Source organism: Clavelina lepadiformis, chromosome 5, assembly GCF_947623445.1.
Source record: "Clavelina lepadiformis chromosome 5, kaClaLepa1.1, whole genome shotgun sequence".
Classification (NCBI taxonomy): domain Eukaryota; kingdom Metazoa; phylum Chordata; class Ascidiacea; order Aplousobranchia; family Clavelinidae; genus Clavelina; species Clavelina lepadiformis.
The window spans coordinates 9,729,915-9,872,617 of NC_135244.1; the positions used below are offsets into that span (position 1 = coordinate 9,729,915).

Genomic DNA, 142,703 nt, shown 5'->3' on the forward strand with positions numbered 1-142,703 from the left:
TATTTTCTACGTTTAACTCTTAAGACAATAGATAGATCCGAAGAGAGAAAAAGGAAAGTTATCTTAATAAGGTGTGGCGAACAAAAAAGTGCATGATAGATTTGATTAAAAAATACAAGCCACAAAAATGATGATACTTTAAAAGCAAATTCATTGACGGGGCTTACAATAGAATGAATGTGGTAATTGGTAATGCTGCCGCATAGAAATCTTGTGTTTTACCACGACTTTGCCTAAATTTCGAAATTATTACAGTATTAGTTGCAAAATGAAACTTTTGAAACAAATTGTGATTGGCATATCTTTTCCCTTCCGGTCACGTTTCAAAGGTTAAAAACTAATGGAAACATTAAAACAGTACACATAAGTTGTTATAAACAATGGAACGAAAGTTACAAGCAACATCAACTTAATATTAAGCCTACTAACTGCTTAAGATATGTGACCGATTAATTAATTAATTAATTAATTAATTACAATTATTTGTTTGCAAGTGTTCGTTTTCAAGAAATCGTAGACTTTGTTTCCGAAAATTTAACAAACTGTTATACTAATACTTATACTTCAAGAGTTCAAGACAATCTGAAATATGCTAAAGAAATGTCTATACCGAGTACTTCTTTCACTTTCTATTCTCTAACCCACCGGAGTTCGATATGCCTTTGCTCTCAGTGTGTGCATTTAGATTTAAATTGATGACAGCTAAACTGTACTAGACATCATGTGCCAGAGTTGTAAACAGGCCTTATAAGTTGTTGTTAACCGGAACCCGAAACTGTATTTGAAGCCCAAATTAGGCCGGAAAGGTAAATTCACTAAATGAATTAAAGCTGTATTTTGATGACATTCTTTGAAATAACCGTTTTTAATTATTTTTTTCAAACTTAAGCCCGGACCAAGCCCCAATCCGAAAAGCCCGAACTAGGCTTACAAAACTCTAGCTTGTGCTAATACTTACTTTACTATACCTTCCAGTGCAGGGGCGGGCAACTTCTTCGGTCGGCGGGCCTGATATGAGAAAATGAAGTACTTGGCGGGCCGGATTAATTATGTATCATTAATTCCTATTTTACCTTTAAGTGACATCACCATTCAGATTGTTACACTTCTTCTTAAAGAATAACTAATAATCACTATATTTGACGTAGTAAGCAAGTAGTGAGGGATTGCGGCAGACTGTGGCCGCAGGCCACATTATCATGTAAGACCGGAAACTGTCTGTGGGCCGCTCAAAATCCCGTCGCGGACCGGCCCCAGCCCGCGGGCCGTATGTTGCCCGCCCCTGTTCCAGTGGTTCCCAAACACATTTTAATGCGGTTTCTTTTATAAAAATTTGAAATCATCGCGGGGCCCTAAGCAAAGAAAATAGTGAAAAAATAACATTAGACTAAATATAGACAAGCAATGAAGTAGAACAGATGTTTTATAACAAGTCTGGTTGCAGTTTGCACTTCTAAATGCATATAGTTATCACTCAACATGGAATGCGACAAACAGGACAAATCTAAGTGTCTTAAAAATATCTTGAAGTTATTGAGAAGAAATAATTTTGAAATGAGAACACAATTACAAGAACTGCAGTCCGGTCTTATATAGTCGATAAACTTTTTCAATAACTGTCAACAGATAGTCTTATTAATAAACATGCATTTAAGCTACTTTTACTTGATGCATTTTCAATAAACGTATTTTAATTGAAGAATCGACTGAATCGATTTAATTCCTGTGACCTATCCTAGCATTTACAAACATCGTGGTATATTTTATTTTTATAGTTTATATTGCACGAACATTTTGCTGCTCATAATAAGAAATAAATGAAACCTTTAAAGGTAAAGATAAGGGCGCTTGCAGACCATAAGGGATCTTATTCATCAGAAGCTTTGGCTGCTTTTGAGGCCCCTAGTTATGGTCTGGGGCTACTCTTCAATGAAGAATTTTAATATCAGCTATACAATATCATTTACATATTCACAAAAGCTCAAGTAATATGCTCTGTTTACGTTATATTGTTTGCTTTCGACGGGGAAAGCCTCATTTGGCGTGTGGACTTTCGAAACTCACAGGGCCCGGCCGTGCTGACAAATATTTCGTAAGGCCCTACAAAACTGCTTACTTCGTCTTTGAAATACTCAATTATATTCGAGATCAATGATAATTTATTTCATAACGTAGTGATGAATTTCAAAGATTGCGGAAGAAACGAATACTCAAAGCAAACTTTCCTCAGACAATTGCTCTGAAATTTGTTTTGGAAACAAACGCTTTATTCTATAAAACGTCACCAAGTTGTTGTGCCATTAAACAACAATCATCAGAAACTTATGGTTGTCTGCAACTAGATTGTCAGGAATATTCCCAAGCAGGTCAGGCATCCGTCAACCTTTGACAGTTCCGATGTATCCACTGCAATTTTTCGTCCTTTTAACGAGTTGTAAGCCTGCAAGAAACATAAAATTGCGAATTTATTCAAGTATTGGAACACGTCATATGCGCTGCGTTAGAATTTTTTGAAGTAGGCGTGTTAAAAAATTTTTCTATTAAACAGTTACAGCACTTGTTCTATTTGAGGATATACGGAGAAAGATTGATGTATAACAGTTGGTTCGTCATTAGATTCGATATAAACACAATTAGCACCAGACGACTTTCCTTTCACTTCCAAGTATTTGTATTTTCCAGTTGCAGCAGATTGAAGTCTCTATATATAGAATGAAAGTTACTGAGAAAATAAGAATTAGTTTTACTGTAAATGTTCGATGCAGTAATCCAGACTTATGTAAACCTGAAATATATAACTACTGTACGTAAAGTAGTATACTATACTATACTAAGTATACCTTACCTTGACAATCCCAGTTGATTCGTCATCTCCAGTGGCTAAGATTATTGTATCATCAGCCGCCAATGTGCAAACACTTTTCAAATGTAAGTGGCCATTAACTTCAATCGAGGTGACTTTAAACCCTGAAAATACTTGTGACAAGACTTTCACACCTCTTTCATTTGTTCTAGAACCTTGACCAACAAAGATCTCTTGACCTGTTAAAACATTTTCAGTTTTTTTCATAATTTTCAAACTACCTCCTGTAAGAATCTTTGAGCAAAGTTTTGATCCTATTTAGTCTACCGTATATTTAGAATTTTTATACTGATGCCTATACTTATAAAATACTTCCACTTAATGCCCAGCAAGATGCATACATCAAATTAACACACAAATTTTTAATCGCTTCATTTTTTGTTCGCGTTTTACAGGGCTTGGTTAAAAGAAATGCCTGAATGGTAAGTCACAGAAAACAGAGCTGTACATAAGTACTAATTTTACTACTCAAGTACAAGAATTAGTTTAAAAAACATTTGAATACAAGTAAAAGTGGCAGGTGACAAGTACCAAGTACTCAACATAGGTACTTGTGTACCAGTATTGTACAACATGTGAGAATTAGTGCATATATATAGCTTATTTAATGTATAGGATTATACGAGGATGCATTTCTGCATTAAATATCCGAATGTTTCTGGTAGATATTTTCTGCTAGCTGAAAGCTATATAGTAGAAACCTTCTGGCAGAATTAAGTTGGCGTATAAATTTTTAAAAGCACTTCCGCTTGATAGACCAAAAACTTGAAAAGAAAACAAAAATTAACAGAAATAATTGTTGATAAAATGTATGAATGAAACAGCATGACTATGCCAATTGCCGAACGCGTGCAATGGTTTTCTACTAATATTTTTGTACAGTGGTAAGTTATTGTAACGCAGGCCATAGAAAAATATTCTGTTATTACATACGTTGGATATACCATAAAGTTGATTAAAAGTATTTTGCTAAAATATAGTTGAAGCAGAGTCTTTATATACCACCAGGTTTATAACGATTCTGGTTAAAGTGCGCATGACTCCAAAAAATTATTACACTACCTAACAAAAGGGTCGCCAGCCCTTTGAAGCACTGCTTTTAATGTACTCAACTCGTGATTGATAACTGAGAGTATAACTTGTATGAAAAAGTTGGTATCTCGAACATATAGAACATTTTATAATCTACAGGCCGATTGGAAGATAACCCTTTAAAAGTCATCAAATTTCAGATTTTTGCGAACCTCTGTAAATCAATTTTTCATTCATTGCCTGTCGAGTCGATACGTTACCTATAGAGTTAAAGTAAATGCATCTATTGTAAACTATAAGGATTTATGATCAATTGAACCAATTAAAAAGTAAAGTCTCAAGATAACGAGAAAAATAATTATTAACCTGTAAAAAGTACATCGCCCCCATCTAACGTTGCCATTGGATCAATATCTTCCATCTTGTGAATTTTCATACCGGGAATGCCTTCAAAAACCTTCTGCATTGCATTTGTCTAAAATAAAACTAATGTGTTATAACGAAAAAGTATACTGTATACTATGGGTCGGTTAAAACTGTTAAAAGGAGATTTCTGTTAGTCGTATGTAGGCTACGTTGACGTTTTTCGTGAAACTTTAGGCCGAAGCATTTAAAACTTGGCCTTTATAATTTTTTTACATTTGGGAAAAATTATTTAGATATAGTAACAGTTTCTTACAAGCATTTTTAACGTAACAAAAGATAAATTTCAAATCAAAAAAGACGAAGGTTAAGAGTTAAGTTATCAGTTAAGAAAAGGATCAAATAAATTGCAACATTTTCGTACAAATTTGGTCATTTTCAGCATGTTGCACTTAAAGTTTCAGCACGTTTCAAAAAAAAACAAAACATGCTAGCTGCAAGTAGGCTAACAGAGTTCTTTAGATTTTCAGCACATGGTGAGTGTTCCGTTCCAGGAAGAGTGCTCTACAACTTTTTGTTGAAAGCTTCTCATAAATTGGAGTCTATTGGTAGTGGTAAGAGGAAAATCGACTATTGTATACACCTCAGGTCGTCTGCTAGGATGTCCCAATTTAGGAAGCAAGACGGCTGTTCCAATGACTACAGCAGGATCTTCTACAAAAACGGAATCGGGCAAAGAGTGGTCTGCATCCATTTTAATGATTTTTAATCCAAGACTCCTGAAAATTAACATAAGGTAGTTGACGTTTCTGTTCGTATGAAATGTAGGCCTACAGTAGGAATTTATATTCTTCTTATATAGGCCCAATGCTATAAAGATGGACTACACTCAGCTTTTATTGTGAAATCTGGGTTAGAACGGAGCCTGTAATAACTTTGTCACCAGTATTTCTATTAAAACTTTCTTCACGATTTTCTTGGCTTATAAAAACATAAACTTGCTTTATACCAAATTTGCCGAATTCGTTGTTTTTAAAAAAAAAAATAATGACAAAAATATAGTTTTAAGTGCCAACTTTTGAAAATTTTTAACCAGAGTGTCGAACCGCAATATAGGACTTTTAAACAGTTTGTAACCGGTTCAAGTTTCATAACATTACATTTTACCGGTCGGTCTACTCAGGTTCAGGTTTGCATTAGATGCACTGCATTGCACACATTTATTCCGTTCCGGGTTCCAAGTTCAGCAAACTTGAATAAAGGCTATACGATTCGCTTCGGGTTCAAATGCAATAATGATCTATTACTTCTACATTTAATTACTATTATAATTCGCTGCAGCTGCATTGCGAAAGTAAGCCTGTAGCAATATTGGTACACTACTTTAACTCCAACGAATTTATTATGTAATAATGATAAACTTTTTTTTATGCTTTAGGACTTTTTACATTTAAAAATAGACATAATAATGTTAATATTCAGTAACACGCTATCTGCGATTTTTCTGTGAAGTTTAACACCAAAGTGGTTACCAGCGATCACTACCAAGAAAGGTACGACACCAGTTTGGTATTTTGCGCCATTACGTTTTATTGTTCAGAATCGCTATGGTTAAGAAAAATTTAACATATCGAGCTCGTTTTTTTATCGTGTGCAGACTTTAAACTTGCTGGTGAAGATTTGTCATAAATGGCCGGGAAGCCGAGTTAATTCAATATTTAGGCTTGTCTTAAGTGACTTGAAAGCCCGGCCATACGATGTCATTGAGCAACAGTCTCTCCGACATATGTCTGTCGTTCTACCCTGACCAGGATAGGTTACGTAGCCGACAAAAGCGACAGTTTTGGTTCAGGTTCGAATTCTCAAAACTATATGTTCGTACAAATCTAAAGGTTCAGGTTTGGTCGGAGTTCAACACTCTGATTACAAAAAATTAAGTTTATGTAGTTTGCGTTAAAACGAACATACAGAAAATCAGAGAATGCATATTTGAACCGAAAAACTTCTGAAAACCTTTACAGTTTTTTATATTTGGATAAAGGTATGAGAAAATGAGTGAGTTATACCTGACAGTTCGCACATATTCTTTATGTTGCAATCTGACCTTTTCCATATCTACCACAGGGCCATCATCCATTCGCAAAGCTTCTTCCCCAAGACTGTCAGAAACATCCCTCACTATCACTGATGTGTATTTGAAATTATTCATCTTGTTATACAAAACGTAGCCTAAATATATCCAAAATGAGGTTTACACCCCTTTCATAATTTGGAATGTTTTAAAAGCGCTAACATGCTTTTCACTTAGAAAACTCTTAAACGCGTCACCAACTGTAATGTTGCATTGGCATGACAGTGTTTTGTTTAGTCGGTTTTATCACACAAGTGTTTTCTGGGCGATAGTGTTCCATAGGTTTGGTTGTTCTAAGAGCCTGCAAGAGATCTAGTATACAAGTGCATAACTAAACGACGTCACAATTTTAGTAGATGAGTATACAAAGGCATCCTATGGTTGTGCACGTGTATACTAGACCCAGAGCGTAAATATTGTGATACGTACGGCATTGATGACTGTTTGACTTAAACGGTGTTTGATTTACATTTAATTGCTTTTCCCGTATTGATACATTGTGGACCTTAGAAGCTACTGTAATTCACCATGCTCAGATTGCCTTATTTTCTTCTGTAATTTACCAGCACTGCCTACACGCAAACTATTCCTTCTACAGCCACTTTTTGATTACACAGTTGCTACAGTTCAAACAAAGGCTTCCAGTCGGTGTTTGTCCGCCCGAATAAAACACGGCAAGCACTGTGCGATCTACATATCAGTTGATAAAGCATGCTGTCAGAGGCCTTAAAATCAGTTTGCAGCCTATGTTGCACAGCTTCAAATTCCGATACAGCATTTTTAGCACGCGTGTGTAGGTCGCTAATGATCGATGACACTTTGCTGACTGAGCCTGCTGGCGGTCACGCTGGTGACGTTCAGCTTGTTGGTCGAATATAACCTCACATTACTGATGCCTCGCCTTAATAGAACCCCCATGCCACTCGCTACTAAGCTAAATATTCCATGTGTAGACTACGGAGTGACAGACTTTGCTTTGCGCATTAAAGTCAGGCTTTAGTTTAGTTCGAGCGTAACTGCGCAAGTTCGTGAGAATTGTCGTGCCGAATTAGTACCTGCATGCAAACACTTTTCCACATTGTTAAAATTAAGAGGTTATATTCGTTTTAGCTTAGGAAACCGCTTGTGTTCTATCGCCAGGAAAATAACAACAGTAATCCAATGACATATAACACCATGACCGGAAACTTCATCCTTGCTTGCTCATTTCGCTTTCTTCTTTCTTTCTCTTCGTCCTCCTTTATTCGCCTGCATTGTCACGATTGAATGCATACATGTTTGCAGCAAGGACTCATAATTACCCAGGTTTATTTTGTTATTTTGAAACTTCAAAATGAAAGAGTTGAATATAACAGAAGAGGTTTTGACGGGTATTTTTTTTAAATATGATGATGATTTTGAAATTCAGCAGCTTGTACCCGTAAACTGTTATTTTTTCGGAGAAAATTTTAAGTATCATTTCAAACTTACAGTAAGCAATACCCACGCCTTAAATAACAATTTTGTTAATTTATATAAATCCAATGTAAATTCACACAAAATTTGTCGTTCATTAGGCAGGTTAAGTGAAGTACGTTAATTAAGGCCGTCCAATGTTGTAAGAGGAATCTGTAAGGGACATTAAAAATGTACAATACAGACTGATTTGTTGTTTTTAAATTTCATTGAAATTCATGATTCCCATAAAACCACATAGGATTTCACTGCATCGCGTCGGGGTTTTCAATTGGTATTTGTTTATCAATTTGCTATTGTCATATAATCATAGTTAATTTGCTATTGCATATTAATCTTTCTTAAATAGGTTTATCAAACTATTAGCTTAATAAACTACACTACAGTATATAGTTAGCATGACCGTTTATCTATCCGAGGTTTTTTACACTATTACGCTTTTGATTATTCTATTATTCTATTAAACATCTACTATGTTTAAGAATGAAGGATTTAAAGAACAATTTCGTAAGTTTTATATTACAACAAAGTACTTGAGTACCTATGCTGAGTACCTGGTACTTACCACCTGGTCTGGTACTTGTACTCGAATGTTTTTTAAACTTAATACTTATATACTTATGTACTCTAAGTACTTATGTACTAAAATTAGTGCTTGTATGCAGCTCTGATACTTATAACAGTAAACATGCATAAATTTAAAACTTTCTGTACCAGTGTACCTTATAGCTGTAAAAAGTTCGCAATCGAAGGGACCACCTGGAAATTTGCCGAAGTCCTTTTGAGCTAATAATAATCCGTTCCTGGGTTTGTGTATTTTGTTGTAACAAAGATAGAATACTAATAGTAGGTGAAATCCGGAACCAATGAACCATCTGGACCTAAGAACTATTACATAGAACATAGCGATTTGTGAACACTATTATTGCATAGAAACGTTGGTTCATAACTTTCGTACACTTCAGTTTAAAAAAGTTCCAAGTCTTGCAAACAGGGAAGATATGATATAGGTTTATTACATTTTCAACCTAAAAACTAACTCGTAGTTGTCTCAGACAAAAGTCATAGTGGTCTTTTATTTTAAGTAGAAATTTAAAGAAAAAGATACTTACTTTTATCACGATAACAGTTGACGAGCTAGCGAAGGATTTTGAAAAGTTTTAAATGACTCGGATTGAAATGTAAAACATAATCAGCAGTTAAATCCAATTGGTTACCCGGCACTTTGAGCCACGATGTTTCCTGGGCCCCTGAGTGAAAGTTATGTGAAAAAGCGTTCAAAGAAGATCAAAAATGGGTTTCTTTTTCCTGAATTTGATTTTGTCGCATCAATATCCTTGAACGACATTACAAAAATATTTCGCCCTCCTCAACCTGTAGCAAGCAATAGTCGGATCTCGCAAATTTTTAGATTTTTTGTAATCTGTTTTACGTGTAAAAACAGAATAAGAGCAATATTTTAAATAAACTTATTTATGATATGCCTAAGTACAAACCTATGCATATTATGTGTTGCTTCATCGTATTTGCGAACGTTTTAAGGTTACATAATTGTTTGGTTTTAAACTTTTTTTGTTTTAAAGATTTAACAAATTTGATTTTAGGTGTTGTCTACAAATGGTTCATGGGTCCTTGATGTGTGGTTCAAAGGTCCCGGCATCTTGGGCCAGATGAGCCCAAATATTTTAAATCGAAGGGCAAGTTCAAAACAATATACCGGTGAATGGACTTCTAACAATATGAAGTGGATAAGCAATTATTGCCAAAATTGCATCTCAAATCTGGCCTCCTACTATGACGAAAAGGGCGGTCCTAATGACGTCAAAATGAAAAACAAAACAGTAAGTTTGATGCCTGTGGTTTGTAGTTTATAAGCCTGTTTCCATTGCCATAAAAAAATGTGGTTTAGCCCCATTTAGGGCCAAAGAAATGCTGAATCATGGAAGCATTTAAGGCTTTTGGCGGCCGCACACCAGGTAGTTGGTAGATAGGTTGACAAACACTAGCTCTTGATGCCAAAATGCGTTGGTATTACATAGCAAGGTTATACATTTTCGTTTTAGTTGTAACATTTTGTTTGATGGACACCTAACTTAAGGTTTTTAGTGAAAATGGAAATGGATATCCTAAGTAGGAGCAGGAGCAAGAGCAGGAGCAGGAGCAAGAGCAGAAGCAGGAGCCGGAGTAGCTTCAATGAATCAGGAGTCCGAAAACCATAACTCTGATCATCCATATATGTATCAGAGGTGATCGAAGGCATGGTTTTCATATTAACCCAGATAGGTAGTCGAACAGTTCAACCCAGGAACGATGCAACCCCCCACCATTTAATCCAAGACAACCGAACCTACGGACGATTCAACCCAGGACAATTCAACACACATAACGATTTAACCAGCGATCGGTTCAACCCACGTTCAATCCAAACACGAACGATTCAAACCCCATTTGTGCCTGGGGACCTGCATGTTGTATACCTATATTTAAATGCGCACAACTTTCTTTCCGTAAGGCATATTGATACAAAACCAAATAGTGTAAGAAAAGTTTCATACGAGTTTGCAAAAGTTTTATTGGCATTGACTTTTTTGTTGTGGAATTAGACCTATAGGCCTACTATTTTCAAAATGTCCGATATTCTGCTTCAAAGTTTTTTGTGGGGAGACGTCATCCTCGTAAAAACAGAAGCTTATAAATGTCAATTAAGACGTCATAACGAGTTTTCTTTTTATCTAATTCTAACAGATAGATGAAAAAAGTGAAATAGAATACTGACAGAAGTTAGTGTACCAAATAATTTTTTGTAAGGTTGAACTTTCAATCGGGGGAGACTTCGTTTTTCTAATTTTTTGCTAAATAGGCCTACTCTTTACCATGTTGCCGAAAAATAAACTTCTTTTTATTTCAGTGCAAGGTATGATATTCGTATGGTAATAAAAGTGGTATCCGTGCCAGATGGCGCATTCCGTAGACCAGGGGTGTCAAACTCAATCGCTACAGGGGCCAAAACTCAAAACTTGTTTAACGCCGGGGGCCGTAAGGATAAAACTTGATTGAACATTTCATGACACGTAGTAGCCTACATGAATTGAAAAACAGGCAGCGAAACAACACCAAATTTTTGATGTTTTTGACGATTTTTGACTGGGCTATTTTTGATTATTCTTCTCTTACATCATTATGTTTCATTCATCTCCTTGCAAAAGCATTAAAGAATTAACAAACAATAAAGAAAAAAGCAGCCTAAATTACAAGCGTTAGAATAAATCGATTTATTCTATCGTATGATGGGGCAACTGCTGTTCTGCTGTATTGTGCGATTTGATATAATCTTGTTTCTTGCTTGAAAAAAGTAAGTTATACTGTACAATGATCTCGCGGGCCGGAAATAGTTCAACGTATAAAATAACCAAGTTTTATTGTAAAGCGGGCCGGAAGTTTGACATGTATGCCGTAGACGTTTCTGTAAATAATGAAGGCAATATGATGTTGACGCTATAATATTTTACACAATTTAATAGGCCAACGATTAGTTTTTGAATCTTCCGTAAGTTGAATTTTTACTGGATTGGGTTAATTTCACTGGATTGGTTAAATTTAACCTTGGGTTAAATCGTCTGTGGATTGAATCCTGGACGCCATACGTATATAAAGTACAGTACTTGGTTATATATAGGATGTTTATGGTTTACGCTGTCGCTATGTTGAAACCATAGATATGGTTGAAACCTCACTGCGGGATTCCCCTTTTACTTTTTCAGAATTCTGTGTATTTTTTGGTCTGTTGTCAGGTTGTAACCTTGTTGTAACTAAGCTATAGATATATTGCTATCGTCTTTTAGTTAAATTCCTCAATGACCTGCAGAGTTAAAAAATGTTATTTTTTTGTTTCCAGAAACTCTAAGGCTCTGGTTTTTATAGCCTAGGAATCCATAATTCTTACGCGAGGAAAGTTGCTTAATTCCTATAGGCGTACACTTTATGACTAATCACGTTATAGCCTATGATTTAAAATTTTAAAACAATTCACCGAAATGGGCTTATACAGTTTAAATGTGTTGGTAAGCAATACGATGAGATATCAAAGACTTTATTTTCAACAGTTTATTCCAGGTACTAGCTTACATCTAATTTTCATATGCCTAGAATTATCTTTACAGCACATTTACAGGACTACAGCACATTTATAGGCTAGGTCCTAGCCTATGTTGTGCCCCAGATTGGAAAGTTTGCTAAGTGTGCGGGGGATAGAAATTAATTGGGTATAAGATGGCTATTGTTTCATCTTAATTGCGCTGGGGATTTATAACCCAATGACTCGCATCACTCGTTGTGACTCGCATCAATACCTTTAATGTAATTAAACTATTTTGACATCACAGTATGTGTTGCGTTAGTTGATTAACTCTAAGATCATAACTGCCTGCAAATTTGTCATGCGACGTGAAATGGGAAAGACTTTGCGTGGTATCGGCAGTGCGCTGCACATGTAAATTGGCCTTGTATTTTAAGCAAAGTTTAAAATAATAGACTAGCAGTAAATATAATTGAATTACTATAATTACTCGCGCTGCAGACAATACACAAACTCTTATGCATTTCACGTTGCATGCTTTGCTAACCATCTATGCAGACATCATATCGAAAAGGTCCGGTGTGTAGGATTCAAACCGCTGTGAAATAAGAACTAGTCAACATATTTTTAATATTCTTTTTATCGTGTAAAAGAATTGACTTGCTACTTAACTGAGTAAGTTACAAATTGCTATCATCCAATGCTTCAAACGCTTACAATTTAAAAAAGAATCGAAGTGCGTTGGCAATTTCCATAGTTAAGTATAGGTAATCGAAAAAATCCTGCCACTCAGACAGTAACTTGAAATTGATCTAATATTTTCCTCCGCAACTAAACCCTATTTTTATAAACGGTGTCGATTTTAAGGCTGTTGGCCGTGCCACTTTAAAGAGATAAAACTGAGAATTTCACTGCACTTGCAATCTTAGTATGCGTATTTCTTGTCACATTTTCTTACACAATTTTATGATACGACTCCAGATAGACGCTAAAATTTAATGATTTGATTCGTGATACACTGATATGCCAGTGGCATAACGATATTTGCTCTTTCACCACGCATACATGACATACAGACATGTAATACAACTTTCCATACAGGTAGCTGGCCAAGTGTGCATCTATTCAATGTTCTCCAATACATATATAGGCTAATACATATAACTACAGATATGTCTAACACTCTATCAAAAAATCCTGTGGGCCGGATAAATTTTTATTGATTCTAATATAAGAATATTTCCTATATATAAACTTTGGCAATCATTATGGACAAATGAATGAAGCCAGCCTTACTCTTTTGTCACATTATTGATGATTCTAAGCATTTTTTGAAGTTTTTCTTTTGATATTTTTGCTTCTCTGATCGTGCAATTACATAGCGTTTTGTGTGATGCATTGTATGTCCAGCTTGCAGCTTCAATTTTGTAACATATCACAAATGCAAAGTCTACCCTGTGTAAAAGTATGTATTATAACACTCGAAGTAGAACATTGTTACTATTCGTTGAAGTGTGAGTTGTCCAACTCTCTGGATATTATGTAATTCCAATCGCTGCAGATGGCGACCCTGACCCATCAATTGATAAATTGGTTTGATTTAGACTTAGGCATATCAACATCATCAATCACTGTAAATGATGAATCATTTTAGTTAAATTTTGAGTACATTGCTTCCTAGACTATCCGTACCTGTATTGGTTTGTGATGTAATAATACAATAAAAAAAACATACTGGGAAGCTTTGTGCAGCTTTAGCTACGTAGTGTGTCTGATGTAGCCTATTATCATTAATGCAATATTGCACTTGCAGCTCATTGTTAAAAACTAAATCCTATCAGACTGTATTTAAAGTTTTTGAGATGGCTCTATATTCGAAAGGCAATGTGAAACGTAAAAGAACGGTTTATCTCTTAATTATAAAGAAATCAATTACCTTTTTTGTCGTATTTCTTCAAATTTCTAAAAACGTCCCAAGTAGACTGGATAATAATCGAGGAAGCACTGTATAACAAAGTATAATAACAGTGTTTATTACTGTTATGCCGATCTATTTTATCAAAGCCGATCTATTTGCGTCTGACTTAATTTTAGTCATATTGCCCAGTTTAATACACCCCTGTAACGCTCCTGAACTATGCCCACATGTTTTTTAGTCTTAATTGTTTGGTTATCATGTTCAATTACCTCGCTAAGGCAAGGAGGTTTTTGTTTATTTAATTGCATACAGGTGAAAATATGAAAGGCCAGATAAGGAGCATAATATACACAAAAATAATTAATAAATATGGCAGCCTTTACTACCTATTGGTGCGTTTTTGCTAAAAGAGAAAATTGGGCAAACTTAATCTGTTACCAGTAGATAACACTGGTCAACAGCCAATTTGCTTCTGAAACGAATGAGGTCAATCTTGGCTAATTTGGGGTCACTGATCTCGAATATCAACTTTAAATTTGTTGATTAGCTCTAGTTTTTGAGATATGGCACCATGCCAAAATGTGCTTTACTTGCTAACGCGGAAAGAAGTGTGCGTTTATCTGTTGTAGCTTGCATCTGCCAGATAGAGTTGGGCACTTAATATATTTGTTTGAAGGTAGATGACGTTTCTATTCATATTATTTTTATTTTGACGTATGTTTGAGTTGGGTGGTTTGCTTGCTTCATGTGTGTAGTCTGAACTGCTCTTTCTGCAGATGCCTCGTAAATGCATAAAAAATGCAGACAATTTCTACTAGATTTGTGGTTAAATAACTTTTTCTTCACAAAAGCGAAGTATAACGGCTGTGGTCAGGAAAGCAAACCTTGTATTCAACTTGTATTTTGGATGTAAAGTTGGTGATCAGGACAAGAGTTGGGCCCCTCACATATGCTGTAACTCCAGTGGTGCAAATCTTTGGCAATGGCTAAACGGAAAAAGAAAATGTATGCCCTTTGCTGTTCCAATGGTTTTGAGAGAACCTACTGACCACATTAGCGATTACTACCTTTGCACGACCCCCCCCCCCCCCCCCGGTTTGTAAAGGTTTGTCGAGAAAGAAGAAGCAAAGTATTCAATACACAAATATTCCATCAGCAATTCGTCCCGTACCGCATGGAGAATTACTTCCTGTTCCTGAGGTACCTAAAGAATTCACGTTACGTTGAAACACTATCTTCCAAAGAACCACACCTTATAACTCAAAATGAATTGCACGATCTTATCCGGGATTTGGAACTACCAAAAGTTAAATCAGAAATTTAGACTTCAGCTCTAGACTACAGCAATGGAATCTTCTGGCAGAATCATCATCTTCGAAGACGGTAAATTTGATCAAGTGTTATTTGACAAAGAGAAAATTGCATGGGAAGCGTTTAAGTTGCAGGCCACAAAATTCTTGGGGAACAAAAGAGCTGACAACTACACGGAATTGGTGTAAATCTCATTAAAGCATACAGATGCATGGAGTGCAATATGTCACTGAAGATACACTTTTTGGACTCGCACCTGGATCTTTCCACCAAACTGTGGAGATGTTAGTGATTAGTATGGTGAGCGATTTCACCAATGCATATCTTCAATGCAAAAGAGGTACCATGGAAAACAGAATCAATCAATGCTTGCTCACTTTTGCTGGATGATATCTAGGGATGCTCCATTAACCGTATACGAGTTACAGGCCAAAAGGAGAAGAACAGATAAAATAGATTAGAAATTTATATTTGGAAAGTGGCAGTTATTTGTTGCATATGCTATGCTGAAATATAAACACATGCAATTATTACACTGTTTGTAGATTGTTACTGTTGTGTTCAATAAAGTGCACCAAGGCTTGCCATCTTATAGATCAACATACAAAAATGAAAAAAAATTTTATCTTTTAAACTAGAGCTAATCAGCAATTTTAACCGACATTTTTGGATTCAGCGTCCAAAAATACATAAGAATCAATTGTTTTCTTAACAGAAGCAAAACATTTTTGAAAAATTGTTGACCAGTGTAATTGCACAGTCTTCAGTCAAGTTGGCTCACCCTGCTTCAAAGCAGGAGAAATGGATGCACCAATCCAAATGGTTTTCCAAGTTTGTTCAAATGAACTTTTTCCATGGTAATTAGACCAATCCAGTAACAGAAACATGTTGTGAAGGCACAGTCCTCAGGGTGATCGAGGTTTTGAGTAATTTTTGTTTTTTCGTTTAATCTATGATTACTGTGCACATTGTAAATTTCATCTTGTTGTAGATCAATATTTTAGTTAACACACTTTTTACTTACTTTCGATGTCAGTTTGTAATGGTTGCCCACTGCCTGGGTGCTATGGCATTTTCTTAAGATAATATACTTTAAAGTGGTATTTATCAAATTTAAATCTTTTTTTTATAATGTACAAATTAGCTTGATGTGATAAAAGTTTAATGTTGGAAATTGAAAAGTTTTATAATCAAATCATGATCGTATGTAAGCCCAAGCAGCAGATAGATGCAACACCTTTATAATTATACGAGTATATCACAAGTTCACGACTAGGTGTATCAACTATCAATGTTGTTCGGCCTTGAGAAAGACTGTGAAAGGACTTTTTTTGTTTTCTGTGTGTAGCTGTTGCACTTCAAGCATCTCAAAGGCAGATGTTACTTCAATCAAATGCGCGGGAAACTGTTTTAACGTCACATCAAAGATCAGCTTCATTTGCCAGAGACCTAGCAGCAGGAAAATTAAACATGGTATTGTATAAAGAAATAGGTTATTAAAGGGTAGTTATAAAACAATTTTTTATTAATGAAGTATTTACGATGGTGTTTTGCCATATGTACCGTATAACAAATTTGTGTAAGTCAATAATAATCAAATACTGTAAAGGCAAAAAATACTTTTTCTCTTAGTTTGAAGAAAGATTTAGTGAATGGGGATGTAGTAGTATTTTATCTCCTAACACACTGATATTTATATTGCTTGTGTAGAAATGGATTTGTCCGTATCCGACCTTAAAAACCGAAGATGACCTCAAAGAACTAAATCAGTTGTCGGACACTGTTGCAAAGTTTTTCTCAGAAAAAGTTGATTCAACAAAAATGGATCGTGAAGCAAATTTTGATCCTGCTGTTATTGAGGTACTTTTATTGCTTTTTGTAAATTAAATTGCTTCTTTTGCATTACAACACATTTGTGTGATGTTACTTATATTATTTTATACCTGATGTTTGTTTATAGTTAATGCAAGGCTCGTTGTATGCTTTTAGTAAAATTTTGTGACATTGTTGATTTGGGCATCAAATGACATTACACAACATGGTTTGTTTTTAGGGTTTGAAGGACATGGGACTGTTTGGTACACAAATTCCTGAAGAATATGGAGGTCTGGGCTTAAGCAATGTACAATATGCCAGGGTTTTAGAGGAGGTGTCAACTGATGGGGCTATTACTGTAATGTTAGCTGCCCACCAAGCCATTGGTTTGAAAGTACATTTATAGTCATGTTTTTAATGTTTGGTCTTGTCTTAAAATACTAGATAAAAACCATTTTCCATCATATAATAGCTGTCTTGCCACATGAGCCACTGCTTCTTGTTTTAAAAATAACATGCTTATTGAAGCAGTATTGCCCAAATGTTTGTCAATGGATATAAAGTTTTCATGATGTTCGAGAGGAATTAGAATAACTGTGTCCCATATTGTTCTAGGGCATATTGATTGCTGGCAACAAGGAGCAAAAAGAAAAGTATCTTCCTCGCCTTGCTACTGGTGAATGGATAGCGGCATTTTGTTTGACTGAGCCATCAAGTGGAAGCGATGCTGCATCTATACAGTAACATTTTGCTTCTGTAATTGCAAAACGAGTCAAGATTATTCTTGCTATTATAAAGTTTTTTATGACTGGATTCTAACAGTGCTTGTGTTTAAAGTGGATTTTTCTGATTACCTGATTTACTTCAATTAAGAACCAGGGCCACATTGAGTGAAGATGGTAAGACATGGTTGTTGAATGGAGAAAAAATTTGGATCACGAATGGCGGTTTTGCGGACATTATGACTGTGTTTGCCAAGACACAAGTAGAAGAAGCAAATGGAGAATTGAAAGATAAAGTAATTGAATATATCTTGATAATGGGGCATGCCCTATATTTTTAATGGAGATTGTCGCAACTATATTCCAAACCTAAAAACTGTAAAGTAAAAACAGGCCAGCCTCAATATGGATCGAAATATATACCCAAACATCGTAAACATACCATAATTTGTCAAACCTAGGTGGTTAAAGCCATTTTTGAATGGCTATATAGAAACATTAGAATCCAGAGGGACGATCTTCAAGTGTCAAAAAATTTTGATACTTTTTGGAGACAAACTTATAAATGGTAAAATGACCAAGTCTTTTTAGATTCCCAACTTGTTTTGATTGTATGTTGCTTTTGGGTTTGTGCCATTTGCTGGTGTAGGATTTGTTTAATTTTTAGGAATTACTTTATGTTGGAGGATGTTGTATAATGTAAACCATTGATCTAATTCGTATGAGTGTTTGGTTTTTGAAAATCCTTTTTTAGATTAGAAGATCTATAAATTTTTGAAAGAAAACGAACTTATTGTATTTGGAAAACTGTGTGATATTCTTTAATACCTTGAAAAGTGCATGAAAATTTTTGTTTTGGGAAAAATAATTTACTTTCATGTCATAATGTGAGGTAAAAAATGTTGAACAAGTCCCCAAAGTTATAACTGCAAGTTTCTACAAAACCTTTTTTCGTAGAAACTGGTGGACAGGCAACGTAAATCAAGATTTATATATCTAATATTTGGCAATTGTTTATGATTCTGAAATGGAAAAATAAAGCTGATCACAATTGACTAGGTTAAGTATGAAGTTTTTTGTGCTGATTTTGAAGTTAATTTGACTTTTGGAACCTTATCTCTTATCTTTAACGTTAAATAAATAACGTTACTGATTTATAAAGTACGAAAAGGCAGAAAAATAAGGTTGGTTTGTTTTGGTAACAACATTTAAAAGACTATTCAGAATAACGTTAAAAAGAATTTACATCTGTGAGGTTAGGTGATTATTTTGAATGTTACCAAGTGATTGAGAGGTTGCTTTGCTTTAAAGCTGATAATTTATTGTTGGTTTCTTATTTTTGCTTGCAGGTGACTGCTTTTATTGTTGAAAGGACTTTTGGTGGGGTTACCAGTGGAAATCCAGAGGATAAATTGGGAATTCGAGCTTCAAACAGTTGAGAATTTTTTTTTGAATACTACAACAAATTTAATACAGAGTTGTTTGCATAAATCTGAACTGTTGTTTTTAACCACTCAGTTAATTTATGAAACTTTTTTTGACTTCTAGCATGTTCTGTAAATTTTGAAAATACTCCTGTGCCAGCAGAAAATGTTTTGGGTGAAGTTGGTGGTGGTTTTAAAATAGCCATGAAAATCCTTAACAGTGGGAGGTTAGTGCTTTGTGGAAATGTAACTGAACATGTGCTAGATTGTGCCACTGTAGTTGTTATCAGTGTTCGCAAAAAGAGTTGCTGCTATAATCTAAAAAGCGTAGTCACTTCTATGTGTTATTTATCTATCCATTGTGCAATGTGCATGTATGTTCTGGCAGTTTTTTTACAAACTCCTTTATGTCTCGTGTTTACCATATCTGCAATATCATTTATAGTTTTGATTTATTGGTTTAACTTGCATGCCTTTGTACTATTTTGTATATTGTACATAATTCTGATTTCTATTGACGATAAGATTTAGCATGGGTAGCAGTGTTGCTGGACAGCTGAAGCGAATGCTTGCCACCGTCACTGAACATGCCACCACCAGAACTCAATTTGGACGGAAATTGTCTGAGTTTGGCATTATTCAAGACAAAATATTTGATATGACTTTGAAAATTTATGCAGCAGAAAGCATGGCTTACATGACTGCTGGTCAAATGGATATTTTAGATGAAAATGGAGATCCACCAGATTGTTCAATAGAAGCAGCAATGGTCAAAGTAAATAGAAAATTGGTTAAAATTGTGAAAACTCTTATATTGCATTCCTTAAAAGGTGCCTTACTCATGCACAATTACACCTACACTAAAATATTTCCTCTACCAGTATACAAGGGAAGGCAGTATAGAAATTGAACTTTTATGATAGTTTCAATATTTTAGAATGATTTAGGGAGGCTATTTTAGAAATATTTTTATCAAATAAATTTTAAAAATTCGACATGATTGAGCAGTTTCAATGGGATCCTAATACAGTATTGTGGTTTGGATTATTTCCGTGTTGAAATCAAGGTGTGGCATTAGCGTTTTCTTCATGAAGAACAATTGATGACAATAAACTGCTATTGCAGATATATAGTTCGGAAGCAGCATGGTCTTGTGGTAGCGAATGTTTGCAAATTCTTGGTGGTTTGGGATATATGAAAGACATGCCTTATGAAAGGATGCTCCGAGATGCAAGAATTCTTTTAATATTTGAGGTGATTGATTGATTTTCTTTGTTGACCTGAAAATAATTGTAATGAAATACTTTAGGTATTGCAGCTAGTGGCACTAATTAATTAAATTGTATGTACTGTTGTACACAGACCAGTTTACTGGTGCGTTTTCTTATTTTCGAATTTGAAAATCGATATGGAATTGCTTGTAAACGAGTCTGTTACATGGAAGAAGTGCTTTTGCTTAAAAAACTCATAACCATAAACAGATACATAGTAGAAAAAACAATAAGTGATGTCAGAAGCTTTATACGCTTATTTACTTTTGCACGGCAAAGATTTAGAATCATTAACAGAAACATTCACTCAGTCAATACCACACTTTTTCAAATTTGTAAATGTAGAAATATCTGAAGTTTCCATTTTATTCACAGTTTGACTTGATCATGAAATTTAAAAAATATTTACACAACACTCTACTATGTTGTTTTCTTGAAAGATTTCATGTCATTTTTTGTTTCCTTGGAATTGCACCCATGCAAAAGTAAATACTCACTTGATCAATTTTTAATTTCGATAATAAATCAATAAATCATAATCCGCCTTATTAGGTAATATTTAGAACTAAGCCGGTTAAAAAGAGTTACCATACAACATATGCCCTTGGGTGCAATACCGTTGTTACTGTTGTTTTTTTTATATTAATTTAATGCAACCAATGTAGAGGTATTGTTAAGGCGTTTGTTTTTGCAGGGTACCAATGAAATATTACGTTTGTATGTAGCTCTTTCCATGATGCAATATGCTGGAGCGAAATTGCAGCAGAGATTGAAGTACAGTACAACTGATAACCATACGCTAGTCCTAAGTTATTTTTTTAAGTGTTTCATTTTTCTCTTATAACTTTCCATAACCGTCTCCATTCATTCAAGATGGAAGTTTATATAATTGCATGAGTTTGAAAATGTTTCGCCCAATTCTTAACCTGATTCGCAGGCTGGCGAAACAAGGTGACGGGCGAGAAAGATGGACTGCGATTATGGACCTCTTCCGTGAATACATGCGCGTAGAAAGCTCTACAAAGTTTTTACCAAATCGGTCGTTTGGTCTAACTGCCCCCCACGCCACAAAAACCTGGCTGCACGACAGTATGGTGAACTCCGGGAAAATGATTGAAGCAAACGTTGACTCCTTTCGAAAACGAGTTTATTTAAATTTACGAAAATATGGAAAGGTTTGGCCAATATAATTCTCCCAACTGCAACTACGACATAGCACAGAACAACATTTTTTATACATATCATTGTTTCTATTGCAGAAAATACAAGATGAGCAATTAGTGCTGAAAACGTTTGCTGACATCGCAATAAACATATATGCAATGTCGGCAGTTCTGGGTCGCTGTAACAAAGCAAAGATTTTGTCGTTGAGAAATTGTGATCACGAAAAGTTGATTGCAACGGCTTTTATAAAGAAAACATATAAAGAAAATTTAGTATTACTGGAAAGCTTACTCGGTATGGACAACTTGCTATTGATTTTTATAATTATATGGGCAATTTGCATCTATCTAACTTATTTCTTGTAAAAACACAGTTCAGTTATTTTTTGTTGGCGTGACTTGCGTTATACCGTATGTATTGGACATTAATATGAAGTTAAAAGTAAACCCGTAGTTTTCTTGTAGATCCATATCCGTTTGATTGCAAAGAAGAGAGTAAGCGGGTTTGTGACGCAATCATGGAAGAAAGACGTTACCTTTGCAGTCACCCTCTTGAGGTCGTTCATCGTTATCAGGAACATCCCAAATATTTAGAGCATTTGGAACGGATTAAGCTTCTTCGAGAATGATTAGTTTTGTTTGCGCATTTGCTACTCGAGGATGAAAGCTCGGGTAGTTGAAGCTCTTAAGTTATGTATTTTTACACCCAGCGATATTTACGTTTTAATTGCTCTATTTTAGGAAACTGTTTGTGCAAAAAAATTCCGAACTACATTGTTCAACTTGGTCTCATTTTTAGCAAGTTTCGTAATTAGTGTGGCGCTTTGTCCCCCACCTTATCTTGGCAATCTTCAAATTTTTTATAAAATCAAATTCTTCGTGTCAATCTTGAATATTGACCAAATCAAATCCTAAAACGACTTGCTACGAAGTCTAGCATTTCGACGTTAAATGTTCCAGCAATAGACTATTTGAGCTCCCTGTTATTATAGGGCTATAGGCTATCTGCTTTGCCTCTAGAAATTCAAATCATTTGCTAGAAGAAATAAAAAAATTAGTAAGTTATTAGATTTTATTTCTGGAGTGCTGTAATTTCAAACAAAGTTAGGCTATGACGTACTACCACCACATGTACTTTTGCTGCCTTGCATCGCATGGCATGCTTCGTAACAATCGTTAAAGATAGCACAGTAAATACGATAAAATCAGCACATAAGCTCCTCTCGGTAGCAACCATCACTTCCAATATAAAACTGGCCTCTTGAGCAGTAATGCTCTCGTGTAAACAATTTGTCTAATACACAACACGCACAAATGAACCACACTGGGAAAGAAATTGAGAGAAATAAAAGAGCAAAAATATGTTAATGTCTTATCCTGTCATGGTTTTCTTTTTATTTTAGTTACAACTCTATAATCACAAGCTGGGCATGTTACCTCAATTGGTTTGCTACCGAGCCATGAAAATGAGCTTCTACGCCGCCTAAAGCAAGTATTTGGAAAGGTGGCAATAATTTCACCCCTTGTGACATTTGAAAAATTCGACGGCTTATTTCTAAATTCATGCGACATGGAGCTCTCCCTGTCAGCTGGCAACTGTCTTGGCACATTCAGAATCTCCTGTATTAATCGATGTTTCGCTTCCATATTTTCTGTCACCCATCTAGGCCTACCTTTCGCCGCCTCTTCATAGGAAGGAGGCAGGGCACTACTCTCATCTTCAGTTTGAGAATATGCCGGTGGATCACAATCATTCATCATAAACATTTGCTTTTAATAGCAGTAGGCTACTCTCTTTCTCTCTGGAGAAATAATACATTTACATTTGAATAAGCACAAAAATGTCGACGTTATGTTATTTTGTTACTTCTTTGCAGAGTCGTAATGATTCGAGTCACTTTTTGCAAAGAGTTGATTTTAGTTATGTCCCTTCTCAGACAATATATTAAAAGACCTAACTTGACTGGAGTCAATATTTGAAAAGACTCGACTTGATTTAAATTGAGGTAAAATGATTTTGCTCACCTTTTGTCCAAACCATTAAGGTTTAACATAAAATAGAGTTTGTTTGTCTTCGAACGCATTTGGGGTCGCAAAACGAAGCAAACATTCAAACATTTTAAACGTTTCTTTTGACAGAAGCGGTGTTTTTGCTTTTTGTATGGCTTGGCTTAAGATATCAGATGACTTGATTTGACTTGAGTCTTGTATGCGAAATGACTCGACTTGACTCGAATCACTTCTTTCGAAAGACTCGACTTGAGTCTTAAACGATAAATGACTTGACTTGGTTCCAACTCTGCTTTTTAACCTTCTTTTTGTTGCTGTATACGAAATTCACCTTAAACATCCACCTTTCATGCTTATTTTGCATCATGCGAAAAGCTGATTTATATTGAATGCTCTGATGTTGATTTATTATCGCAGGCCTATATGTGCTTTAGTTATAGCTGCAGGCGTTAAAAAGTTGATTCATGAAATCATTTTGTGTGTTCTTTCCAAAGATGGCGCCCACTGTCTACAAATTGAAACCTTTGCCATTGCTGACAATTTAGAGTTAAAGTTTCAGCTATGCAGTAACCTGTTGCTTGACGACATTAGCTGTCTGTATTGAGTTACGATGTTTCCACCCTAAAGTTTCATACGTTAAATACTGTATCATCTTCTGCTGCCTGTCATCCAAAAAATATAGATATATGTTGTTGTTTCTATGTATTGTCTAGTGATCTAGTCAAAACCTGACGCAAGTGCCGACAAATTATAAACATAAGCTGTACACAAGGTACATCCAACCTTATCACTTTTCCACTTTTCTTTCCAATATCCCATCTTTTTTACAAACTTGCTTTACAGAATAAGTTATTAAATATTTGGCACGGAACCGTTTATATAGACACGAATCTTTCAGATGGCATTGCCTTTTACCTGATAGTTAATTAGTTAAAATTTTATGTTTAAAAATGAGGTAGACGGAAAGCGACCTCAACTGATCTAACTGAACTGTGGTGACTTACAATTAAATCTCTTTTATCAGAATAACTGCGCTTAGCTCTCCGCAGATATACCTGTGCTTCTTCAGGAAAAAATTTTGATGACAAACAGCATATCATATAAGCTCAGTATCATTTTTATCGTTTTTCTTCGGTTTGTTAAAATAAATGTAAAGTTAAATTCCCTGGCAAATACACAACACGAATATCGTTACCGGAACACGCACGTACAACTTTATAACCGGTTTATACCATTTGCAATATGGTATGGTGATTGTAATAATATTACAATCGCCATAATGGTGACACAGTTTATGTGATTTTTGTTCTGAGATAATCGCATCATATTAGTGTTTCGTTGTTGGAAATCAAAGCAAATCTTGTTTGAACATTTTGAAAAACGTGTTTTATGTGGACTGTTTTGTGCGTAAATTTATGATCTTCGAACAACATCCAACCAAAAATGGATGGGAAGCTGATCAAAATGCTGCGTAATACGGTATAGTTTGCATCCGCATGAACTCAAGAGTTTATACCATTTCCAATTACAATCAAAATCGAATTGTTATGTTTCGGAACTGAAAACGAGTCTGTGTTATAAGAACTTAACGAAATGATTGTCAACATCAATATATTATTATTGTTATTGCATCTATATGTTATCTCGTCAGAGTCAACGTTTACTGGTTACAGCATGCTTGACTTACTCAGTATAAACGCATAAGACCAAAGACCGGAGGCGACATGCGAGGTATGGTTTTGAAACCAATTGAATTTGTTATTTACGACGTAAGGATTTGAACGAAAAATTTCAATCAACTTTATTTTTCAATATTTTATTTCAAGAATTGAATTTCATACAAAAACACGACTTACTATCAATATATCACAGGTTTGGAACGTATTCAATGTTTACTAAATACAACATACACAACATAACGCAACATTGATCAGCATGCAAGGTCTACCTTATGTAATCACCTTCATTTCCAACATAAAATTTGCAACTTGAACAATAATGCTCATGAGTGTAAAGCTCATCCAATACACACGGTGCACAAATAATCCATAATGGAAAAGTAATAAAAAGCAATAGAATGACCAGCCAACAAAACATTTTTCCCAGTTTTGGTATTTTTTGAACGTTAGTAATAACTCTGTGATTACAGGCTGGACAGGTAACCACAACTGGATTGTTATCAAGCCATGAAAGTGAATTTCTCCGTGGTCTAAAGCAAGTGTTTGAAACTGAGGCGACAACTTCTTGGCTTCTGGCGTTTGCAAAAGCTGGTGGATTGTTAGTGTATTGACACGTCATAGACCTCTCTTGGTAAGTTGGCAACTGTGCTGGAACAATCGCGATCTCCTGCCTTAATCGGCGTTGTGCGTCCATGTTTTCTATCACCCATCTGTCCCCCATCGCCTCCTCATAAGAAGGAAGATGATCTCTTGGTCTTCTCTCACCTTCACTTTTGCAATAAGCTGGTGGACCACAATTATTCATGCTATAAAGGTATGTGACTATATTAGCCGTTACTATATACTTTTCTCTGTAGAAACAATTTTACGTAATGTATATAGTTTTTATGATAAAAGTACTGTATGTAATGTATTAAAATAAAAATTATGTCATTCGCATGCTTAAAACCCGCTTCTAGCAAATACACCTCGACTATACGCCTGTTACATTTGATAATTCTTACCGCTTGATGTAGAAATTCTGTCATAGCTATACGCTTATTTATATTTAAATCTTCTACACCTTTCTTCGAACCTTATTCATAGATAACTTGATGTTAAATGCTTGGATATAGCATAACCTACTGATAGTATGTAGTTTCTTTAAGCCGCAGGCGTTAATAGCTAATCTTTTACAAAACAACTGCATACGACTATAAGCAAAACCGCTTTCAAGTCTCACAAGAACTTTTTTCTTACAAATAAGCTGAAAAATTGCTGACGAGGTATATATATACACCCATAACCCTTGGACGGCGTTACCTTTTCCTTGCTTGGTAATTTACATTGTAGGGTTGAAGCTGCGTGAGACTGAATGAGACTGTAACTGGCTGTATAGGACTGCAACCGACTGCACCAAATAGTTTAACCTACACAAAATTGTTCATGCCTGCTTCTATTTCTCAAGGTTGGTTGTACGCCTTACCCCTAGCAACCAACCTAAAGAAAATCAGGAAACTTATGCAATCGAGTCACGTATGTTTTCGACCGATAAGATGAACTTGCTACCAGTGCACCAACAATACTTTTGCAGGGGACCTTGGTAAATTTTTTGACTATATCTTTTTAGAAGTGTTTCGACCCGAAAAGCATTCTAAAGCTGCTGTTGCATTTGGTCATCCCATTCAACTTTATCGATGTGTTGGTGGTACAGTAAACCGTGCAGGTTATGATCGTTTTGTAAAGTTACGATATGGAGACATTTTATGTGATTTTCAATAAAGAACTGTGTATGCGGCTTTTTAAAATTTTAAAGATTTTTAAGAATTTTTGAAAACTTTTTTAGTTTTAGATTTTAGAAGCTGGACCAACAAACGACGACGTAACCAAATTTATTAAAACAACGTTGGGTGAAAATTATTCTAATTTTGTGCACTGGATGTCGATGGCAATTGTAAAATATCAAGATTTGCTGAAAAATCCTTCAATGTAAACGTAGATTATGTATTTAGCGATTACCATACTAGAATCTGAGGCGTGTAGTATGAGGTATAGTAAATATAAAACATTTATTTAGGTTGGAAAAGTAAACGATACATCTCTTCATACAGCCACTGCTACTTTTTTTTACGATCAAAACTACTATACACTCCTGGTAAATACAAAGATCCCTAAAATCATGATCATTACCGATGTTTCCTTGTGCGACTCATATGTTTCAAATATTTTAAAACTCTATTGCAAAATGTTAAAAACAAGGGATTTTGCATATGATGTTCACATTTATTCGATTTGTATCGACATTAAGACATACTAACATAAACGGCAAAAATATTTGTAACAATATACAAAGCGTGCTATATGAACTATAAATAGACCATGCAGTATCCCATGTTTTCAAAAAGCCACAATACATATATATGCATTTGTGCATAAAATACATGATAGTAAACCATTCAAGTAGTGAAGTATTACATGTATTGACTTGCGTTAAGCGTGAACTGCTGCTACAGCTCCTATACACGAGTAACAACATTGTGGCACAATGATGATTACGTGAAAAAGTATCGCACAACTTTGAGAGGAATGTATTGTTGTACAGTATATAATGGTAAATATAACATAGTATATTTCATTCGCCTCATTTTACGCAAAATACAATGGAAATATTTTAATTTCAGTCTGAGGAAGTGTCATAACTTGGTTTAGCTCTTTTTTCTTCTCGTTTTTTGTCTTTTTGTTTCGATTGACGTTTTTTGCGACTTCCAAGTTCGTGCGCAGACGTTCCACCGCCACTCTTGGAATTCTTTTCTCGTTTTGAAGATGTCTGCTTTGACTTCGCTTTTGTTGTCTGATTACGTGAATTCTTTTGTTTACTTCTGGATCTTGAATCTTTCTTTTTCCTCTTCGTCTCCGATTTAGAATCACCTTTGTCAGGTTTAATAGAGTAATATTTTATGCCTCCACTTGTTCTTCCTCGCTCTGGTTTGCTATGAGGAGACTCTTTTTTGTCATCTTCTCTTTGTTCTTTTTCCGAATTCGGCTTTCGAAAAGGTTTAATCGGATAAGATTTTACTGGATGATATTGAGGATGATAAACTCCTCCGTCGTATATGTGTCCGGATCTTCGGTAATCGTGCTCCAAATCTTGATACTGACGATCGCTTGCTGCCACGGGGTAATTATTGTAAGGATTCTTGTGACTGCTTTTCTCTGTATAACGGTTTTCTTTAGTTTTTTCAACAGGTCGTCTACTCTTGTTTTTATTGTTCTCTTTTTTATGTGACTCTTGAGATTGCTCTGCTCTGTTCTTGTGACTACCTTTGTCCGAGTCTTCATCAGAAGCTTTAGACGTGCAGTCACTTGATACTGTTATTATTCTTTCTTGGTTTATAGTACTTATATCAGCACCATGCAAGTTCTCCGCAATATTTTCCAGGGATGTTTTATTTTGGTTTTCCGGAGCTGGAGGCCGTGGAGGAGGAATTTTCTTCGGCGGCGTTGAAGTCTCGATAATGTCTCCATCGGATAATCTTTCATTACAAAAGGAAGAACAATTTGCTGAACATGATTGGCAGCATGATGAGCTTGATTCCGAAAATGAAGTCGAGGAACCATAGGCATCATGAATGTCTCCACAAACGGAACTTTCACCAACGCCTTGCGGATTGCCAACAACCCGACGCGGGCCCTTTCGCCATCGTTTCTTGGTTATTCTGCTTCGGAATAGAGTATTCCGTTTTCTCAAGCTAACGCTTATTTTTTTGCGTTTGAAAGATTTCCGAATTGTCTTTCCTAAACTTTGCCGCCTTCTGCTTTTTTTATCCTTGACGGAAAATTTTCTGCTGCGACGTCTTTTAGATTTTGCTTGTTTTGACATTTTGTCCATAGAACGAGGCTTTGCTTTCTTTTCTTTTTCCTTCTTATACGCTTCGTCTTCTTTACGTAGTTTTCCAGGTCTGTTGTCTGTACTTATCATATAAGTTTGTGGTTCACGTAAAGCATTCGCATTTCGGCCTTCAACATCCTCGTCGTGAGCCCTTCGTTTTGCCTGGCAACGCTTGGAAGCGTTTGCCACAAAAAAGCCAATTAGGAAAAGGACCACAATGGTTACCACTACAGCTGGTACGATCTTTAATGTTAGACTGCCATCGTCTGTAATGATCAAAACAAGTTTCGTAAAAGAGGGTATTTGTATAGTTGCTGCTTCAGTGATGCTTATGTGGTAGATTTAATATACTTACCAATACACTCTGGGCGGTTAGTTGGAAACCAGCCACCGTCGTTGGTACACTGAAAAATCTCGTTTGAAGGCTTGTAATTGTCCTTACATCGTAGCTTACACGTATTTCTGCTCACGCCTGAGTGATCGCAATCTATTCTTAGACCATTGTCAGGAAGGGCGAGCGGCCAGCCATTGCAAGACACTGCAATCACAATGTAATTTTACAACACTCCTTTTATTTTTACGATCACACATGTTCGGATGTTATTGCACTTAAACACAGTATATGTGATAGAATCGTATATATATATATAGGCCTATACAGTATTATATATTTTACGTACAGTATAGTACTGTTACAGTTTGCTTTGGTAAAATAACAATAAAAACATATTCGCCAGTGAAAAGTGGTTACACTTACTCCGTTATTTGTGAAGAAAATCAACCAAATCGCTTAACTTTTAGAGTTTGAAAATATATTTACTTTCAGAAGCAAGTCCTAAACTTTAATCCAATTAAGGTTGTATCATCAAAACGAATATGATAGCATGAAAATCTTGATACAACACAAAGCGCCTTAATTGCCATTCAGTTTAGACAATACTGTAAGTTTTAAAAATTCTTATTTACAAGAATAAAAGTCGGTTGAAGATGCAAGATATCTGTTGTTCGTTTCTCAGCTTTGTGGTTGTATACTGTAACTATAAAGTACAAAAATAGTAGACTACTTCAAAATAATTTTTGTTTCAGGCCATGAATTTTAATTTTTTCTTATTTGTTTAAACAGCGTTAGACACATTTTAAGGAGTTCGTTTGAAAAAGGTTTACTGTCGACAAAAGCTTGGACATCGTTTTACACATTTAAACGCAGCAGTTTTGTCTTTTAACTGCAAACTCCGGTGATAAAGCTTGTTTATTATTTGAAACTATAAAGCAAAGCATACATATGATGTTAGTCCTCCAATCCCCCCTTTGGCCTGATTGGACATTTTATATTGTAATTTGTTAAACATTAACAAACTTTCGCCTACATCGGTTAAAAGATAAGTCAAAACTTTATCAGCTTAACTGATTCTGCAGGTGTGTATCATACTAAATTAATTTTTGCATTTACCTACGATTTTGACAACGAGATCTTCAGAGAAATGTGCAAATGAAACATTTAATACAAAGTGCAGTATAAGCTTATAACACCTTTCGGAAATAAACTTCAGTTTTCTTATTACTTAATTTTACAACAATCACGATTTAATAAAAAAATCGCCTTTTGGCGAGGTAACTATGGTATAGCTATATGCAGCTATATACTACTATGTAGCTATGTATATAGTATAAGCTATAGTTATACAAAACATGCTGTTCCAACATCTCGTCGATAAATGCTAATTTGTAATAACAAAATTTATAACAAATGTTGACGTAAATCCAGCCAACAAGTTTTGCTCAAATATTTCGAGTGCGGCATTTCCTAAATTTACTGTAACTTTCGTGCAATCCTGAAGCAATACTGAAAAAATTATCCATGGTGTATATTACCAAAAGCGCGACTATTAACCATAATTGTGAGCACATTACACTTCCATTATAAGCATTTCACCGATACCAGCAAAAGTTGAAAAACCTGTAGGATATAGCGTATTTTTTAAACGATGCTATTTACCATCTACGCTTTCCAGACGCCAAATCTTTAGAGAGTAGACATTATAATCTGCAAGCTTGATTTAAATGCCGAAATAATTTGTTGCAGGCCAGAGGTATTAAATGTCAATCTAAGGACGCTTGATAACTTATCAATGATTTCTTTACTTTCCCGTGCATCAGTTTATTGTTTAAAAAACTAAAAAAAAATAAGTAATAAAGTTAGCTTTTGTGGTCATATATTTCTCATTTTTTATGCATTGTTGTAGCATCTTTATGCACATCTCGTAAACAGTTTAAATACCTACGTCTCTCTGATATTTGAGAAAAAATTTCAGTATTGAATTTTCTGTCATTTTTGAGATGCTCAGATGCTGAGTGTATTTTTGCTTTCACTCATGTTTGAAATGGCATTAGGCCCTGTACAACATTTGCATTATTAAGGGAAACAGATAGAAAAGCTGCTTGTTGTTTTTTACAGGCTTATCTGAAAATCTTTTGGATGGTAACATAATAAAATCTTTTAAAAACTTAAAATTTTAAACCATTTAGTTTCATGACAGTAACTCTTTTTTTCTTAACTCCATCTCTTTTCGTCAGAAGTGCTTATTTATATACTTTCTAATAATCAATTAATTTTACTCTGCATTATTAAGTTATATCTAACGTCATTTATCTGTCTAGCACTTCTAGTAAGCTATATTATAAAATGGAACAATCAATCAAACACAATTTTTCTGACCAAGGGTCAAACAGTCGTATAGTGTTTGAAGACATTTCTTAACCTTATCTGTACAAATACGCTTTGCTAGTTGACTTGACAATTTTACCGCTCGTCTTTTAGTGTTGTAGATGTGTTGCCTCCGGCTATATCAAACTTTATAGGTCAAGCAATTCGTCTTGAATAATGAAATGCAAAGGTCAGTGCACTGCAAGTATTTGCGACAAGTACAATTTAGAGAAGTTTAAGAAATAAAGTTTCAAGTCTGTGATTTTAGTGTTGTCTTACGTAATAGTTACTTCATTTTATAAGTATAAGCGTGTAAGAATTACTTAATGCTATACTGTCATAAAAATTGATTCAATTTCCTTTGCAAATTGTTTATAGGTGTGGAATATTAGTTTTTAGTTTGTACCCGTTGTACACCATGCACACTAAAGCGCACTTACTTGCTTCGTACATATAAGAAGGTTTTGTAACATCCAAAATATCATCATTTTATTTTTGAAGTTCGAGCATCTTGTTGAAATAAAAAGCTTTTCTTGCCAACAATAATGTTGATTCTGTATATATAGAAGACGGTTTGTCTACTTGGCGAAAATACGTGATTATCACGATATATTTCGGTAAGCGACACGCAAGTGGCTTGAACCTCCCCGTATCGAATTTGCGCTATTGTGTTTAATCGAACGCAAATGAAAAGCATTTTAATTCAGAGTAAATTGTTTAAATAAGGACCCTTTTCAAGCAAGCTATATTTTAGTGTTCTACAAAAAACCAAACAAATGAAAAGTATAGTTCCATATAAAAAACAATTCTTAAGATTATGTATTAATATGAAACGAATCACGTTAATTTAAAATATGGCTTTTTGAATAGCGTGACTATTTTTATATCATAAATATTCCACTCTATCGGGATGTTAATTAAAAGAAAATGGTGATTGATTTTATTCCCAGAGTCTCACGAAACTAAAGAGCATATCACTGCTTCAAGCGATAATGTGGTCAATTACGACGTGTAGAACTACAAGTGGTTGGTTGCCACGTTTTACGACAGCCAGCCTTTCGGGACCATTCTAATTTCTAAATACCACAATGTATGGCTATATACTCGTACTGTAAATAATGTAGCTACTAAATACCAAAATGTAACTATCGTAACTAATAAATACCAAAATGTATGGCTAAGGTAATTATATAGTGCAATTATACAATGCTTGTTTGTTTAGTTACTTATTTACGAATAAAACTGGCTCTCCGGTTACATTTTCAATGACTGATTCGTAGCTCAAGCGAAGATTACCTGTTATAACTTACTGGTTACCTGTTGTAAAACACAGAATTTAAAATAAATTTTTAAGAATTCATGTAAATTTTAATAAATTTATACAATAAGTAATTACTAATTAGAGAACTGCTAACCAACTTCACGCCTGTGTCTGCGAAGTATTTCCGACATTGAATTTAAATCTACGGGAGATCATGTGAGATAGTTCCACACTCTGTTATCTAGGCAATGTCTTCAACCCAAAGAATCTAAATCTGACAAATACAGCTCATTCCCATATGAAAACGAAGAATTTGACATAAAGAGCAAAATCACGATGAGATTTGCATTAATTAGAAAAATGATGGCGTCCTATAATGCTGTGACAAACTTGCGCTTATCATTACCGCATTGCTGATTGGTGTTTTCAAATGTTTTTTAAGAAGTTTGGAGATGTGAGACGGCAAGCGTATCTTGAGTTAGTATTTCCGGCCAGCAGCTAGGAAACGCCATCTGATTATCCGTAGCAAGAAAACACGTTTACGTAAACTACTTTTGCTTGATTTAAAGGATTGTATTCATAACTAATTTACTTTCATAACCAAACGAAATAAACAAGGACGCTTAACTTTGATTTGCGGACAGGCAACAAATCGGGGACGACCGACAGTTGAAAAGAACTGGTTTCTGCCAACACGTTGATTGCTAACACCTTATCTATTTATCTGGCCCAGAACTGAACTTGTTCAAATTGAATTCAACTATGGTTACTTAGGAATGACAACTGTATATACTGATTATATTGAAGTTTTTTTGAACAATTACATTTAAACAAAACATTGGCACAGCAACAGCATAAAGACGTCCATGTTGTAGGGTTGATCTTAGTAGAATGAATGCATTGAACAACTGTGCATAAGTCACTCAAGATAGGCAGGCACGATATTTATGTCACGGCTTAAAACGGAAAACAGAAAGTTATTGGTACGCAATGTTATCTATCAATATCATTGACGTCATGTTTCGTAAAGCAGACATCTGAAAATAAGAATTCTATGTTCTATTCGATTTGTATGTATGATTTGTATAACATCCCTCTATTATCACAAGATTTTGGTGGTTCTTGCGCACAGGTATAGGGAATACTTTTAAAACGTTTTGCACGACAAAGAACTTTGCGCTTAAGAAGTTAACAAATATTTCTTGAGGCATAGGGTGAGGAATTACAGTTTCATTCGCGTTGGTTTTATGCGCTTATCATAAACGAACGCACGGTACCTGGTGCCACATGTTTTGTTTTATTGGTTACAATGTCACTGCGTGTCTTCGGACCCCTAATTTCAGAAAGCAGAAGGTAGTCTCACAGCTTTGTCAACGTGTAACAACTTTATTTCTATTTTGTGCCCTTTTCTTCAAGTCTTTTTTATGTTTAAGTTTTGGTGTACGTTTGTCTTTTTTAGACTTTGTATAGTTTAGAGACTGTGGATGAGACATGTTGACAAGCAAAAGATTAGTGCATTAAAATAGCTTCATGACAACACCAACTTTAAAATGAGTAGAAATAAAATGTTAGAAAATTCCAATACCAATCATTCCTCAGAAAACGGAGGCAGATTAGAAGATGGTTGTGACAGCCAAGCTTTGCTTAAGGTTATTGCCCGTTCCGCTTGTGTGTCGTCAGATAAGAACAACTATTTAGAAGACTCGGGTTCCACGTCCATTTACAATGATCTTGACGTCAGTGCTTTGTCAACGGCTGAGCAATGTACAGGACTCCTGTGCCACAAACCCTGTGGTGAGCAGTCACCCTTTTCTCCCAGCTGGCTTCGCTGTTATATGAAGATGTTTGTGAAATTGCTATGTTGTGGGTCCTAGAGGTTTCTCATCTTGCGGGCTCCACCACTCTAAGTAGTGTGATTGGAGCAGTACTTTTGTCGTAACCAAAACGTTCAGCTTGTCAAGCGTCCTATAAAGACTTTTTGATGGACAGCCGGCAGTTTCGCGTTGTCGATCCTGCTGGGCCCAAACCGCAACGAGCGACCTTGTATTTGAAAGCTTATTTTGATCTGCCATTCTGCAAATAGGCACCTTCGCATTTTATTTATCCCCGCTGGTATCTTTGTCATGTATACGTCCACCAGGATATTCGCATGTTCCTTTTGGCTGGGTGTAGTTACACTTTGCTACATATCCTCAACGATGGTCGTGTGTTCCTATGCATTTGTTCAGCGAACGTTCGGCACTTGCTTTATAGTACGCTCTCGCCGATGGTCATATGCTTCCGTACAGTATATCTTCTCTAGAATGTGTTTCCCAGTGTTGTTGCTTGCCCCTATTCATACACCTCCCTTTACGTTTTTCCTGGCTTACGTTTCATGCGATGATAGGTTGTTCTTGTTCCTGTGCCTTGGCTTGTGCTGTAACTCTATGTCCTGGCCTACGTTCCCGGTGAAGATCGATCCTGTGTCTTGGCATACGTTCTGCCAAAGCTCACGTTTTCGGTGATGGTCGATTCATCTTCTTGTGTTTGGCGTACGTTCCAGACAATACTCGGTTCTGTATCTTGTTTCTGCGTCTCGGTATAGAGTGGTGTATAATTTTCGTTCCCTCTCGTCCTTTAACGTGTTGGGCGATTTTTCTTTAAAGAAACTAATTATTATTTTGTTTTGCTTTGTTATTTAATTAGCGTGTCTTTAGAGTTTAGGCAGAGCGTATTTAAGGTGCTGTTCTATTAAAATAAAGTTTTTCCACCGAAGTTGCCTAGTCTCAAGAGGCGTGTAAACTCCATTCTGTGAAAGTTAGTCACGTTAAGGTTAGCGTGCCCAGCCTACGCTCTATAGTCTATAGTCACACCAAAACATAAAAGCAAAGTCGATACTTGGGTCGTACTACAGCTATACCTGAAGTATAAATACCCAATGATCTTTCTATGACACTTTCCAAAACCAATAGACAATAGCGTGTAGTGTTTAAATATCACCGCTCAATCTTTGATCATGAATGTAAACATAAAAATATTGCTTTTCTTGTCATCCACAGCGGTGGTTCCAAGATGGTAATTCCAATTGCATCGTTTTAGTCTTGACGTGTTTTTGACCAGGTTGATCACAACCTTATTGTTTTGCGATATAGCGCTGATTTGAGCAAACCCCTAGTTCAGTGCTTTAACGACGAAACATATTAATTTGTGTAAATTGTCTAAATTGTTAACTACAGTCGACTCCGCTTAATTCGGACACTTTGGTTCCGCTCACTTTTGGCCGAATTAAGCGGAGAAACGGCTTTGTCCGAATTAAGCGGAAAATCAATTGTTCGTTTCATGGTCATGCGTAAAGGCAGACAACGCAATTAAAATACTGTACTGTTGCGTAATAAATGAATTGCAGCTGGGCTATACTGCAGTAATTGGCACTGATCGCATAAAACGTCCTGTTTACTTTAGTGAGCAATTTCAATTTTTCTGCTAAACTTTGCTGTACCATTCTGTTCTACAAGATGTACGCAATTGTACCGAAGTAAAAGCGACTATGAAATTGAGGCGGCCTTATATGAGTTTATTGTCGATTGTTACTGCATGGATCGTCATTGTTTCACCATGATCACTCATAATGCAATTGCATCTTGTGTTAAAACGAACGAAGTACTGTTTATTGTGTCATAAACTCATAACCTAACGATAGGAATTGCCAACCCGTGTCCGAATTAAGCGGAGAATTGTCCGAATTAACGGGAGTTTTTTACATTCAATTTTTACTTTTGTTCCGTTCCCGAGCATTTTGGCCGAATAAAGCGGTTGTCCGGGTTATCCGGTGTCCGAATTAAGCGGATTCGACTGTACTTCGTTGCATGGTTATAAAACGAAACTACTAATCAGCAGATCCAATGAACAAGACTTAAGATTAGGCCTATGTATTATATAAAAGAAATCACGTTAATTTACAAACAGTTTGATATCAATAGCGTGATCACTTTATCTGAAAAGTTCTCTAATTTATCAGGATGTAAATTGAAATAAAAAGATAATATTAGTCTTACTGTCATATGCTCACGAAGCAAACCAGCACCGCCACTTCAAATGATCATATGGTCAATTATGACGTGTAGGGCCACAAGACGTCGCTTGACGTGTTCTACCTAGTCAGATGCCAAGTATAGCCTCGGGCAATTACAAAAACTCTCATTGAATTTTTGGACAAGAACTCGACCGTTTTATATGACTGTATCTGAATAGAAGTAATCCATGCCTATCATTTCGTAAACAACTTTACGTCATGTTAAACTGAGAAAAGGAGAGAATATTGTGATAAGTTACTGAAAAGCTGCAGTTTTCAAGTATTTCTAGGTTAAATTACAGTCCAAAAACAGCATATAGTAAGAATTTTGATGTCGAGGTGCAGTACTTTTAAAATGTTGGTTAATCTTTCGCTTGCTTGTGAAAGCAGACAAATGACTGACGTTGGCCATCGGAGAGCCAACAGCAAGGAGTTAAAATTCTTGATTAAACTCGTTTTCCCTTATTCAGGTGTTTATCTCATCTGATTCTGAAGCGTTTCCCTCACTGTAAAATACTGATTAATCACTACATTTTATTATTTGATTCGCACAAAACCCCGTTACACAAATTACGCCTATCATACAGATGTACAGAAGTAGCCTACTGTACTTTATTTACAATATTATGCGATAGACCTACAGCATATTGGCTTATACCAAGTGTGTAGGTTCACGACATGATCTATCTAAGTCAGACCTATATATGAGTAATGTAAATTAGTCTACTGATATACTGTGAAATATATCCCAGTATAATGTGCGGTCTATAAATGGAAGTGATATGCTGCAGTTTGTGCGCGAAATATCCATTACAGGAGTAGGTGAGATATTTATCATAGAATCGTTTCAGAGTATAGTATTCCGATTAAGATGGAATGAAACGATTGCGTGGTGAATAAACTGGTATTTTTTGATAAGTTCATTGTCTCTAATACTCCCGGTTTTCTTTAGAAGAGATAAGCGCTTGAAATGCAAATTTGCTTCTACTGGTAATACTTTTTGCTGGGAACCTTATATCTTGCTTTAGGTATCTGCTTACTGTGTGAGTGTGCATCTTATGAAAGAATTATGTCGAAAAAAACATCGCGATGTAAGTATATTAACTGAGTATAATACTGCAAATATCTGATACATAGTTACTAGTTAGTATGTAGTACGAAAATAATCACGACAGGGAACCAAATAAGCGAATAACTAATGCGCTAAAAACGCTTGGCTTTTATTTTATAACTACTGGATTTTGAAACTGAAAAGTCGATTGCAGTCGTTGTTATTAATTGTTATGTTTTGCTTAAACCTATATTTTAATGTTGTAATGACAATAATAATAATTCTTAATAATCCCCCTCTAAGTTTCCTTGAACCTTTTATTGCTTTTATACAAGTTTTTGGCTGTCACTAGACTCACTATTATACCAAAAAGGCGTTGTCTCCGTTGTTGATTAATTTGAATGTCCTACAGAAACCTACTATCCATATCTAACTTTAATCTAACCCCACAGAACTAAAATGAACTTTTTGCCTGCTCTTTATTTTACAATGTAAACACCTATATATCTTTAAAAACAGGCTGCGTGACGTGAAATAGTGACTTCCATGTTTTTTACTTGCAAGATCAATGTGGAACCGGATCCAAGTTTGAGATTATGAAAGTGCCAGAAGGAATCGATGTGAACTGTGGTGGGAGCTGGATTGTAAATATAGGGACCAAATGCAAAGTGTCATGCGGCACTGGAACTCCCAACTACTCTGAATTAACATGCAAAACTTCTGGTTGGCGACCAACGAAAGAGATTAAATGTGAAGGTGAGTATAGCTGGTTACTTTTTATGTATAACTTGCTGTAGGCTATATATATTTAATATTTACGAAGTTGCCAAGTCATTTAGATAAAGAAGAGATAACAGCCAACGTTTCATATATACGTCATCTTATACGACTAACACCAGGGTTGAATTTGACTGCTTATTTTCTGGCCCTTTATTTAGCTGTAGTGAGCTTTAGAGTTATACTCATTAAAGATGTGTGTGCGATGACTATTTAGCCACTTACATTAATTTACTTTGCTTGCGTTGTCAAATTTGGAATTACAGACCTTCAGACAAATATACGGAAAGCAATTGGTTTTGTTGTTGTATTTTGTCATACTCTTAACTTGATAATATGCTGCTGAAATATTACTGCTGCTTGTTTTCGGGTGTAACTTACAACTTCACGCCCTTCGATATAAGTATATTGATGTAATATCTATCACAGTGTAACGGATTCATTTTATAAATCGCCTAACGGTGTTGTCAGACTTTCTGCAAGTAAGCGATTGATATTGGCCTACAGCCCTATACAATTCAAGACAATTACAAGAAAAATTTTAGATATGGCAAAAATATATATATATAGGCTACAGTATTACTTTGTCAATAACCCCGAAACTCATTTAATTTCATCGCAGCTTTCTAATTGACAGGGGTCGAACCTGGAGTTATCATAGGGGTTCTAATTGGAGGGCTTGCCGTTGTCATTTTAATTGCTTTTGGATACGCCAAATACAAACAACGAATAAAAGCTAAAAACGGAACCGTTAACAACTCATCGGCAATAAGAGCTGCAAAACTCAACCAAATTAACAGGTAAATTCCGAAAGTTTAACATTAAAATAAAGTTCAAAAAACAATGGAACTGTGTATTTTGTTATTGGTTTAATTTAGACTAATTAAGTATCGTTATTCTTATATACTTTTTAAGTATGAAAACATATGCTTTATTGCAATGTCCTATATTACGCAAATTATAACATAATAATGTAAATTACTGTATATCCTAGACCTATCATATAATATAAAGTATATCCTTTATTTTAGATTTATTTTTTAAAATGGTCATAACCAAATGAAACAAATGCATTTATAAAGTGTCCTAGAAGATTTATTTGAAACAAAAACCATTCCCTTGTTTAAATTCAATTATTTTCAAGACGACCTGGTCGAACTGGAGGAGTAATAGTCGGGGCAGATACGCCAAATCAAGGCTATGATCGTCCAGACAGAGACAGACAAATCGGAGAAAGAGACTCCCGAGGCTCCGGACCGCGAAGGAGCAATCGTTCAGTAAGTAGATATTTATAAAATGGGTTTTGGTTTATAAAGTCCAGTGGCTCATATTATAGAAAACTGGAGTTGGAATTAACATTTTTATGTTTCCGTGAATAAAAGCTGTAGTAATCATAATTTACTCAATCATTTGATAACGAAATGTTTAATTTAATTTAATTTAGTGGGTACTCAGGAGCTTTCTTTAGCGACTACTACTTTTTTTAATTCGGAAAGCTTGTTATACTGCTGATTTCAGAGCAGTGCCAAATTCATGTTAAACGAGAAGTGTATCAAAAACGTAAACTTTAAAAAATTTACACTTTAACCGAAAACTGGAAACTTTCGAGTAACTTAGTTTTTTGGAAAACTAGGCCTTCTATCCCCAAACTTCTTACAGCCAACGCTCATTATACAAAACACACAACAATGTTACGCTTCTGCAAAAGAATGCTTTTAATAGGACGATTTGATGTTGCATCTGATTAGAAAGTCATATATTATCATGTTCTACAATTTACTGACGATTTAACGTTTTTAGTCTCGAAACGGAAGCGAACCGGGATCTGATAACGGTCAATTAGCATCAAAAGCAAAGTTTGGAGGTTATGGTAAACCATCCATCCCTCAACAAAATTATGGCGGCAGAGGTCACGTAGCAGACGTTCAAACGTCACACAACCGAGGATATCGGTTCAACAATTATCAGGGAGGCGCTTTAGAGGACATACCACCGCCAGCCAATCCTCCTCCTTACAACGGTTACTACCAACAAAGTCAGCCTGTTAGCTATGGCTACCCATCAGCTCCGCAAGATCCTTCGGTGGGTTATGGAGCATTTCCTCAGTCTGGTCAATATCCACCCAGTAGGGACTTGGGCAGCAGACCCTATCGCGTTCCAACCTGAATTAAAATCAAGTTGCAATGGACTTAAGTGCTGTAAAAAAGTAGTTGATTCAAGTAAATGCGCTCACTTGGACATTCCATGTCGCGTAGTAACATTCAAAAGGAGAGAAAGGCGCATTCAATTTTGCGGCAAATGTTTATTGTTTATTACTGCGTTTTTTTGAAAAAGTAACTTTGCATTTTGAAAGCGAATTTAATAGCAGTTCGTCTACAAATATACATAATAAGCTGTTTGAAATATAAACTTGTTTACTTGATAAAGAACGGTGGACTATAGAACTCGTATTTATGCAGTAGGTCTTATAACGTGCATGGTGTATACTGGTGACGACCAGAAACAAAAGTCACATGAATTTACTGAACCAACAACACAAATGATAAAAGTGCTATACAGTTTCTGGTTTCATTTTCGTTGAAACATAACTTTTTGTTTTTCTTTAACCCGTTTTCTTCTGGATTTTACTAACTTAATACCGAAGCCTATACTCGTTTCGTTTTGATCCCTTTCCGGGGTTGTTTATGTTGCTGCAAGTTTGCGATAGATGTCAAAGTTAGCTGTATACAGAGACAGCAAAAAATGCCAAAGTTTGAAATAAAAAATGAACTTTTGATTACTAATTAAAACATTGGCAAAGGCTACAGTTACATGTCTGCGATTAACAAATACCGGTTGTACAAGGTATAGGCTACCAAACCATACTTCATATAACCTCCTTCTCTCTTTCATTACCTGTGATCAATAAAGTTATACTTCCGTATAATTTTATTGTGTTACAGCATGTGAGTTAGCCTACTTCAAACAAACCATGAATGTCACCTTCAAGCATTATGAATAGTTTATAATATTTTTTCAAGGTATGGTAGACTGCTAATATTCAACTAAACGCTACATGTGTTATGCGAGATTAATGTTTTTTGTATGTAGGGAATATTTGTAGTAAGCAAATATGTAGAAATAATAATATGACATTATGGCTAGAGTCTTGAATTCATTATGCAATGTATTTTTTTGTCTCAAACGATAAACAACAGTCACGCATTACGTAGGCAAATGATGACAATATAACCTAATTCAGTGTGGGTGAGAAACGTTGTTGCAGGTCTCGGTTATAGCGCCTCGCTTGTCGCTGCAACTACGACAGATAAATAATTATACAAACGAAAAGTTACTTCCAAATGTCACGCCATAAACGAATGGTTTGCTGTGGTGTTAGAATATGACCACATTTTAACTCTAAATTGCATCTAGTCAGCGACAGGCAGGAACTATATCTGCGCTACATGATCTCCAATAACGCACACATAGCAATCTTCTCGTTTTATGATAAGAGTAAGCCTACCCTACAGGATTATGTTATGTAAGCATGTAAGTTCAGATTGTTTAGTCACCCACATTTTGAAGGATAAAGTAGCCTACTTCGATCGACTGGGAAAATCTACTTAATGAGAGAACATACCGCTCTTTTATTTAAACCTGACAGTTCATAATCATATGATTTATGTTTCGGTAACAAAAGGCATGGTGCCTTGTTATTGCACAGTAGCCCAATATACTCGCTAACAAGAAATGAAGAAGCGGCAAAGCCCCGAGGGTAAAGAAGGCCTAAAATTCTTGTTTTAGTTGTAAAATCAATGAACTGGCAACGAAAGCCCAGCCAGTTTTACTAATTATTAGTTTTACTACCAATTATATTCCAGTTTAATTGTAGCCTAGGCTACTGCATGATTAAATTTCTGTGTAAATTACACATTTTTCTTTGTTTGATGAATTTACGAAAGATCTGTATATACTTTGATCTTCGGTATACGACTGATCGCCTGTTCAAACTGTTTTTTTTTTTCAATAAACTCATAATTCGATATGTATTGCTTGCGTCTGTATCTTCTGCATGGATCGCATGCACTTCAAGTGGTTTTTTAATTATTTATTTACCAAGCGGATGCAGTTATTACGACGAATGCAGAAATATCTATAGCGTTATGACAAAACTAGCATGTTTTGGTTGTTTCAGACATTGACCTTATTCCCTCATTAGAGTACGAACCCCAGTAGGAATGAGGTTCCCAAGTTTGGGTATATGTAAAGGTGAGCAGTCGGTACTTTGAAAGTACCGTCGGTAACGGTACCGGTGCTTGGCAAAAAATGTACCGACGGTTCCGGTATTCTGTACTGATTTTAAAAAGTAGCTCTGTACTCGGTACCGGTACTTTTCGTGTAAAATATGCTGCACCAAATGCAATATTTGCTGCTATTATGCCGCGGTAAAGGTTACTACAGGTCAAAACATGTGGGACGTTATTCGTTCGCAATTTTACTTGACATTTTTAGATTAAAAAAGATCAACAAATGCCACAATTAGTATTAATTAACATGTGTTTTTGAACACATACTTGTTAAAATTTTGAACTATATACGCGAAAAGTACCGAGTACCGGGACTGACTGATATTTCTTGAAAAAAAGTAATTCGGTACTTTTTTTCAAAAATACCGGTATCGAAAAAGTACCGCGGTACAGCAATTCGGTACTGCCCACCTAATGGTATATTTGGACTTTTCGAGGGGTGAATTTAGTCTGACAGCCATCATATTAAGATTAATTTAATTATTTGTGAGCGTAATTAACAGTTTGGTAGTAAGGTATCTGTGCCTAATAAGGCCCGGTCCCTAATAAGGCCCATTGCTCATATTTCGCAAACCCGTGCAAAATAATGAAAAATTTTATCCCTATATAAAAACTAATATAAATTCATGATGGTTTACCAGATTTCATCCTTGTCACGTGATCAACCGATTCGCTAGAGCACAACAAAAATTTGATATTTGCAGTTAAGGTGGTTTTGTTAATTTAGAAAAAAAGTAAGTGAGAATTTGGCCGGTTAAATGAACTGTTGTCAGCCGGCTGAAGTTTTCATGTAACAACCAACTTAGTATTGAAAAGGATAATGCACTTTTTTTTGCTAAAATTTTTCTGATAATAAAAATGTGACAATTTTTTCGTGGATGCCACATGCGCCTAATAAGGCCCATGCAAGATGCTTGGCTTATTTCGGTAACAACCGACTCTGGTTGTTTTTACATTTTTATTTAGCTATTTATTTTTATCAAACGTGAATATTTAAGTTGGCGAAAATTTATTGTTTGAAATAAGCAAAATTTTGAAAAAGTTCATTTCAAAGCTAATTTTATTGCTAAAATACGATGCTGTAGATTCTGTCTGCCAGGAATCCTTGGATTGGCCACGAATTAAATGCTCTGTTTAATAAAATTCCACACACAACTAGAATTAAAACTTCTACTGAACAAAGATTTAAGCAGAGATTTGAATGAAACTCGTTCAAAATAAAATAATCTGCCAATTAAAATATCGAATTACTGGAAAATGAAAAGAATTATCAATCTCGATTCTACTTTGTATCTTAAAACTGCAAACTAAAGCAATATTGTTCTAACAACAAGGAATTGGGTAAACGATCGAGGTCTGTCCAAAGTTAAAAACATCACTTTAACCACAATTCTACCTGCATAATAAAAGTTTTATAAAAACAATGAAGCTGACATCAGAGTTGAAATCCCGGAATTTTAACCCTATTTCTAGTCCCGACCTCTGGATTATTTTTATCAAAACCGCGGGATTTAAAGAATGTAGCTTTGAACTTCAAGGTGGTGTGATTTCGCATAAATTCGTAGATTTCTTTTATTTTAAAGCAGTTTCACAAACAAGCTTCTCGACTCTTGTACCATTAAAACCAGGGGCCGCCTTATGGTAACAGTCCTGATGCGTTTCTGTGTATGGGTCAGTGTTATAAGTTGAGCAATTATATTTTGACTTGTCAAAAATGGTTAAAATGAGGAGCAAATCTAACAATGCAGTAGTTGCCAAGAATAAATGGCAAAACTAACTGAGTCAAGGCAAGCTTACGGTTGGTGTATTTGTACTGATGAATGTTATTGCTAAGCTATAGCTGAGTTTTCGTGGTTGGTTGCGCTAAGCCTAGCTTAAACCAGTAACTTATCAAGAATAATTGTGATTTGCCAATCGTAATTTGCCAAAAACACTTTTTCAGGTTAAAATTTGTAAAAATTTCACTTTTTAGGTTAACATTTTTCGATTTTTAGGTGAAAGAGTAATTGCCCTAGTTACAAGCAATAAATGCGACTTATCTGTGTACTTTTTCCGAATCCCGAGAAATCCTGGGATTTCTAATTTGATTCCGAAATCCCAACCCAAGCTGACATTATCGATTCAAGGAATTCCCCCAACACAATAAATCAATCTCGAAATTAGTCGCTTTTGTCACGTCAAAATGAAAAGAATTGTTGAGCAAAATAAACAATTAAAGCAATAACCATAAAATCATGAAAACTTCAGATGGAAAGGACGCAAGGACACCATCGTTGTCTGTCCATGTTGGTCGATACTTGCCATTTGTTGGCGGCTGGATCATAGAACTCAACGGTTTTGGCACGAACCCTATAAAATATATGAAGTATGAAATTAGTCGACACAACATCAAAGAAATCCGCAAATAGAGTGTTGCTCAATTTTTAATCAAACCAAATTTCATTAAAACAAAAATACACAATAGACGATGATAAAACGATCGCTCATTGTTTTGTCATCGTGCATTAGTGCGTCATTGTTCTATTGTCTTCGCCTCTTATACTCTATTCATCGTCGGGCAACACTAATTGACGGAAGAAGGAATGTGAGGAACGTCACAATAATTTACGGAAAGTGAGAAATCAAGAAACAGAGGAATATTGCCGATATTTATTTATAGAAATCAATTTAATTTTCCGTTCCTCGTTCCGTCAATTAATTATTGTTTCCTGTACGTGTCGCATTCTTTGTCAGTGTGTTTTGTTACAATTCCAGTAATTCATAGATTGTACGCAAAAACATTCAAACTTTAAGTCCTATATATTCATCACGTGATTAGGACATCCTATTTCTTTATAAACGAATATTAAGTTGCGAGGAAGGAGATTTGCTGTTTGATGTTTCCTTCTCGTCCAATCATCTCCGTCTTCCTCTAGTGCAGGATTTCTCAACCGGGGGCCACGTGGCGTTCTCCGAGAACCACGAGCAGATGCCTCACTAGTGAGTTATAGTGTATATAATTATATATACACGGTGTAGTGCCAGGGGAAGACGAGGCAAAGCGGGACACAAATTTCTCACGTTTTTGTGCTTTTTGTGCAAAATTAGCGGCACGAAGGTTTCTGCACACGTAGTAGTGAAGTGAAAAGTGTTTTGCAATCAACGATCTACATCTTTGATGGATGAGCAGGGGCCACGTAATTTGAGGGTCACTGCAAGGGGGCCACGAACCATGAAAGTTTGAAAGAAACTTATATAGACAGTCTAGGCATGTTCCGCGTGCAAGCTACAAGATGGCGGAATAGAATAATCGAACTCACCCCCCAAACACCCATATAAGGCCATCCACTACACAAGCTGATCCACCACATCTTTTCTCTTTCATAGATGCAACATCAGTCCAAGTTTTCGTGTCCAGGTTGAATTTTTCAACAGAAGAGAAGTTACGAGAGAGGTTAAGAGAGAATTTAAAAGAGGTTAGGTCAGTTGAAAGACCATTTGAACCATCATGTCCACCTGATTAAATTTATTTAAAGAACATGACAAGTCATAAATCTCCTTAAACATTTGAACGACATTTGCACTTGCAGCAAGACTCACCTATCGCGTATATTTCATTGTTTAATACAACAGCAGTTAATCCAGATCGGCAGGTTTTCATCGGTGGAATATATTTCCACTTTCCATTTCGAGGATCATAACATTCTGCTGTGTGTGTTGCATTGTTGCCATCACGCAATCCTCCAAGTGCATAAAGCAAACCTTTCAAACCATCAATAAACCACCAATCAATCAATCAAACACGTCACTTTTGCTTGACATGGAGCGTGATTACTCTCACATCCCACTATGAAAAATCAACACAAACGAAAGCTACTACAGCAACCATGTGCACTTTATTGCGTTGTAAACTGGGCCTGTGACGTGTCAATGAACGATATCAAGCAAAATATGCGAATAAGAACGCGGGTATCTGCTGCACTTATACTGCGGTACCCGGGCAGGTGCCGGTACCGGTACCATTTAACAATGTGGAGCTGAAGCTTCTACTGCAGGTGCGGGCATAATTTATTTCGAGCCTTGAAGTAGTAATTTTATACATTGCTATTATCACTGGTGGATGTTAACTTCTGTTGACGCAAAATTCCTGTTATCAGATTATCATCTCAACCCGCAAACACACAGAGTATTCACAACGACAAACTTGCAGCGCCATGAACTATTGTAACATCACGTGATAAGCAAGATAGTGGCCAGGTTCTTATTCTCCGGTCTATTACAGAGCAAAGTAGCAGAGTGCAAAGCAATCTGAAATGGAGAGAATAGAATAGAAATCTTGAACGAACAGGCGCGCAGGTTGCTCCGACTTATCGCAGCAAAACGGACACGAAGAATGAGCGAGTGTGCTGCTTGTGTGCGCTTGGATGCTCTCAGCACAATTTTGGTAAAAATTTTCTTTGAGAATCCGATTATAAACTCACCTCGTGCACTGACCAACGCATGGTCAGTTCGCGTTTTATTCATGTTTCTTATCGAAGACCATTTCCTCTCTTCAGGATTGTAACTTTCACAGGATGATAGAGGACCAATGAATAGAAAACCAGCGTCATTCCAACCACCCGTACAATAAACAAGACCTACAAGTCACAACCAAATGAATATTTATGCAAGTAGATTTTTGTTTTGTCATAAAAATACGATCAATCACCCCAAAGTGCGTTCCCTGCGCGGTCTAACAGTGATCACGACCACCATTACCGTCTGTAAATTGCATGGAAAGCACGTGAGGAGGCAAATATTTTAATTGAAAACTAGCCCAAGTTTTATGGCGAAATGTGGTTGAAGGCCACTGGCGTAAATGAACGCAACAAAGCAATCTTGTTGATAGTTTATAAATCACTATAGCTGGTGATGGACGCTAATTTAACACCAGGATACAACTTGTCCGACACCAACTATTGTTTCATTTCTACAGAGTTTTTAATTTTGGTGATGACATCATAGAAACAGTATTGTTGTCGAGTTACCAAAATTACATTCTACTTTGTGACGCACATGAGGAGGTTTAGAATAAACGAAGCGTATGTGTTCACTTTTGCACGTGCACTATTATGACATCATAATAACTTACCATTCAATAAAGCTGATGCAAATCCTTGTCGCTTTTCTCTCATAGAAGGCAAGTTGCTATCCCACTTTGGATTCTCATCATTCAAGTCCAACATCTCAACAGTGTTGTAATAAGTGTTACCAAATATTCGCTTACCACCCATCAATAAAATTTGTTGATTGTAATTTACAGCAGATGGACAAAACCGATCAATGTTTGTATCCTGTATGATAAAATATCATTGCATAAAGTCAACATCAACTGAATTGAATTTACTAACAATATCAACTAAACACTGGATATGGTGTTATTAATGGCCTGGCCAGACACAGGTATAAACTATCTGCAGGTGACAATATATAACGATCGATACGATCAAGATACAATCCAACAATGACGTCAGCTTAATTTCTCCAAAGAATAGTCAGGTGACCAAAGTTTTGTTGTGATTGATCACGTTGTTTGAGATTTCCATTGTTCGTTGTATTAATCAGACAGAAAACCGTTACACCAACATTTTTAGTTTTAAAAAAATTCATTACAAACCAAAGATACCGGCATGTCACTCCACTGTTTTGTCTTGGTGTTGAACTTGACAACATTTTGTTTAAAAACTAATCCACCAATGATAAGTATGTCATCAGACTGACCTGTTAAAGAAATTACAGCAAACACTGAAACATCATTAACTTGGTTGGCACCAAAATTTGCAAAGTTAAGGTCAACATGACTCACAATTATCTTTGTTGTCAATATTTCCTGGTATTCGAGCAAACAAAGCAGTTACGAGCAAGTTCATGGAGTCAGCTGATTGGTTGACCAGTTCCTACAAAATAATTATTATCTTGACGTTAATTTGATGTTATGGACATGATATTGAACTAAATCCGATGGGAAGACTCTGGTTCCAAAGATCTGGACTTTTATATTTATCCAATGTATGAAAATAACATGTAATGTATCCAATTTTGTATCCAGTGATGATGGATTTAGATGCAATAAAGTTCATTAAAATCCATGCAAGTTATAATAAACACATTCATATAAAAAGCATATAAAAAAGCCAACACTGAGGTAATCTTACTTCTCTATGAACAACTTCGTTTAAGAATTTCTGTGATAAAGAATTGAGTTGAACGAGAAGAAACAAATCATTGAAATGTTTTCTTCTCTCGTCTAAACTATATTTTGTCCAAGAAACCACACTCCTGTACTTGTCCTCATCGATCGAATCCTGAAACAAATTGAAAGATTTTGCTTGAAGTTTATGATGAGAAATGAAGACAGACTACATTTGTCATTAAGTTTACTGGAAAAAATGTTTAATATTCTGAAGACTTTCCACTAAATTAACAAAACTTAGATTACCACCAACATGCAGTACCTGCTCTGATTCCAACTTAAGCATAGCCATGGCATCATCAACATTAAACTGAAGGAAATCTGAACTTTTCAAAACTGCTCCGAGATTTTTAGAAATGAAAGTTTCAGCTGCTTGAACAACATCACCCATGTTGTACCGGTTTGAATAAGATCGAATTTTCAAACAACTTTCTCCATTAAGAGATGCTTTGAAAAATTTCCTGCAGTATTCCTTCAAACCTTAAAATATCTTCCAAGTTATCCCAGAACAAAACTTATCACCTAATCACAATAAAACATTCATCTACAGTTGCCACCTATTTAAGTAAAACGTTCGATGCAGTTTTCTGAATCACATTATATTGAGTTCATTCACAAACATCACATTTCTTTATCATATTTTAAGAATCAAAACATGTTCTGTGCAACTCAATACTAGCAACCTCTATGCACAGCGTTATATCAACAAGTATCACAGAATCAGCAGCAATAATAACAGTTACTTGTGATGCGTAGATATTCTGCTGCTTCCAGTACATCATATACATTGTCATGAGTGAGGATTATGCATGAAGTGTATATGAAGTTTATAATCGATGCCATTGTTGGACCACTGACTTCTTTAACGCTTCCTTCGTTCGAATAACTTTCTTTCATCTAAAAATAACAACGCGATAGCAAACACTTAAAGCATGTTACATATTACTGAGTAAGCACAGTTACAAAATCTACTATATTCCACCTTTGTAGTGAACATTTTCTTGAAATATTCCGAGAATGAACCAACCACACATTTGTGAACAGGGAATTGTGTTCCTCCAGCTTTTATTGTGAAGTCACAGAAGTCCTTTGTTGTTTTTCTTTCCCTTTATAACACAAAGATCATGAAACAGAAAACTACTTTTACTTTTGCCAATCAACTTAGCAAAGTGACACAACATCCATGACAATATAAGACAAACTATGGAGTCAGATACTTTAAATCCACAAATTACCACAATATTTTTACTTATTACATCAGCCCAAACTATGATGTGTAAAAATGTCAGTTTACATTTCAATGACGAATAGTTTCAAAATAAACAAAACATTTTGTGAAGTTGAATGTTTCACACAAACTTGTGTAAATGAGCACAGATTAAAATTAACAACTTACTCATTCAAGTTGCTGATTATTTCAGTGGCGTGGTGGTTGTTGTTGAATTCCATCTTTTCTAGTTTGATGTAAGAAACTAACAATGAAATAGTTAAGCTAAAGCCAAGTGTTTAAAAGAAAACCTACAATAGTTTAAAGCACAGCATAGTCATAAAACTTCAAAGCTTATAATTGCCAAACCAACCAACAGATATCATCAAGCACAAGTGAGAATGAGGTTGGTATAAAAATGAAAAACTTTACAAGCGCAACAAATATTTTCTCATAGTAAATTATTGACTTGCTTCAGCGAATGTTGCCTGATACCTGGTGGTTTTATTGTTGACGCAAGGACAGAATTGAAAGATTACATTATTTGGCTTATTCATCATTTGCGTGTTTTACTTTGAGCCAACTTTTGCACTTTACAAAAAACATTCGCTATGGACACTGTACAGACATTTTGGAACACAACTAAATGTTAACTGCATTTGAATGAATTAGGAATCTGTATTAGGTTTGACTCAAGTGATACAAATAAAACAGAGCAAATAACTTATCAGCTACATATTCCAAATTTCCAGTTATTCCACATAACATGCATGTTTCAAACAACAATAAGCAAGGTAAGGTTCAGAAATGTATCCCAAGTAATGACAGAAAAATTATTTTTGAATTAACTTGACTCATGACTTTTAATAAATTAATAACCGGTTCTTAGAATGGAGTTTCTTTTTGTGTTTTATCCATTATCAAGATGCATCTTAAGCAGCCTTTATTCTTTATTGCAAAAATCTTGTCTTTGTTACTTAGATTGGGAAGTAGCTTATGACTTTTGACAAGAAAATGTGGGTGGAAAGACACAAATTATGGCGTGATGGCATGGGCATGCAATGAAGCTTTAATTTTTGTTTGTTAATTATAAATCGGTGCTTAAGCAATCAACTTAGCTTAACTTATTTATAATAAACCGGCAGAAACAAGTAAAAGTGTGGCATGCAAATTGATGCAAGACTTGTACAGATGAGCACAGATTAAAATTAAAAACATACTCATTCAAGTTGCTGAGTATTTCAGTGGTGTGGTTGTTGTTGAATTCCATCTTTTCCAGTTTGATGCAAAAAGTAACACAAACAACAAACTAAAAAAAAAACAAACACAAACTTGTGTAAACACAAACAATAACAAAATAATAATAATAATGACAATAACACAAACTTGTGTAACAGAGCACTGTTTAAAATTAACAACTTACTCGTTCAAGTTGCTGTGTATTTCAGTGGCGTGGTTCTTGTTGAATTCCATCTTTTTTACTTTAATTTTTGAAACAGACAATAATTTACCTGAAGTCAAAACTTTGTGTTTGAAGCAAAATCTTGCAACTGTTTAAAACAAAGCTTAGTCATAAAAACTTGGGCAATATTTATCAAACTAAATAGCAGTTACCATCAAGCACAAGTAACGTGGTATTAAAAGAATCAACTCGTATTGTTTAATCCTGGCCATTGACTGAGGAAGCGAAAGTATGGTGCTGACCTTGTTTTAGACTTGTCAAACAAGAAGCACAAATAATCAGTGAATAGCAAAAAGTGAAAAACTATTAGGTCTTAAAATATGCTGAAAGGAAAGTTACAGTGATGCTGCAACAATGGAAGGTTAGCTTTCATTAACAAGCTCAGCAAATGTTTTCTCAAGGTAAATTATTAACTGGTTTTAAATACTGTTACCTGCCTGGGTTTTAAATACGGTTGGTGTATTGTTGAAAATAGAACTAAAAAAAACTTAATTTATTTAAAATTTATCAGCTGCAAATTTCAACCCCACCTGTGCCTGTGTCTACACATTTCAGACAAAAGTCATTTCTACATGCGTGCTAGAACACTGCTAAAGCTTAACCAGACATTACTTTGGAAATAGTTTGTTTTGCATCGATCATTTAGTATTAGAACATTTTTACAATCTGCTTAAAAATACACTTCAGCTTCTGACTTGAAAACTTTCATCCTAACTTAGAAGTTGGATGAATTACAACTAACCTAAATTACAACTTACATATAAATTATCCAAATCTTCTGGCAAACATTTCATAATCTTATTAGTTATTAGCATTGTTGGTCAAGTATCACATAGTAAGTATGTAGAATATAAATTGTACGTATATACGCTATGATATACTACTATTACTAATGCCGATATTATATGATACTACTATTTTCCTATTTATTATATATTTTCATAAGTATTTTATCATATATGAATATTTCACTATTTGTGATATTTAGCCTCAAACTTTTACTACGATGGTGACCATAAAAAATGAATTATAATTAAGTCAGTTTCTGAAATGACAAGTGAGGAGACGTTGCAGTGTTGTAATTACTCAAGTGAACTTATATTGAATGACAGGCAGAGACAGATTAATTACGACTCAGTGCTAATACACAGGCTCCTCATGTCAGTTAAGAAGCTCGTGAAGATAAAACTTACTGGTATTTAAACTTTATAACGAGTGTATCTCGGGTTAATTAGGCCTAGGTAGTTTGTTCTCGTCAGATAAAGTGGATGCTGCAGCTCTGTTTGGACTGTGTTGGCGTTGAACCAAGAGCAGTATTTGTTAAAAAGGTGCAAATAGCTTCACTAGTGCAGCATTATGCCAACACTGTAATCTAAAGTACCAGTACGGCATGTGACGTAGAAGGATGTTATTGTAATACGTCCGGCAACGTGAATACAGTAAACATCCCAATATCATATGTTACACATGGCTTGATCTTTCGTCCCCATCGTGCTTTTGACCAAAAATAAAATGATTGATTGGGCCTGGGCTATACAGCGTGCACTTTGCAAAGCTTAGCAATAAAGCATACAACTTAAACCAAGTATGATAATCATCATAAAATCTTATTTTGCACGAAAGAATGACAACTTTTCCAAAACACTTTCTGCCTCCTTCCAAATTATGTTACGCTTTCAGATCAGGGGATTTTGTTGTTGTCGCTATTGTTAGTGCTGTATTCATAGAAATCAAATAGAAAAATATTTATTGACAATTTCTGCTCATGCTTGTCACATATCTCAGATATGATATGATATGATATGATATCTGAGACGAGTTTTTTTTGGAAAGCGAAAGTTACAATAAGATCCTGAAGTTATAGAATTTAATTGAAAGATTGAAACTTTGTTGCTTAGTTTAAATCTAGTATTGATGCTTTTGTGATAAATATATCAATTAATGTAACATAAAATTGTGTACGACATAGAATTCTCGTCTATCGAATCAGCGAAGCATAACACTTTGTGACGTACTGGATTGCTTCCCCTGTGCGTGCATTTTGATTTATTCAGCCCTTTTGGTTTTTACGTTCAACGCCGCAACATGTCTTTATGCTGTTGCTGTTACAATGTTCTATCTTGATGTATTCGTTCAAAGAAGCTTCAAATATAATCAGATTATACAGTTGTCATTCCTGTGTCATTATTGCTGAAGTCTATCAAAGTTCACTGTTAAGATATACACAAGTAGACAGACTTTGTAGTGTAGTGGGTAAACCTTACAGGCTAAGGTACCATTAAACCACTTTTCATTACACTTTCATCGATGCTCATAACATGACACACTTACACCAACGATATTTATATCGTTGCTTACATGGAAGGGCAAACACAGACTTACATAGAAATACTATACAATTAATACGTCACACTAATATCTAAGCTTACAAAAATGCTGCAAAATATGCTTCTATTGAACTAAGTTTGCTCACAGGAAGATAATCAAATAGCAAAAGAAAAAATTGTAGGTTTATCGAGATTAATCGGGAAATCTTTCTGTGATTGGGGCTGAAAATGTATTCTTATTTTTGGACGAGATTAGAAAGAAGAATGTAAATACCAGTCGACTCCGCTTAATTCGGACACTTTGGTCCCGCTCACTTTTGGCCGAATTAAGCGGAGAAACGGCTTTGTCCGAATTAAGCGGAAAATCAATTGTTCGTTTCATGGTCATGCATAAAGGCAAAAAACGCATTTATAATACTGTATTGTTGCGTAATAAATGAATTACAGCTGCGCTATACTGCAGTAACTGGCACTGATCGCATAAAACGTCTTCGTTTACTTTAGTGAGCAGTTTCACTTTTTGTGCTAAACCTTTCTGTACAATTTTGTCCTACAAGATGGACGCAATTGTACCGAAGTAAAAGCGACTATGAAGCTGGCACGGCCTTATATGAGTTCATTGTCGATTGTTACTGCATCGATCGTCATTGTTTCACCATAATCACTCATAAATCATAATGCAATTGCATCTTGTCTTAAAACGAACGAAGTACTGTTTATTGTGCCATAACCTAACGATGGAATTGCGAACCTGTGTCCGAATTAAGCGGAGAATTGTCCGAATTAACAGGAGTTTTTTACGTTCAATTTTTACTTTTGTTCCGTTCCCGAGCATTTTGGCCGAATAAAGCGGTTGTCCGGTGTCCGAATTAAGCGGATTCGACTGTATTGAAATCGACTTCAAATTTTTCTTCTTTGTTTTCAACATTCCAGATTTTCATCATTTTCTTGGTGATTGCTTGGAATGGATCAAAGCTCCCGATATCGACTACCATCACATCCCCAAATATTTCATCAAGTTGATAAAAGCATTAACTAACTAACATAACACAAAACCCTCACACCCTTGTTTGAAATAAGTTAGTCCATTTTTCACATATTAATTATATCATTGTTTTCTATATCATGGAATAGTAAAACTGCCACGTTCCATTTTTGGTTAATGCACTTTACAACTGCTAATACTACGTTTAAATACTTTTTGTAATAATTTTACTATTAACCCTTTTGATGGCCTACATATAAATATGTACTGTATTTCAGCGTTTACGGCATCAGCTAGCTCCTTTCATTAACCAGATCACACATAGTTATACCACACAAATATTCAGAATGCACTCTTTACTACACGGTAACCATAAACTGGAAGGCGTTGATAATAAGAGAAAGAAAGTATAATATATGTCACTGCATGCACAGAAGTATACTTTATATTGTTAAATACAACAAAATACGGAAAAATAAAGAAATATGAGGTTAATGCCGAGAAAAAGTTTTGCTGTATGGAATATCAGGCGATGAATCGCTGCTGCTCAAACACGAAGCAAATTGTGTTGAAGGCCACACCAAATTACGAGAAGACAAAGTGTGATTATATACTGGGTATTTGAACGGGTATTTCAGCGGTAAGTCAGCTGCGTAAAACAAAATTTATTTGTATAGTATAATTCTCATACAGTCAATCAAATTAAAAGCTTAATGACTACTTTGAAACAAATTACCGTATACCAGGGCTGCAAATAAACAAAAACAGTTGTTTTAAAACATAAAAAATCTTCCTACTTCTACAATACATAACCCTGCCTTTTAGGCGTCGTAATACAATACTGTGCTAGAAACGTATTGACAAAGTAGGCTATATAATTAATATGCTTGTAAAAAGAATAGCCGAAGAGTAGGACTTGACAAGTATGAAGATCGTAAAAAAACGGGTCTGGCACAGCATACAGTTACAACCTCTTGTCGATAACGTATCTTGTAAAAAACAAGGCATTAAGTGACACTAATCCAAGTGGACATTAGCTAAACATTGGAAGCACAAGTCAGTGATAAAAACAAGTTTTAATGGTTGCGATGCAAGTCAAATCGCTAACAGCGCATGTCCAAGTCAAGTCAAGCCATATTGCTTAATACATTCGTAAGCCAAGCCAGTAACGTTTACCAGGTCCAAGTCAGCTTCGCCCAGTAAAAAAGCAATTCACTATTAACAATTTACCTTTCGTTTAAGGTCAGTTATAAATGGCATTCTGGATACTCGTGACGTTATTATAAGCATAAGATCTGATTTTATTTGTTTCGGACCTTTTGCACATTCAATAGGATACTGTATATCGCATGGTTATTTTTGAATAAATTCTTTAACAAACATAAAAAGCGATTCTATAATAATTTGTATTATTTTGTTTTGTAACTAGAGTCAAGTCAACCAAAATTCTCCACGTTAACATGACTCTTATAAACAACATGACACAAGTCAAGTCTTGTTGAAACTCGAGTCTTTCTACCTCTGGTCCGAGCAGATCAAGCGAAATGAATGGTAATTAAAAAGACGTTCGTGTGTTACCAGTCTAATCAAACACCCACCACTGTCCTTTCAGTCTAATTTTAAAAATATATTTCGTTAAAACAACCTAATCAGTTATCACTAATTTCATAGAGGTGTGCATCCTACCGAATAATGATTGATTCTAACACCAAAGAATCTCTGACATTGGAAAAAGTGTGCTGGGGAAAACAAAAATTAATAATCATAATCTTCGTAGTGGATGTCTACTAAATTTTGAATAGAGTGTTAAAAACCTGGTACGACATTTTGAACACACCTCGCAAGAATTTACGTGCTCGTAAACGAAGCTTTTTATCACAAATTCTTTCCGAACTATATCGAAGCGTATCTTATCTAAACTGACCTTCACGCCAGTTAGCGACACGTTTAAATAAAGTTTCTTACATTTCACCAGACAGGGACCAGTCTTTTTACATATTACAGTACGTAAATGAATTACACGAATCAACTGCTAAGGTTTGAATACTAAATGACACAAAAACAATACAGCAATGTAGTTACTGCAATGAACGCTTCACTATACAAAAATCCTTTCTTTGAGCGACCGTTCTTTGTGCAATTACATCATGTTTTGACGCATTCTCTCGAATGTGTCAGTTAGATCCGAGTCTGATAACGGTTTTAGTCAAAACAGCAACTTCTCTTTAGAGGCCGTCAGACAAGGAAAACTAATGTCTCTATGCTTTTGTTCGACTCTTACGTAAGGCTTTAGAAAACCTGTTTAGACCAATCAGAAGGCAGTATGGTTGTTGTCGGTTTCTGGCCTGGGAATTGCGTGCCTCAATGTCCTAAGACGCGTGCAGAATTAGGCTAAAAATTGCCATGAAAGTAGCTAATATCTTCTTTTTGGCCAAAAATACTAGTTTCGATGTTGCGCCTCCGTTAAAAAAGTTTGAATCATAGTTTTTTGATGGCATTTTATGTCCAAAGCATACCATAGCGGCATGCAAAGTTTCAGAGAGCCCATGAAGGATTTTTCGATTTTCGGTAAACGTTTTTTTTAAATTAAATTCACTGTATAATAGAACAAACAAGAATTTTATGCATTTTCTGGTGTTTGACGGCGCCTTCAGAACTGACCACACATAATTCATTCATAAGGTCGAAACGCTAAATATGCCATTGACAAGCCTTACGTGCGAGACAAAGGTCACAATGTTAGTTTGCGGTCCATGACATTGCTACTGCAGTTTCTATCTGCCTCTCATGTCGTAGTGTATGTCATTAAGAATGTCGCGGGCATAGTAGCCCTAGTAGGAGTTCCGCAAAACCGTCACTGTCAACCCTATTCTAACTAGGCTTGGCTTCTCCCGCACACAGTCATAGCAAAACGTGGCGTACAGTTGCATTGTTTGCTGTAGAAACTTGAAATTTGGTGACTTTTCATAAAAAATGTTCAGCTATCTGTCCATGTTTGTTTGATAAAGTTGGATTTTGTAATTTTTGAGATATTGCGATATTTTCATAATTTTGCTCTGCTCTCAGCATTGAAGCGTATTACTCATTTACGCACCAATAACTTGACTAACTATTCTCTTTCGTTCTCTTCTCGCGGTCAGCTGGTTTTCTGCACAGCGGGGGCGCGGCGTAACAAGAAGAATTTCTAGAAATGTGTGACTTTTAGAAATACTTAATTTACACTAAATTCACTTTCTTTAGTTTTACAATTATGATGTATACAGGAAGCCAGTTGATGTTTCTACTAACCTGTAAAAATCCGATCAGTTTACGACGTATAGTTTTCTAGTAATTAACGATTGAAAATGTGTGTGCGGGGTCGGCCACACCTACTTTTTTAGTAAACTCGCGAGCCTGGTTAGGATAGGGTTAAGGTAACGTTTGCTAACAGATAGGTAGAAATACCCAAAGAGTCTGAAATAGGCCAGGGGACCTGACCACACCACGCAATTACTTACGTGCTCGTAAGTGACGCATTTACTCGGAAATTTTCTCCAAGCTATTATGAAGGGTAAAATGCGGCTTCCTACCACCCTTGAACGCTAAGTTCTGCCTGTTGGGTCATAGGGAACAAATCCTAGGCTAGTGCAAATAACAGCCTGCATATAGCAATAAAAGCATATCTTACTTTCTGAAGTGAAATTAACAAAGAAAGTATCCAACAGCTTTATCCGATGCGCAATTAAGCGGAGAATATAGGCTTGGTAAGACATTATTCATCACGCCACTAACACGAGTTCGCAAAATGTCGAGGTTTCCTCAGGTAGAGTAGAGCCTATGCCCTACACGCTATACTCTATGTTACACTAAACTTATATCATTTGCATGAAGTTACCATTAATTTTTGAACACTAATCTGGACAAAAAATGGAGCAAAGTAGCTATAGCAATGTATGTATCACCACATAAAATTTCTTTGCTTTAGCATCCCTTCTTTTTGTAAATCCCAGACGTTTTGACGCATTCTCTCGTATGTGTCAGAAACATGCGGGCCAGATACGAATTCTGTTCGGAGTAGCAATTTTCCACACTGGTTTGCGTTTCCTACCAAAATTACGTAACTCTTGGTAAGGTCGAGATAAACTTGTGTTTTTCAGACGCAAACTATAACTTACAACCAGTCGTGTATTTAGAATTAAGTTAGGGAAGCAAAAGTTTTTGAAAACCGGGTCTAAAATTTCTGCGTTTGGCCACCTCACCAAAACGGATTAAATGAGCTCACCTGTGTAAGGGTCCGAGGTTTGAAATATTTCCACCTACCATTTTTTTTGACGTAACGTAAAATCAATAAATTAAACTATGAACCTGTAATTAGTTACGTGCAAAGGTGAGCCCAATACTCGATTCCAAGCATTGGGGGATGAGAAGTTAAGGCTCTCATTGTCCTTGGCCAACGGCATTAATGAGAGTAGGATGACCAGTTTATTTGAACACCATTTGCTTATGACTACCCATGTTATTTTACCCGGGGTGTTGGTCAGAAAACTCGTTCAAAAATCTCCACTGCGTGGAATTTGACCCTGGATCTGATGAATACAATTGCCTCAACCACTCGGTCAAGGGTATCCGTCTTTCAGTACAGTGTGCATTGTACTGATAAAAGTTTGGGGACGTATGAAATGTTGGTACACATGATGTATCTTTCGATGATTAAATGAAATACTTACGGAAATGGAACTGTGTCAATCCCCTTAATCTTGCGATATTGTCGTCATCCGAGTCGCTATCTGACAGATCTCTACATAATTTCACAATTACCTTTGCAAAATGAACGTATGTCTACGAGCACAAGCATGAATACTTTAACGCCAATGCACGATGTTAAAACACTTACGGAAATATACACATTTGCTGCTTTGACAACGAGCCATGTGAGACCCGCTGTTGGGAAGGACAGTGCGATAATGATGGTATATTTTTTGTCAAATATTGACAAGAGCTAGACTGCTGATCCGAGAAAGTCTCTGTGTGAATGGGCCTCACATTACGTCTTTTAGAAATTCCATCGCCTTTCTTAGTATAATGAAATCAAATTTATTAAAAAGCATAAAAGTCATTTGATGGCTTTCGAATTAGATGGCTGGAAAATTTGATGGCTGGAAAATCAGCAGAATATCTTTAACTGTCGTGTTTGCTCTCATGATTGCCTAGTGCAAATTTTCATGCTGCTTAACAACTTTTTGCAGGCAAACAATACTTTTTCCTTTCAAGAATCAGGCTAACGATGATATTAGTAAAAATAGTCATGCTGGATTAAATAAAGTTTGCTACTGGAGTAACAACACTAAGGATCTGTTTGAAGCAGCTGTGTCCAATCCGTAGCAGTAGAAAGATAAGGCCCAGTTAAAGGTTTGTATCATCATGTAAGCACAGTATAAGGAACAATGGTTATTAGTATTTTATTTCATAACCAGCAAACAGTTGTTAAGCAAACTCATGGAACGGGAATTCACCAAACCAAATCAATTTTATCCTAGAACAAATTACCGACTTACTTTATTAAATTATTTTTTGCCCACAAACACAGAATGCTAATAATAACTGTTTTTGCCCATAACTCTTTCATGCGTAGATACTTTCAGCTACTGGCAAACAATTTTTCTAATCTCTAACTGCTGTAACGAAAAAGTGACATTAGTCAGATAAATTTTTCCAGCTCTAATTTGAATGAAGTTGCCCAGTTATTGACTTTACAGCCGGTAAGCTAAAGCCTATGAGCATTACTTGATGCAGAACAGGTGGCCTTGCTTGATTGGTTTTGTAACTGGTAGTGCTCGGCTGCATGGAAACAGAACGAAGGTTTTTTGAAGAAGATGCGTCATAATGGAACCAGTTATCTACAGTCATAAACCAATGTAAATTATCATGAATATGATACCTAATATTATCACTAATATAACAATGATGATAATAATATATCTTATTACATGGAATACATATCACTGATACAGCGAAAACATCTTATTTCTTGGATTTGTTTTGCAATTGCATTTGAAGTGCTTACAGTATAAAGGTGTTAAGTTAGACTTGAAAACTTTTTAGGCAGTGTAACAGAAACCAAAATATATTAATTCTCTTATTTTAACGTTTTTGCAAACTTAGAGTGCCATCCCTTGAAGGTTAACAATTTTATGTCATTGAAATTCTGTTGAATCACTCACTCTTAGTTAAAAGATGTTATGTTTCGCACTAACAACATATCACAAAATATAAAAATGTGACATAACAGCTTTCTGTTGGAAGTGCTTCAACTGTAAAATTTCATATCAATATTACTCTTGTGAGTAACTCAAAAACAGTGTGCAGAAAATTAAATATTTAGTAAAAATTGACCTGTACCTATGAATTGAGTTTGATTAGATCTCTCTGGCGGGGTATCATAACTCTGATGAAACTGACTTTCATCTTCTTTGTTTCTGTCCTTGCAATTCTGCTCCAAATACTCAGCAATAGATTTCACAATAGCATTTGCATTCCTATATTTCCAAACAATGCAAGTTATTCATTACATTATCCAAATTCTTAATCAAAAAAGGAAAGACGAAGGGGGTCAATACAACAAAATCAAGGACAGTATATTACTGTAAACTAAAGGCAAACCAGGCTGTAACATTTGTCATTTAAATTGTAGATAATGTAAAAATCATATGTGATATTTTTCAGTGAGGGTTAAATGTAAGGCTATGCATGCAACTGTTAAAGACTTGCCTCGCCGTAGTGTTATCAAAAGCTAAATATTCACGAGGATCTTCAAGTTTTGGTTGACCTTTGCACCTCAAAATGTTATTAACTTTTTCTTCATTTGAACTTCTTTTAGTTTCATGTTCTCTCACAACATTTTCTCCAGGTTGACTTTTACCTAAACAATACCAAAACTGATGGTTGTGAATAGTTTAAGCAGCAGAAAAAAACATGAATTGAATGAAAATACGCAATAAATCATCATCGGTCCAGTTTTAATCTGGTGGCTTCCTCGTTGACGAGGAATGCACCACTGTTTTGCATCTTTCTTCGCCCCTATTCCCAACTCAAAGGATTTTGAGCATCTTCCTTTCCCAAACAAGCCAACTTTCATCTCTTTCTCCACTCGTCGCTCTCTCGTTATCGATCGTCCTCGTTTTCTGTGACCATCTAACTTACACTTCAATTCTCTTTACATAATATCATTCTCATCTCTCTTCAACACATGTCCACATCATCTAACAATATTTGCTTCTGCCAAACCACTTACAGTTTCTTTTAACCTGAGCACATCCAGGAGCTTGGGTATTATGCTTCTATCCACCAACTTCACAACACACATCACTCTAACCATAACCCTTTCAGTTCTTCAAGATTACCACCTCATTTTCTCTTAGACACCATGTCTCACTACCACATAGCATAACTGACCTCACACAATTCCGTTCAACTGTAAAGAGTACCTTCTTCCCAACAACAATTCTTCCCATTCTGCAAGTTTTATCCATCCAAGCCTTGCTCTTATTGTACCTGCTGCCTCATGTATCCCACTAGAACTTAACCTTTTTCCTAGGTAACAAAATTCATTAACGTCTTCCACTCCATTACAAACCATAGCTTTTCCATCGATTCAACTAGTCCACTCACTATCATGCTGCTCATAGCACAAACAAAGTTCTTTGCCAAATTTTGCGTTACTCTTGATTTTAGCACAACTTCTATGTATCCAATTTCCACATTTCTTACATAGCACAGATTTTCACATTTCTCTTCTCCCATATGGATGTATTTTACTCACAGTAATTGTCCATCTGATCCACCATCACTTTCACCTTTCCAATGTAAAGGTTCATTACCTTGCCGTTAATTGCCTCTTTGCATTTCCTTACTTTTCTAGCTTAAATGTTCCATATTGTCACTTAACAGATCCAAGTCATCCTCAGACACAATTTCGCCCACAAAGTCTTCTCTTGCAGTTTCTGTGACCACATCCACTACAAAACACCTATAGTGACAGAAGAGATCTTTGGTGTAGTGTACTCCAGCTTTGACACAAAATTTCTCTGATAGCTGTGATCCAACTCGGAGTCTTGTCTTTGCTCCTACATGTTGACTCATAACTGCTTTTACCAAACTTCTGGTTTTCCTCAATCCCCACTCCAGCACATTTCTTGGAACTCTGTCAAATGCTTTTTCCAAATCTACAAAGCACATGTACAATTTTTCTTGTATTCTTCTTACAGTAAAAATTGCATTTGTTGCTCTTTTTCCTGGCATAAACCCAAATTGCATTATCAAATCTGTATTTCTCAACGCTGGTATTCTTCTATCCCAGACCCTTTTCACAATCTTCATTGCATGCTACCAACAGTTTTACTTCTCTGTATAGTCTGTGCACCACAACTCATCGAATTACCCTTTCCCTTGAAGATTGGTATTACTGTATCACACTAAACTTTCATTCATCTGGCATTCCTTCTTTTTTGTATTAAATTTTCATTGATAATAATTAATTCTTTTACACAACCTAAAACTTACAAGGTTTTGATGATTTGATAAATGTGTAACCCCTCTCTGAATTAGTTATGTCTTTTTCAGGAACATGACTCTCAGTTAGTGTTGAGTGCAATGATGTATCTGGAATTGATACAATTTTACAAAACTATCAAAATTAATTTTGTAACTTTAGACATAAACAGGGGTGATACTTGCCTGAGCTGGAACAATGAAAAATATCTTGTAAATCAACATCAGAACTCAATATGTCATCATCTGTAGTCTTTTTAGAAAATTCAGAAAAAAAAGATGGTTCTGTGTAAAAGTGCAGGACAGCACATTGGTTTTATTTATAATATGGGTGTTTAATACTGCAATATCATTAATTTTTTTAACAAAATGGTTTCTATTGGAGCAGAGCTGTTTTATAACTCAAACACATTTGCTTGAAAACTATCATAAATCTGTTTAGTCACAGCTCACAGGCTTCTCACTCTCTCTATTGGTGATCCAGTACATTGAAAAATAAGCAACAACAGCAAAAGAAGTTATAACTATAATAAAGTCAACTTTAATAAGATACGGATGATGCGACTGCAGGCAAAAAAATATAAGGACTCGGATCACAGTGGAACAGGCTAGTTGACAGATCACCGAATTTTTCTGCTGTTGTAGAGTTTGATATTGCACAAAAACGTTTTTTTTATGAAATTAAGATAACTGAATTAGATTCTAGCCACCACAGGACTTCCATTCCATTAGGGATATTTCAAAGCACTCTTGCTAAACCAAATACTAGTGATTCAGCAATATTGTGCTTCCTTATTTTAAAATTTTACCTTCCTTTTCTAAATGAAGAGTATTGGAATTTGCAGTAGATGTGTCTGATTGAACTCTCGTCAATTTCACCTGTTTTTCAGAAACTTTGCAAAGGCTGGTATTAGAATTTTCTGAATGAACAATAACTAATAACAATAAATACTTGAGAGAAATAAGTTCTATACACAAAAGGTTTTACCACGTTTAGAAAAAAAAACTGTCAGGCACGTGATGCTATATGCCTAGGTACTTAAGCTGATGCATTTAACTAATTGTATTTGCATACAGTATTATACTTGATTAGGCTGAATAGGACCAGATAATAAAATTTTATAAGATAGTTTTGTTCTAGGGTAAGTGATTTTCTAATAATTCTCTGCTTACCACTTTTACTGAAGGCCAGCCAACACTACAAAATTCAAACTTAAATTAAATGGTGGATATAACTGTCACAATCAAAATCCTCCAAATGTAATGTAAAACGGTAAACCCCCGACTATTTTGTAAGCAATTTAATTTATGTACCAATTGGTTGCTTAGCCATTCTGCTGTAAGTCTGAAGCTCAGTTCATGCGTGCTATGCTTTTCGCAGTGCCCCACATGGTAATTACGTGGTGCACATGCTTTTGTTTGACTATAATGGGTCATTTTACTCTACTTTTCACCAGTTGTAATACACCATTACACGCGGTAATTAACTTGTGACAATAAAGATCAGAAATTTGAGCAGAAAAAGTTATTTTCACCTTTCAGTGAGTTCTTACTGATCTTTGTTAAAAAAATGCTAAGTTTGTACAAGAATTAAAGAGCACCATCAAAATTTTACTGAGCAAAAGTTGGTATTTTTAATAATGAACAATAAGTATTAAGATCATTAAAATATAAAAGTAATTGCTGAAAGAAAATATAGTAACTATAAAAACTCATTAAACTGCCATACCGAAGCTAGTTAAAGCACTAGCCGCTTCATCTTTGAGGGAAGATGCATAACAAACTTTTGAAGCTGTCATCAGTTTCGTTCGTTCGATTGCATAATCAATTAGCCATTGACGCTTTCTTTTGATGGAATCTGTGAGTGACATTTCCAATATACAGTACATTACCCAAATGAATTATTATATACCTCATACCAGAAGTAATGATAATGTGTAGGAATGATTTAATCAATCACATCTATGGGTCTACCAGAATTCCAGAGTTTATTAATGCCATGTTTAAGTTTCTCTCCAGCTTTTCGAAGTACACGGCGATGAGATGGTTTTATTGGTGACCCACCAACTGATTTCTAAATTTAACACATAAATAAGTGGTATGAAGTCAAATGTCAATTTTTAAGTAAATTATGTTCTTTAATATATAGAATAATATACATTTAATAACTTAAAATTTAAATAAATATCCTGCCACAACACAGTTTCCCAGAATGCAAAGTTTCTGGAGTGTGTGTCTATTATTATCTAAGTTGCCCTACGTGAGGAGTGGTAAAGTTTTTGCAGCTTTTGACTAATACATTTAAGCCTTTATTTTATTTGTTGCCTAAAGGCATTTATTTTATTTTTTCCATTTATGCTTAATTAGTTTTCTAACTTATTGTTTTCAACAAAGAATATATATACCAGTGAAATATCGTGAACAGCAGATAACAAGCACAAGATTTAACCAGTCTGTTACACAATAATATAACACTTATTGTTTCAACTGAAAGTTTTATGCAATATCATCATTTGTGTTTCTGTTATTAAAAAATAAGACTCGGCCTTCAGTTACAAAACGTTAAACAAAGTCAGATAATTTATAACTTTCAATCTGCAGAAAACTTTGGGAAATCCTGGCTCTAGAGCTGGTTATAATTCAGAATTTCAGCCGCAGAACTATGATCAAGAAGTGTTATAATATATATATACATAACTATCTAATTTTGTCAAATGTTATTAAGAGTAATGGAAGTTTGCTTTCTGTGTAGCTGCACCACCGCTGCACCACCGCTGCACCACAGCTGATTTCAGTTTTGGGGTAGACATCAATGCTAGTGCAGTTGCAATTACATTGTCATTTCAAATATGGTCTTTATCACAGCAGAACCTTGTGCCCATGCGTTAGATTGAAAGGTGTTATTAACTTATTATACCTTTCGTACTTCAAATAAACAAGCTTTTACCTTACTTTCATTTAGGATGGTCAGAGTATTTCACTGAAAAGTATGTGTTGAATGGCCTAATGCAGTGGCTTCCAAATGGTGCGCTGCAAAGCTTGTTTCTAAATGTTATTTTTTTGGAAAAGCACACAAGTTAGACACAGGCTTTAGTGAAACCAATTTCCGGATTGTTTTATGTCACAATGCACTCAGTGTTGAGTGCAAATAATGCATAGCGGTAAAACTGCAACCAGCTTCATTATAAAACATAAGCTGTACTTACTGTAATTGTCTGTTTTGATTTAATGTAAATTTTTAAGGTTTCCTTTGATTATGATTTCAAACCATTACATAGGGAGCTGCTGCAAAAATTGTTTGGGAACCACTGGCCTAGTGGCAAAGCAACCGGCCAACATCTGAGAGGTTGTCGGCTTGAGCCTTGAAAGCATACGGCTATGTCTCAGTGAGACACAAAAAAACATGGCTGCAGGTGCCAAGGTGGGCACAAAAACTGGCTTCACTTGCCTTCCTGCATAAGCAGGCTAAGTCCACAAATGAAAAACCATGCTATAATCACAGTTAATACAAAAAGGCCCACAAAAAATTCATTACAGGTACAGCAAACACACAAACAAATTTCGGACTAAAATGGTTCTTCTTCAGAGGAATAACATAAGTGCAAATACGAAATAACTATAAGGAAACATTCCAGAAAGTGTTTAGACAGTTATCACTAAGGTAACTGTGGTGCAAAATCGACAAAATGAATGGAGATAAAGTGTTGGTAACTTTGCTCTCATGTACACACATAATACAGTATTAATTATCATAGAAGGCTGAGTTATATTTTATGACCTTGTGCTACAGCTTAACCTATTCAAGCCCCTGTTTTCTTTGTTTGGCACTGGGCCAATTAATCATTAAAATTTTGTATTACCTCAACCATATCTTAGTATTACAGACCAACACACAATCTGTAATTACACAAAGACTTTAATTTGTAGTTAATTATAGCATATTGGATGGACCAATATGAAACCAAACTGGAATAGATTTGCCAAATATTGCATGAACAAAACATTTTAAGAAACATGAACACTAACACAGCACCAACACTAAAATCCGAATAAAACACTGTCTATAAAATCATTGACTTTAGGTAAGAAATAATAAAGATGTCTTTGCTCCAGTAGAGACAAAATTTTATAAACAAAAGATCATTTACCAAACGACTTATAGTTCACAATCGCTACTTAATGAAATTCTATCAAAATAGAGCTAACTGTCTTGCGATTACTTCACACTGTAAGCCAAATTAGGCAACGTGTTGAAATTTTAAGGCTTGGTGCTGATACAAAGAGATTCAGTCTTTGTTTGTGTTGACTTTCATGATATTCATGTTCGCACAAAGCCAAATAGTTTTCCTGTCAGAATACCTCTAATATTCAGTTAAATGCTACAGACAGTGGACAAAGAAACAAGGCACATTGAACCTTCAAACTATGCTTGGCAGATCAAGTGGCTACCACTGGTAGGTTACCCTGAACTATAACCTTCAAATATAGCAATTATACACGTAAGCCCGTGACGCGACACTTAATCGAAAGACACTTTATCGAACGACACTTTATCGAACGACACTTTATCGAACGACACTTAATCGAACGACAGCTGATCGAAACGACAGATGATCGAAAGACACTTTATCGAACGACACTTTATCGAACCGACAGTTGATCAAACGACACTTTATCGAACCGACTGTTGATCAAAGCGACAGTTGATCGAATCGACTGTTGCTTCTCCCGCACACAGTCATAGCAAAACGTGGCGTACAATTGCATTGTTTGCTGTAGAAACTTGAAATTTGGTGACTTTTCATAAAAAATGTTCAGCTATCTGTCCATGTTTGTTTGATAAAGTTGGATTTTGTAATTTTTGAGATATTGTGATATTTATATCATTTTGCTCTCTCTCCGCATTGAAGCGTATTACTCATTTACGCACCAATAACTCGACTAACTATTCTCTTTCGTTCTCTTCTCACAGCGGGGGCGCGGCGTAACAAGAAGAATTTCTAGAAATGTGTCACTTTTAGAAATACCTAATTTACACTAAATTCACTTTCTTTAGTTTTACAATTATGATGTATACAGGAAGCCAGATGATGTTTCTACTAACCTGTACAAATCTCATCAGTCTACGACGCATAGTTTTCTAGTAATTAACGATTGCAAATGTGTGTGCGTGGTTGCCCACACCTAGTTTTTTTAGCAAACTCGCGAGCCTGGTTAGGATAGGGTTAAAAGATCCACAATTTATCGAAACAACTGACGATATGCACTGTTAAAAGAACGACAATTTATCGAAACAACTGACAATATGCACTGTTAAAAGCACGACAACTGACGAAGTGCACATTTCAATCGCATTCATTTAATTACAAGTTGTGTGCAATTGCTCGAAGATAACTTTTTATGTCAATATTCGTTGAGTCATAATTTTCGACTATGCTCTTCAGCCGTTGGTTGACAGCGTCGTAGCGCTTCTTCCGAGGTGGGCCAGCAATTCCAGCACTCAATTGCTCAATAAACATTTCGTTGGAACCTTGTTCCTGATTAATTTTTTTGACGAGTCTTCGAAGCGTCGGATGGAATATTGAGACACGCTTGCTGAACGCATTGTGCCTTCCTTCAATGCTATTATTCGTTCGTGGAAGGTCATCTTGAACCCGGTGGAAGACATTCCAACACCGGATAGGAAATAGAGGTTGACGACGATTCCTGCGACGCAATCGTCCAATCCAAGTAGTTTCGAAATAGTCAATGTATTCAGACAAGTGTTGCTCATCGTCGTCACTGAACGTGGCCAGGAAGTCCTCGAACCGTTGTACAACAAGAATTGAAAAAGCTGGGATAAAGACCACTTTCAAGAAGCTACTTTGTGTAAAAGTCAGGCAGCGATATGCCCCTTGCTATGAAATTTTGCCTTCAATTCCTTACTCTTTGTATCTATAACGACTAGTCTAGTCTACTGTACAGACAATCTCGTACTTAGTACAAGATACTTGGTCTACCGCCTTCGCACCAGTTTTATGGCGTAACAATAGACTAGTACGACGTACTTATGGCGTAACAATACAACAATTTTTTCAAACAGAGCTAACACTGCAGTTTGAAACTCAATAAGAAACGACGGGCCGTATTCTTCTGATAATTTATTAATATGTTTCGGGCCGGACGATTTCGCATGGCGGCCGGCCCGTCAACTTTAATGATAAAAATCGTCAACTTTATGATACAAATATAAAATATAGATATAAAATATAAATCGTCAACTTTATGATATATGCATCACAATTCATTAATGTACACCATTACAAAGACCGCACATCACAATGGCTTACTGTCTCAATGTTTGAGAAACACGCAAAAATCTTGCTTGAAGCTATTGTCAAAGTTTGTCGTTCGATCAACTGTTGGTTTGATCAACTGTGGGTTTGATAAAGTGTCGTTCGATCAACTGTCGGTTCGATAAAGTGTCGTTCGATCAACTGTCGGTTCGATTAACTGTCGTTCGATAAAGTGTCGTTCGATCATCTGTCGGTTCGATTAACTGTCGTTCGATAAAGTGTCGTTCGATAAAGTGTCTTTCGATAAAGTGTCATAGGACCACGTAAGCCATACGCCAGAGCATAATTAACATCAAGTAGCAATCTTGGGCATTGGACTGTTTAATTAAATTAACTAATTTAAATGCTTTCATTATTATCAGTGGATTTCTTAGTACAGTTTTATTCTGGAACAGCCCTGTATTTGCAATGATGGAAGACAGTTAACAAAAATGGCCAACCTAAACTATTAGATACTATTTAAGAGGGTTAAAATGTAAAAACTGTGTTGTTTAGAATGCCCTTAAGCCTCCCTAGCTAATTTTCTGTTTATGCAATTGCACATTACTCGCTGGCTGTGATTGAAAGTATGATACTCGACAGAAGTAAGCATGTAGAGCAGTGGTTCTCAACCGGGGGTCCGCGAAACGTTTTCAGGGGGTCCTTGAGAACTTCGAAATTTGCAACATAAAGTACGAGTTTTTAAAATTTTTTTACTGTTTATCATTGCTTTTTGAAATAGGCTGGAACATTTGCTTAATTGCCTATTGTGATGGGACAATACGAAAGCTTATTGAGATTTATCACCCGCAGGGAAGGCCTATTGTGATGCACTAGATTGCGGATTATACGAGAAGACAGCTGGATACAGTGATTTTAAGTTGCTGGAGATTGCACATAATCGCTTTCTCAGTTTTAGCTTGTAACTAGCAGCTTGTTGTGAGCAAGGTATAGATAACGCTTTGAAATAAATAAAAATATCCGCATAGTTTGATGTTATTGTGAATGAATAGCGCAGTTGTGCACCAAGACTATTAAGTAAAACTAAGCAAAGCAACATTTAAGTGCAGTCTCAGAACCCTTAGTTTGCTTAAACTTCAGGGGTCCGCCAACTGCTTTGACAGCACCAAAAGGGGTCCGCCAAGATCAGAAGGTTGAGAACCACTGATGTAGAGTATCAAGCAATACTCAACCAGTATATATACTAAGACTGACTTGACCCATCTCTTATTTTTTTACATAAAAAAGTTTTAAAAGTAGTCTGCATAGAGGGTTTGTTCGTAATCATGTGACAAAGTTGATCCCAAGTACTGGGTATGAACGCTATCGCCTGATTACTGGCTGTCTGAGTATGTAAGCAAAAAAATATCTCTACAACTTGGGTAGTGTCCCGACTCTCGAGCAAAAGTCTGAAGTCTTAGGTACTATGACACTTTATCGAAAGACACTTTATCGAACGACACTTTATCGAACGACAGCTGATCGAAACGACAGATGATCGAACGACTCTTTATCGAACGACAGTTAATCGAACCGACAGTTGATCGAACGACACTTTATCGAACCGACAGCTGATCGAACGACACTTTATCGAACCGACAGTTCAAGCAAGATTTTTGCGTGTTTCTCAAACATTGAGACAATAAGCCATTGTGATGTGCGGTCGTTGTAATTGTGTACATTAATGAATTGTGATGTATATATCATAAAGTTGACGATTTATATTTTATATCTATATTTTAGATTTGTATCATAAAGTTGACGATTTCGCATGGCGGCCGGCCCGAAACATATTAATAAGTTATCACAAGAATACGGCCTGCCGTTTCTTATTGAGTTTCAAACTGCAGTGTTAGCTCTGTATGAAAAAATTGTGGTATTGTTACGCCATAAAACTGGTGCGAAGGCGGTAGACCAGTATCTCGTACTAAGTACGAGATTGTCTGTACAGTAGACTAGACTAGTCGTTATAGATACAAAGAGTAAGGAATTGAAGGCAAAATTTCATAGCAAGGGGCATATCGCTGCCTGACTTTTACACAAAGTAGCTTCTTGAAAGTGGTCTTTATCCCAGCTTTTTCAATTCTTGTTGTACAACGGTTCGAGGACTTCCTGGCCACGTTCAGTGACGACGATGAGCAGCACTTGTCTGAATACATTGAATATTTCGAAACTACTTGGATTGGACGATTGTGTCGCAGGAATCGTCGTCAACCTCTATTTCCTATCCGGTGTTGGAATGTCTTCCACCGGGTTCAAGATGACCTTCCACGAACGAATAATAGCATTGAAGGATGGCACAATGCGTTCAGCAAGCGTGTCTCAATATCCCATCCGACGCTTCGCAGACTCGTCAAAAAAATTAATCAGGAACAAGGTTCCAACGAAATGTTTATTGAGCAATTGAGTGCTGGAATTGCTGGCCCACCTCGGAAGAGGCGCTACGACGCTGTCAACCAACGGCTGAAGAACATAGTCGAAAATTATGACTCAACGAATATTGACATAAAAAGTTATCTTCGAGCAATTGCACACAACTTGTAATTAAATGAATGCGATTGAAATGTGCACTTCGTCAGTTGTCGTGCTTTTAACAGTGCATATCGTCAGTTGTTTCGATAAATTGTGGTTCTTTTAATAAATTGTCGTTCTTTTAACAGTGCATATCGTCAGTTGTTTCGATAAATTGTGGATCTTTTAACCCTATCCTAACCAGGCTCGCGAGTTTGCTAAAAAAACTAGGTGTGGGCAACCACGCACACACATTTGCAATCGTTAATTACTAGAAAACTATGCGTCGTAGACTGATGAGATTTGTACAGGTTAGTAGAAACATCATCTGGCTTCCTGTATACATCATAATTGTAAAACTAAAGAAAGTGAATTTAGTGTAAATTAGGTATTTCTAAAAGTGACACATTTCTAGAAATTCTTCCTGTTATGCCGCCCCCGCTGTGAGAAGAGAACGAAAGAGAGTAGTTAGTCAAGTTATTGGTGCGTAAATGAGTAAACGAAAACGTTACGCTTCAATGCGGAGAGAGCAAAATTATATAAATATCACAATATCTCAAAAATTACAAAATCCAACTTTATCAAACAAACATGGACAGATAGCTGAACATTTTTTATGAAAAGTCACCAAATTTCAAGTTTCTACAGCAAACAATGCAACTGTACGCCACGTTTTGCTATGACTGTGTGCGGGAGAAGCAACAGTCGATTCGATCAACTGTCGCTTTGATCAGCTGTCGGTTCGATTAAGTGTCGTTCGATAAAGTGTCGTTCGATCAGGTGTCGCGTCACGGAAGTCTTAGGTATGTAATTAATTATACAATCATAAGTTTAATATGCTTAACTTAAGCTAAGCGCCGGCTAGGTTTTAAGTACCACAAACCAGTCAACACTGTGCTACACAACTGGTGTAAGATCGCGAAATTTGAAATATGAATGAAATATATACAAAAAAAATATACACTCAACTAAATATATAAAAAAATCATGCAAGTTAGCATACAATCTTTGCACTGGCTACATGATGCATGGCAGGTTGTGATGATTTAGCTCTTTTTCGTTTTTTCCTTCGTCGTCTTTTCAGTAATTTATTCAAACCCGGTGAATCCAAGTGTTCCCTCATTTGTGAAAAAAACTTATGTTTGTCATCAATTTCCTTATGCCTCATTGTCGTATTGCAACTTCCAAACTTTCACAATATGAATACTCCCTAACTGACTGGCTTTTGTCCAAAGTACATCTGCAAAGCCATAAATAAAAAAGCTACATATCAAAGTTGTCCACTACAAACATATGTAGAAATTAAGGTGAGGTAAAATGTTAGGCTTCAACCTGATAAGAAACTTTCACAGTCCAATAAAACTGTTTTCATTGCTATCCAACATGATAAAACAGGTGCACAGATCAGACTTTCACATATCTTGTCAGAATTTAGAGGTGAATGTTTAAACTGAAATATACCGGCGGGTTCTACTAAAAAAACTAACACAGTGGACCGATGAGGACATGAAAAATGCTGTTGATAAATTTCAGAAGTTATAAAGGGAATTGCCGAAGTATTGCAGCTAATTATAACATGAATGGAAGCATTTTACGCAAAGGTAGATTTGCTAGGTAGACACCGCGTAAACTTGTTTATGCAGCAAAACAAAATCTCGCTGAAGAAGGCAAACCTCATTAGTGCAGCGCAACATTTATTTTTTTCCTGTCTACAACATATCAAAGGTTCCTCGGGGATAGAACTGGGAAAACGAAGAAAGTGGCGTGTTTGCTGCAGTTAAGCATGTATTGATGTCAACCAATGATGTCAAGTCTATTTATTATTTTTTGATGCTTTTTTTCTTTTTTATCAGGTGTTGTGCCCAACCTGTTTTGTTTTTCTTTAGTGTGTAGAGTCTCACATGTTTTAATTTTGCTCAGGTGTTACGCCTCACTTGCGTTAATTATTTTCATTATGCTTTACTAATTCAATAAATTACCTAAGTCCTTAAAGGTGAAAAACATCGTCTTACTCTATTGTTGTACTCATCAATTTTATTAGTTTAAGCGACGCAATTCGATAAGGGTTCATGAATAAGGTCATCCGATACAGAATAAGTTGTAAAAGGTCACACGCCAAGGAATTCAGAGGCAGATAATTGATTTTGATATTAACAGCACGTCATTATATTGTTGGCAGACAATACTATTTGCGATATTTACATTTTACCTTCACCAAACATAATACATATTAAAAAAAAACTAGTGAGTCTTAATTAGAACCGTAAGTTGCATTGCAACTTAATAGCATTAGGCCTACGAAGCAATAAACAAAGAAAGTTGCAGATTTATCAGAGTGAGTAATTAATTTCTAAGCTAGCCGCGAATAGTCATAAAGTATAGTTGTACGTTATCATATTTATGCCTAATTAGGACGTTTGACCAGACATGTATTTTTCACACTTTATAAATATAGTCTTGGTCTTATTTCACTCCTTGATGATCTTGTTCCGATATATTTGATTTTGTTCTAATATTAGTTTTATTTACTAGATAAAATTTAAATGAGTGTTTCAACAGAATTCAAACTTTTGCATATTGCACCGTGTTTTAAGACATATTTAGAAATGTCCTTACTACGTTATGTAGCATATGGTTTTCCGGACACAACTTAGCAGACGCTTTAAACATTGTACAGTATGTTGCTGACAATCTGTAAGTGACGTAAGAAAAGAAAGTTAGGATATTACGACAAAGCATAACTAATCCGCATCTGTTTTCAATTAATTACCCAAGCTATGACCAATTATAAAGTCTCTTTATGTCTTTTCAAAGATGTATTACACATGATACGATACAGGAAGTGCCAGGTAACATTTGACATAACCTTCGATTGTTTGCACATACATAAAGTGCTATAAATTAAAGCCTTAGCAATGCACTCTTTTGTGTGCATGTTCAGATAAACCAATATGAGAAAGATCAATTTATCCACAAGTCTATTTTAATATATAAGCCTATAGCAGGGCAGCAAAAAAGGTTGCTAGTCAAAGCTTCCTAGTTACAGTGTAAGAATGCAATGTAAACAAGGTCAGGGGGTCATCATATCAAAAGAAATGTGAAAAATTTGATTCGTCAGTCTCAGGGTGAAAATCAAATCAAGAGGAGCTAGTCTGTAAACTAAGTTACACAGTTTATACCATTTGTATAAATTAAACGAGATACTAGGTTTTAAGGCGTTTCTGCCGAAGAACCACGGAAAATCAACTGCATTTTTTACGTCACATTCTGCCGCATGTAAAATTTACACGCCACATAGTTTAGTTTTTAAGTCAACGGGTCTTTAAAAAAATTTTTAATATTAACATATAAAAATTTTTGACTGCTAGCATGAACATTTTTCTTCTCTGGACCATGATCCGTGGTTGAAGCAAAGTTGGGAAAAGCAGAGGATGGGAGAAGCAGAGGATGGGAGAAGTGTGGCTGTTAAATATTTTTCAGTAGAAAGGGAAATATAAAAAGCAATATCTCTTATTTTTCATGGTGTCTTGTGAACCTAGAACTTAATTGTTAAACCGGTATCACACAGTAACCTAAATCTTCTTTGTAATCTAAATATAACTTCAATTAATTCCGAAATAGCTTAAATGTTAAATCGACCTTTTCCATCCCAATCTTCCAACCTAACCGCTTATCTCTAAGAGCAGCAGGCTGTTGTTGTAAAACTGCCTAAAACAAGGTCACACTCGTTCCAGCATCCCTGCTAGGGTCTATCGGCGGTATTGCGGCCACATTTTTTCTTTGCGGTTTAAAGCTCATGTTAAATACGTTTGCCTGGGGCTAGCGAAAAAATGTTTTCACCATATTGTGCAGAATTTAATCTACTTTTTTACTATAATTTTATATTATTTTTTGTTGATGCAAAAACGGAGCAAAACGATTTCTTCCAAGACTACTTTTTCCGGGTAATTGCGGACACTCCTTGCAAATGCGGCCACACATCTCCATAAATGCGTCCGCATTTCCCTGCTTTTGCGGACGTATTTTTATGAAAAATTTAGCCTTTTACAGTATTGCCGTTTGTTGTGTGCAAGACTGAAGAAGAACATTGGAGTTACAAGCAATGCAAAATAAATTGTTTTTATTCATTGATTCATCGAATAACTGTATAATAAATATATGTATGTATAAATATTGTAAGAATAAGGGAGAAGAATATTCAGGTAACTTGGTTGGTGTAAAACGATGCGCAACCACTACGATTCGTTTTTACTTTTGCGTTTGTATAATGGACGGGCCAAGTTTTAAACGTTTTTAGTATACCTCACATATCTTATAAGCGTAACTTAACCATAACGATTATCGTATGTTTACAGTGTAATGCAAAATAAAAAGTGAGTCATTACGCTTAGCCTGCATCGAGTACAAGAAAAATGCCAAAGGAATAAGGCGGCAAGCTTATACTCGTGTAGCCTACATGTTAAAACTTTATGGTACAACATGTTTTCTGATAATGTATTTGTTTATTTCATGCGACAAGAAACAATTCAAGAAAATACCACTTGAGAGTTGATGCTAATGGAAAAAAAACCGAAAACTTTTATCAGCACCATTTTTACACAAACATATCACAATACCACTGCACGTTTTCAATTTCATTAACCTCGATATTGAGGTTGGTGCATTTGGTATGGTCCCAGAAATCACAAGCTACCCAACCGGACCTCTTTTCCACTTTAGCAAATAGCTGAAAGAGCTGCATTTAGCATTACTTGATCGTAAGAGTTCCTTGATTTCCTACTTGGTAACTCCATATTGCGCAAGTAGACCAAAGTAAGCAAATAATCACGTGCAAACAAAGCATTTCATAAACGAGAATGACCCCGTTATGCTGTCCGCATTTAGGGGGTTGTTTTGTAATTGTGATGAAACACAGAAAAATAAAAAAAAAACATTGAAAAAAGAAACATAGACATCTCAAATTTTGTACATACACAGAAGAAGGATACAGCTACTCGTGTGCGAAAAAAGAATGAAAAAAGAGCAACATTTGGTGGAGAAACAGCAGTTTAGTTTGCAGAGTGAAAAAAAATTTTTGGCTTTTTTTCATATCGTTCTGATCTCTGTTTGAGGTAGTCACGTTCTAAGGGTAATAACAAACGTTTTACTTGGAGTAACTTCCTGAAATTTGCTGGAGTTGTTTGTTAGGAATATTAGATGAGGCTAATTTAAAAAAATTATTTTTTGTTGTAAAATTTTTCGGTAATTTCAGAAAAAAATTTACCGGCCGCAAAAGCGCCGTGGCCGCAATAGGGCCGATTGACCCTATAGGCTAAACCTAACTAATGCATTTTCGCTGATAAATTACCACAAGTCAACATAGCTGGCTATTTTCTACGGCATGAGTCTTGTACTAGGCTTAGGCTATGAAGCTCCAAATACACAATCTTAGCCTATCCTCATAACTCAAAATGCACTACGCTTGTGCAAATGAACTAAATCTGACGCCATACCATCGTTTTCATATCATATTACACTTCCAAATTAGACCCTTTAGGATTTAGTACGGTATTACTTTTGCCCTGTCTAACGGTAACGCAAGCATTACGCCTACTATAGCCTATAGGTCTTCTGTATACTTCAGCACTCGGACTTGAAAGCCAGAATGGTGAGGAACCAGAGGTACCGTAATAGAAATGAAATGACGCAGTAATTCCCTAATATTCGACCCTGATATAGAAGCGCAAATAAAGGAGCCCGGCTTACATACGATCGTATAAGTGTACACTTCACACACATGTGCCTTCACCTTTCCAAGCATAGCCAACGCCAGTGTTGGGCATGGACGCATGTTTTCATAGATTTAACAACACACGACGCCACACAGAACATGGGCCTTTTCAAATTCCTACCTTGTGCGTTCATTGGGCTGAAAATTGAAAACGTCAGCGCGTGGGAAAATGTTACTTCCTGATCTAGTTGTTCGTAATCGTATGCGATCATAGACTTACTATTTTGTAATGGTATTTTATGGTAGTCTATGATGCGGTCAATTAATAACGATTAAACTTCATTAGCATCGTTATGGTTGAGTTAGCTTCGTATTTCGTTGAAATTCTTGGATCCAGAAATGTAGCCTGTGTATGATTTTGTATTTGATACAAATTCAAATGAATTAAATCCTAATGACGAAATAGCAAATTACGCTACAAAACTACAAATGCGTGCTGATGAGCAATAGCAAACCGCATGTTGCACCAAGATTATGTTCTACTAATCAACAAAGAATCTGAATTTTATATACCTGTTTGCACCACTTAGCGGAAATCGGGAAATTATGTTTAGATAATGGAACCAATAGCTAATTTTAGTGTGCAGTGATGACCAGCTTGTGCAGTCATAAAACGGAATTATGCTGTGGTGTAGAAAACTGAAACAACGAAACGTGCAGTGAAAAAAAAGCCTATCATGTAGCCTGTAATAAGTTTCGTACTCTAAGGTTAACCCATAGCTCCAAATATAGTTAAACTACGAGTCCCAATGAGAGCTTCAAAAGAAAACGTGCAAAGCGGAACAATGTCTTGTTGGAGTCCTTTCGAGGTTCGGAAAAATCTCTTACTTTCTGAGGCTTAGGCCTACATGCCCACAGTTGTGTCAGTTTGGGCACTTCCCTTTAAGTTTAAAAACTCCGCATTCTTCATATTTTTATACGTAGCCTACCGCTAATTGCGTAAATTAGTGTATAGGCTTGCAATATATACGTGTCTTAAGCGTCGTCCAAATCGCTTCTCAGTTTGCACCTGTCGCTTTTAGGAGCGTATCCAGAGGATGCATCTTAATGTTTATATCCGTTGTTCGCCACTATATTTTAACGCTTCAACATGAACGGTATGACAACAAGCGCCCACTGCTTATTATTTACCAAAGTAAAATTATTCTTTTAATTATTTATCCTTAACACGCATGAAAAATTTTATGCGCAGATAGTAAGCAAAAGGTTTTTCTTTCGTTTATATGCGTTTAATTTGAAACTTTTATCAGTCTCCTTTTGCGCATAACTTTGTTGTACAAATGATATCACAAATCCGCTTTGTTAAAACAAATAGAAACCACTCTAAGAATCAAGATATATAGCCTGATGGTACATACGACGTTTATAAGTTATTTTCTGTTACTCTGTGAAATGTTTGATGTTAAAAATTACGGTATAATATTTTTAGATGCCAATTTTGTATTATGTGTTTTCTTAAATCTTTCATCTTTTATAGACAGATAAATAAAGGGCAGCTTATTTTTTGCAACGCATAAATCTCCGACCAATACACACCTTTATCAAGTTAATTGTAACTTTTGTGACACATAGAATTCTTTAAACAAAGCAATATATTCTCTTATATGATAGAAGAGCACGTTTTATGGTGACAGCTTGCTGGTGCAAGTCGGTTTTGGAAACGTCTGGGCGTTTACACTTCGTTTGTTGAATATAGCTCTCGGGTGAACAAATGGCCAAAAGATCTGATGACGCCCTGTTGATTGCGTCCTGCGACACGTCGTCATCATCTCTATATGCGATGTGAGAAACACGCGGCCTAGTGACGTCAAAACAAGTGTTACGAAAAAGTTTGTGGGATTTGCAAATTGCGATTACTCAAAGTATAGCGACTTTTTTTTTCATGGTAAAGACTGCAGTTGAGTCAGTTGCCATTTTGTCGGCAAAGGGCTAATGTGAAGGCAGCAAAGAAAATTACGTCAGATTTGAAAATAACTCGATAACAACTTAGGATGGAAATCACAACACCGTTCTTAGTAGCTTTGTTACTTGGTAGTTTGCTGTTTACCTGTATTGCATCAGCCTGTGCGGCTAAATTTTTTCGTCGCAAGAAATCAAAACTAGAAAAAAATTATTTAGATTTGGAAAGCCATACTGGATCTCGAAAAATGCAACAAGGAAAGGAACGTATTTTGTTACCACATCCAATACTTCATCAAATTAACTCAGCTCGACCGGTTTATTGTTCGGAATTTTCGCGTAAATCTGGCCATCGATATCGCCAGGACAGAAAATTAGCTTACGGACTCAAAACTTCAACTTCAAGCATTGGTCCTCTGAACTATTCCCCCGTTTTGACAATCTCTGGTTCGCGTGTCTCAAACGATAGTTCAAAGCTTAGTTTATCCAGTCATTCCAGCAAAGGTATGTAACATGACTTTAAATCTCACAGTATAAAAATATTTTCAAAAATCATAGAAAAACGAATAAAAAAGATCTCTTCGTTTCTATCTTCATACCTTGTTATTTCAATGAGAAACATTTTCTTGGTGTTACATTAAACGCCGATGTTTATGCCAGAAACTACAACTTCGCTAACGGCAAACCGTCATGCCAATGTCACTCTTGAGTGTTGGTGATATATATATTTATACACAAAAAACAGGCGTTGACCTATAGTTGGAACTCACAATAAACTGAATAAAACTAACAGCTATACGACTATAACAAGAACTTCGTCGCCACCCAACACTCAAACCAATCTGACTGGTGTCGTAAAATTTAGGGTAAGGGAATGCGCGTAACAAAATGGTGACGTAAGCAAAACGGTGCGGAATTTTATCGTAATTATTGATTACAAAAACGCAGCCAAAGGCAAAACAACTAAACCTACTAAAACATGTGCTACAGGAAATGCTAAATTTGTGCAACACAAAACAAAACACAGAAATAGATAACAGACATACATACACACATAGCCTACAAACATCTTCAATATAAAAACCAAAAAGACAACTAAAATCAACGGGTACAATGAGCCTAACGAGTAAAAAAACACGTGTTTTTTGCATTTGCAATAATGTGTTTTGTATGTAAAGCCTATGCCCTAAATCCAAAATATCTTTTCGAATATCTTAAACGCTTTCCTTTTTTGTTTTAGGAATATGTTGGATAGTTAGTTTTTCACAGATATTTGACGAAAAAGATATCTGTTTTAAAATAATATAAGTATAATGATTTCATCGTTGTAAATTCGACCTATGCTTATACGGTTGTCCACCATTTAGCTTGTACATACAACTATACATATCATTATAATGATATAGGAGAGAAAAGAAAGATACAGAAAAATAGCCTAATCCTGGAAGATTTTATATTTTGAATCTTTGAAATTAAAATTTATTTTCTTTAAATTAAGGTTCTTCAATTGGTGGGAAGAGCTACCAGCATTTACCGATACTTTCCAGCAGCGATCAGTGCTGTCCGCAATCGGTGCCCACAGCCCATCCTCAACAACGCAGTTTTATTTATTATGAAAAATGATAAACGTACACAGTGCACAAGTTTAATATTATTTCACGCAAAAAGTATGTAGTTGGATCACATATTCGTGATATCGTCTTTGGAGTTTGGATTTGTCCTGTGGATTTACGAACGATGCAACGTGAATGGGATTACTGCTAATTATAGGCCTGCTGTGGAAAGAGCAATCTGGGACACCACTGCTAATAAGCCAAAGGGCATGTTAAATTTGTTGTTGAGCTTCTTAAGCGTTAAAGTTGTTTCTACATGTCTTTGCTATAAAATTTGTTAAGCTGAAACAACGTATTTAATTTGTATTTTTAAAACTTTGCTCAGAATAACTTTTTTATTCATAGTGTGATATTGCGTAAAGTGTAATACTGAATGTATATAACAACTTGCAAAACCCCTCGATTTAAATTCAAACTGATAGCGCTTGAAAATTAACTGCAAAGAATAGTTTGTATTTTTATCCAAATTTGGTGCAACGACAAGGATGAAACTTACAGGCTAGGAAGAAAGAACAACATGTATAAGAAAGAAAGACCTCTTCAATGTAGGAAATAGCCTACTTCTTTAAAGTATATAACAAAGTATATTTTTTTAAAAGTTTCAGTGAATTTAGTTTTACGTAGAGCATCCTTTTTAACATACTGTGTCTGTAAGGAAACAATTAAACTAAATTAGATAGATAGATAGATAGATAGATAGATAGATAGATAGATAGATAGATAGATAGATAGATAGATAGATAGATAGATAGATAGATAGATAGATAGATAGATAGATAGATAGATAGATAGATAGATAGATAGATAGATAGATAGACAGACGATAAACAAAATTATTGCAAAGTAGGCCTACTAACTTTTTTTCCATACCGTTTTACAAATCACAATAAATCTATTCAGCTTTAAACAATGTATTGCATGAAATCGTATTTTAAACCATAAGCTAACATATACTCTAACAATCAAAGCTGAGTGTCAGTTATGGACTCGGTGTACTAAGTTCACTTTCTATAATGTGTTTGGCTAAGACTTCTATTCCCGCAAGTAATTCTTCTCCAGTTGGTATGATTTGGTCAGGCGGTAACAGAAATCCATACTGCCCAGTATCTCGTAATTCGATCGTGTAATTTATATCAATGTCGGCTTTTGCTTGGGTCCAGTCGGTTGTGACACCCGTTGAAACAGCTTTAAAAACAAATCCTATATTTACCGCATATAGGTTACTAGTTAAATCCATGTCTTGTAATCACGAGCAAATGAATTTCTTACATAAAGTTTCAGCTCCAGGTCCATAATTGTACGAAACGTTGTGAATAGCGAACATGGCTTTGCTCATTTCTTCTGCTGTTTTATTCTGCAAGCAAAAGCAGAACAAAATCCCATAGAAAGTTAATTTAAATTGTAGCGTTTTATATAAAAAATACCATAATAAGCTTTGCTGTCATAAAAGGTTTCATGGTCCCAGTTATCGACCCACTTGTTCATTGTTGTTTGGAGGGTATTGTTTTAGCTGATAGTTGTAAGGATAAAGAATCACTTGCGCATACGAATGGAGCGAAACTACAGCTTTTATCGTATCGTTGTGGCCTGAGATAAACCTTGCTATGTGCCTCGTTTCAGACTCCGACTCTGCCATTGGTCCATGATATAGCGAAGAACAAGGCTCCTCGCTAGACCCCGGACCTGCAAGTTTTACCATGTCTACCGTTTAGGTTGTCTATAGGTAACTTACATAAGACTAAGAGGCTATGACAGTGAGCCTATCTTATAGGCAGGCGGTATACTTTGCGATATACATATTAAACCACTACTAGCAAACGCGTATTGCATCAAATACCTGACCAATGATCGTCAAAATTTCTGTTTGCATCTGCGCCGAAGCATGTGAGAATCGCTTGTGCGCTTCTTGTCTGCCGCCATAGTCTATTGCCTGAGGGATCCTAAGGTGGACAAATTGCACTGTTGATTGTTCCCATTACAAAACGACAGTCAATTTATCAAGCGGTAACCCAGCCACTATTAATGCAGTAATAGATTTCATTTTTAAATATAGTAACTATCAGCGTCGCTGCAGCACGTTTTGAAGTTTACCCAGGTGTAGAGGTAGCCATCAACATTGATCATAGGAACAACATACCAATCTAAATCTTCGATTAAAGAACTGTAACTTGAATTTGTGAGGAGCTGTGAAAAAGTAATTTATACTTTATTCCAACCGAAAAAATAATTCTTTAAAATTACAGCACAGAATCAGAATTTGCTAAAGCAACTATAAGATATCTTAAGTATATAAGCAATTATGTTATTTTGTATTTGTCACAAAGCTTGTAACCTCCTTCAAGACGTATAAGAGAGAGCCGGTTGCAATCCACTCTCGGCAATGTATTAGCGCATCAATATAAATAGCTGGCCTGACAAGGTTCGACTTCGAAATCTTTAAAGCATATATTGGTCTTCCTTGGTATGTTACACCGATCTGAAATTTCGTGACATAATCGTATGTAGTTTGCGCCAAATCCATCCATCCGTTAATCTGAAACAAAATTGACCAATCAATAGTAAAACAAAATCTAAAAATTTCGAAAAGATATAGAAAGTTAGACTTTCACAAATATTGCAGTTGTTGTGAAATACAATTACATTGCTTGCAAAAATGCCATCAATGATAAACGCAAGCAACAGTTCGATGCTCAACGGCATTAGCAAAGACAACGCCCTTGCGCAATGGATTGATTATTATGCTTACTCTGTTCAGTGTCCCTGCAAAACAGCTACGAATTGGGAGGAACACAAAACATTTTGAAAAAATATATATTTTAAAAGCAATGCACAAAGACAAGTTCGGTCAGCGGGGCTGGAACAAGAGTTATCACCGAGTTAAGCTGTGCGAAGGTTTTCTTCGATACAAAGACAAATATTCTGATAGCATACCATACAATACAAACTTTTACGCGAAATACAATTGTGGGTAAACGTTTAACAATGTTTGCTAAACGTTCCGATGAGTTCTGCAAATTGTTTCATGAACTCGCTTTCAGACATTCATCAATTCATGATGACGATTATTACTTGTGTACAGTAATTTGAAATCATCGATATTAGTAAATATTATTTATAATTTGGTATATTGTTAGTAAATTTTGCCATAAATAGATGCCTAAAGCTAAGCATCGTTGTCGACGATATTACAACTGCATCAATACTCCAGCATAGTGCATCAACGCATCTATCCTATGCTGTATGAGTCGGTAATACAAAACGAAACTGTTCTGTTTCGACACTGTGTACATATTTTACGTAATTTTGTGACATAACGTTACACGGAACATTGACGTTCTTTGTCTAGAGCTAATATTAGTTCTTTCCAAATTTACTTTAGGAGAAATAGTACCTTTCATAATATGCTTAACATTCATCTTTTCTGAAAGGCATGGTTGGTAATCTGTTTGCGTACAATAAAAAGCAAATGTTCACAAGAGACGAAAACCCATCAATAATTGTCAGAAATATGTATAGAAAAACCGAAAAACAATTGTTCAAACGAACAATACCGAATTACAGCAATAAACGCTTTTATAAGCTATCCAATGCTATAGAGTATAGCCTATATATATCGCATTAGATAGCAACTTATATAGCCTACATTTCAAAAGTTACATTTCAACCTTTCTACATTTCTCATAGCGTGGCATAAAATTAGACTAAAACAGAAAACAAAATGGAAGGCATCCAAACTCCACATATTTCGATAACTTGCTTTACCCATAACTTACTTCTTCAGCTGTATGATACAGTGAATAATTGAAGCCAGAAATTCCCGACGCAGCAGGAGTGCTTCCAGCTTCATTGTTGTACTGATCGTCCACTAAATTTTGTACATTTGCTATCATGACATCATAAGATATGTCGTGGGAACTTAAAGATCTTTTAAACCTAGACAATTCCTCCACAGGAATGTGATAGTCAGCAGGTATGTCTACAAGAGTTGGATGTTTCCACGTATCAACCTAAACCGGCGGATATATAAAATTAAAAATATGAAATCAAATTACTGATATACATTACACTTTATGTCGCTGTTTTTTTATGTAGCATGCCTTTGCGGTACATTTGAAACCCAAAGGTTTTTGGTAGACATTAAAAACTGAAATTGCCCGTCTTTAGAATAATTTCATACTTAAACAAAATTTAGCTTCTCGACTGACTATAATCGGATGACTGAAGAGTTAATTTTGTGTTTGCTAAATGAGCATCGTGCTCTATTGAAATCATAAAAAAAATTATCGTAAATTATAATTTCAATTTAATTGCAGAAAATACAAAAAAGTCTTAGTGTATCAACGGTCGTCGACCCAAAGTGAGTAACGCACTTGAATATAAGAGTTATCAGCAAGGCAACTAACTTATCAAGTCAATATCACACCACATCCATGCTGTCATTTCATTTCATTAAACGGAATGAAGGTGAATGTTGCGACCATCATTAGTTTATTCTTCCAAACCGAATTGATATTGTTCGGACTGAGGAAAGTTTTTGCACGACTTAGTTTACCAGTTTACGCATTACTTAAAATATATGTTCATCATCGGTAAATCATTATATTTATCTACAAATTAGTATTTAAGTAACCATATAGTAACTGCTGTAAATGACATCGTATTTGTTTTGCCGTTGGCCGTGGGAAGCAAAAATTAAACGAACTGGTGCTTACTTTGTTCTGTAGTAGATTAGAATTTAGAATGATAAGACAATAAATTCGCCCACAAACAATCAATGAAAGTAGAAAGGCGTCAAAGCCCCAATGCTTTGAAAAGTGCAAAATTTGCGAGGAGTGTGAGTTGTTAACTTCATAACAGTGCTTAGCGTGCTGAGAAGGTTAGCACGGTCATCACTCATACAAGTAGCCATGCAACGTAACTATAACTGCCGTTGTGGATACGAGATATATAACAGAAAAAGAAATCACATAAAACTTAGCGATAACGAAACTACAACGATAACGAAACTTAGTTTTCAATAAATATAACAGAATGAGCAATAGAAGGAAAGATAACCAACCTAACACGATATCTTCCAAGTATTGGAACTTTGGGCTAGTATTTTAGTATATCGCAGGAATAAACTAAACCCTCGTAGAAGTTCAAGGGTTAGAAATGTTTAACTTAACTTGTTTAATAAATTTTATTTCAAATTTGACTAAACAACTCACTGGCGTACAGTGGGTTATACCGTTTTTCTGGATACTTATTCAGTTACCTTTTGCCTTTTAAAAAATGTATTAAACGTTAATCAAGCAAGTTTGTTAAGAGAATGTTGAGAATCTGTATCTTATAACAATTTCAGCAATGATCGATTATTATAAGCAATTAATCGGCAAAAACGAGAAAGGCAACCATTAAATATTGTCTAACGAATAATTAAATTTATTTGGGTTTTTATAAATGGATTTCAATTTTTATGAACGTCATTTGGTTTCATATAAGTTAATTGGAATTTATTTAAGTTTAGATTAGTTTTTTTCTAATTTGTTTAATTTCATTTGACTACTTATAATTATTTTGAATTAACATCAATTTAGTTGGAAGTGTACAATTTTAGAAATTTGATCTATTTAAATTTTATTAGCTTTTAATTTTATATTAAGTTTATTTCAGTTTGAATAAATTTATTTAAATTTACATTTCTTTAAAATAATGACTTTTTCGACAGGTAGCAAGTAACTTTGCAGGAAACCCAATTCAATTTTGAAGAAGACAGAAGTAACTGAATAAGTCAACGGGGATTTGGTAACCAGCTTCACACTTGTAAATAACTAAGTAAAATTTTGACGTGTAACGCAATAATTTGACTTTTGTTTAAAATTTGACTATTGGTATGCTCCAAATAACAGTAGGCTAATTGAAAAGGATAATGCTGATTGTTTGGAATGGGCCGAACATTTCAAGATCTTTGAAGGGGTTTGTCAATGTGCACTTTAATAAAAAGTATCAGAGAACATCGTTGTTGTGGACGCTGTTGGCATGATGTCATGTTTTCATTTGGCCAAGAAGACGTTCTTTTACTCATATCGTAGGCTACAAGTGAACTGTAAAAAATGGCTCCATGGTATTTGAAAATATTTATAGAAAATTTAGACATTTTCTTTTAAAGCTATCTGAACGAAATTAGTCAATGTATTCACGTCCTGAAAGAGATTTTAATAACTGCTTCCAAAACTAATTTAAAGTTTTTTTCTAACACTTTATGTAGTTGCTGGAAACAGTCAACATTCAAAGTTATTCTTGCAGAGCATGAAATTATCTTGTTATATTTGAAATGTATTGTTTACCAGCAATTAAGATTTATTGTTGTAACTAGTAAGGTATTATCTTAAGGCTCGCAGGATTCTTTCCGTATAGGCTACAGCGAACCATGCCAGCTAGAACAAAGTGGTCAATAATGCCTTCACCTTGTAATGAGGAGTTGATGACAGTTGGTGTAAGAACTTGAGTTGCTCATCATTTCTTGGTACAATCCTCCAAACTTGATTTCTAAACATTGAAAATACTGACGTTATAAGTAAGCTAAGTGCTATTTATAGTAGACAAGGTTTCACAAGTATTCTTGAACAAGACAGACAAAAGAAAGCTTTTTATATGTTGTATACTAGTGCTGTGGCAACGCTACAGTTTGTGATATTATTTTTTTGATAACGGAGAGCGTTTGTTGTTTCATTACACATTGGATGCTATTTACCGTCCACATTCGTGATAATTGTTTTTCATGAGCTATATTAAAACTATGAAGGTTTTCGAGTGGCCTGTGGCCAGTGATGGCCTCGAGTGGCCAAGATATTTGTCTTTCCTCAAAAATGGCAATGGTTGGAAAGGTAAACCGCAAGTTTAATACAAAATACCAATCTTAATGAAAACTATGATATAAAACTCGTAGTATGCTTTCATGCTTTTCAAGTGTTGGCATTATTCTATTGAAGCAAAATTTTCCGTTCAATTATGTTAACTTTTTAAAACATAGGTCGTATTTCAAAGAACAGACTGACAGTAATGAAGCTGTTAAGCTTTTACCAAGTTCTTGAAATTTCATGCATTTAGATGAGAGCAGGGATTATCAACTTTTTTTTAACGCGACCCAATTTCTTCGTTATGTGTGCTGGCAACCTTTTGCAATACACAAAATCACAAAATAATGGACAGTAATTAACCGCGATTTCTAACTCGATAACTCGATAACTCGATAACTCGATAACTCGATAACTCGATAACTCGATAACTCGATAACTCGATAACTCTCAGAAAATGTAACTTAGTCTCCAGCAATAAATTACGCAAAATCATAAGGGGAGGACGTATTGGTTTTTTGATATTTCGTCATAGAACATAATATGAAACATAAAACACTTATTAAAAATGTCACAAATTGTTTAATAATGGCTATGTCTTTGTTGATTAATTACTAACGGTCAGTTACGCGCGATTTCAACCACGCTACATAAAAACAAAACCAAGCAGTCATGTAAGAAGGTGCGATAATTCTTGGCGACCCAAACATGGTCGCAACGAAAAGGTCCCCTTTGCGTGCCAGCGGCATATAAAACTGACAAATGGGAGTTTTCTTGTCTGCCTGCCTGCCTGCCTGCCTGCCTGCCTGACTGTTACGCACAGCGACCCTTTAAGGTTAAGAACCTATGGATTAGAATAATACCGCACTATAGAAAACAAACCACGCCAGAAAGAAACGCGGAAATTGCTTGACCCATAGTTTTCCAGTGTAATAAATTATAGTTTATTTTTCGTCCAAATTGAGGCTAAGCCAGTTCTTCATGAAAGTTTTATAAAATATTTGCGAAACTTAATTTTTCTACATAACGTTGAAATGACGGCACGCATCACCATCGGTAGCATATTAGTTAACATAAAGCTAATTGGTTCATTTGTTCAATAAGTTATAACGAACGTATTCTATTTAACTTAACGCATGGACAAATTAAATTTGCTTTAAAAATATAGAAAATCTCTTTACTTACCCATGAAATTTCCCTTTTGCTGAAAAGAACAGAGTCGCAAAAAATATTTGTACCAATACTTTGACTATGACATTTCTCCCAAATGTTGGTAACATAGCGCCTACCTACTATAAATTGCCAAATAGTTTGCCTTGAAAATTCAACTGCAAAAATAATGTAAGTTATTTTGGCTGGTATTACAGGATTCTTGATGTTCAACTATATATTAATCTGAAACATACGTTTTGCACCATACCAGCAGGACCACTTCTGGTAAGATCATAAAAGCCTTAGCTATTCTTTTACGCTTGTCGATTCATTTCGTAAAACAAATATTAACTCAGTAAACAAGAAACGTAGTGAAACGTCTGGGAGTCTATAATCATATTGAAATAATGGTCTCATATATTATAAAACTACATAATTAAGCCATTATATACATATATACGTAGGCTACTGCTCGCGAAACCACCTACTCAATGTCTGTCTTTCAAATATACCTATATCTTCATCCTTGCAAACACTCGGGCTATTTTTGCAGAAACCGAAAGAATGGTTTGTCGGCAGATTCTATCGAAATGTTTTCCATAAATGTGTGTTGCGCACACAAGAAGCCTATTTACAAAGAATATATTAACTAGACAATAAGAGCGCGCAAGGTAGGTTATGTTCGAAGGTTTACTGCAATGGCAGTGTAAGTTCATAGCTCCGCTTGTTGATGATGTACAATATATAGCAGGGGTGGCCAAACTGCGGCTCTCGAGCCGCATGCGGCTCTTTGAGCCTTTGTTTGCGGCTCTTTAATGAATTAGCATTGTTGAATTAGACATGCATTTTCCCGGTCTAGAAGAGTTGTTTGATCAGATTATGAAACAATGCGTTCTATCACACGTAGTAACAATGAACTCATCGTTAGTAATAATCAAATTACACTCCAAAAAGTACATTACTGTACAGAAGTGTGCGAACTTGTACACTGTAGTTAAGTAAACTGTCAGATTGAATCTGTACGTCAGGGCTGGCCTAGTTTTAAGTCTTGGTTACTGTTATACTAATAATCGCAACAAGAGTTAGTTGGTGAAGCCCAGGTGGAGACTCATAGTATCACCACACAGCACTAGTGGTTATCAATGGCTACACTTCGTTGTGAGTGAACAAATTCGTGTTTTTTATTGTGTTTGTGTTGTGACTCTTTTAAAACTGGAATTTGTTATATGCGGCTCGAGCATGAAGCAGGTCTGGCCACCCCTGATATATAGGCTATACACCCACGTAAAATTTCGTTCGTCAAAGATTTTGCAATTAAAAACCTCTTACTGCAACGCTGAGAAGTTTTTTATATTCCAGGTTTTATTACTGCAAGTTTTTAATTGTTAACATCATGACCCTAGAAAATGTTGGCTGTGTTTAGGCTTCAACGCACTGCAACTTCTCAGTGGATCACATTAAAATGATTTTGCATATTTGTTTGCACGTGGATTTTTAGAGATTTAGAGAAATAAAATAACAACCGGCCAGTAAATATCTGTATTATCTCATCTATTAATATGTTTGGGTCATTATCTAAACAGTATAGAACTGAATATTGCAAAACATCACTAGTTTAGTCTATATATAGCTGAATCTGGTTAAAACGAGTGCAATGATTGCAATATCTATAATTTAGATAGAGAACTTCTTCGGCGGGCTAAGGTACCTTCTCGAACCTTCTTTTATTCAACCACCACCCTGACTAGAGTCGAACAGCCACTAGGATTCAGATATTACATGGTCTACTCTACGATTTTCTGCTCTACAATACTATTTTCCATACATTCCGTACCACAGAATTTGACACTCTCCATTTGTTGAGAATGAAGAGACGGGAACTCTGTGTTCCTTTCATGGTTCGTCCAACGAGCCGCACTGGTCCCTGAGTTCTTGGCTTGTTTATAACAGTTGCAGTGCGGCGGAAACAAATGGGTGTATCAATATTAATCGTTGGGCTTGCTTTTTCTGAGACAAATAGCTTTCGGTGCAGCAAGACAGCTCCGTTGCCCGACGAACGAAAGAAATGTAGCCCTCCCGCAGCGAAGCCCAGCAGTTAGGATTAGGCTTACCATAATTTTGTGGCTTAAAAGCGGGACGCTTTCGACATATGACGTCACAATAACATTTTTATCGAATACAATGAAATAAATAACAAAAAAGATCACAAATTCTTCTTCAAGCAGTACCGGTAGGCTACACAGAAAAAACAATAATAAGAATATGCTAATGTTCGTGTATGGCTTCTATGCGGTATGCGTATGCTGGCTGACTGAATGCCAAACTGGAACGTTTGGCCGACCGATCGGGACGCCGGGACAAGACGTTAAAAAGGGGGGCTGTCCCGGCTAAAACGGGACGTATGGTAAGCCTATAGTTAGGATATATCGACAAACATCGTCTAAAGTCGGATCGGTTGCTGGCGCTGGCTTTGCAATATTACCATTTATGTTCCGTGTACGATACCATGCAGTGACGCTACACCGTTGTAAGGCGTTTGGGCAAGGCGTTAACGACGATTGATACTGTTCGATAGACCTGGTTGACAGTTCTGAATTTGAGGGTGGTCGGACGATTCAACCCCGGACGATTCAACCCACGGACGATTCAACCCAGGACCATTCAACCCAGGACGATTCAACCCACGGACGATTCAACCCAGGACGATTCAACCCACGGACGGTTCAACCCGCGGACCTTTCAACCCGCGGACCATTCAACCCGCGGACGATTCAACCCACGGACGATTCAACCCGCGGACCATTCAACCCGCGGACGATTCAACCCTCGGACGATTCAACCCACAGACGATTCAACCCAGGACGATTCAACCCCGGACGATTCAACCCAGGACGATTCAACCCACGGGCGATTTAACCCATTTACAAAAACGTCTACGCAGTTCGTTATCAGGCACGGATGCCGCTTTTACCACAATACCAATACACATCTTGTGTTGAATTAAAAACAAGTTTATGTACCGTGTTGTAGCTAGTAGGCCTGCTTAGCGAAAAATAAATAAAGCCTACACGTTGATTAAAATTCAAACTTTACAAAAAACTGTTTGTTGATTGGAATGAAGATTTGCACGCAAAAAAAGTCAATATGGTCAATTTTTTTTAACCTGCTCAGAATGCTATCACAAAACAAATTTCAGTCTTGTGCGACGTGTAGTATAGAAGTTATTAGGCCAATATAAAGTCAATTGTTTCTTTTAGGTCAAAATCTATTAAACTTGTAATTTTGTAATATTATTCTTCCGTTTTTCTCTTTTCTTGTACCGCAAACAATTCCAGTGCCCCAAATTAGAGGCCTACTTAGAACCAAAGCCACCAAGAGAGGGAAGGCCTTTCAGCGCGTCTGGTGACGTCACGATGTGAAGGCATTGCATTTGAAACTGCAAGTTGTCAATCTTAATACGCAGAAACGAAAATAGTCAACACCAGAAAAGCGTTTTGTCAATTTTAAATACAGCTTTAGATTAGAAAGTTGCTGTAGACAGTGTAGAGACTATCAGTATAGCGTTTTTCAGTTAGCAACATGCAAGATTTTTGATTTTAAAATGCAATAACAATCATAGCAGTTTGAGCTTTACAATACGCAAAGTTATTACTTCCCTAGGTCAAAACGTTAAACTTTTTAGGTTAAAATAAGGTCAAAATTGGCAAATTTTAAGGTCAAAATTTAAACTTTTGGATCTTTAAACTTTGGACTTTGGATTTGCCTTTAAGATCCCTTGACTTGATGCGAACTTTACTTGTCGTCCACGAAACAAACATTCTTTGGCGTAAATCCGATTTTGAAGGTGCAAGGGATCATGGAATACTCCACAACTGAGAGAGGAGGCACTGTTCTGCTCTATAAAGGGCATGAATATTTACAAAAACGGATGAAACAAGACGGTGTAATTTATTGGAGATGCCGACAATACTTTAAAAATAAATGTCCATCCACTTTGGTTACCTCCTACGATGACATTGTAAAAGAACCTGGAACCCACTGCCACGTCGGAGATTGTATTCAGGTCACTGCTAACGCCACTGTAGCCAAAATGCGCGATAGGGCTTATAGTTGTAAAGAAACAACAAGGAATATTTTAGGAGTGCATCTTGTAAACGTCGACGAAAATGTACTTGCAAGGATGCCTAAACGTTCTACTTTAGAAAGAAATATTAGAAGAAGACGCCAAAATGGTACTGCAGCGGTGGTCGGACGATTCAACCCACGGACGATTCAACCCCGGACGATTCAACCCCGGACGATTCAACCCACGGGCGATTCAACCCAGGACGATTCAACCCACGGACGGTTCAACCCGGGGACGATTCAACCCGCGGACCATTCAACCCGCGGACGATTCAACCCACGGACGATTCAACCCGCGGACCATTCAACTCGGTGCTCAAAACGCAGCAGTTGTTAATTTGGACCAACCACGAAGGAAATACACGCACCTGGCTCACAGACTTTCGGCAAAGGTTTGCACTTATGCAAATGAGCCAGATAAATTGATGTATCTGCGTGCAATCGCTCATATGTGCTAATTAATTACCGTTTGTAGTACCCTTTTCAGCTTTGTGTTTTATACGTGCTGTGTTTGTGTTGAGGTTCATGTTCTTAAGCTTGCCTGTAAATAAAACAACCTTCTTTCTAATTAATCGATGTATAAACAGGTGTCTATAAAAATATCTGTAACTTGTGTACATGCAAAAAAATAAATACACACATTTACGTACGTGGGCCTAAAGCATTTTGTCGTTTCAAAAACTTCAAAAATGTTAACTTAATGCTAAAAGGAGAACATTTTATATAATAACCGATCTACACGGGTAAATACAAAAAATAATAGCAGGCGTAGACAGAAATGTACGCAAAGTACTGTATAGGGCAAAATAACAATATTCAAGGTTTTACTGGAAAGCAGAAAACAATAAGTGTTTTGATGTACAACCAATGCTAACAAGAAGTGGTAAAAGAAAAAAAAGGAAACACAAAAAGCTTTATATTAGCTTAGGCCTATATATTAGCTTTATTTAGCTTACATAATATTGGCTACAAAGTAACTTGGTGATAACCTAAGCCAATAGTACGTGAAAGGTCCGTGGGTTGAATCGTCTTAGGTTGAATCGTCCTGGGTTGAATCGTCCGTGGGTTGAATCGTCCGCGGGTTGAATCGTCCGCGGGTTGAAAGGTCCGTGGGTTGAATCGTCCGCGGGTTGAACCGTCCGTGGGTTGAATCGTCCTGGGTTGAATGGTCCTGGGTTGAATCGTCCGTGGGTTGAATCGTCCGGGGTTGAATCGTCCGTGGGTTGAATCGACCTGGAACCGAATTTGAGTGATACGATATAAATATTCAAATATTCGAATATTCAAATTATTTATTTCGCGCAAACACTTTCCTCAGTCTAAGGATAAAAATTAGCTTACCTGCATACCATACTACACCAAGTTACTATAAACAGTAAGGATAATTACTCTTTAAACCCTCATAAAGACTTGTAGCCTACATAAAATGTATAAGGTATTGAATATGCGAGGAATTAATTATCAATTGTTTTCATTTCAACTCATCGCAATAGAAAATGGTCTGCAATAAATAAAATTCTTATACGTGTTTGTACTAACCAAAGAGATTTGCTTTGTACTAACTAAAGAGAAAAGCTTAACTTAGTAAGCTTACAAGTAATTATCAAAAATATATTGAACGGAACAAAAGACGATGAAAAGTGGTATGATAAGAAATTTAGACTGAGAATTTTTTGATGTTTCTTACTGAAACCATTGCAAAATTTCTAAACGCTTTATAAATGTTTTACTACTTTCTATATATTACATTTAATTTTGAAATTGTTTTAAAGATAGTTAATTGATTTGACTGGAATTTGAATATTAATGTCAGCATTACTAAAATCAAAGATTAAAATATTTCATTACATGTTGTATTATTTTGTTAGGCCTAATTGTTTTAACGTAGAATCCGCGACGATTTTGTGGTCTGTAGTTTCATTCATTTAATCATTCATATTTAACATACGTATTTTCGCCTTTACAAACAAAAGTGTGTTAATACGATCCATATGAGAATCACCCTGAGAAAAGCACACTCCAAACCAAAGCAACATTTATGCTTTGAGAATAAAATAGGTTTCGTGATTAATGCGATTTCACGCAAACGAATCTATTTGCAAAATGTACATACTGTAGGCTACTACTACTACTGGTACCTACCACTGACGTATAACTTAGCCTACAACAATTAAAAAAGTTTAAATCCACTTCATCGCCTAGCAAAAGTTAGGCTATAGCCGACTTGCTTCAATTCAGTTAGCAAAACTCACGACAGCAAGGCTCTTTTAGGCTGGAGTCTTTAAGGCAGGGGTCGGCAACCTTTTGCTAGTCACGGGCCAAATGTCGAGCGTACAACTCTTTGGCGGGCCGGAATTTTCATTAATACTATAATTCACACTCACTTGAGTATATTACGCCACATTGCTGCAATCTCAATCATACCAATCACAAAAAGAACAAAATTTATGTATTCACACTTCAACAACACAGCATTAATGAGACACTTGATGCTGCTTGCTTTGTGAAAGTTTTTCAACATCTGGTGACAAGTCAGATGAAGCAAGAACCAGAACATTTTCTAAATGGGCGTCAGAAATTCGGGATCTTAGCTTGCTCTTCGTGAATTTCATTGATGAAAACATTTGTTCACATGTGTACGTGCTACCAAACATCGATGCCATTTCTTTTGCATTGTTGGTCAAGCTGGGATAAAGACCACTTTCAAGAAGGTACTTTTTGTAAAAGTCAAGCAGCGATATGCCCTTTGTATGAAATTTTGCCTTCAATTCGTCACTGCATTGCATTTCAATAAGGTCCATTTGAAATTTTTCGGGAATGGTATTGGCGTCCACATCAAAGGGAGTACTGATAAGCCTGAATTTATTTTGTAGAGAACGAATGTCGGCAAAGCGTGCAACGGAGTCAAAGACAATTAGCTCGGAGTCAAACAGTCAGACTTGGCTTAGGCCAGTCCTAAAACCATAAACCACACACCATTTCCCATATCTCGATGCTAGTAAACCTATCTCAAGGCATGATTAGTATTTGTCCTAGGAATGTCTTGCATTTGGTCAGATAAGTTCACATTAATTTTCCAGTTTTATTAGTTCGACCGTTGGAGCGACAGGCTCAACATTTATACATGGTCAATGCGATTTACTACATCCTCACTTAACTGAAAGTAGGTGTGTAATCGGACAGAGTTACGTTCCTTCTAAATACATCGATGACATAGCGTTGATAGTAAAAAAAATGTAACACTAGCAGCCTACTGAGCACGACTTGCCAGACGGGTAAATGTAAGTTTACGTTACCAGAAAATTTCCAACCAAATATGGGCACGATCATGTAATTAAAGCAATCACTATGACGTATATACTATCACTGTTTAACAATTCTATTCAACGTTATTTTAATGTAGGCATAATTATCAAATACATCAGATTAAGTTCCCCACAAGAGTGTTACTAATGTTTAATATACAAGACACTTCATTGCATAAACAGGGTTTGCCAAACAAAATTTATCACGGGAATATATACAGTAGTTAGCAACTGATTGCTGGTGAAAGTAGGCCTACATTCTACATATTTACACTAGACTGAGTACAAATAGCAAAAATTTGTTGCATTTTAATTATATGCACATACTATACATTAAGTAATTGTAGTATAATATCAATGTGTGATAAAAATACATATAGGGCCTACAGTAACACATTAAATTTTAAATTTTATACTGAAAAAAGATTAATTTATTGCAATCTCAAGACCATGAGCAGAGTCGTAACCAAGTCATCAACCTTGAGTCGCAAGTCAAGTCATATAATTTATCTTTTAAGACTCAAGTCAAGTCCAGTTCTTGGCATCGAGTCAATTAATATTTGAAATCAAGCCAAACACAGCAAAAACACGATTACTATCAACCGCAAACATTTAGGATTATTGTAAAATTTGCTGCATTTGGCTGCCCGAAATTCACGTTTGTAGACAAATAAAATCCTTTTATCTCTGAGTTACGATTTAATGGATTCCGACCAAGAATAGGGATTCATTTTACTTTTATGGTGAAAAGTGATCAAACAGAACTAACTCGAGTTATGTTTGGTACTTTCTTAGAAAGAGACTCAAGTCAAGTCAAGCCTTTGAAAAAAAGTGACTTCGGTCATTACGACTCTGAAGACGAGGAAGCAACTTAAACTGTTGACAAATGATGAAAGACCAAAATCTTCAAGAAAAACATTTTATCACTAATCATAATGGAAAGGTTGTATAGAATTTCGATTTCTGTGATAATATTGTTATGTAACAATTTCACATGTGCTTAATTTCAGAGTTAGAAAAGAAAACACCGAATTATATAAGAAAACAACTACAGAAACCAATCAATAATTGGACCTTACTCTTGATTGTCCATATTTTTAGCTTCAATAAACTTTTGATAATCACTGGTTAGGCCATGCACGTTTTTCAAGTGAACAGTGATACTAGATTTGGATGCAAAACCTTTTTTGCAAAGAAGACATCCCCAGGGCTTTACCATGTCTTGACTTTCTACATTCGTCTCAGTATGAAAAGTTTGAATATGCTTCCTAAGTTGACCCTTTCTGGAGAATCCTCCATTGCAATACACACATACAAAACTTAGCTGATCTGGTAAACCTTGTTTAATATGCATTTCTATTTTTTGTGACATTTTCCTGTTAACAAATTTCATTTCCTGCTTTGCTGTGTTTAGCTTATTATACTTTTTTGTCAGCTGACTAGCAGCTTTTTGGACCGGTGACTTCTTTAATGAATATCCTCTTTCACTGGTATCATCCTCAGTTGTATTTCCTTTAATACTAGTATCTTTGCCAACAGAAAAAGAATTTGTGTGGGAACATTCGTAAGTTGAAGATTGTGTACTGAAGTTTACTGATGAATCGGTCGTTTCACAATTTTTGCCTGATATATTTACTTGTTGTTGCAATTCGTATGTAGAAACAGCTTCATAGCTATTACGGCTTGAGTTTGGCTTTGACGATTCTTGCTTGATACTATTGTGCCCAACATGTAAATTTTTCCTTGCGCCAAAGCTGCATTTTGAAGGTTGGATTGGTTTATTTGTGTTCAATATTGGATCACCATAACTTTTTGAATCTGTATGTATGGCACTTCTTTGGGATTCAAGTGCACTATTTTCTTTCTTTTGCTGAAACCTGTCATTTGGTTCAAGATTTTGGGGAGCTTGTTTAAAATCTTGAAAATATTTTTTTTGCTGCATAACATTGGTAGTAGGTAGTTCATTTGTAGAATATTTACGTTTTTTTGTCTCAGGAACTGTATTGATCTTGAATTTTTCTTTTTCCAAGTTAGCCTTATTTTCAGTGAGTAATGTGGGAGATGAAACAATTACTTGATTTATATTGTTTCTTATTGTAATAATTTCACTTTTGATACCTTGCATCTCTTCTGTTATAACTTTTGTTGAACGTCTAAACTCTTGAAGAAGTAGCATTCCAATGGTTTGTAAAGAAACCTGTGTTGAATCCATAGCATCCATGTTATACAAAACCTCACCCAAAATGTTTTGCATTTCGAAATCATTAGTTTGTTCTCCCATTTTTTAAAGACGGACACGTCTAATATAAATTTTTCTAGTGGTGTTATTCCTGTACGTATAAACACAAATTCTGTAAAAAAAGAGAAAACTAAAATGGGAAGCTAAGATATTTACAAGTTGGGAAACATTAAGAAACACAAAACTAATTTGCAATTGGGTGCTGATAAAACGCTCAGTGATATTTGAGGTTTTAAAGCTTGCAAATTCACACAAGTTAAAAACATAGCGTCAAAAGTCCGCCCTTAATTGAAACTGTCAAGAAGTTTGCAAGTATGATACTCTATAAAATTCATCCAATGGTTGCCTGAAACACCAGTTTTAAATCAATTGTTCGTAAGGTTCTTTTAGAAAATTAATAATTTTAAACACTAAAAGCCTAGGCCACCTATGTACAAAACCAGGTTCTAAACAATTGGTTGTAATAGCTTACTTGAAGTTATGCATGCAGTTTGTGATGATGAAATTTTACTAAAAACTGCATAAAAATACAAACACACTTGATATGTTAAAAAACAAAATAAAGGCCATCCATAGTTTCACTCGCATATTTTCGGTGGTTTACTTTTTGTAATTTTTGATGACAAACCTCTATGTTTGAAATGAAGGTTTGCTAACTAAACTCTATTGACAGCTGGAAAGTAATGTAAGTAACAGTGCCAACACTTGGCTAAAACACACTAATGATTAGCATATCAGTATTTAATACTGTTTCAAAAAAGTTGTTCAGTACTCAGTAGTTTTGTCCTTTGACATCTGGTCAATGGAATTAGATGTTGTGTTTTTCAGATATTTTAGGTCATATTATTAATGTGGTATCTGAGAAGACATAGACATCCACGGTCAACACTGAGCCAACACCTACAAACTACGACATTATTTTAAACACAGTATTGTTTTGATTCTTATTTAAAGGAGATGTTAAAATGCTGCATAATAATTCATTCTTAATGGAGAAACTCTAGTGAACAAACATTTGGATACGTTCTGAAAACGCTTCATTTTATAACTGCCCCAGTAATTAATCTGAAAGCAAATAAATAGACAAAAAAGAACACTTTGCCTTGTTATTCTATATTTTGAGAGTTGGTCAGATAGTTTCAAATGACTGATTCTCTATTGAAATCACTATTTTTATACACAAAATTTGTCATAACAATTTTACTGTTTTATCATCGCTTATCATGACCCTGGGATTTAATTAGCCCTTAAATTTGATTAGTTGTTCATTGTATAAATGTAGAACTATTTTAAAAATTTGATTATAATAATCTAATACAACTTTGACGGCAACTTGAATAAAGCTATATAAAATTTAATTTAATTTGTTTTAATTAGTAGGCTAAGTACATGTACTACTAAAATTGTTTCATTTGAAAACAGTCAGTACCAGGGTAGCCTAGCTTGTAAATGACAACTCTCAAATTTTGCTAAATAAGGAAATACATGGGTGTCTGAGTTTGCATAGAATGTCCGACCAAAAGAAGAACTGTCACACCTGATGAAACTTTTTGAGATAACAAAGTTCTACTTGGGACAGGGCAGTTGAAGAAATAAAAAAGCAATTAGCTGGTAAGTACTTAATGTCATTTTAACCCGGAGCAAACCATATAATAATAAGTTCCTTGAACTTAAACCAAAAAAGACGCAAATGTGTACATCCCTGTGTATGGGGCACATTGGGACATTAAAATGTTTGAAGAAAATTGTATTTAAAACACAAATTAAATCACAAGAAATGATAAAGGACCCAGAAATCCCCTGAGTTCATGTATTTTGTTTACATGACGACGTTATTTGATTGACCAGTATAGGGTGCCGGGTTATTGCCAGATTTTAACGCTTTGTCCTAAAATCTATTGTAACTACACCTCTCCTGTTTTAGGTAGGCACTTTATATCTTGAATTCTCACACAAAAGTATAAAAAATCGACTTTATTTGGCACTGGAATATTAATACTTTTTTGGGCACATTATGATACCTAGTGTCCCTTTGTCACAAGAAAATAATAGCCTACCCTAATGTTAGAACTATAACTTAAAACTTTTCAATACTGCATTCGCGGGAGAACAGTTACAACAGTGCGATCGGAATGAAGTCTGTGAAAAACATTTTCAGTTGTCAAAAATAAACCTCACCCTATAACTCAGAACCGCGCTTACCAAACAAAGAAACTTTAATGTTAGTGATACGCCTGGTAGCAGACGATACGAAGTTTCAGAGTTTCCAATTTTTTAAAATAATTAACTTTAGTGGTGGGATTCAGATGTTATAACATCCGGTTGTCTCACTAGCAGCATGCCAGACCAGGGGCCAATATGTATAGTCCTATACATACGCTTGTTAACAACCGTTTCGCGAAAGTCATTAAAATTCCAAGAACCGGTTCAATCCCACCACTGCCCTTGTCTCATTGTGCCCCATCTTCCCCTACTGCTTTCTCATCATGATGCATTTCGTGAAGATGTAACCATATACAGTACCTACACTAGGGTTACCATATTTGATAATGCGCGATTCCTGACAAATTTACCTCAGTTGCATTGACCGACTTTGGAATATTACCAAAGTAGCCTACATTGCCGCCATTGCTTTTTCGTGAAAGAAAGATCTACACGAAACAATGCAAAGACAGCAAAGAAATGTTGCATTGCAATACACGAATGCAAGTTTACTTTGTGATTATACTATAAAATAGCTGGCAAATCGAATGCCACATAGAATACTTGTTTATGGAAATCGGCAAAGCAAAGCATTGCGTTACGTAATCGATTACTCTCTGCTTATCGTTTTAAGTCGTGACAAAAAATGTCGTGCATGCCTGCATTGCGTGTGTTGTTATTCATAGTTGTTCAATGCGTTACAGTCTACAAAGTCAACCCTAGAAAGTGGTCGACTTTATTATGTAGCTGTCCCAATGTTTTATCTTGATGTATTCGTTCAATGAAGCTTCAATATAATCAGATTATACAGTTGTCATTCCTGTGTTATTATTGCTGAAGTCTATCAAAGTTCACTGTTAAGATATACACAAGTAAACAGACTTTGTAGTGAAGTGTGGAAACCTTACAGGTTAAGGTACCATACACCACATTTCATTACAACTTCTAAACAGTAACATTTATGAAAACGAAAATTAGCACAGAATTTTTACAAAATATGCTCCAAGGTACTGTAATAATAAGTACTGTACTGTAATAAGTACTGTAATAATAAGCTAGAACGTAATAACAAGAAGAATGATATTGATAACTCATAATGCATAGGCCTACACAACAAGCATGGAGTAATCGATTACGTCACGCTGTGTTATGCTTCGCTGATTCGACACTTAAAGACGAGAATGCTAAATTTCCAAATGTTATTTAACCCCATAAGTTACATTAGTTATTACTAGGGCCCGCAAAAGTCAATAAAGTCAAAAATTTTTAAGGACCTCGTCTGACCACGAATCAAAGAATAAAGTTGTTTTCAGCACCTAGGGGATTGTTTCTAAGAAGTTTATAGGTCAAAATAAAGTCAAAATTTACAATAAAGTCAAAATTTTCAATAAAGTCAAAATTTGTCAAATTATGGCTTTTGACAAAGTTTTTGTGTTTCTCGAGAGTAATTTTGGTAAAAATCCTCGTGGAAGCATTGTAAATCAGGAACTGCGATACAATTAAACCATATTAACCCATAAAAGCAGGAAATAAGTCACAATGCCCACTTGGATCAGCAGTAACTTTTATCGCAAATTGTCTATTCAAATTGTTTATTCATTGTTACGTATTTAAATAACTCTTACAAAACATTTCCTCTTCATAAACGTGGTCTTTTCAAAGATCAACAGTTTGGATTTTAGGATCAGCCTACTGTGTCAGACATCAGATGTCAGCCTACTGACATTCTGTAATACAAAAATGCCTAAGCAAGCTAAATCGTCTTCAGCAAAAGTTATACAGATTTGTCGAGATTTTTCTGATGAATTTAATGCAACTCCCGGGGGTGATTTAAGGTACAATTTTTGCGAGGTTATAGTGAAGTGCGATAAAAAGTATTTTATTGAAGGCCACAGGAAAAGTAAACACCATCAAGCTGGATTGGAGCAACAACAAGCATTCCCTGTTTAATTTGCTATTTATTAGAATTTACCATGCGGAAAAAATCGAGGCAAAGTGCTCTTTTTTTCACAAGGACAAAATAAAACAAGCTACCTAAATCTATCGCCAAAGAACACGACGCACTTTTTATAATCAATATAACACCTTGACTTTTCGACAATATATTACGTTTGGGTCTGAAATCGACAAAATATTATGTTTGGGTAACTGGAGGAAGAACTGTGGCCTCTACAAATAAGCAATTTCGTTAGGTCAAAATAAAGTCAAAAAAATTTTTTTAGGTCAAAATAAAAATGGCCCTAGATATTACATTATCACAACACTATCGACACTAAGCTGGTAGACCGCGCGAGGTTGGCATTTAAAAAGTAGATCTTGGTAGGCTTACCATAATTTTGTGGCTTAAAAGCGGGACGCTTTCGACATATGAAGTCACAATAACATTTTTATCGAATACAATGAAATAAATAACAAAAAAGATCACAAATTCTTCTTCAAGAAGTACCGGTAGGCTACACAGAAAAAACAATAATAAGAATATGCTAATGTTCGTGTATGGCTTCTATGCGGTATGCCTATGCTGGCTGACTGAATGCCAAACTGGGACGTTTGGCCGACCGATCGGGACGCCGGTACAAGACGTTAAAAAGGGGGACTGTCCCGGCTAAAACGGGACGTATGGTAAGCCTTGACCTTGGGACAAAAAAGCCGGGCACCCCTGAGTTACAGAAATAAATTGTAGAATTGTTGTGTGAAAAAATTTGCCTTGAAAATTGAGTACATTCACACGCTTGATCTGAAACTTACTATGCACAGCACATTATTTCAGTTTTACTCCAGTAGCTATTTATCTGTCAAACTTTTAGCAATAACCTGTCCCTTCCTGCTAACAACACTTCAAATGTGTGATAATCGGCACATGTTGTGCCAATGACATGCTGTTTCCTGTTTTCTGTTTTAAAGTTGTGACATAAATGTTGTGTCTGACTATATTGCGTGAGTTATTCGTTCATTCATTCGTGTATTAAGATAATAGCTGCAACATGGCTGCGTCAGCAGCTTTATGATGTTGATGTGCCAATGCTCTGTCTAAATGTACTCGTTTAAAGAAGCATCTATATAATCAGCATATACAGTTGTCATTCCTGTGTAAACATTGTGAATTCAATTTGAAGAAGTTCAGTGTCAAGTTAGACAACTTTGTTGTCATCTTCATAAGACAATAAGCCGTTAAGGTGAACAATTAAGTCCGAGGTTGAGATAAGCAGACAACGGCCTTGTGAGACTCGTATATCATCAATTCGCAATGAACAATTCGACAAGCAAACATTGTAGTGAAGTAAGCCAACATTACAAGTTACATACTCACTTTTCATTATAAATGATACCCGTTTAAATTGATCTGATTCAATTACACAAAATAAGTAAATCTAACTTATGTTTTTATGACATTTGTGCAACGGAAAGTTCCTCGAAATCAGATATTACAAGAACTTTTTCAGTTCTGAGTATAACCCTACTTTTTAAACAGCTTGTACGTTAGACTGTGACACCAGCCACTTTTTCATTTAGAGATGGAGCGCTGACTACACTAATAAGATACAAAAAGCAAGCATTAACGAAGACCCCAGTTAAAATTAATTAAATAAACAGACACCATCAAATAATCACGTAGTATAACAGTTAACCAATAAAAGGTTTGTCTGTTATCGTTGAAAGAACTTAACTGCAACACATGTACTATACATTGGTTATATAGGACCTAAAAAGTGCCTTGTGAACTATATGGTGCAAAATGTTTAATTCACATTCCCAAAAGTTCTAACGCGTCTCAAAATGTTTATTAGAGTCTACTGACACGGTTTTATACTCACTATAAAAGATCGGCGAAGTGGAGAATAAAAAACAGTCATAAACTGTCAAGATTCTACCCATATGTACATATCAAAATACTAATTTATAATTAATAATTTGTATAAAAAGGTTTAGAAAAAAATACACCATACTTATAAACTCACACTATGCAGTAATGTAGCCTACAAGAAATAAGCATACACGAGAAGACGATTGCTCATACTTTTCGGTGGACGTAGTTGGAAATACAAGATGGGAGCTATTAGTAGAGATGTAAAAACTATTGTGGTAACAGCAAATCTTCAAACTTTGAAATTAAAATATATAATGCAGTACTTACATACGCAGTGACAGGCTGGCCCATTGGCCACCCACTAAATTACTGGACTATATAGTTGTGTTACCTAAAACTGTATCGTTTCCTGTGGTTCGAGTTCGAGCTTAAATTTGAAAAAACTTGGGTTAGATTCGGGCACGAATTTATATAGCCTACTCACATTTTACCACATTTGCGTCGCAATTTCTCTTTCTTTCTGATGAATTTTTATGCGCACAGAGTGCTAAAAACATCCGCAGACCGCAAAGCGCAACTTAGAAAAGGTTGCCATTCTAAGAACAGCATCAAAAGATGACCTTGGTTCATTCGGTAAATTTAACAACTTTCGGGCCTAATACGGGCTTCATAAAACATTTTCGGGCCGGGTTCGGGTTAGCAATGACGCCCGTTTACAACTCTTCGGCTTGTAAGCAAGAAATGTTTACGCACAAAAAGTAGTAGGCCTATTCACACTTCAGTTTTGGTTCTTACCAAAATGTAACTATTTCGTTAAATCTCACATAAGTATCATAAAGCAACTTTAGTTCTGTACTGCAATCTATTGTTAAAATTGTTCGCTAACCGCTTATGTTAAAGTTAATAGAACAAAAGTACAGTTGTAGTGGCAAAATTAGTGAGCTGAATTTTAAAGGCTTTTTATGTATTTACTATTTTACTACTACTTTACAAGAGCCCATGGTCGAATGGTTGGCGCTTACTTGATTATCGTTAGATCCGGGTTCGCCAACCGCGCTAACCACTACTCAGGGTGAATCTTAAAACTAATCACTACCTGAAGCTTAGAATCAAGAACGTGGCTTACTTTTACTTTCCTTTTTATTTTGAGTTGCAGTAATGTTACTATTTTTATTTGGAGCCGTTGTCCACCTCTGTAGGCTATGTTACGCATTAGGTGATGTTATATTTAGAGAACTACAGTACTGTACAACCACTCCTTTCAGTTCATGCAATACGAAGAACAATTGAATATAGCTTGAAAAAGTTAAAGGAACAAATTGTAGAATTGTTGTGTGAAAAAACCTGTCTTGAAAATTGAGTAGCCTACATTCACGCGCTTGATCAAAAATCTGCCATGCACAGCACATTATTTCAGTTTTACTCCAGTTGCTATTTATCTGTCAAACTTTCAGCAATGACCTGCCCCTTCCTGCTAACAACACTTCAAATGATACCCGTTTAAATTGATCTGATTCAATTACACATAATAAGTAAATCTAACTAATGTTTTTATGACATTTGTGTAACGAAAAGTTCCTCGAAATCATATATTACAGGATTTTTTTCAGTTCTGAGTATAACCCTACTTTTTTAACAGCTTGTACGTTAAACTGTGCTAGCCAACCGCTTCTTCATTTAGAGATAGACCGCTTACTATACTAACAGTATACAAAAAGCAAGCATTAACAAGGTCCTAGTTAATAATTAAACAGCCACCATCAAATAATAATGTAATGACACGGCTTTATACTCATTACTCACAATAAAAACTGTATCATTTTCTTTGGGTCAGTATAGTTTGAGTATGATACAGATACAATTATTTGGATATTTCCATACCCACCTTATTATAGAATTTTTTTTACAGACGATTACTTTACGAATTTGCTGCCCTAACCGTCTCGTTTACTATGGTGAGACATGAGCTATTAAACAGACCGAAGCCAATGGCCCCAAGCTCATGAAAGAGCTTCCTCAAAGGGTTACAATTACGTTTTAAAGTAAAACGAGCAGTGAAATTTATTTTTTACTTTACTTAAGTGTTTTTTCACTGAAAACAAAAATGCTAACATTTTCAAAATCTGTTGAGTAATATCGGAAAAATTCAACTAGGAAGTTTTCGATTGTGCGAAAGCTCATATTTTTAGCGCGGCCAAAATGTTTGGTTGCCATCCACACTATGACGTCAGCTGATCCCAAAGAGATCGCGTGCATCGTCGGATTCTATGGAGACTGAAGATATGACATCGGTAGTTTGCGCAAATTTGGAATTGCAGCATGTTAATATTTAGTGGATTTTTTAAGTTTTCAAAATCCGTATAGCTTGTTTTCGTGTTTCTTGTTACAAACCAAGAAAAAGTTTGTTTTAAACCATCCTGATATGAAAAATAATTAGTAGAAACTTAAAATAATATTACATGCACCCAAAAGGTCCCAATATTGTTGTTGCATAAAGGAAAAATGCTTTGTTGAACTTCGTGGTTTCTCACATGCTTGTATATAGAGGAAGTTTTTTTTAATGTTCACTTTTATTCAAGCATGAAAGTAATCTCAGGTATTGTGCATACTTCAATAACCAGACGTTGCAAAAATGTTTTTATTCGAACAACCGAATCTCTTTTGCTGTTCGATAACCTGGTACAAGCTTTTTGATAAGCTGGAAATTTACAGTTCACAAGATGTTTTCATCTTTATGAGATGCACTGTACTGTATACATTTTTAGTACAGTACAGTATAACATTTTTCAAATCATGTATTTATAATAAATACTGAAATCCTTTAACAGAATTTGCTTGATTACAAATTAGCAAAAAAAAAACTGATTTTCAGATAACAACCAAGTGCTAACTTCCAAATCATCGGTTGTTTTTGTTATGGGCCCACAAACTGGTACTCTATCTCAGGAATCCAACACAAGCTGCAAATATTAACATACATAAACCAGGTGCAAAATGATGACCAGTTAATCGTAGTAATTAATTATATTTACATCAGTATGAGACTACACCGACACAATAATTATAAGGAGCTGCAAAGTGATCAGTAAAGGTCAACTAAACCATCATTCTTGTTACCTACAGTGAAATATCAGTGCAACTACAGTGCTAAGGCTGATGACAAAAAAACGCAATTAATAATAACTGTGTGGTTTTTGTAATTTTCTGTTATTCTTAACCATGCTATCACTAACATTCACATGATTTGAAAGTGTGCAATATAACCAGCTCAACCACACAATACATTTCACGTATGCTGAATGCAAAAATGTGTGAAATGTACACTGCTAATAACCCAAGATTAACATTAGGGCTGCAACTACAACCTAGACTCATGAGAGTAAAAATTATCCACTTCTGGTGGCTTGCCGACCCAGGAGCCACATCCAATTTTGTGAAAGCCCGTCATGAGAATATATTTGACATCCTAAAGTATAATAATCATTTAGCAACAACATATAGGCCTAGAACTGATGCTTCACAACCTAACCTTATGATCTTTTGCAAGGTCTTTGAGTTGAGCATAATTCATTTTGTTTAAGTCTTCTATGATTGGGATCCTCCTGGAAATATTAAACATCTGCGAAGTTTTTAAAAACATCCTCATCATCTCCAATTTACATAAACTCGATGAAGTTCCATCCTTTATCGCACGACCTGTTGATAAAGCACATCAAACATGGTAATTGCAGGTGCACATAATGACTACAAAATCCGTCATTTTGCACTAAGTGATCTTTTGAAATTTCAGTCCCGATTTAGAATTTGGAGTGCCTACTGCACATATAAGTGTTTTGATGTAATGGAAGGATTCAAACTCTATTAACTTGTATTGTAAGACAGAAAACCTATACGAAGAAAGTAAAAATGAAAATCACAACACAGAGAGATCAATACCTTCAAACAGCGAGAAACAAAGCAGATATTTAAAAGACTTATGAGTGGCAAACCAGTCAAGCTTTAAAATCGATACATATAATTTCTTAAAAAGTCTGGAGACTGGAGATGTATGAATAACAGTGCAATCATGTAATGTATTGAGATGCACATTATTAAATAATAAATCCACGAGAACTGAACTTTCGGGATCCAAATTTAGTTTTCACATTTGTTTGAAAACCTATGAACTGGTTTTAATGTGTAAGGAAATATTTCATTTCGCATGTGCACTTAATTTTAATTTTGTGTAAATAACATCATTGACATGTACAAATGCATTTACTTTTGGAAAATATCAAGTCAACAATAACCAATTGCAATGTGATTAATCGATTAGATTGAAAATGACAGCCCGATTTCAATACTTCAGGACTTGAATTTAAGTCATCAAAACTATTTTAGACTTCGATTCATAAAAAACTGTTATGGAACATTCTAGAAAAGATCATGATTTCCATTATATACATTCCTAGTACTGTAATAAGATGTTATATGCTTCAACTTTGATAACATTTCATGAAGTTCCAATTAATACAAAATATATAGCGTATAGCCGTATACGTTTCTACAAGTGGGAGTGGTTTAAAATGAGAAAAGGTTAATATTAATCAGCTAATAGAATAAAATCATTGAAAGTTTTTTAAGTGGCATCAGTACATATAAACACCCTAAGTCAACTACAAGCAAAAAATCAATAAACGCTTAAAAATGCAAAATAAATAAAAAAAGTTCATTAGCTTAATTCATTACTTCCTGAAATTAAAATTTATTCAAAAATGTGTCAATATTTGGAAAATTTATCTTAAATTTTTCAAACTGATACAAACTCGTTAACTCAAAGTTAACTGGTCCCAGTAAAACACTTGTATAGTAACATCAATTATAGCATTAAACTATTATTAAATAAGTAGTATAATGGGTCCCTTCAACTTCGAGTTAACAACAACAAGATCACACTGTAATTAGTTGTGTTACATGATGGACTAACCAGTTCCACAGTTGATAACTGATGCTTGTTCTTCGCCACATGTCCAATGAAGACAGAATGTTGGGGCCTTCCTTGCTTGTCGCCTCACTGTACACATTGTATAGGAAATACTAAAACATCTTTTAAAACAAAATAATTTTTAAAATATAAACACAACCCAAATTACAAAATTCATACAATAAATAACCTGGATTTGATACTGCTGCCAACATAGGTCTATGAACTTTGTATGGGAATTGCAACCCAGTTGTAGCTCCCTCCTTAGTTACAGCTTCTATTGCTTCCTTTGCTCTCCTGTAAACACCTCTGTCAAGGTGCTTGGCATGATACAAAGAACCAAGAATAATGCTGGACAAGTACATTGGTTCAATAAAAATAGAAAGAAGGGAGCCCTGTATTCCAAGGACATTATATCTGCAAAAAAAGTAACAGACCGATTTAAACAAGAACTTAACTGTTTCTGAATGCTGCTTAAATTTACAATGTCTATACTTGGCAAGCTTGTCACTGCATGACATTGTCAATAATCTTTCTCCACTTATAATTGCATCCCAGGTTTGCTGAACATTTCCTCGACCCCTCTCTGGAAGGTGAACTCTATCTTCAATTGGAATCGTTCCCTCTCCACACTCGATCTTTGTACGAAGTAAACTGCGAGATTTACGATCTGGATGTAGGTCTTCACCTGCACAAAAAATAAAATTGAATAAATGCTTAACTTGCTAGACTGTACATTATTTGAAAGCTACTGTATATTACTGTAAATGTAAATATGTGAATTTGTTTGCTCAAATCACGTTAGTTTCAAATAACAAACCAGAACTTTCATGTGGAGAAAAGATCCTTGCATCACCACATGGTGACGTATTTATGTAAAGGTGAAAAAACACATCAGGTTTGACACGATATCCTCCACCTTCACATGCCATAAATATTGTGTTTTCTCCCCTAATAAAAATATAGTGCAGTGTTTGTATGGTTTCAAAAGACAAATATATCACAGTGATGCATACTTTGCACATGCCATTAACTGTTCGTAAAGATATCTCCTCAGCCCACGTAGTGAAACTATTTCAGCATGACAATCAAAGAGTGCTGAGCCCTGAATACAAAAGTTTGTTAGTAGATTCAACACTTTACTAAAAACTAAACTACCAACCTGATTTGAAATATATTCGCCATTTACACACTTGGTCCCTGTGGCAAGTGATATGACTTCACCTTCATTTACATGGGGATCTAAAAACACAGTCATTGCCAATTAGATCAGAACATCTTTGAAGTAAATAACAAAGATAATTTACCGTTGCTACGTGTCATCACCACTCCAGCTAAAACTTTATGTGGGGCATATTCTGATGTTTCGTTGTCAGTAAGTAATGAAAACTTTTGCTTGATCAATGACAAGACCAGATCAGGTAGATCCTAAAATTTAGTAAATTCGAATTGGTAAAATGATTTTCACTGCAACTAAGATCAAAGACAATATCATACCATGTAGAAGTCATGAAAAAAACTAATCATATCTAATATGAAAAAAACCAACCCCAGAATATATCGGGAAATCTCCAACTGCTCCCTCGCTTTCACTGCTAGGAACAGCTTCATGGTCTGGTGACATAGGGAGTAAAATGTTATATTCAGTCCTAAGCGCCTTGAGAGCAGCCCCAACTTTTCCTTGTTTCTGCAGTAAAAAATAAAGAAAATACCTTCTTCATTGAACAGCATCCAGCAATGTGACAACCAGAAAACTACCACAAACACTCAACTCAACTATAAGTTGCACTTATTGGGTAAAATTTCAAATATTAAATTCAGGAAATGACTATATGCAGTCATCTTGAGGTACAAAGTCGTGAAAGAATATACAGTATATATATATATGAATTTATTTCCACCAACTACAATTATATCGGTACTGTAATGATTAAATGAAAATTGACACAAAGCGATTCAAACTCTTGTAATTAAATACAGCAATATGCTGAAAGATTTTTGTTTTTACTCAAGGTATGTTTGTCGCGGTCAGTTCATTACAAATTCATATCAACTTTCAAAACCACTGATATTACATGACAAAAGAATACACAGTATATTTGTTATCACTGCTGTAATTAAGTAAGACTAAAGATTATAAACATAACTTAGAAGATAAAAGTTAGTATACAGTAGACCCAACATAAAACTCGAAACTACATAAAACATATTTTTCGTCTAGAATCAAGAATATAATTAGCAGAATTTGTTTCTAAATGGTGTCAATCAAAGGGAGAAACTCATGAGTGAAAACACTGCAGATAATGACACTTATTATCTTCACTAACAGTGCTAGTGGCCAATACATTCACACAAAAAAACAAGGTCTTAAGTACAACTTAGTGAGCAACAAACAACTGCCGGCCCGAATGTCCTGCGCAACCATTTCATATAGCTTTCGCAAACTTCAACATGTAAGCCATGTTTCATTAGTCCTTACACTTTATTCTACTACTTTGAGAAGTGCATTAGCTATATGTATGGTATCGGAATCCTATGTTGTGCGTTGTAAACTTTTGTTTGCTGTTATGGCACTATTAAGGCTTTGTTTGATATCCCTACTAGGCTACTAGCATATGATACAAGATAATGTAAAGAAAAGACAAATAATTTCAAACATTACAATCACAATAATTACATACTGACTCATAATGAGATGTGCGATTCAGAAAACTTTTCAGCAATAATAGAGTAACATTCTTTTTATGATTTATACAAATGTAGCTTACAAACGATCCGATAAGATATTAAGTGATTGTCTCTTGTCTTGCCCTCGAAATTTTCATAAGCCTTCAATTTGGCCCAATTTCATAAACTTTATGCCTACTGCTAACTTGGACAAAGTCTCAATTGGCAAATCAATTTTGCAAAAATTCTTGTACCATACTTGCTATAGTTTCAAAGCAGGATAATAATTGCTGATTTGTAATAAATTTGGTCATTACTCCGGGGACAAAAAATAAATACATGTTGCAAAGTCATTTGATATAGAATACATATCCTCTAAACACCTCCTACCTAGGTAGTCAGTGCTGTGCATTTGGTATCATTCACGTTTTGTGTCTTTGAACTCCAAATTTCAATAATAAAATTGGTAGATTCATTCCAATTCAGTTAGTATATTAATATCTTGACTTGATTGGCTGCATGACCCCATTCATAAATGATGATGCACAATACCATTGTATTTATTTTTTAACAAAAAGAAACAGTACAAATTGTACTTGAATTTTTTGACTGTTTTACTTATACAATTGTACTTTCTTAAATATCTAAAAAGAGAAACCTTGTTCTTCCCAAAGCCTTGATATGGGTTACCATTTACAGTAACTTGCATCGTGAACACTTTTGACTGTTTTGAACCAGTTTCAGCAACGCATTCAAACTGCAATCCAGGACATTTTTCATTCAGCAGCATTACTGGATTCTTTCCGACTAAAAAATTGACTAATCAAATATACAACAGATCACAGAATTATGGAAAATCATTTTACCTTTGAACTTCTTGTCTACATTATATACATGCAGTAGAGTCCAAATAAGTTGACACATTAAAGTGGTCGTGTTATTAGTATGGTCATGGGTTAACCTGGGTTCTACTGTGTATTATACAGAAAAATTTATCCCCAACCAATATTACTTGGTTACTTAAAAAACCTAAAGTACAAATCACACATACCTGGTACAGTTTTGCAGGAAGGACTTTGCACCAGAGGTTTTTCTCTATCAGAAATTTGCTCAGAAACATTGATTTCTGGAGGATCCTACAATTGATCAAATTTATTTAAAAATTGCAAACAATATGATCGATATCTGAAGATCAAATAGAAAAGATAAATAAAAAGATAGATCAAAATTTTCACAATGCTTTATGCCAGGCATGCACAACTCAAAACAGTACACGGGCCGTTTTAGGGAAAAAATTTTTTCGCGGGCCGCGTGCTTACATTGTTGTAACTAACGTGTAGCCTACTTTATATAATGTGACCGATTAACCGTCGAATAAGAGATATTATTGAGAAGATGGTTACTGTCAAGAGACGGTTGCCTCTCGCACTACAGTATCTAGTTGTTTTTAACGCTTATCGGCGGTAAAGCATCGGATTCGTTGATTATGTAACTGTAACCGTGGAGAAAATGCCTGAATGAGCGAAATCACGGAATATCTCGTGGGCCGCACGAAAAGGTTTCGCGGGCCGCATGCGGCCCGCGGGCCGTATGTTGTGCATGCCTGCTTTATGCAGTAAACTAACTTGCCTATAAATAATTGCTAAGTATCCTTCATAGTAAATGACAATATGACATGATAACCATAACTGGTTGACTTACATCAGCTGTGAAATCAATATTTGATATCAATGTGTTTTGCATAAAAGGTGCAATGTGATCTGGCTGTTTAAACTGAACCATAGACCTGCAACATTTACTTCAATGTTATTTTCTGTTATGGTCATTACTATATCACACGTATGCATACCAAAGAGGTTCTAGAATACTTGAGCAACAGTACCAACCGCAAAAGAGTTGTTGCAGCATTTTGTTTTGCTTGTTTTTTGCTTGAGCCACTCCCACTGTATTTTTGACCTTCATAATTGATCTCCATAGTAAACATAGGTTTATGCGCAAATCCGGAACTTCCAACTAGGGTATACTGCAGACCTAAATGCATTGTTAAAATTAGTGTGTGTACCCAAGGTTGCCGTAACCAGACCTGGTTTGATGTAATAATTAGTCAAAAAATAATAAAAAAACATACAATTCATTATTTACTTTAAAAACCATTTGCTAGTTTTAAATAAAGCGAGCCCATAATGTCTTGAATCAACATTTCAAGCAGTATGGTCAATAGTCAGTTAAGTCACAAGAAAGAAAGCAATTAGTTGTAATTAGGTAAATAGATGTAAACTGTCACAAAGCTAACAGCATGCAAGCAGAAAAGGGCTAGTCAGGATTAAAAAATAGTGCTCATGAAATTAAACAGATTAAATTTCAAAATGCAAAGATGCAGTGTATGGAGGGAAGAAAAATCATGACAGAAATGGCAGAAAATGGTTATAATATCTGGAGTGTTGTCTTATAGAGAAAAACTTCTATATGGAAAAATTTGTGACTGTACCAAATCATGTATAGTAGCAGCTAGTTATATTATATATAAAAGATTATTATAAAAGGTGAAGTCTTCACCTCATAATTTTTTTAAAAGAAAAGCAAAAAGTAAAAGCGGCCAATCAAAATCGATTGTTACTATTAACTTTAAACTAAAACTTGTAAAAGTTATTAAAATAAGGATTCTATTTTGCAGTCTGGTGACCCAGCTAAAAAACTCAGAATGAGATTATTACATCAAAAATTCACTCACCAAGGTATGTTAACAGCTTCATACCAGCAAAGGGCTCAATGTAAACATATTACAAATTCGTAGCTAAGGTACCAGACTTTGCATTATATTAATTAACTGACATTTAATGTGCAGTAGAATATATATATATTGTTATAAACTGAATGAACTTAGAAATGGGCATCTGAAGCAGAAATGTTAACCGATGATTCGGCAACATCACATTGTTTATATAATAAACAATTGCTAATATAAAACTGCTTAAAACTGATACTGTGCAAACACTGGTAATTCCAAAAAAAATTACTGGGAAGAAAACTTAGTTATGCGAAGTGATACAGTAGAATTTGCCTAATTCGCTATCGAAAAGGAAAACAAAAAGCTGCAATTCAGGCAACAACACATTAAAATGTCCACAAGTCTACACGAAGTAGAGAATCTTTTCTGCGTATAGTGAACATTTGAGAAATGAAAAACAACAAAACAGAAAGCAGCTTTTGAATTGCTATACAATATATTTAGTTATGTATAGTAACACAAACGCTCTGCAGTAACACTTTATATAAAGTTTACGAAATATATACAGATTGTATCTATATACAGTATTTAATCAATAAAAAACATGAAATTCTGCCTTTTACAAACCAGGTTTAACTTCATTTAAAATCATAACCGGGGTTTTCTGCATTGGCGGCCCTTTGATTTTTTTCCGCATGATAGGGCTAATTTTATCTGAACTTCTCCTTTTATAAGTTGCTAGATCTGGAGGTTCTGTTTTTGGGGAAACAGGAGCAACTGCAAGTATAAAAAAAATTCAAATTTTACTTTCTTCCTTCATGCCATGGCAGATGTTACACGTAAACTTCATCGGAAGCAAATAACTGACAACAGCTACAAACACCAAATGGTACCAAAAATTTTTTCTTCGTTTCCATCGTCCATTTCTAAGGAAGAAATCACCTTGACATCAGCTTGGATAGATTCACTGTCCTCCATAGCCACTACTGTAACACAGTAAAAAAATTTTAAAGGAAAAAAGGTATGATATTTTACAAATTATTTTGTGATGTTTGTTTTCAGAATTTTTTATAAGTTTCTTATTTTGTATTTCTCGAGTTGGAAACTGTTTGTAAGGACTTCTGAACAAGAGCAAACATCGTTAACGCTTTGACCAAGAGCAAGGGCATTACAACAGTAGTGTCACTGGGTATCAAACAAGAGCCGCATTTTCGCTAGCCCAGCGCTCTTAGCACTCGGTTATCGAACTGACACTTGACATAAATGATAGTTGAGTAAATGTAGCTTAGCTGCCCAAAATGAGAACTTACCATGCGGAGATGAATCTTTCTCTTCTTCGTTGCTTCCTTCCCCTACTGCCTCAGTAGGGCATTCAGCAAAATCAACTGAGCTGCTTTCATCCCTGTTCACTAAGAACATACAAACCAGTGGTATCATACAGTTGCATCAAATCCAAGTAAAAAACCATGCCGTGTTTTTTTATTGAACTTTAAAGTGGACTCACCCAAACCATTTAACTATAGCATTAATATTATACTGTAGAATCATATATTTTGTGCATAATTCGTAAAAACAAAATATGCATAATTTATAACAAATGTGGTGTGAAAGGCAAAATTAAATGAGTAAAATCCACTACAAATTTTTCCATCATAAAAAGGTACGGGTAGTTAGAAAACCGTTGTTGCTGAAAAACTTTCACTTTAAGTAGATCAAAATATATTGAAATACGTTTTGTGGAAAGTAAAAGAACTACTTGCAACTGTATTGAAATCACTGGTTTATAAGGCCCAATCTGAACAAGACATGATAACATTTCAGTGCATATGAACTGCAAACCTATTTTTTCAGGGTCAACAAGACTCCGTGCACGTTTCAGAAGAACCGCTTTGGTACCACTATATGGGGCTCCTCTTGACTGCAAGTATGCTTTCAAGTCAGAAACCTACAACACAAGTTAGTTCAATCTTATATGCACTACTAACCAACTTAAACTTTGTTTGCTACTTACTCAATTAATGAACCTTAGGTACCTTCATATTTTCAATATCCATTGTAATGATGCTTCTTGAACCTTTTTCTATGATAGATATGCAACTTAGTTTACATATATCCAAATGGTTGAGCTTCAAAACAGTAAAGAATCTGCATTGAATGTGGACATTTCTAAAAACAACTCGAAACATTTCCTGATGCTAAAATATTTCATAACCATTGCTTCTCGGCTACCTTACTTTGTCCAAATGCAATTCGAAGAAACTGTAAATGTAATCAAATTCAAGCATGTTGCATGAACACATGAATTTATATAGCCTATATTGCCATTTATACAATAAACTAAAACATAAAATCCTCAGCATTCAGCATAACTTAGCCTTCAAAGTTTACATAAGTGCATCTTAAACAACTGAGATGCATTTAAAGAAAAATTTTCGGTTGGTAGCCATAACCAGGTTGAATCGTCCGACCACCGTATATATATGGCATTTTTCAAAAAGAAATTGTGCATCCAAAGACAAAATTTTTTGCATGACAATTTCCACTCAAGCCTTAATTCTTTTTGCATTTCTTATAAATTGAAGTAAGCAATTAACTTTTGCTTGTTTGTTTAACATAAATTAGAATGAAGATGAAAAAGTTCTGCATGGGTCATTTCATTATAATATGAATATTGGTTGAAACCACCCTATGATATATCATATTTTATTTGCTTAAAAATGATTCTAGGCTATTCAAGAGGAATGGTATGCATAAAAACATGAGAAAAATAGGATTAGTGCAGTAGTGATCTTTAACTGATGGGCAAAAACATTTTTAACCACTAGGTGGCTTCAAATTAAGGAGCAACAAACAAACAGTAATGCCTCGAGATCTGCTTATTGTATTTGGATAACTTTTTTATCTAGCCCCATATTTTCAGGGGTGGGCTTTCTACAAATCCACATAATTATGAATGAGCCACAAACTTTAGGCCTACTTTTTGAGATAATGACTGTTGACTGCTCTAACCTTGAAGAGCTTTATCAATTTTTTTACGAAGAAGGGGAAAGGTTGATTAAAATTGTGCCACCAAAAACATATAAGCTATATTGTTACAGTCAGAGTCATTAACAACTTTTTACACAATCAGGCAATAATCATTGTAAATTACCATCATAGTCACTTTTTTAATTAAAAATACTTCTAAATGTTGTCGGTTATAGCCTAACTAAAAGTCTTGTCATTTGATTTTGTTTAAAATTTCGAAACAAATTCTTCTTTGTATTGGCAGTTTTTAGTATTTGTAGTTCATCTTTATGACGTAAAAAACACTGCATCTTTCTCACATCTATGATAGATTTCTTGGTTATCTGACATTTTCAACTCCTCAACGCTATATACAAGACCTTTTATCCTATTTGATAGCCGAGTGCTTGCCTCGCAACAAATGTGGCTTGTGTTCCATGTCGATGCCCAGTGGCGCCATGCCATAATAATATCTTTGGGCAAAGCATCAACGATACTTGCCCTGTTCAGTGGACAGTTCTAAATTCAGGCAATAGGCTACTATCATATAAAAAATCTAAAAAAACAAACAATGTGAGACAATCGGTCAATCGGAACTTGCACAAAGACTAGCTCGGTAACCGTGCTCGAGCGATGAGGATTCATCACAGGGTTACTGGGGTTTAAGTTGTGCTAAGACTTCCTCAGTTCGTTGATTAAGATTATTATCATACCATGAACTAACACTGCTTTTTAGCACCACCAGCTAGCGTTTGCCCACCTATCTACCTAGACCGTACGTTTATATTTTCAGCTTCTGCTCCAGCGGCGGTAAACCATGCTCACTACGGTCGGAGTTGACTCTGGCTCCGTCACCAACTCTGATCTGAGCGATTATAATTAATTATTTTTGCGAGACTAGCGGGCAACATCAAGCGTCATTTTCGTTAAGGTGCTCAGGCCGCAGGTTTCATTGTACTGTAATGTTTAAGAACGAAACGTGTCAAATACAATTACATGCATGTATAGCTATGCATGATAAGTAGGGCGATTATTTTTTAACTTGTCAAAAAAAGTCAAAAATTTGTCAAATTTATAGCGTTAGGTCAAAAATTGTCAAAATTTTTTACAAAGTCAAAATTGTTTACAAACTGCATTGTCGTGGTGTTGTAGAGGTTGCACTGTCAGTGAACTTTTCATTTTACACATTGTAGCCTACTTTATACTGTTGTAAATGGCCCATTATCTACTTGTTGTCAATCATAAACCATTAAGTTAAATATTTAGGTTGATATGGTGTGATGCTCAACACACCTCAAAACGTGTAAAATTTTTGGTAGGTTCTAAGTCATTTTGCGGCAGCTGTAGGTTAAGTGCAGCTCTTGCTTCGGTTTTGCTTTAGATACTTTATGACAAATTTTATTTCGTTTGTGTATTACTCGTGTGAAGTATTACACAACAAACTCATCTGTCATAAAGACCGCGATACTGGCGGTAATTGTTAGAATATGAGCGAGGACGATTGATGGTTGATAACTTGTTTTACTTCTGCTTCGATGACATGAGTTTTCATTTCTCAAACGGCGTGACAATGCTGTTAGTTGCTTAATTCTGTCTATACAGATTACTAAATGATAAAGTTCCCATTTTATTTATTATAAGACACACAGGTCTTCACCTTCGGGCAAAGCTTACTGAATGTTACATTGCGCTGTAGTAACCAGTGAATTCGATCACGTAAAAAGGAAAGATTGTAAACATTACATCGGTATATATATGTGGCACACCAGTCCAAGTGAGATAATTTATCTGATGTCATTAAGGAGAATTCAAGTCCGGTCAATTACTGAATTACAAGATCCCAAAATCAAATTTAAGCATTTCGAAAAACAACTCGTGATTCGTGACGTAACCGTCACAACTTCATGTGTCTTTAGTTTAGTGTATTGAGTGTATTGTACAGTTTTTGTTGTGTCTTAGCTGCAGTTTTTTGGCAGTGATTTGTAATTAGCTCATTTCCCTTTTCAGAATAGGCTAGGTCTGTGTTCAGATTTTTACCCTTCTGTTAGACTACAATAAATTTTAAATTTTTGTACAATAATGCGTAATTAAATACTTAAGTTCTTCATACGTCAAAAAAAGATTTTTAATGTCAAAAGTTTCAATTTTTATGTCAAAATTTTTCGTTTTTTAGGTCAAAAAATAATCGCCCTAATGATAAGCATAGGCCTATAGCCCATGCAATAAGCTACATAAATCATTAATTAATGTACAAGCTGATAAAGCAGTGGCCAGGCTGCTAAGATTGTGCTGCACTTGATTAAGAGCTTTCGCAAATAAATCTCCTACAAAAAAGAAAAACTTTAGCACCCATGACTAAAAAACTCACGGTCTTACGCTCAACTTTTTTTTTAACATACACTACAGTGGCTCACGAATTCGTGCGCAACTGACTCACAACACAACAAGACGCATGTGCATGCAGTTAAGTTCGGTTGTTAGTTCTAAATCATTCTTTTTTGTTTGGATATATTTGCCAGGCCCACGTTCATTTAGCGACCCATATTTTTACTCCTCAGCCCTGACCTGGAACATTTTAAAAGTGCTTGCTCTTGCCCTAATAACTTAACGATCTTTCGCTTCAGTACATTTTCTACTGCCACAACTTTTGGCAAAAATAAATAAATAAATCGACTCATAAAGCTAAAATACCTACAAAGCACCACTTGCACTGTTATATTAAACGAGGAAGAATTGTGTTTATTAGCAGCATATGGGCAGAGAAGATGATGAATGCTATTAGTGTGTAACAATCCAAAATATGGAAAGGTTTACGTAACATGGCAAAAAATTTCACTGGTGAAGGCAGTAGTAAAATTTAAATTAAACATATACACTAGCAGCACACATGTCAAATGATCAAGCAGCAAATACTTAAAAAATTCAGCTTCGGAAGCCAGAACGAGAACCGTAACGCTCAGCTGCAAAACATGATTTATGACCATTCAAGCACGTAACAACGTGAGCTCCTTCAACTTGGTCATTATGAGCTAACACGCTGCACGTAAGCAGCCCAACCCGCATTTCGGAATGCAGTAGCCTCCTGTAAACGATTGGCGCTATCCGTGATGCCTCTTCCGACTATTATGACATCACAACCACGGTTTTTAATGACTTCGTCAGGTGTCAAATACTGTTGACCCATTGCATCTTTGCCAGGTTTCAATTTTACTCCTTTCAAACAAAATACGATTCAGATAAAATTTAATTCATCTAAACTCTAGAAAAAAAACTGTGGTAATAAGTTTTTTATTACTGTAGAAGTAGAAGGCATGGGGTCTGGATTAACTAAAATTTCTATTGCACCAGTTTTAAATGACATGCACAAAAATACATGTACAAGTTGTTTTGCATTTGTCATTTTCTTAAATAAAAACGTCAACTAAGCAATTTGTCCGTAAATTTCGATTTAAAGCAAATTTACATTGGGAACAAATTCACCGTGCAGTTAACTTGATCTATACAAAAAGAAATTCGGGTATAAATTTACTAAAAGCTCCAATTCAAAGTTTCTTATAAAAATTTAGTGTAATTCTAAAAAGGATGATGATGTATTATCCATACATTTATCCAAAAACAAAGTATGCTACCTGGGGTGAAATGAACATGCTGGGGATTTTTTGATACTTTTGAAGTGCAAATAAATCCAATGACAAAATCACCGTGTTCTTCAGCCATCTTTACTGTGGCTTCTTTGTAGACATCGTTAGCTAAGTTATTCTGCAATAATAATACTAATAAAACTACTGTATTTAATATGGTTCAAGCATCTGATAATAACATTGTAAAAAGTGACCACTTTGCTTAATCTGTATCATATATTGTATACAGGCGAAAAGTTAGCCAAAACAACGTTAAACAAAGCAGAGCAATTAATTAATACTGGCCATAAGTAATGAAAAAACCGGCAATATTTTCATGAAAACAGAATGAACGTGTATGAATACTTTTGTGCTCATCTCTGCAATCAATAAGCAGGCTCTATCTTTCCTTCCACCAGATGCAGCTTTCAGTCCTTCAATGATTCCACTTCCAGGTAAAGAATGAGCATTGGTGATATCAGACCAGTCACTTATTTTATATGCTCCCCCTGAAAAGTATCATGAACTTCTATTGGTAAAACTGTATACATTAACTAAATCGGTTCAATGACATGGGTGTCAAGCAAATTGTAAAGATGTACAATCTGCATATATACCAAATAAAACATTATACGTTGTTAAATATAAACACCTGCGTATTGTGATTTCACAGTATTTCCAATATCCGCAAATTTTCTGTCTTCAAATATGAGAAAGTTATGTTTGTTTGCAATCTCTACCAGTTGATCGACAACCTTTGGAGAAAAATCATCCAATATGTCAATATGTGTTTTCACAGCACATACCAGGGGACCTATAAATAACAAGCATACCATTAATCAATTTGTAGGATACATTTTAGTAAGTTTGAAGGATATCCATTTAAATTCTTTTAAAAAATAAGATTACATAAATAGGTATAAGGCCATTACCAAATGGACTAAGATGAAATGCATATCAAGTACCACATAGACATTAAGCACATAGAAAACACACACAAACTTATGTGTTTATTGAAATTACTAGTGATGATGTTATTCTGTACCTGATATAAAAACATGTCCCCATTCTAAAATCTCCCCCCTTAGTAAAATATCTTTTAACCACTTCCATCTTGTTTGATTATAATAAAAATTCAGTGTAGGGCAGTTAGCACTTCTAAAGCAGTTAAGTTAATAGCGTGGTAGTTAGCTAGAAATGTAATGGTGGTACCTGTACCAGTAATAATCAGTATTACTTCTTGCACTTTAACAAACATAATAATAAGAATCATTTGAGAGTTAACCCATTTTCTGTTCATCTTTGATGTATGTAATATAACCTGGTGTATGAAAATTTTTTTGAGTTTTGGTTTCATTCATATGCGTATCTTGTTATAATCCTTACTGAAATCAAAAGTGCCATTTTAGCGTTTTACCATTTTAACTTTTTTGTACAAATTTGCATGAAACACAAAAACATACATAAATTTTAATTAAGCATCATTTAACTGCAAAAAACATTGATAATATTTTTTATTACAAATAAAATTTTAACAGTTAACTTAAACTTATACCAGAAAGTAGTCTTTAAGACCAAGGAAGAAAGTAATCAAAAATTACAAAATTTATTATACTTTTTAATAGGGATGGGCCAATACGAACCGAAACCCGAATAGATTCGCCGAATATCGCCGTTATGGAAGATTCGGGCGAACACCAATATCAACAATGGCGAACCCGAATACAGTATTACTTATAAATTTACTGACTTTCGTAAAAAATGATGATCTAGTTTCCCGACAATGCTAAACTAGAGTCAGCAGTACTTACAACGACGGTCGTTTTCCAAAAGATTTTACTTTTTCGATCGTTTTTTAAGCACTATTTTTTGAAAGAAAGCGATTTGTTTATCGATTACGTCATTTTAGAAGCAAGACTTGACAACTTTTAGAGCAAATTTTATTGTTTGGTTTTACTACGAATAGCATCGGGATTCGTTCGTGTCGACCTTGATGATATTCGGGTTCACACAAGCCCGCATAATTTTGCTTGCGGCACATCCTTACTTTTTAATCTTCCTTAATTTAAGAGCAATATTAACAATTTTATTAAATTTTTATTCCTACTTCCACAATTTGCAAATTTGGTTTCCATTTTTTATATATTAAGGGAGTGGTTTAAAAAAGCATAATGTTTGAACCTTCTTTGGATATACTAATATAATGGCATCAGATTTTTTACTACCCATACTTACTGTATAGTTATGCAACAAGTCAAACCCGACAACTGACAAACAATTTTGCCACTGTGTTATGCAAGAACGCCACATGGGCTTTTTTCTCGTTTTGATTTGAGAAAGTCAACTTTAACCACTGTTTTCTGAATATGACATAATAATTCAAATTGTCGGGTGTGAATTGTTGTGATACCTTACAGTATACTGTCTGTTTACAGTTAGCATTGTAATTTTTGTTCCAGACAGTTAACAAAAAAAAACAGTACAACTTTGTTTTTTGTTAGCTAGCATAAAAGTTGTTGTTACTTTGGTATCATTGATCAAGTCATTTTACAATAAACAAACACTTGCAATAATGTAATAATTTTATATATATAATAATTTAATGTAATAATATTTTGTCAAGGTTCTAATCTTTTTGGAAAAAAATGAATTAAACTTTAGTAGTGCTTAAAAATATGTAAGTAGTAAGTACAATTAAATGCTAACAATATTTGTAAAGAATAAAAAATACCTTTAATTAAACAATAAACACTAAGACAAAATTGCAACATGAGCAGAGAAAAATCTCTGAAACTGAATCAATTTTAAATGTTTAAGATAAATCGTACCAAGTGTGTCAGCCAAATCAAGCAAGTCAGCTGAACTCACAACGTCAGCTGAAAGGCAAAGATTTGTTTGCTTTGATTCCATAATTTCAAAAAGTTTACGAGTAACTAAGTGCTTAGACAAAACAGCACGCTTTCGATAGCCTCCTCTGTCGCATCTTACACCACCATATACACGTGATGACGCATCTGTTTCTTTTTGTTTGAATGGAAATCCAGATTTTTCTGATTCATTTTTTTCCAAATATTTGTTGTTACTTGCAACAAATTGTTTAACCTGAAACATTAAACACACATATATAATATGACATACACAATATTTTTTTAAATGTATAATACAAAAAAAAAATAGTACATGTCTACTTAACTTTCAAAAACTATTGTACGTATACAACGGTAGGTGAACATCATGATGAGCGTTAATGTTTACAGTAAATTGTTTTTATAACAAAGTTGCCACGTAAAAACATAATAATAGTAGATAATGAGCTATTCCAATGGTTCTCAATTTATGCGCTGCACAATTGTGCTAAAAGACTTTTTCTTAATGTATCATACTACCATGAAACTTATGATAAGTCTTTCTACTTTCTTTAACATAAACGGTGACAAAGATTTAATTATACCATACTACGTTTGTCCTTATATCATACCAGTGCGAGACAATTATAGACCTTATAACTTTGCCTTTGTTAAAGTGACACCAATGACACGTAGGCAGCAACATGTTGCCTTTTGCTTTCACATTTTTGGTAAAATATTTCTTATGTACCATTTTGGTGTCAAAACTGTTATTGTGACGAAAGTGATTGACCATTCTTACAGTTGGTAGTTTTTTAAGTTTTTATGAACAGAAACTCAAAATTTTATAAATAAAAATTCATACTTATAATGTGAACAATAACATATTTTATTCTGGAGCACCCATGTATGTCTCCATAACATTTTGCATTCATCTCAATGTGTACAATACCACAAAATACTTTGTGTGTCACAAGCTAAAACTGAAAACTACGCAGCTATACAAAGAGTACTCAGAAATACTAAAAATGGTATATTAGAAGTCGTAAATGCAGTCCTTTTGGATAAAAACTAGTGATGATGTAATTGCTGGCTCAGTAGCACAGTAGTTTGAGTGCTATACTCGCAATAATGCGGCTTGTGTTGGATACGCAGTAGCCCTACTGTTGTGATGACCCTAGGGAAGGCATTATCAATGCTTGCTCCTGTTCAGTGGACCTGGGATAGTTTCAAATTTGGACAATACAAGAAATGTGTGTGAATTGGACTTGCAAAAGGGCCAGCTCAGTAAATGGGGCTCAAGTGATGAATCATCATAAAGTTTATGTCATGCAAAGACTTTTCTCAGTCCGGATATATAGATTATGATGCATACCAATAAAATATATATGATTACAATGAGATTTTTCATAATTAAAAAGTTGGGAGTTTGCTTTAGCGATGTTGGGGTGAATACAATTATTTTGAATTCTTCTCTAACATTCTATAACACTCTAATTCCAAAAAGGTAATTATCAAAAATGTATATGTTTACATTTTCAAACATGCTCTTTTATTTGTGACTGAGACAGTAATAAATTGAGTTGGGCTGCATATCTGTGTATTTATAGAAAAAAAAAATCATTTTTAAAAATGTAAAATGTTATAACAAATCTTTCGATGTAAATTTCCTAAAATTAAGAATTTGTAGCAGTGATTAACCAGACCATCACTGGTGCCAACATTATGACACTTCTCATTATTATTGTGTTAATGTGTTCTGGAAATAATACGCTATGATAATTAATAGTAATTTGGCTTTCATTATGTAGCCTATAGCATAATAAAGAATATCTAAAATGTATTCTTCACTGATATTTATGACGTTAACAACCTCATTAACCACTGCTTTTTCTATCTTGTTCATTTCACAGAGACCTTCAACTACTTCTACCAAAGTTAACACACTTCTCAAACTGATTCCTTTTTCGGCAAGCTTTTCCTTTCCTGCCAAAACAATTAATACTTGTTTAAAACACAAGTATGCATTGATATGCTAACCATTGTTAATTACAGTAATATAGGACCACCTTAATTGAACAGAGACGACCAGCATTTTAAATAAATATTTCACAAACAACAATATATTACAGTATAATGGTTAAAGTAGGAATTTCTTATGTAACAAACACTTGGTTGCCGGTGTATATCTTTATAATTGTGGAAATTACATTATAATCATTTTGCATATCTGCTTCACTATACAACAATTTATTATTAATATCTTACCTCCTTGTTGTCGGTCAAGTAATACTACAGCATCACTGGTAACAATCTTATGTTTTCTTAGGAGTTCAGCAGTCTCTAGCACACTTGATCCAGTTGTGACTACATCTTCTACTATTAGGCATTTTGAATCTGAAAACTCCATCTTGTTTAACAGCTATTCCTTATTCTTCATAATATGTTCATAAGGGAGATGTTTTTATAAAACTGCAAATATAATTTTTACTTTATTCCACATATTTACTTTCTTCATAGTATCCTTCCACCATCTTCTTTGTTCCATAATCTTTGGCTTCCTTACGTCGTATAAGCATTGGTATGCTGTGACTTACGGAAATGCATGTTGCCATGGGTAGAGCTGTGTATGGAACACCGCACACCGTTGAGTACTCTGCTTTCGATGATGCAGCCCATAGCAGTTCAGATACCTCAGCCAGAAGTTTAGGATAAGATATAATTACCTGCAAAACGTGAATCAATAATATCATGCTTATAATACTGAAATAAAAGGTAAACTATTATGGAAAACTATTATCAAGTTAGGTCCAATTCATAAACACAAATTGGGATGAAAAAGAACCGTATCCCTAGTTATAAAAAACAAACAAAAATTCCGTCGTTTTCCATCTGAACATGTTTTGTCAGGTCATTGATGATATAGACCAGGGGTGGGCAAACTACGGCCCATTTTATGCGGCCCGCCGGCACTTGCAGAAACTCCTACTCATCACTTATTGTTTTAATTAAACAGGTTACATGACAAAATATTATTCCCTTTACGAGTGTGTTTTTCTCTTCACTTTCAGTGCGTAAACACACACACGTCAGTCGCGCATGTATTGCAACATGCTCTCAGCAACTAGCCGTACACTTCTCACGCATTGTTTGATTCAATTATTTGATCATAAAATACAAATACGGTAGCGGCTACCGTAGGCCTACCAGTACTTCTACTTTCCTCCAAATAGCTTTTCATTGTTATTTGAGACGCACAGTTTAATGTTTTCTACTTCGACAGGATTTTTGTTAAAAAATAATAGATTTATATTTTTACTCTGTTAAAATAATGAGTGCTGTTAAGAAGCGAAAGATTGAAGACGAAAGTCATGTTTTCAATAAGGAATGGACTGTTAAATACTATTTTATCGAAATTGGGAATAAAGCAGTTTGCTTGTTGTGCCGTGAGTCCGTGGCTATTTTCAAGGAGTACAATTTAAAAAGACACAACCAAACTAAACGTAACTGAGTGTGAAATACAAAAATTGTGTTTAATATGAATATGCGTTTATTTACACACCGGGTAAATTTTCCTACTTTGTAATGAGAGTGTGCGGCCCCCCGGCTGCAACATTTTTTCAAATGTGGCCCTCAGTACAAAAAGTTTGCCCACCCCTGATATAGACCAATAACATGTTTTGCGCTGGCGGTATAAACTTTTTGTGGTTCATTCCAGATTCCACTCTGGTAAATTCAGACAAGTTATTATGTCAGCTACTAAGGGAAAGGCTTGTAAAAGTGTTTAAAAATTCTGCGTAGTAAGAAGCTGCTATAACACTCAAAATGTTTAAGGCCATGATCTGTGGTTAGAGGCATGAAATTAACTTGTGGTAGTCCCTCAAAACCCGAACTTGAAATGCTTGGTTTCCGGTTCTGAACATAACTAAAGTTCAAGTTGCTTTCTTTTTTTTTTTAACATATAAACTTTCTTTTTATATATCTGTAGAATATGTTCAATCCAATTTAGTTCCACCCAATGTCTTTTTGAACAAGTTAAAAGATCTATAACAGTGGACACGCTAAGCAACAGATTAGACTACCATATTTACTTGATTAAAAGGTGCCATAGTACTTGTAGATGACCAACTACTCACACTTGTTCGATTACTGCAGTATCATGCATAGATTTGCTACATTTAGCATATCGGTATCTACAGCTAAATTATACTCCCGGCCGTATGAATGAAAAATTAGCTGCCGAGTCATAAGACCTACCTAACTAATGCACTCTTTAAATGAGTGGTTAGTTCTTGTTATTATTAGTTATTGCACTTGTTAGTTTAGGTTTTTCAGAGTGAGTATTGTATTTACAGGTTGTTCTATAAATTCAACGCAATAAGAAATAAATAGATAACAAGAGCAACAACCCAGCTACAGACAACAACAAAAATATGTATCATATATATATAATAGTAGAATCTGCTTATTATGACCACCTTGGTACCAGACCATTTTGGTTATAATATCCGAATGGTTACAATAACCAAAACTGCTACAGTACCATTTAACCACACCAGGATTGATACAGTTAAGCTCAAAATGACAAAAAACAGCAAATTCATCATTTATTTCATTAACATCAAACAGTAACATTAAAGTGAAAGTAAGCAGATGAAATGAAAATACGCATGGCACAATTGCAACTGTCAAGTTGCATGTTTGACACAAAAAAATGCTAAAAAACCTGGAAAGATTGAAAAAGTGGTCATAGTACATTTCCGAACAAACAGAAACACAAGTAATTTTTCAACAAAAAGTTGGAAACATTCTGATTGCAGTTTTTAATTTTGCACAGTTCTTGTATTTTTAGCAGTAAAGAAAAAATTTACGGTAGTTTAGCTCTTCTTGTTTTGAGTTATCTTTCCTTAATTCATAAGATTTTTGTGGATTATGTTTCAAGAAATGACATGAAAAATGCTATTTAGGCATGCATAAATTACTTTTTTGACCTCACAAAAGTGTGTTTTTTATTACTTAACAAATAGTTAACAACCAGACATAAACATTTTTTTTGAGTGACAAATTATAACTTATTAACTGAAGTTAATAGAATTTTAAAAAGTTCAAGTTCCAAAGCAACCTTTCTAGTGAGGATTAACTTAAAGTGTATGAATCTATTCCCTGGTTATCTAATTATCTATTTCAAAAGTTACCTAATAGTGCAAGTGAATAAAAAACACAAACAGTATCGATGGTACCGGTATATAAAACTTTATAAATATTACACTTACCCTAAGGTCAACATAAACAGGAGATATCATGCCACTCTTCAGTTTAAATTGACCAAACTTTAATGCACCAATTTCAAATAGCTTCAAAATTAATTCCTTCATTTTCAATGTTTATTCAACTTCAATACTGTTTTACAAGAGTTATTAAATCTGTACATGTAAAGACTTGTCCTGAACACAGCATTGAATATAGAATAAAGATAGTTAAACAATAGTCTTAAATATCAGCTATTGCACTGTTTAGTCACAACGTTTAAGAAAATTACATGAATTTATTTCTAGAGATTTTAGCCAACAAAACCCAAACAACAAACTTACGGATATCTGCTTGTAATTCAAAAACAAAGTTTTTGTCAAATTGCAGACAAACAATATAAGAAAAACCCACAAAATATTAATGTGTTATTCTGTTCAATATTAAAGTGTTAAAAAATAAAAGTGTTATTCAGAATATTAAAAAAGGGTTTGAGATATTTGCAAATTAGGTTATGTGTGAAAATGAATAGCAACTTTGTGACTTCAGATGGTTAGGAAACAGAACAATATTCAACTTTTTGTCTATCCACTTGCTTTTCTTATAACCATAGTGGTAATTGACGAAAAAAGACATTCGTTCTGACTCCTACCTTGCTCGATCCCTCAAAACTAGAGTAATTACATCAAGCAAACATTGTCATAATCTCTGAACATTCTGACTTAGTAATAAACTAACAAAGCTTGATCGGGTTGTTCCATATTAATTCAAACAATTCTTGACTATCATGACACCATGGGTTCTCGGGTTGAATAGTAGGAAAAAATAATTTTTTTAATTCATTTGGCCATTGTCGAGATATCACGTCTGAAAATGCTAATTGCATGACATTTTTCTATATAATACTATTTTCATTACCTTATGCAAAAATAATAAACAAAACATGGTTGTTATATTTTGAGGATGAGGATCATTGAAATCGATAAATTCACTGCAAACTTCCCAGTTTGAGAAATAAATTTTTTGTAGTCATTGAAATTAAAATGTCTTTAAAAAATATCTGGCTTAATTTTTATTGTATAGCTTTTCTAGCTAAGACATAAATGTTATCCTTTCATCATGTGAAGAAATTGTAGGAGTGTTTTGCTTGGATAGGAAGTAATTTGAGTGAATGTAATCAATTTGTACAATGACTCTAAAATTTTGATTGGTTGTGAAAATTTTTATTTTATCTGAAAAAAAATGGGGAAATGATACCCAGTTTTTCGCAGAACCATTCAAAATTGTAAAATCGTTGTACAAAATTGGTTACAACCAAAACAAATATTTTTTCCTATCCAAGCAAATCGTCCCTACAATTGTTTCACATGGTGAAAAGAGAACAATCACGTCTTAGTTAAAAAAACAACAATTCTATGAATATTTTATTTTTGATGGCTGCAACAAATTTAATTCTAAAATTTGAGGGTTTTGCAGTGAATTTTATAGAAATTCAATGGATTCCTCATCCTCACAATAGGTAAAAACCATGTTTTTCATCATTTAGCATCACATTTAATGTAAAACGGTCATGTGTTCAGCACAAAAATCACCACCTAGTGGTAAATATTTAAGATGCGATAGCTTGAAAACAGCTTAATATTATTTAACGATTTTTTTCATTATAGTCAGTTGGGGCAAAAAAATCATGAGGTGTTGCAGCGAAAAAGCATACTCCACACCCTAACTTGTTACCCTGCATAAAAGATGTTTCGTGTTTTTAAAATGGTCGTATCTAAGAAGTCTTTTTGCTAACTTGAATTTTTATTGCTGTATTTATCTTTCTGGCAGGTTGTCTTTTGCATAGTGAACCCAAAAATCATGCTAAAATACTTTTTTCATGGTGTCGTAAACTTTTGTGTAGCACGGTTGCAGATATTATACTCTTAACCACCAACAGTATTTTAATAAAGTAATTAGGGTGAACATTTTTTGTTTAGCGATGATGATTTTTTCCCTCGCATTTTCCATTTGAACACATCCTAAAACCAGTTGATGGCCGTAATGCACTAGGCTAAATAGAAGTTAAAATGCAAGGATATAAAGGAAAGTAATCTACGAAGGAATGTAGGTAGGCTATCTATGGAGAAAACAAAAGCTTAACGAAAAGAAGATGTACAGCACTACATTATATAGTTATAAATCCGGGTGAAGACAAAAAATTGGAGATTAGGCTAGCCTTAGGTAGCCTAGAAACAATTTTGGACATAGAACGACTAGGACTAAAAATTTTCAATTCCATTTAAAAATTATAGTCACCAGGCACCAAGTACCATATTTTGCGTGTCGATTTTAACCAAATTTCTATGCTAGATGTTTTGCACCAGAATAGCTTCGATGTCAGGGTCTGCATGTGACATACTGCATTCAGGAATTATAGCAATCTGGCTCTTGCGTATTATAGGCTATGCACTGCACAGGTCTTTCCAATGAGGAAAAACACCTAAAGAAGATGAAAAATCGTGCAAAAGGAGGAGGTATCATGGTAACCTTAATCATATAGGCCTAGGCTTTCTATCACGTTCCAAGTTAAGCTAGCCTATGTTCTTCTACATAGGGAATCTAAAAAATTGGGTCATTCCAACATGCTGGATCATGATAATAATAATAGATTGGCAGCAAAGCATCTTTTCCAAACCAAAAAGTTTATAGGTTTACACCTAACATATCTAGCTAAAGTTGCGAAAAAACAACAAACTAATTACTAGATGAATCAAAACGACTGCACGTGCTCATCCAATGCAACGTAAACCGAAGACCAGCTGGTGACGGGTGTGAAAAGGGCAAGGCATGCTTTCTCAACACTGCAGCACAGCACTGTATTTTGTTTTCAGTGTTTATCTTGCTCGTGTGCGCCATCAGGCAGCTAGCTGTTTGTAATTCAAAATGTCTCTTGCTCTTTCATCTTTCTCATGCTCTCTTCAAATTCTGTGATCATGCTGTTCTGTTGTTATTATTAATCACTTATTGACAGTCACAGTAATAAACTTGTACGCTTAATGTATCCAATTCTGGGAGCCAAACAGGCTTCGAAAGAATTGCACGTGAAATTATAGCTGTCATTATTAATAGTATAATATAGGCTATATGGCTATATATTATATTGTATCATTATTATTATTGTTCGTTATCGCCTTTTACTCACCATTTACAATATGAAAGATAAAATAGTTATGTTCGAATGATTTTTAGCTTATAGCTCGTTCAGGTTAAAATTGTCTTGGGACCGAGGGCATTCACCAAAAAAATTGTTTGAAAGCATTCCGCTGAGTCACTTTATGCGTTGGTTTTAAGTCACACTGAGGGGACCAAATTTTACGGGGGAACCAATTTTTTTGCGACACCGCAAAGCTTTGTGGAGCTTTTTTGCCACAAGTTGAAAGACGAGATGTGGCTGTTAGCGTCGTACCACTTTAAACTCAAGACGACCCACGAATAATTATGACGTCACACAAATCAAAATTTGTTTTTATAGTGAAGTTTTCTCGTGTCCAATAGCCTGTGATGATTTTATAAAATTGTTTGCAAATTGAATGCCGCATAGAAAACGGAAATCGGCAAAGCAAAGCATTGCGTTACGTGTCGCCTATGCATGACTTCCGGTGTATCGTTATAAGTCGTGACGTGAGTTATTCTTTCATTTATAGCTATTCGTTGCGTCACAGTCTACGAAGTTAACCATAGAAAGTGGTCGACTTTATTATGTAGCTGTCACAATGTCTTATTTAATGTAATCGTTTAAACAAGAAACAATATAACCAGTTTATACAGTTGTCATGGTATACAATTGATTCTAAGATTAAGAGAAGCGAAACAACGACCTGAGACTCATTTCACTTCGAGGACATTAAGCAATTCCACAGACAAACATTGTAATTGAAGTGATCGTCCTTACAGGCTAAGGAACGATAAACCACCATTTCATTACAAGCCTGACCTTGTGTTCAATATGCAGAAAACAGACTCTATTGTGGGGATGGCGATGTTGATTGTTTTAAGGTTGGCCTAAATCGAAAGGCTTTTAGTCTTTCTTTTAGAATTCCTAGAGACCTAGACAATTGTGTCTTTGACTCCGTTGCGCCTGCTTTCTCTAATTGCTTCTTTAAATCAGCACCACATTCATAAAGTCTAAATTGTTATATTGTCCGAAATATAGTCGTAGTCACATCAGAAACAATTTCATCACCATTTCACATTCAAGTAGAGCTATCACTTGAATTCAATAATGAATAATCCAGAAGGTAAACTAATACGATGAGAAGAGAGAGATTTTAACCAAACCTAAGTTTTTATACCGCTGTATCCAACCAATCGACGACCGCCATGCTACTTTACCATGCCACGTGTAACACGTGTCCTTATTCTACATCATCTAAGCGTTTTCACCACAGTACTATCAATTTTGTGCCGTGAAACCTAATAGCTACTTGACACACTTAAACTATGGTCAGTACGTCGGTTTGGAATTGATTGTTTGAATAACGGGATTAACCCAGAATAACACATCTGTTTAAATAATAAATTGCATCTGACTGGAGAACACACACTAATACAAATGACAATTATATAAATTATTATTGCAATTACTATCACGACCGCCACACTATAAACCAGAAAGCCCCACAAAATCCTCTCTTTCATATTCTGAATGATGAGTAAAAGGCTCTGCCAGCTCTGAAGTTTCCCATTCTATTACCATGCCTCAATGCTCAATTTCTTTGCTCAATGCAACTATACAAGACCACCGGTGAACGAAATACTTACTTTTCTAATATCAGTGATTTTCGCTGGTATAACAAGCGGGAACTAACCGACGTGAAATAGTGTTATCGCCCAACGTTGTTGAAACGGTTTTCGCCTTTCGGAGAACGAACGAAGTGGGTGGTTCTTGTACTCTATAGTCTAATGGCGTATTTATGATTGCCTCGAGGGAGGCCAAAATCATGAACAGTTTGATCTAAAGTTTTTGCCTCTGCCCACCAAATCCAAACGCCAAAATGCACACAGTGCAAAATGAACCGATAAAAGCTATTTTATTTCGCAATATAGTAGAATATCATAGTTATCACAGAAAGACAGTGATGGATGTCCTGACCTATATTGTCTGTAGCCAATAGGTGGGCGAAGACCTTCGCTGTTGCAATCAATTTCCTTCTTATCAGCATGTGGCTGGTAACGCTGGTTTTATGTTTTTTTTTCAATTTGATGAATGATATGCTACATCTAGTGTATAACAGCTTATATTCACATAGAGTGAGATAGAATGGACAATACATAGCTATTCTTTCTGGAAACAGAATGCTGTAGGAACTAACAAGCAATCACAAAAGACTGTCATGCACATCACACGACTTTACGTGGCCTGGATCAGTGCTGTTCAACCTTTTTGATGACGGTTCGCACTGTTCAGTGTCACGAAAACCTCATCAAGTGTCCATAGATACAATCCGAGCTGCAAAACTTTAGTGTCAACATTTGTAACCTCAATTCGACCACACAGACAAAAATCACAATATACTTAACAGCCTTGAAAGGTTACGTGAGAGTTTAAGTTTGCCTATACCAGTGTTTCCCAAACTTTTTTCCGATAGCGCCCCCCTGGACAAATTACTGACTATCAAACGCCCATTCAACAAAAAAGTAACAACGAATTTACTGTTTATTTGAGAAGCGAGGAAAAAAGCACATGCACACTTGTAAAACCAGCACTAAAATTAGCCTGAAATTTTTACAATTACTCAATGTACGATAGGTCAATTTTGACAACTAAAACATTTCTGACACGGCAGGACATTCCTCTTTCGAACCGTGTACTCGCTTTTCTTTAACTACATCGATAAGCAAATAACTTGAACGTTTGCAAGCTTAGTTCCAGCCATCAAAACTAGATAGCAGGCATTATTAAACCATCCACCATTTAAGTCAAAGAAAGCTTTCGTTACATCATAAACATTTTTTGACATTTGAATTCACACACAGGGTGGACTCACCACCTTTATTTGAAGACGAAACGTGTACAAATGTGTAACATACAAATTAACATGAATTACAACTGCTAATTAATGTTTGTTTAATTCTAATCTCTAATGTGAAGGATGAGCTTAGTGCAATTTCATAAGCTTCTTGATATCCGGTTCCATTTCAGTTAAAAACAGTCGTAAATCTCCCCGTCTCACTATGTCCAGGCGGTTTCTTTTGTTGTCCAGAAGCATTGTGACCGCACTGAACGCACGCTTTATTAAGTATAAGCTGGGAAATGCAATGAAAAATTTTTTACCCGATCCCACACGTGAGGATATGTCACTTTAATTTCGCGTTGCAGCCAAAATGATTGATACGAGATACGGAAATTTGGTTTGAGTTCAAAATCATTTTGCAAGGTTATAAGTTCCTCTGCAAGAATCCCTTGCTCGGAAATATCAATTAATGGGTCGATTATCCAGTCAGGAATCTCCAATTGTATTACATCCTGAAACCGAACTTCCATGTCTTCATGCAATTCCTGAATATGCTTGCTGTATGTTTCAACATCAACATTAGAAATACCTTTGTCGCTGATAGCAAGTTGTTGCAAGCTGGAAAACTGGAAGAATTCGCGTCTAGCTAAATTTCGCCCATACAACGCAAGCTTATTTTTGAATCCACACAGTGCTGATTTTACCTTGATTAGATTTACGTCGTTGCCCAGAAGGGATAGGTTCAATTCGTTAAATTTGGAAAATATATCTGACAAGTTTGCGATATCATTTTTATAGCAATAATTTCTTTGGCAAGTCCATAATTCCTCAACCAGTAAATATAACCAACGGGTCGACCAATAACCAGGTGGTAGACTTACAATTTCACCCCTGGCATGGTTACGACTATAGGTTACTATAGCTATCCGTTTATTAACCGAACTGGCAGACGTGCCATGGCGAAAGACCGCAAACCATAAGGACCTTGTAGCTAGAGCAACTACCCTCTTGAGAAAATGAAATGGGTTCGGAAAAGAGAGTGAGTTTGAGCTGGCTTCTTTTTGATTTGTGGAAACTTAAAAACACAAAAATCCAATAACATTCTCACATTTCTGAGTAATATGTAGGCTGTTAGTATATACTGAGCGTTCAATGACCTTATATCTGCTTTATTGCAATGGTCACGAATTACGCTAATAAATTCAACAGTGATATATACGTACATGCAGCACATGTTTGTGTTATACCGCTCTAATAGCATCCACCACTAAATCGATTTCTCAAATCATAGAAATGTAGCGTTACAAACAATGACTATCGTAAACTGTTTTACATCTGCACGTCATAACTGGATGTTTCAGATCGCACTAAAGTGGGAGAATGTTTCCAATACATGTAATTAAAGATTACAGCGTTTAGATTATTACGGTCACGATAACAATGAAATAAGGATTATGCTTTGGCGTAGTCTATCTCACAAGTTTGTTCTAAATATTGTGTACAATTTGACGTGATGTCGTTCGAAGAGGAGGCTATGAGAAAACATACAGTATTGAAAATTGCATAAAATTTCAAAATGGCAACTGGCAACAAAAATAAGTTGTTTTATATAAATGGGTAAATAACTGGCACTGTCATAATAACGTGTGTAAACTGAAGCATTTCTCAGTCTATTCACAAACGATCCATGTTATATCCGTCAGAGTGAGATGTTCGTGGAGAGAAAACCTCATATGAAGAGGCTGATCTCATCTTCCTGAATCTAGTAAGCAAACCTTATGTGTTTAATACACTCAAACATTTGGTAACAGCGAAATATAATCACAAAAAAAGGTTTAGGTTACTATGTTATAAAGATGTGCCGAACCAGAGCCCAAGCCCAAACGTTACCTTTTTTTAATGCTCTCACAAACCCCAACTTTACTTTTAGTTTTACCCGAACGTTTGCTTTTTGTCCAAAAAAAAACAAACAGCAATAATTTTTCGAACATTTGCTATACCGGGAATAGTTTTTGTAATCTTGCTGTCCCCGCCATTAACTTCATAAAATTAGTGCATAACACGTCACGCATATAGGCGGTGTCACTGAAATTTTTTGTTCTTTTTCATTAAAAACGTAAACACAAATAAGTTATATATACAAAAAAGTTTATGTTCATAAAAAATCTCTTTGTGAAATAGTTTCTGTCGTTACAGTAATATTAACGTTAGGTTAACATTCAGAAACTGTGAAAAATAGCTTCGAACATACGATTGTCTCCGGTGAATTAGTGGCAGTCATTAATCAAGATTTCAAAGTTTTAATAAGGGATGATTTTTTACTTTTCTGTAGAATTTTCGCAGTATGATGAAATAATTTCCTTGCAGTTAAAACTTAGTTTTATGCATATTGCTCGTCATATTTAACATTTTTGAATAACATGTAGCAAGCATGTAGCTCTGACGTTTCTATTTGTTATAAGCTTGCAGACTACACATATCCTACATTTTATGCTCCCAAACCATAAAGCATTTCGTCGTTTTTAACATTACATGAGCCCAAAAAGTTTAGAACCACTGGTCGTTAAGTTGTTGTAATTTAACAAAAATATTTTTAGATATGAAATATTTTGATGGTCCACCAAAGTTTAAAAGTTGGTGTTGCGGTGCATTATTTAAAAAAAACTGGGAACCACTGGTCTTAAACTTTATTGCTACACTCACGTTATAATAACGGCTGCGGAAGCTACCGCAACAACCACAGCAGCAGACACAGCAATACCGACAATGGCGCCCGTGCTGAGTCCAACAGTGGATTTGGGACGAACGTCGATTCGCGCTTGAGCTAAAAAGTTTAATTTACGTTAAATTTTTAGAGCTTACGTTTTATTGAAAGTTTGATTTTGAAAATAAGTTATAAGACTATATAAATTAGTGTGTCTTGTTTACCGGTTGCAGCTGTGCTTGTCATGCCCGTTGCAGCTGCTGTGCTGTGCTGTGACGACGTTACTACGTATCGTGTTGCCACAGGACTTGTATCATAGGCAGTTGTAAAGTCAGGTTTGGATGTCTCCATTGACGCAACAGACGATGGAAACGATGAAGAAGAAATAGTAGACCCGACAAAAGGTTGTATAGTGGGAGCCGATGATGATACAGCGGTACTGAAGAAAACATTGTGGTCAGTAGAGACCCTCCGGGTTCTTTGAGGTGTGGTTAAAGTGGCAGTCGTTATGCGGTCTAAAAAATAAATTACAATGACTATAAACAATATACAATGTAAGCTAGGAGAAAAAATAGCTATAACTAAAATATCTTTATGAACGCGATGAAAATGAACGTTCCGGTGACTAGCACTTGTATACAAGGCCTTATGTTGTGTGGCAGTTGGATAGCAGTAGCTTCATAAAGTTGTATGGAAATGGAGCATGATACTGTGGAATTACTATAGACAGCGAAAAGTTCATTTCGACATACATATACTGTATATATATGTTTGCGCATCGGTGCGTTGAAAGTTGAGGCTAAAGGAATTAAACCAGATAAAATCATAAAAATGAAAGAATAGTAATCTACCTGAAACGCAAGTTATTCCAAAAAGATTTGTGTGTTTCCATATGCCGCTGCTTCCGCAATAGTTCACAAATGTTCTATTTGTAATACTTCCGAACTGCACAAACTGATTCGACAAGCATGATATAGAATATACAATATTTCCAGTTGAGCACGAAAGAGCAGTTTGTGTCAATCCTGCGCCTCCTGGCAGAAGCGGTCTTGATCCGCACACACTTACTTTAAAAACGGATATGCTATGATTATTTTGGCAGATCGTACATATAGTAAATATAGTATATATATATAAAGAGAATTCAATTGCTATCTTCGATCAAATTCACATTAGATTGCTAAAAACACAGAAAATAATTAAAAACGATACAAAATCTTTATACCAACTGCACTCACAGACGATGTTAATTGTAAAGGAACACTGAGTTGTACGGCCGTCTTCATCAGTAGCTGAGTAAGTGATAACGTGTTTACCTAGAGCAAGCGTAGCCGGAGAAGTGATATTAGGTGTTGTGATGTTCAGGGTCTCTGCATCTGAAAAAAAAGGATCGTCATCGTCAGGACCTTCTCGATCGACGCAGTGAGCGCACTTCATTGAAAAAAAGTATTAAACGCACAAAGTCTTTTATGAGGTAACACGTGATATTCTATTATTTTTATAATTATTATTGCTCTATATAATTATTAGTTAATATATAGTTACTCAGAGTAACGGTTTTGGACTAGGAAATCTTTTGAAACTGACTTACCGGTCCTGTCATCCGTCCAAATAGGAGGCTTCCAGCTTGCGTTAGCCATAAGTGGGCAAGAAGTAATCTTTAATTTTATGTCGGCTGGACAAGTGTGTCCGTATGAAGGTGGTCGGTTTGCTGTGTTTTATGAAGAAGCAAAAATTTTATCTCCATAATCATTTCAAAAGATACAAAAACGGAAGTTGATAAAAATCACCGCGTTTTTCGCATTCATTTTGTCTGCGTGTAAAGCCATTTTGACAATCGCAATCCCAGAAAAAACTTGATGTTGCCAGACATAATTGTGCACACGAGTTGGCTTGACAAGGGTTCCGTAGCCCACCTTTTAAAAACGGCTTTATAAATATATAGACTATACGCAATGATAAAAAGGCAATATGTCCTGCTTTGAGAAATTAATTAGAATTGAAAATATGAAAACCTTTAATTAACTCCATATAGCATAAACTTAAAATGGTTTTTTTTCCTTACCTAAAGTTTCTCTATAATAAGAAGTACTAAAAACCGACATCGACGTAATGTGACCTAGTATCTGGCTATTCGGACCAAAATTTGAAAGAACTAGGTTTGAAACTCGTTTGAGTGAACCATCGTATAAAAAGAATGCACGGTCCCTATCGGCCGTAAACCTGTTATTTATTGGAACAAGCGGATTAGTCTGAATAAATTTGGCATGGGTTCAATGGTGATACGGACTATACCGGCATCACATCTTTATCAGAAACAGTTGAATGACATTATTTAACTTAAAAGAAACTGTACATATTCATACAAGAATGTTTTTTAGTTAAACTTTTTTTAATTTTCTTGCGTTTTAATCATAAGTTGCATGTATTGTTACAATGTTTTACTATATAAGCGTAACACCGGAATACTTGCTGCCTTTGCCGGACTGCATAAAGCTTAGGGTGCTTACTGAGATATAGTTCCAACATTTAGCTGTCCTTCATAATTTAAGGTAAAATCAGCCGGAGCAGATAGATTTGTAAGAGTATATCCAAAAATAGAACCATTTCCAACAATCGAATATAGAGAAGAAACTGTGTAAGGTACAACAACGAGAAATTTTTGTAAAGTTCGTATTCACTGCAGGGCTTATTATTATGTTTGAAAGCAACACCTCATGAATATGTTAGAAATGTTTTGTATTGATTTCACCAAATTTCTTTACTGACCGGTCGAAATTGTGAATAATCCAAAAGACTTCCTCGTTTTTTTTTCACCAGACCCGTCAAAAGCAATATAAACGAGTGTTTTTCTACCACTTTGATCTTGTTCAAGAAAAACCACTAACCTGCAAATAAAATTGAAACAAACGTATAGTAAAGAAAACAACGAGCACATTTTAATCATTAAATTAAAGATACTTACAATCTTTATAATAGTTTCTTAGTTATTCTATACATTGTACAATGTACATGATGCAAAAGCTTTAAGCTAAAACTCAGCTTACTTTTGTCTAATATCTAAGTCTATTTTTAGAATTGAAGATTGATTTCGTGTTTTGTAAATGGTCTTTAAAAAAAGACCTTCGCTATTCACAACGTAAATAACATCTTTTGCAGCATGGTTTGTTGCAAGCAAGTAAAGGTAACCAGTTTGCG

General features: G+C 35.3%; 13 protein-coding genes across 25 annotated transcripts in view; 4 read left to right on the forward strand and 9 right to left on the reverse strand.

Moving 5' to 3' along the window:
* Positions 1 to 2,142: 2,142 nt before the first annotated feature.
* LOC143461125 (N(G),N(G)-dimethylarginine dimethylaminohydrolase 1-like) lies at positions 2,143 to 6,509 on the reverse strand. The gene is made up of 6 exons (XM_076958916.1): positions 6,325 to 6,509; positions 4,902 to 5,037; positions 4,262 to 4,370; positions 2,846 to 3,042; positions 2,558 to 2,701; positions 2,143 to 2,440 (listed from the first exon to the last, which is right to left on the reverse strand). Exons 1-6 carry the CDS (start codon positions 6,465 to 6,467, stop codon positions 2,339 to 2,341), a joined length of 831 nt encoding a protein of 276 aa, XP_076815031.1. The 5' UTR covers positions 6,468 to 6,509; the 3' UTR covers positions 2,143 to 2,338.
* A 5,231-nt stretch (positions 6,510 to 11,740) lies between these two features.
* LOC143459927 (complex I assembly factor ACAD9, mitochondrial-like) lies at positions 11,741 to 22,325 on the forward strand. Its single transcript, XM_076957250.1, has 14 exons — positions 11,741 to 11,957; positions 16,497 to 16,621; positions 16,859 to 17,008; positions 17,202 to 17,357; positions 17,579 to 17,703; positions 17,837 to 17,981; positions 19,035 to 19,119; positions 19,234 to 19,336; positions 19,635 to 19,884; positions 20,235 to 20,363; positions 21,075 to 21,154; positions 21,318 to 21,555; positions 21,640 to 21,838; positions 22,009 to 22,325. Exons 1-14 carry the CDS (start codon positions 11,879 to 11,881, stop codon positions 22,170 to 22,172), a joined length of 2,028 nt encoding a protein of 675 aa, XP_076813365.1. The 5' UTR covers positions 11,741 to 11,878; the 3' UTR covers positions 22,173 to 22,325.
* LOC143459928 (uncharacterized) lies at positions 20,272 to 23,910 on the reverse strand. Of its 2 annotated transcripts, none has more exons than XR_013117803.1 (2): positions 23,569 to 23,910; positions 20,272 to 20,389 (listed from the first exon to the last, which is right to left on the reverse strand). XR_013117803.1 is itself a non-coding variant. In XM_076957251.1 (2 exons), exon 2 carries the CDS (start codon positions 23,308 to 23,310, stop codon positions 22,924 to 22,926), a length of 387 nt encoding a protein of 128 aa, XP_076813366.1. In that variant the 5' UTR covers positions 23,311 to 23,345; positions 23,569 to 23,910; the 3' UTR covers positions 22,772 to 22,923. The 2 variants fall into 2 exon arrangements, 1 of the variants encoding a protein (XP_076813366.1); XM_076957251.1 differs by lacking the exon at positions 20,272 to 20,389 and adding an exon at positions 22,772 to 23,345.
* Positions 23,911 to 27,247: 3,337 nt separating this feature from the next.
* On the reverse strand, positions 27,248 to 30,394 carry LOC143460303 (uncharacterized). Its single transcript, XM_076957761.1, has 3 exons — positions 29,858 to 30,394; positions 29,456 to 29,638; positions 27,248 to 29,366 (listed from the first exon to the last, which is right to left on the reverse strand). Coding segments are annotated over exons 1-3 (1,662 nt in total). The 5' UTR covers positions 29,859 to 30,394; the 3' UTR covers positions 27,248 to 27,888.
* Positions 30,395 to 38,047: 7,653 nt separating this feature from the next.
* Positions 38,048 to 41,720, forward strand: LOC143460519 (uncharacterized). 2 transcript variants are annotated; one of them, XM_076958048.1, is made up of 5 exons: positions 38,048 to 38,207; positions 38,732 to 38,923; positions 39,582 to 39,744; positions 40,089 to 40,221; positions 40,745 to 41,720. In XM_076958048.1, exons 1-5 carry the CDS (start codon positions 38,186 to 38,188, stop codon positions 41,108 to 41,110), a joined length of 876 nt encoding a protein of 291 aa, XP_076814163.1. In that variant the 5' UTR covers positions 38,048 to 38,185; the 3' UTR covers positions 41,111 to 41,720. The 2 variants fall into 2 exon arrangements, with proteins under 2 accessions (XP_076814163.1, XP_076814164.1); XM_076958049.1 differs by having other exon boundaries at positions 38,053 to 38,207; positions 38,687 to 38,923.
* A 2,511-nt stretch (positions 41,721 to 44,231) lies between these two features.
* LOC143460919 (kelch-like protein 12) lies at positions 44,232 to 52,203 on the reverse strand. 6 transcript variants are annotated; one of them, XM_076958605.1, is made up of 14 exons: positions 52,075 to 52,196; positions 51,872 to 51,960; positions 50,841 to 50,898; positions 50,427 to 50,550; positions 50,188 to 50,341; positions 49,707 to 49,924; positions 49,407 to 49,556; positions 49,058 to 49,148; positions 48,869 to 48,972; positions 48,344 to 48,545; positions 47,694 to 47,849; positions 46,813 to 46,974; positions 46,533 to 46,728; positions 44,232 to 45,582 (listed from the first exon to the last, which is right to left on the reverse strand). In XM_076958605.1, exons 2-14 carry the CDS (start codon positions 51,873 to 51,875, stop codon positions 45,477 to 45,479), a joined length of 1,725 nt encoding a protein of 574 aa, XP_076814720.1. In that variant the 5' UTR covers positions 51,876 to 51,960; positions 52,075 to 52,196; the 3' UTR covers positions 44,232 to 45,476. The 6 variants fall into 6 exon arrangements, with proteins under 6 accessions (XP_076814720.1, XP_076814719.1, XP_076814718.1 ...); XM_076958604.1 differs by having other exon boundaries at positions 48,878 to 48,972; positions 50,841 to 50,916; positions 52,075 to 52,195; XM_076958603.1 differs by having other exon boundaries at positions 50,841 to 50,916; positions 52,075 to 52,195.
* Positions 52,204 to 55,766: 3,563 nt separating this feature from the next.
* On the reverse strand, positions 55,767 to 74,035 carry LOC143459864 (uncharacterized). 2 transcript variants are annotated; one of them, XM_076957168.1, is made up of 12 exons: positions 73,780 to 74,035; positions 65,926 to 66,025; positions 65,681 to 65,809; positions 64,761 to 64,871; positions 64,138 to 64,236; positions 63,964 to 64,062; positions 62,173 to 62,323; positions 61,804 to 61,940; positions 61,189 to 61,301; positions 60,299 to 60,477; positions 60,132 to 60,202; positions 55,767 to 56,074 (listed from the first exon to the last, which is right to left on the reverse strand). In XM_076957168.1, the coding sequence occupies exons 1-12, from the start codon at positions 73,942 to 73,944 to the stop codon at positions 55,917 to 55,919; spliced, it is 1,512 nt and encodes a 503-aa protein (XP_076813283.1). In that variant the 5' UTR covers positions 73,945 to 74,035; the 3' UTR covers positions 55,767 to 55,916. The 2 variants fall into 2 exon arrangements, with proteins under 2 accessions (XP_076813283.1, XP_076813284.1); XM_076957169.1 differs by lacking the exon at positions 73,780 to 74,035 and adding an exon at positions 66,899 to 68,578.
* A 6,373-nt stretch (positions 74,036 to 80,408) lies between these two features.
* On the forward strand, positions 80,409 to 82,374 carry LOC143461053 (uncharacterized). Its single transcript, XM_076958805.1, has 2 exons — positions 80,409 to 80,949; positions 81,944 to 82,374. The coding sequence occupies exons 1-2, from the start codon at positions 80,538 to 80,540 to the stop codon at positions 82,066 to 82,068; spliced, it is 537 nt and encodes a 178-aa protein (XP_076814920.1). The 5' UTR covers positions 80,409 to 80,537; the 3' UTR covers positions 82,069 to 82,374.
* A 116-nt stretch (positions 82,375 to 82,490) lies between these two features.
* On the reverse strand, positions 82,491 to 90,220 carry LOC143461052 (carboxypeptidase B-like). Its single transcript, XM_076958804.1, has 9 exons — positions 90,083 to 90,220; positions 88,508 to 88,589; positions 85,832 to 86,065; positions 84,391 to 84,591; positions 84,150 to 84,242; positions 83,896 to 83,998; positions 83,536 to 83,741; positions 83,328 to 83,412; positions 82,491 to 83,243 (listed from the first exon to the last, which is right to left on the reverse strand). The coding sequence occupies exons 1-9, from the start codon at positions 90,175 to 90,177 to the stop codon at positions 83,038 to 83,040; spliced, it is 1,305 nt and encodes a 434-aa protein (XP_076814919.1). The 5' UTR covers positions 90,178 to 90,220; the 3' UTR covers positions 82,491 to 83,037.
* A 2,990-nt stretch (positions 90,221 to 93,210) lies between these two features.
* LOC143460026 (uncharacterized) lies at positions 93,211 to 94,774 on the forward strand. Its single transcript, XM_076957381.1, has one exon. The coding sequence runs from the start codon at positions 93,906 to 93,908 to the stop codon at positions 94,509 to 94,511; it is 606 nt and encodes a 201-aa protein (XP_076813496.1). The 5' UTR covers positions 93,211 to 93,905; the 3' UTR covers positions 94,512 to 94,774.
* A 13,963-nt stretch (positions 94,775 to 108,737) lies between these two features.
* LOC143458981 (double-stranded RNA-specific editase 1-like) lies at positions 108,738 to 118,388 on the reverse strand. Of its 4 annotated transcripts, none has more exons than XM_076955904.1 (19): positions 118,120 to 118,388; positions 117,926 to 118,031; positions 117,397 to 117,488; positions 116,980 to 117,069; positions 116,714 to 116,863; positions 115,245 to 115,389; positions 115,060 to 115,144; positions 114,410 to 114,494; positions 114,017 to 114,165; positions 112,241 to 112,378; positions 111,999 to 112,119; positions 111,854 to 111,933; positions 111,708 to 111,796; positions 111,512 to 111,642; positions 111,187 to 111,379; positions 110,882 to 111,108; positions 110,695 to 110,781; positions 109,258 to 109,424; positions 108,738 to 109,194 (listed from the first exon to the last, which is right to left on the reverse strand). In XM_076955904.1, exons 4-19 carry the CDS (start codon positions 117,062 to 117,064, stop codon positions 109,087 to 109,089), a joined length of 2,040 nt encoding a protein of 679 aa, XP_076812019.1. In that variant the 5' UTR covers positions 117,065 to 117,069; positions 117,397 to 117,488; positions 117,926 to 118,031; positions 118,120 to 118,388; the 3' UTR covers positions 108,738 to 109,086. The 4 variants fall into 4 exon arrangements, with proteins under 4 accessions (XP_076812019.1, XP_076812020.1, XP_076812018.1 ...); XM_076955905.1 differs by having other exon boundaries at positions 116,980 to 117,072; XM_076955903.1 differs by having other exon boundaries at positions 117,397 to 117,495.
* Positions 118,389 to 121,805: 3,417 nt separating this feature from the next.
* On the reverse strand, positions 121,806 to 131,019 carry LOC143458982 (uncharacterized). The gene is made up of 9 exons (XM_076955906.1): positions 130,832 to 131,019; positions 128,068 to 128,284; positions 127,827 to 127,955; positions 127,432 to 127,544; positions 125,541 to 125,814; positions 123,365 to 123,526; positions 123,079 to 123,221; positions 122,722 to 122,851; positions 121,806 to 122,305 (listed from the first exon to the last, which is right to left on the reverse strand). The coding sequence occupies exons 1-9, from the start codon at positions 130,931 to 130,933 to the stop codon at positions 122,115 to 122,117; spliced, it is 1,461 nt and encodes a 486-aa protein (XP_076812021.1). The 5' UTR covers positions 130,934 to 131,019; the 3' UTR covers positions 121,806 to 122,114.
* Positions 131,020 to 137,954: 6,935 nt separating this feature from the next.
* LOC143460769 (uncharacterized) overlaps positions 137,955 to 142,703 on the reverse strand; it is a 19,475-nt gene continuing 14,726 nt past the window's right edge. For both annotated transcript variants that reach the window (XM_076958389.1, XM_076958390.1), the window contains 11 exons: positions 142,553 to 142,703; positions 142,275 to 142,393; positions 142,016 to 142,139; positions 141,571 to 141,728; positions 141,296 to 141,421; positions 141,097 to 141,216; positions 140,744 to 140,881; positions 140,357 to 140,572; positions 139,730 to 140,020; positions 139,505 to 139,625; positions 137,955 to 138,563 (listed from right to left, as the gene is read on the reverse strand). The exon at positions 142,553 to 142,703 is cut by the window's right edge and continues 21 nt beyond it. In XM_076958389.1, the coding sequence (XP_076814504.1) occupies positions 138,476 to 138,563; positions 139,505 to 139,625; positions 139,730 to 140,020; positions 140,357 to 140,572; positions 140,744 to 140,881; positions 141,097 to 141,216; positions 141,296 to 141,421; positions 141,571 to 141,728; positions 142,016 to 142,139; positions 142,275 to 142,393; positions 142,553 to 142,703 (1,652 nt within the window). In that variant the 3' untranslated portion in view covers positions 137,955 to 138,475. The remainder of the gene's footprint in view (positions 138,564 to 139,504; positions 139,626 to 139,729; positions 140,021 to 140,356; positions 140,573 to 140,743; positions 140,882 to 141,096; positions 141,217 to 141,295; positions 141,422 to 141,570; positions 141,729 to 142,015; positions 142,140 to 142,274; positions 142,394 to 142,552) is intronic.

Excerpts from the sequence above, each read along its gene's own strand:
- LOC143461125 (XM_076958916.1), bottom strand. The coding sequence starts at position 6,467 with ATGAATAATTTCAAATACACATCAGTGATAGTGAGGGATGTTTCTGAC. Across the intron at positions 5,038-6,324 it reads GAATATGTGCGAACTGTCAG|GAGTCTTGGATTAAAAATCA; the intron begins GTATAACTCACT and ends GTTAATTTTCAG. Across the intron at positions 3,043-4,261 it reads GGGCGATGTACTTTTTACAG|GTCAAGAGATCTTTGTTGGT; the intron begins GTTAATAATTAT and ends ATGTTTTAACAG.
- LOC143459927 (XM_076957250.1), top strand. The coding sequence starts at position 11,879 with ATGGGCTTATACAGTTTAAATGTGTTGGTAAGCAATACGATGAGATAT. Across the intron at positions 17,358-17,578 it reads ACCAAGCCATTGGTTTGAAA|GGCATATTGATTGCTGGCAA; the intron begins GTACATTTATAG and ends ATATTGTTCTAG. Across the intron at positions 19,885-20,234 it reads TAGAAGCAGCAATGGTCAAA|ATATATAGTTCGGAAGCAGC; the intron begins GTAAATAGAAAA and ends CTGCTATTGCAG.
- LOC143459928 (XM_076957251.1), bottom strand. The coding sequence starts at position 23,310 with ATGTTTATGATGAATGATTGTGATCCACCGGCATATTCTCAAACTGAA.
- LOC143460303 (XM_076957761.1), bottom strand. Across the intron at positions 29,367-29,455 it reads TAACCGCCCAGAGTGTATTG|ACGATGGCAGTCTAACATTA; the intron begins GTAAGTATATTA and ends TGATCATTACAG.
- LOC143460519 (XM_076958048.1), top strand. The coding sequence starts at position 38,186 with ATGTCGAAAAAAACATCGCGAT. Across the intron at positions 38,924-39,581 it reads GAAAGAGATTAAATGTGAAG|GGGTCGAACCTGGAGTTATC; the intron begins GTGAGTATAGCT and ends TCTAATTGACAG. Across the intron at positions 39,745-40,088 it reads AAACTCAACCAAATTAACAG|ACGACCTGGTCGAACTGGAG; the intron begins GTAAATTCCGAA and ends ATTATTTTCAAG.
- LOC143460919 (XM_076958603.1), bottom strand. Across the intron at positions 50,342-50,426 it reads AGAAAATGTTCACTACAAAG|ATGAAAGAAAGTTATTCGAA; the intron begins GTGGAATATAGT and ends TGTTATTTTTAG. Across the intron at positions 49,925-50,187 it reads AGAATATCTACGCATCACAA|GTTTGAAGGAATACTGCAGG; the intron begins GTAACTGTTATT and ends AGATATTTTAAG.
- LOC143459864 (XM_076957168.1), bottom strand. The coding sequence starts at position 73,944 with ATGAGGCATAAGGAAATTGATGACAAACATAAGTTTTTTTCACAAATG. Across the intron at positions 62,324-63,963 it reads TATCAAATCATCAAAACCTT|GTAAAAGTCAACCTGGAGAA; the intron begins GTAAGTTTTAGG and ends GGTATTGTTTAG. Across the intron at positions 60,203-60,298 it reads CAGCAAATGTGTATATTTCC|AGATCTGTCAGATAGCGACT; the intron begins GTAAGTGTTTTA and ends GAAATTATGTAG.
- LOC143461053 (XM_076958805.1), top strand. The coding sequence starts at position 80,538 with ATGGAAATCACAACACCGTTCTTAGTAGCTTTGTTACTTGGTAGTTTG. Across the intron at positions 80,950-81,943 it reads ATCCAGTCATTCCAGCAAAG|GTTCTTCAATTGGTGGGAAG; the intron begins GTATGTAACATG and ends CTTTAAATTAAG.
- LOC143461052 (XM_076958804.1), bottom strand. The coding sequence starts at position 90,177 with ATGTTACCAACATTTGGGAGAAATGTCATAGTCAAAGTATTGGTACAA. Across the intron at positions 88,590-90,082 it reads GCAAAAGGGAAATTTCATGG|AAATCAAGTTTGGAGGATTG; the intron begins GTAAGTAAAGAG and ends TTCAATGTTTAG. Across the intron at positions 84,243-84,390 it reads TCTTATACGTCTTGAAGGAG|CTCCTCACAAATTCAAGTTA; the intron begins GTTACAAGCTTT and ends ACTTTTTCACAG.
- LOC143460026 (XM_076957381.1), top strand. The coding sequence starts at position 93,906 with ATGGAATACTCCACAACTGAGAGAGGAGGCACTGTTCTGCTCTATAAA.
- LOC143458981 (XM_076955902.1), bottom strand. The coding sequence starts at position 118,272 with ATGTTTCGAGTTGTTTTTAGAAATGTCCACATTCAATGCAGATTCTTT. Across the intron at positions 114,495-115,059 it reads ATATTGATTTCACAGCTGAT|GATCCTCCAGAAATCAATGT; the intron begins GTAAGTCAACCA and ends GATCAATTGTAG. Across the intron at positions 109,425-110,694 it reads AGTTATCAACTGTGGAACTG|GTCGTGCGATAAAGGATGGA; the intron begins GTTAGTCCATCA and ends CTTTATCAACAG.
- LOC143458982 (XM_076955906.1), bottom strand. The coding sequence starts at position 130,933 with ATGAAGGAATTAATTTTGAAGCTATTTGAAATTGGTGCATTAAAGTTT. Across the intron at positions 123,527-125,540 it reads TGATTTGGCTGACACACTTG|GTCCCCTGGTATGTGCTGTG; the intron begins GTACGATTTATC and ends TGTTATTTATAG. Across the intron at positions 122,852-123,078 it reads TTGCAGAGATGAGCACAAAA|AATAACTTAGCTAACGATGT; the intron begins GTATTCATACAC and ends TTATTATTGCAG.